The 144,179-nt window shown below is 37.8% G+C and overlaps 3 protein-coding genes and 1 pseudogene across 3 annotated transcripts; 3 read left to right on the top strand and 1 right to left on the bottom strand.

Annotated features, from left to right (window-relative positions):
• Positions 1 to 6,484: 6,484 nt before the first annotated feature.
• Positions 6,485 to 28,216, top strand: FUCA2 (alpha-L-fucosidase 2). The gene is made up of 7 exons (XM_043964498.1): positions 6,485 to 7,038; positions 13,026 to 13,213; positions 18,861 to 19,200; positions 20,633 to 20,843; positions 21,605 to 21,795; positions 24,441 to 24,549; positions 26,714 to 28,216. Exons 1-7 carry the CDS (start codon positions 6,791 to 6,793, stop codon positions 26,852 to 26,854), a joined length of 1,428 nt encoding a protein of 475 aa, XP_043820433.1. The 5' UTR covers positions 6,485 to 6,790; the 3' UTR covers positions 26,855 to 28,216.
• Positions 28,217 to 33,113: 4,897 nt separating this feature from the next.
• Positions 33,114 to 98,973, bottom strand: PEX3 (peroxisomal biogenesis factor 3). The gene is made up of 12 exons (XM_044002081.1): positions 98,757 to 98,973; positions 93,809 to 93,940; positions 64,393 to 64,474; positions 57,222 to 57,265; positions 54,987 to 55,111; positions 54,586 to 54,652; positions 54,421 to 54,475; positions 53,744 to 53,912; positions 47,373 to 47,443; positions 38,442 to 38,564; positions 35,332 to 35,428; positions 33,114 to 34,044 (listed from the first exon to the last, which is right to left on the bottom strand). Exons 1-12 carry the CDS (start codon positions 98,827 to 98,829, stop codon positions 33,961 to 33,963), a joined length of 1,122 nt encoding a protein of 373 aa, XP_043858016.1. The 5' UTR covers positions 98,830 to 98,973; the 3' UTR covers positions 33,114 to 33,960.
• On the top strand, positions 74,007 to 74,324 carry LOC122754070 (annotated as a pseudogene).
• A 145-nt stretch (positions 98,974 to 99,118) lies between the features above and the next one.
• Positions 99,119 to 138,614, top strand: ADAT2 (adenosine deaminase tRNA specific 2). The gene is given in 7 exon segments (XM_044002080.1): positions 99,119 to 99,277; positions 99,280 to 99,408; positions 114,741 to 114,845; positions 123,276 to 123,426; positions 130,770 to 130,876; positions 136,492 to 136,564; positions 136,674 to 138,614. Coding segments are annotated over 7 exon segments (768 nt in total). The 3' UTR covers positions 136,718 to 138,614.
• The last annotated feature ends 5,565 nt before the right edge of the window (positions 138,615 to 144,179 follow it).

The raw sequence follows: 144,179 nt of genomic DNA, 5'->3' as shown, positions 1-144,179 counted from the left end.
CTGAGATAATTATGGGGGTTACCATAAAAGAACAGAGAAATGATGGGATATGAGCATTCCCACACTTGAGCAATATATACTGCCCATACAGTATGCCAGGCTTAAAATAGGTGGATGGAATATATGTCCATGCCACCGAACATATTGGAGGAAACTGAGTCAGACTTAATCAGATGCATGGGATTGAGATGTCCATGGCATCAGGCATATAGGAGGGGGCATAGAAGCCAGGTGTAGAAGTGAGATGGGTGGGATGAATACTTCCAGCCATCTGTACAATATTGTGGGGAAAAATAAAATAAAATATTAAACCAAGAGAATCCAACCTCAACATTAGTCAAAAGCCGTTCCCTCGGCCATACCTTGACTTCATGCATGTCTCCCCTCATGTAACAGTTCAATGTCTGCTCTTTGCATGTATTTCTCTTGTGATTGGATGGCATCTTGGCCAACTGGCATCTGATAACTCAGAATAAAGGCAATTAATGTCTTAAATGATAAATTCCCATAATCCAAGTCTCATATGGATTTAAAAATTGAGGATAATAAATGATTGCAAAAAATGTGAATACATCTTGACTCAGAACACAATATATAATTATGCAACAATTTCAAATAATACCCCTTTTTTTTAACTTAGTATACAATTACTTTTTTGAAAAATCTGAACATATTTAAATACAAGTTAAAGCACAACACAATCTCAAAGAAAACTTTTACAAATGTTCCCCTCTTTTTTTTTTTTTTGGAATATGCTTATCAAAAATAATACTTCTAGAATCAATTTACACTTGCCATGGCAAACAATTTGCCAGGGAAATGCTTTAAAGAGTTTGATCAAATAATCAGTTGAGAAAAAATAACAAAAACAAACAACTCAGAATATGGGAGCACAATACTCCTAGAATTAACATTGTATAATAAAATCAAAACCATCTTGCAATGTTTCAAAATTAGATAGACAAATGAATAGAAGAAAATACACATGGAACAATAAAATACAGTGAAATTCAAACTAAGGAAATCTAAATGAATATGAACTTAATATCAATAAGAGTATTATAAAATATAAACTTGATCACATGACTATAAAAAGCTTTTACAAATATTCTCCTTGTTTTAGAAACTAAGTATAAGACACAATCTCAAAAGCATGAAAATCTCTATGAAAATAAACCCATACCATTAATTTCAAAATGTATATATAATAGCACAGAAATCCTATGTAACCTCTGAACTGATACTATTACTCTGAGTGAATTCAGAACACTTTTGATTCCGATATCTAAAATCCCCAATACTCATATCAATACCTTGCTGTTTACTTCTACATTTCTGTAAAATATATATACTTCCATGGCAAAAGAATCGGAGTCTTGAACTATGGTGATGATTGTCATTCTCATTCAGCTTAAGTTTTTCTTCTTTAACCCCTCTATATTGTCTGTCAGTCTTTTCACCATACAAATGCTTTATAAGATTACTAATTAAAGACAAAAGCAGGTTAGCAAAATTATGAACAAAACGAGCATATCTGGAATTTAAAGGGCTTTCTAAGGTTGTCTCAGAAGCACAGCCAGGCTGGGGAAGGGCTGAGCCTGAAGCTGCAAATGTAGGTAGAGAAAGTTGAGCATGTGCATTAGATCTTTGGACTTCCCGGGCAGGGGAAGCTATGGGCTTGGCCATGGGGGGAGTAGAGGGTGGAGTCTGGAGAGGGGGGGAGGGACCAGAGCAATTTGAATCAGACTTGATTTTGAACTCAGGCCTGGATTCCTCTTCCCCCACTTTGCCTCCAGGTGCTAGGGGATTAAAAGCTTCTAGAGGGTGGGTCATTGCCTCCAGGCATGCAAAATTAGAGCAACAATTAGTGTTGGAACTGGGAAAAGCTGCAGGAATCTCTTCAGGTTTCTCTGAAAAAGCATGGTTGGGAGAGGGAGAGATGAGTAAGTGTGAGTAAGTTGCTGGCTCTTTTAACAAAAATAAAAAGAAAAATAGAAAATCCAGAAAAACAAAGCATTAACATGATCTTATCTCCCATTTGTCTGGTTAAACAGACTAAAATCAAAAATAGGATAATTAGGGAGTTTAAAAGGTCCATTCGAAAAAATTTAAAGGAAAACACAGCCAGTGCGCCAGTACTTAGCAGTTTAAAGGGAGAGGGAGGGGAAATTTCTTACCCAACCAGAAGATCAGAAGAAGACTGAGGGTTAGCTTTCCTCTTCGTGGTCAGCCATCTGTTAAGGGCTAAAATTCTAGCTAAACTGTCTAAAATATCTAATGAGTGGTCGCCAATAAATTATAAGCTTTAGCAAGAGTTAGACTTTTAAGCATTTATTAAGGAGAATAAGAATTTGGTAAAGAGAGAGAAAAAGGCCTAGATTCCTATCTATTAAAGGGAGAGCACATTTCTAGCTCCCTTCTCGGCCAGCGTCCAAAGGAAAGAGCCCCAGTGTCAGCGCCAGTCTCTTCCTTCCTCCTCCCACTAGCCCGCGTCACTTCCTGACTCCTGGTCTTGCCCTCAAAGACCTTCCCTTCATGGGCAGAACTCTTCTACAGTAAGTATCCAGCAGGTGGCGTTATTCCAATCGTTACAGTATGATATCTGTAAAGCATTTATTTTTTGTTTATCCTTGTTCTTTGTGGGGAAATCAGGGTAGGGTGTCTTATGTCTGGGGCTGAATTTGGGCTCAGGACCTTCTGGGTCCAGGCTGGTGCTTTGTCCACTGTGCCACCTAGCTAACCCATGATGACATCTTTAAAATAGGGTTGAGGGGTAGGAGGAATGCACTAGGGGAGGGGGAAAGGGAGAGGTGGACTGGGGAGAGGTAGCTCACATGAAGGAAACAAGAAAAAAGTCTATGGAGGGGAGGGGAAGAAGGGGAAGGAGTGGGAGAGTGGGTGAACCTTACTATCATCAGAATTGGCTCAAAGAGGGAATATCACACATATTCAAGTGGGTGTAGTAATTTATTTTTGCTCTGAGGAAAAGTGGGAGGGGAAGGAGATAAGGGGGGTGGGGAGAAGAGGGGAAGGAGGGAAGGGCATATTGGGAGAGGGAGCAGTAAAAAGTAAAACACTTTTTTTGTTTTGCAAGGCAGTTGGGGTTAAGTGACTTGCCCAGGGTCACACAGCTAGTACATGTCAAGTGTCTGAGGCTGGATTTGAACTCAGGTCCTCCTGAATCCAGGGTCAGTGCTCCATCCACTGCACCACCTAGCTGCCCCCAAAGCAAAACACTTTTGAGGAAGGTGAAGATATTCTGCATAACTGCACATGTATGATTTATATTGAATTGCTTGATTTCATAGGGAGAGTTGAGGAGGGAGGGAGGAAGAAAAATTTAGAACACAGAATTAGCTCAAAGACCTTAACCTCATCAGAGTGGGCTGAAGGAGGGAATAACATACATGCCCAATTGGGAGGAGTAATCTATTTAACCCTACAGGAAAGTAGGAAGGGAAGAGGATAAGGAGGGAAGGGTGAAAGAAGGGAGGGAGGAGTGGGGAAGGGGGCAGTCAGAAGTAAAACACTTTTGAGGGGGAATAGGATAAAAGAAGATAGATAATAGAGTAAATATCATGGGAAGGGAATAGGATGGAGGGAAATAGTTATGATGATTAACTATAATGGCAAAAATGTATGGGACCTACTCTGCTGGGTTATTGTGAAGAAAATTCTTTGTCAAGTTTCAAGTACTATATAAAAGTTATGATGAACAGGACGCTATCAGAAAAACCTGGAGAGACCTTCATGAACCGAAGCAGAGAGAAATGTACTGTATATAAAATAACAGCAATAGTGTAAGATGATCTGCTGGGAAGCACGTGGTTATTTTCAGCAAGGCAATGATCCAAGATAACACTGAAGGACTTATGAAAATTGCAATCCATCAACAGAGAAAGAACTGATTCTATCTGAAAACAGATTGAAAAACTTTTTTTTGACAATTCCTTAATCTTGAAGTTTTGTTTTTATCTGTTTTCTCTCACAACCTAGCTAATGTGGAGATCTTTTCCATGACTACTCATGTATAAATTATATTGAATTGCTTGAGTTCTTGGGGTGGAGGGTGGAACGGGTGGGAGGAAGAGAAGTTGGAACACTAAGTTTTAAAAAATTGATGTCAAAATTTGTTTTTACATGTAATTTGGAAAATAAAATTCTAAACATAAAAAAAAGAAATTAGAAGGGGCAGGCAGCTAGGTGGCACAGTGGATAAAGCCAAAACACTGGCGCTGGATTCAGGAGGATCTGAGTTCAAATGTGGCCTCAGACACTTGACACTTACTAGCTGTGTGACCTTGGGCAAGTCACTTAATCCCCATTGCCCCGAAAACAACAACAACAACAAAGAAATTAGAAGGGACTAGACATGGCATAAAAACACAGGAAAGAAATAACATTTCAGGTGTCAAATTTAATTTATACTTATGTTACCAGTTTAAGCATATCATCAAATTCTATAGAATAGGACTTTAGAGATAATTTAATTAAGAAAATTGAGATGAAGACATATTAAATAACTTGCTCAAGACAACACCGGTTATTGATTAGCTGGGCTAGAATTGGAATTCAATCACAAGATATTTCTTTGAAAAACAAACAAAAAAATTATTTTTTTATATTGTCATTCCCCAATAGAAGCTCCTTTTGTAGCAAAGAAATATATTGGACAAGTCTAAAAATGTTATATTTCCATTCTCAGACTGGATTTGTTTTTTCTTGACTATATTTATTTTAGAAAGGAGGGCTTTTATTTAATCTTTTTTTTTTTGAAGGGAGACATGAGAGAATGTGTGAGGAGTGATAGTGATGCAAAAAAGATGACTAGAAAAGAGTGCCAATGAAACATTTTAAAAGTACCTAGGTGAGAGTAAAAATGTTATGGAAATGCAGTGAGACCCCAAGAAACCTAAAGATCCCAATCCCTAAAGAATCCTTAAAACTTTTCCAAGGGAAAAGCACTTCAGGAATAAGGTGTGAGAGACCTTGGTATGCTGATGAGCGGTATTAAGGTGTTCAAGATGATATACAAGATATGGATGGGTGCTACATATCTTACTGATGCCTTGTTATTCCAAAATCCCCTTCCAGCATTTTCCTCCTAGTGCTTTTTAATGCCCTTTCCTCCCTTTTGTTTTGTAAAGATACAAGACAGGTCTTCTCTTACTCCAGAGGGACAGTCACCAAGGTGATGTTTCCTGGCCATATATTCCTCTCCAAATAAGTCTCTTTTTATTTTACAAGTTTTGTGATGAACCTCCAATTCTTCGAGTGAACTAGCCACTCCCCCCCCCCCCCCCCCCCGCCCCAATCCAGGTCGCAAGTCCTCCCCAAACAAAAAGAAGTTCAGAAGGGATGTAGAAAAGCAGGACAGGGTTGATACTACTAATGACATTTAAGATATTCTTTAAAAACCAAGTTCTACTTGAGAGATTGACAGCTTATATGTGATCCCTTTTTCTGCTCTTTGGATATAGAAAGTTTGAAGTTGACTGTCATTTGTCAAGCCGATAATAAAAAAATGAAGATAATTAAAAAAAAAAGAAAATGTATGTCTCATTTTCTCCCTCTAATCTACCTGGGGAGAATCTCTTGCTTTTTTCACTATTCCAACTTCAATTTTTAATTAAGCACAATAGAAATGTGACGTCTCTTTTAAAGAAAACCTTAGACAACTCTCTGGCTGATTCTGGTATATTCCTGTCTGTAACGGAGGAGGACTATCTCAAACCACAGGTTCTTTCTTCTTTAACGCCATCCAGTCAATTGTCTTGAAGGTGTTGAGGCGATCACTTTTGCAATAGAATTCCGGCCGGCAGAGGTGGGCCACATCGCCACCTCCTGGTTTAAACAAATGACATACAGTCTTGAGCCTCCGATCTTGGAGTGTGCGGAGGGAAGGTTGTGGAGGCAAGGTAGTGGAGGGTGTTGTGGGGAAGCTACACTTCTGCAAATCTTCTAGAGGCCTAAGCAAAGTTTGGTGCCCAGGGCTTCCTGCCGTAGTGGATACTTTCCCCCTTTTTTGTAGCGATGTAGCGCTACTGTTCCAGCAATATTTCTGCCCTGCTCTCAAAGTCATACGCCATGGCATAGGCTGGATTTGAAGCCAGAGGACCTGCTTGATCCTCACAACCGCCGTGCGTGGTAAGTGCTACTATTATCCCCATTTTACAAGTAAAGAAACCGAGGCTGAGAGAGGTTAAGTGACTTGTCCATGGTCATACAAGCGGAATTTAAAGGGAATATTTGAACTCAGGTCTTTCACCCTCCAACTCCGGCACTTAACTTACCTACTACCCGACCCGGGCAGCATCCAAAGTGCTTTTCACCTCTAAATTTACAATCCTCTTTCATTCTGTGATATCAAGTCAAGCCAAGTCTATAAGCATTTATTTAAAGCACCCACTACATAGCAGGCTCTGTGCTGAGTCCTGGGATACAAAGAAAGGTCAAAAACAATTGTGACCTTCCTCAAGAAGGTCACATTCTAAGTGGAGGGGCGGAGATAAATGGCAAGCAAGCTTGCAGGAGATATAAGGGATAAAAACAAGATTCTTATGCCCCAAGTTATGAAACCAGCTCAGGGCTGTGCCTGCAGGGAAGATTGCTCAAGGGCAAGCCTTCTCCTCGGCTCTCAAAGCTGAGGCCTGCCCCCAGAGTCAGGTGACAGACTATTAGTTTAAAGGCGGAAGAGGAACGGAGAGGGCGCCGAGCCTAGAGGCTAGTCCTGCCCCGGTGCTGAAAGCACTGCTGTTGCTTGCTGCCATTCCTCTCCGGAGGAGAGAACATGCGTAGGGATGGCCGTCTGTGGGCCACGGCTCGCGCCGCCGCCGCCGCCGCCCGCCCGGCCCTGCTGCTGCTCCTGCTGCTCCCGCCGCTCCTGCCGGGATGCTCCGCAGAACCCAAGCGCTACGAACCTAACTGGGAGTCGCTGGACGCCCGCGAGCTCCCCGCTTGGTTCGATGAGGCTAAGTTCGGGATCTTCATTCACTGGGGCTTGTTTTCCGTGCCCAGCTTCGGGAGCGAGTGGTTCTGGTGAGCGCGCTTTTCTTTCTTTTTGTTTTTCTTGGCCCTCTCCTGAGTTCTACTCCCCGTCCCCAGTCACCTCCTCACTTTCTTCCTTCGCTGCCTCTCTTGGATGCTATTCCTCTGCTGCTTATTCCCTTTACTTCTGCTTTCTTACCCGGCTTTTCTTGCTGTCGTCCTTTCGGCCCGGCATACAGATAGTTAATGAAGCAGTGATTTTTTTAAAAAATTAAAAAATTGAATGCCGTTTACTGATTTTGATACTTATTTCTCCCCAAGACTTCAAAAGCATTTTTTGAATAGTATCCCCATTGTGCCTCACCCAAATCCTTAGTGGGGAGCATCAGTTAATCAGCTTTTATTAAGTGCTTACTATGTGCCCCAGGCACTGCTAAACAGTGGAGGAACACTAAGGGTTTTTTTTTTGGGGGGGGCGGGGCAATGAGGATTAAGTGACTTGCCCAGGGTCACACGACTACTAAGTGTCAAGTGTCTGAGGTCACATTTGAACTCAGGTCCTTTGGAATCCAGGACTGGTGCTTTATCCACTGACACCTAGCTACCCCTGAAATTTTTTAAAAGGATACAAACCACCAGTCTTTGCTTTCACAAGGAGCCCACATTCTAATGGGTGAGGCAACAAACAAGGCCATGCTACCTATTTAAGGATTTTGGAGATAATCTCTGAGAGAAGGTACTGGGGGAAGTAGGGAGTAGGCTTTGAAAGACCTTATGCAGAAAAGTGGGATTTGATCTGAGTCTTGAAGTGTCATAAATAAAAATACCGGACTTTTTGGTGAATATATGATGGCTTTATTACATTCTTGCAAGAATGACCACACACACTCTAGAAGAGTGGCACGCTTTAGCACAGCAAACTACTCTTTTTAATCCCTAATCCTATCCCAAAGGTCCCTTCCCTCTTTGCCTCATTGGTTGAGGTCTAAGAGGCAAACGATCTTCCCAGAATGCCTCTACATATTTTCCCTTAACATGTCCCCCTCCCATACATGTTTGAAAAAGGTGGCAGTCTCAGCCTTTGGGGTGTTGGCAGTTAATATGCATAAGCTAATTCTATTTCTTTCTTTCTTTTTTTTTTTTTGCGGGGCAATGAGGTTTAAGTGACTTGCCCAGGGTCACACAGCTAGTAAGTGTCAAGTGCCTGAGGCCGGATTCGAACTCAGGTCCTCCAGAATCCAAGGCTCCTGCTTTATCCACTTCACCACCTAGCTGCCCCCCAATATGCATAAGCTGATTAAGCAAGCACAGTACACACTAGTTTTAACTTTTGGTACACTTGGGCTAGCTGGACTACTAGCCTTGAAATTCTCTTCTATATCTACTTTTAGGCACCTGCAAGATTGGCTTTTAGTCTTATTTTCTGAGATAACAGCATTTTTCTGAGGGGAGACTTTATGAGATGAAGACACAGTGTCCCTGGTGTGTGCATGAGTATGGCGGGGAAGGAGGAGACAGTTTGTGTAAGGAGCCTCTCACATAGTAGGCAAATAATAACAGGTTCAACATATTGGCAGTGCCCTGTGTGAGGACTAGCCAAGTAAGCCAACATAATTGGATTGTCCAGTAAAGATGGAAGAAGACTGGAAAAGCCAGGCCTAAAAGGAGTTTATATGCTAAAGACTGTATAGTAGTTGATCTAGGACAAAGCTTCTTAAACTGTGTGGGGTCAACTGTCCGAGTAATTGAATGTGGGGATCCCGAAAAAAATTGGCAACCATAAAAGGTTATGTACACCTATTTTATATACTGATATAACCAGGGTCGTGTAAAAATGTCTTGGGCAAAAAGGGGTCATGAGTGGAAAAAGTTTAAGCCTTGATCTAGGAGGTAATAGTGAACCCCTGGACTTTATTAAGTAGAGGCATTAAGCAGTTTAACTTGTACTTTTGGAAGATTATTTTGGCCACTAAATGGAAGATGATCTGATTTAGTATCCTCTTGTACAGGTAGGAATTTTGATACAGATTAATGGAAGAATGACTAATCTGGGACTTAAATATTTGTCTCCTAGACCAGTGATAGGATCATAGATCATGGTTTTAGAAGTGACTTGAGAGGTAAACTAGTATCATTTTATCCACGAGGACACTAATTGCCAGAGGAGTGCTGTGATTTGTCCAAGGTTACACAGCTAGTGTGTAGTAGAGTCAGAATCTGGTCCCAGATCATCAAACTCCAAATCTAGCCCTTCTCCTGTACTCCTGGTTTGAGAGGTCTAATAGGAAGTTACTAGATGCCTGCACCCAGGACATTTTAGTTAACAATGTTAATCTTTTTTTTTTTTTTTTAGTGAGGCAATTGGGGTTAAGTGACTTGCCCAGGGTCACACAGCTAGTAAGTGTCAAGTGTATGAGGCCAGATTTGAACTCAGGTACTCCTGACTCCAGAGCCGGTGCTCTATCCACTGTGCCACCTAGCTGCCCCAACAATGTCAATCTTTATGCAACCTCACAGGATGGTCATGAGGTGTGAACTGTGCTTTGTAAACCTTAAGCAATATTGAAATAAATTATTATGATTCTGTTAAGAAAAAACTTTTTAATGTGCACAATGTGCAAGAGTGTGGGTCCTGCCCTGCCACCTGTTGCAGTCTGCTCATCTGGAAGAGTCACCACGGCCTGCAAAGAGTAGTTTGAATCCAAAATAATAGGTACCTTGAATTCCACCTCCCCCCCAACCTTTGCAATTTTCTGGTTACTGATGAATGTGGCATTTGACAACATTATGGAAACAAGGTGGATAGGAGTACTAAAAACACCATAGCTCAGGGTTTTTTTTTCCTTTCTTTTCTTTTTGGCCCAAGGACATTATTTTTTTCAATCTTAATAGTATTTTTTCCAGTTACATGTAAAGATAGTTTTCAACATTTGTTTTTATAAATTTTGAGTTCCAAATTTTTCTCCCTCACTCTCTTCCCTCCTCCCTCCACAAGACAGCAACCAATCTGGTATAGATTATATATGTACAATCATGTTAAACATATTACCACATTAGTCATGTTGTGAAAGATGAATCAGAACAAAAGGGGAAAACCTCGAGAAAAAAGAAAAAAAAAGGTGAAAATCGTGTGATTCAATCTGCATTCAGATTCCACAGTTCTTTTCTGGATGTGGAAAGCATTTTCTATCATGAATCCTTTGGAATTGTCTTAGATCATTACATTGCTGAGAAGAGCCAAGTCTATCACAGCTGATCATCATACAATGTTGCTGTTACTGTGTACAATGTTACCTTGGTCCTATTCACTTCACTCAGCATCAGTCCACTTAAGGCTTTCCAGGTTTTTCTGAAATCCTGAAATCCACCTCGCCATTTTTTATAGCACAATAGTATTCCATCACATTCATATACCACAACTTGTTCAGCCATTCCCCAATTGATGAGCATCCCCTCAACTTCCAATTCTTTGCCACCACAGAAAGAGCTGTAAAAAATATTTTTTGTACATGTAGGTCCTTCCCCTCCCCACCCTTTTAATGATCTCTTTGGGATACATATCAGGGTGGCTTTCATGAGTTTTTTGTTTAGCTTGAAGTTCCTGAATGGAGTGACCGAGGGGCCTGTCCAAACTAGAGCCCTGATCTGATACTTTCTTTTGAAGCATCAGTTCACTCTAACGCGGGGAGGTTCCCAAGCCTCTTGTGGGAGACCAGCTTTTTTTTTTTTTTAAAGTGAGGCAATTGGGGTTAAGTGACTTGCCCAGGGTCACACAGCTAGTAAGTGTCAAGTGTCTGAGGCCAGATTTGAACTCAGGTCCTTCTGTCTCCAGGGCCGGTGCTCTATGCACTGTGCCACCTAGCCGCCCCTAGTTCACTCTAAAGGTAGTATTTTGTTAATTCTTCTTTCTTAGGACTGGAAGAGACCTCAGTTAATGTTATCAGAGAATCATAGGGCCAAAGCTGGGAGGGACTTTCAAGGCCACCTAGGCCCAAACTCTCATTTTATATTTGAGAAACTCAAGACTAGGGGTGGCAGTGGGGCCAGATATGGAAAGTGCCATTTCTTCATGTAGCTGTAATATACAGTTGGGTCTTCCTTTTGTGAGACCTTACTGTGTTTTGTTCTTACAGAAGTCTAGTGATGCTTCTTGCATTTTCCAATATCTATTTTTTTTGCTACTGCTCAGAGTGAAGGCACAAGAAAAATGTTGAGATCAGAACTAGTTTATTAGAAATCATTTGGTTGGGGCAGCTAGGTGGCACTGGCCTTGTATTCAGGAGGACCTGAATTCAAATCCAGCCTCAGACACTTGACACTTACTAGCTGTGTGACCCTGAGCAAGTCACTTAACCCCAATTGCCTCACAAAAAAAAAAAAGTAACTAGAAATCATTTGGTTATATTTCTACCCGTTATCACTCCACTTTATTTAGTCAAAACTGGAATAAGTGGCATTGCCAGAAAATAACCTCAAGTCAACTTGTCAAGTCGGAGAACACATATCATTCTTAAGCTCCTTTAAGAAAAGGGAAAGGCTGGTAGGAGGTATAATATAAGCAAAATGTTGTACTTTATGGGATAAATGGATTTTCCAAGAGAATTGGAAAGTGTGAAGAGGGGCAGTATGATTCAGTGAAAAGCCTTGGATCTGAGGTCAGAGCACCAGACTTGGAATTTCTGTACTGTGGGGACTCTTTGACCTTTCCCAAAGTCACTTCTCTCTGGGCCTCAGTGCCCCCATCTGTAAAAATGATGGAGTTGGACTGGATAAACTCTAAGGTTCCTTACAACTCTATGATTCTGAGTTATATTGCTTGTGAGAAGGCGAACCATTCAGAATAAAAAAGTTGTTGTTTTTTTAAAAGGGGGGGAGATGATTATCGAAGAGAAATCTGTTTTATTTGCATATTAATCTGCTTCACTAGAATATGGAAATAATATTTTTTCACTATTTAAAGGACCAATCTCTGAGGACGGGATTGTTTCATTTTCTTTGTTCCCTTGTACTTAGCAAAATAACACATAGGAGGTACTTAATAAATGTTTCTTAATTAACTGATTTGTTAATCAATTGATTTGGTCTGTGAAGTTATCTCCTTCACTAGAGAGACACAGCAACTAGAGGAGGGAAAGGAGTATTTATTAAACACCTACTGGGTGTCAGCTGCTATGCTAAGTGCTTTACAAATATTCTCTCATTTGATCTTCCCATCAATACTGGGAGGTAGGTGCTACTATTATCCCCATTTTACAGATGAAGAAACTGAGGCAAAAGGAGGTTAAGTAACTTGCCCAGGTTCACACAGCTAGTAAGTATCTGAAGCTGGATTTGGACTCAGGTGTCTAAGCCCAACTCTCTTATCTATTTTACCACCTGGTAGCTTCTAAAGACTGCCACAGCGGGTGGCTAGGTGGCGCAGTGGATAGAGCACCGGCCCTGGACTCAGGAGGACCTGAGTTCAAATCCGGCCTCTGACACTTAACACTTACTAGCTGTATGACCCTGGGCAAGTCACTTCAACCCAATTGCCTCAATAAAAAAAAAAAATTAAAAAAAATTAAGACTGCCACAAAGACTGGGGATAGTTTTTGTGAGTTGCTCTAAAAAATTCAACAAGCATTTATTAAGTCCATACTGTGGGCCATGTTCTGGGTATGGGGGATACAAAAACCGAAGCCCAATAGTTCTGCCCTCCAGGAACTTATATTCTCCCTGTGGCCTTTGTTCTGATGAGGAACCTTTTCCCCCCATAATTATTCATTCATTCATTCATTCATTATTTTTTTGATGAGGAACCTTTGTGACAGGTGATAGCTCTTGACAGATACAAAGTCCAAGCCTTTATTCAAAACCTTCCCAGTTTGGTAGGATTTGCTGGTGTTGGCATAGCCTCCCATAATCCAGGGTTACCTCCGCACCATCACCAGCAGGACTTTAGGCTGGGAGAGAAAAAAGGAGATGAAAATTAGCCATTTTAATACCGTCCTTCCATTGTTAACCATGAGTACTTGAGGCCTTTGTTTTTCTGTCTTTAGGTGGTATTGGAGACAGTTAAAAATACCGGAGTTTGTGGAGTTTATGGATGCTAACTATCCTCCAGGATTCACATATGAAGAATTTGCACAGGAATTTAAAGGAATGTTTTTTAATGCCAGCGCCTGGGCAGATATGTTGGAGTCCTCAGGTGCCAAGTACATCGTCTTAACTACCAAACATCATGAAGGTGAGTGAAATACTGAAATAAGGCATTTGTTAAGAGCCTGTGATGTGCCAGAAACCATGTTAAGTGTAGGGATACAAAGAAAGGCAAAAAACCCCACAAAAAACCAAGATGATAATGCCCAGGGAAAAGTATAAACCACTATCTTAAATTTTTTTGTTACTGTATAAGCTAAATATTCACAATAAATACTAACAAATGAATGAAGATGGGAGAAATGTATAAGTAAAATCTAAAATTTAAAATATTCACATTGGGATTAAAGAAAAAAGTTTCCAGCTAAATAAACAGTTGCCTTTGCTGTGTTTTCTTCTGTATTGATTTGTTTACTTATCAAGGTCTGTTGCATTTATAAAGCAATCATATAGGTCTTTCCAAATTTCCTTGCATTCCTGATTTGCCATTTTCATATTGTAATATGTTTAATAATTTTGTTGTTTAGTCGTTTTTCAGTCCTGTCTGACTTTTTGTGACCTCATTTGGAGTTTTCTATTGTTTTCTTCTTTTTTATTTTTTCATTTATCCAATTATTTATCTATCTACTCATCCATTTATTTATTTATTTGCTTATTCATTCATTTTATTCATCCGTTTATTTATTTATCTATCTAGATTCATTCATTCATTTATTTATTCATCCATTTACTTATTTATCTATCTTCATTCATTCATTCATTCATTCATTCATTTTCATTTGGGGTTTTCTTGGCAAAGATACTGGAGTGTTTTGCCATTTCCTTTTCCAGCTCATTTATGGGATGAGAAAACTGAGGCAAGTAGGGTTAAGTGACTTGTCCAGGGTCATATTACTAGCAAGTGTCTGAGGCCAGATTTGAACTTAGGAAGAGAGTTTTCCTGACTCTAGGCCCACCACTCTATCTACCTAGCTACCTAGCTGCCTTTAATAATTTAGTATTGTGTAATAGTGGGCAACTAAATAGCTCACTGGGCCAGGAAGACCTGGGTTTGTCATTTCATTGGTCACAGTTTTTAAGTCTTTCAAAGTTTTTATATAAATTCATCATTTGGTTCTATTCATTTCATTCTGCTTCAGTTCATACAAGTCTTTTCACCTCCTTAACAAAATAGCTTTCCATTTCATTCTTATAACCATAATTTGTTCAGTCATTACCCAACTGATGGTTAACCTCTTAAGTTTCCACTTCTTTGACACTACAAGAAGAGCTGCTACTAATAATTCCTCTTGAATTTTTTTAGGGTATAGGCCTAGAAGTGCTATTATTGGGTCAAAGGATAGATACAGTTTCTTAACTTTTGAAAAATAGCTCCAAATTATTTGCCAGAGTGGCTGGCTAGATTCACAGCTCTACCAGTAGCAAAGGTAGAATGTGCCTGATTTCCTGCAAAATCCTCCTCTCCCAGCCTCTGTCATTTTCCTTTGTCATCTTTGCTAATCCGATGGATATGAGGCAGAAGCTTAAAGCTACTTTAATTTGTATTTCCCTGATTATGATTTTAACATTTTTTTCTTATGGCTGTTGAAGGATTTCTTTTTTTAGTTTTTAATTTTTTTGTGGGGCAGTGAGGGTTAAGTGACTTGCCCAGGGTCACACAGCTAGTAAGTGTCAAGTGTCTTAGGCCAGATTTGAACTCAGGTCCTCCTGAATCCAGGACTGGTGCTTTATTTATTTAATTAATTAATTAAAAAAAATTTTTTTTTGCAAGGCAGTGGGGGTTACATGACTTGCCCAGGGTCACACAGCTAGTTAGTGTCAAGTGTCTGGGATCAGATTTGAACTCAGGTCCTCCTAAATCCAGGACCCGTGCTTTATCCACTGCACCACCTAGCTGCCCCCTGGTGCTTTATTCACTGTGCCACTTAGCTGCCCCTGAAGGATTTCTTACTTTGAAAACTGCCTATATCCTTTGATCAATTATTCTTAGAAATTTGAATCAGTTCCTTATATGTCTTAGAAATGAGATATTTATCAGAGAAATTTGCTACAAAAGATTTCCCCACTTCACTTTCCCTGATAATTTTAACTATATTGGTTTTGTTTGTTCTTTTATTTATAGTTTTCAAAATTTTTAAGATTATATGTAATAAAAAATGACCATTTTGTTTTCTGTATGCATCTCTCTCCCTTGTTTCGTCATGTAGAGTCTCCTATGCATTGATCTTGAAAGGTTATTTCTTCCTTGTTCCATTTGTTGTTGTTTTTTTTCCTTTTTCTTTTTTTTTTTGTGAGGCAGTTGGAGTTCAGTGACTTGCCCAGGGTCACACAGCTACTAAGTGTCAAGTGTCTGAGGCTGGATTTGAACTCAGGTCCTCCTGATTCCAGGACTGGTGCTCTATCTATCCGCTGTGCCACCTAGCTGCCCTGTTCCATTTGTTTTGATGTGACCTTTTGTATCTTTCATATATTACTTGAGAGCTTTTCTTGCTATATGACATGAATGTTGATGATATTACCCTAATCTCTGCCAGCCTGCTATTGTTTTCTAGTTTTTCTAGCAGTTTTTTTTCAAATAGTGAGTCCTTTACCAGACCAGGTGAGTCCTTACCACACCCTAGCACTGCCACCTCACTTGTTTATATAATAACCTCAGTAACCCTGGGCCTTGCCATCTGACTCAGCACTGCACTTTTAGGGCAGCCAGCCTTTTCTATCCTCTCTATTTCTGAACTTTCTTTTATGTGTTGCCTCCCTCAGTTAAAGTGAGGTCTTTGGGAACAGAGACTAAGTTTTTCTATTTCATAACCCCATCATTTGGCATAGTGGTAGACACATAGTAAGTATATAATAAATACATTTTCATTTATAGTCTGTCCCACCAATGAATTAATTAGCTGTACCTTTTCTGCCCAGATTCCTTGCAAAAATATTTTTTAGACCATAGTCCCACCAATAGTTGGACATCTGTTTCCTTGAAATATTGCCAACAATAACTTTATAATTTTATAAGACTTTTATAATTTTTTTTGCTATTTTTGCCAATTCTATGGGTACTATCCTAAGGTTGTCTAGAATTTTCATTTCTCTGATTATGTAAAAAGCTATGGTTAAAATGGTCAGTTCATGTCATTATAATTACAATTATATAATTATAACTATATCATGTCCTTATAATTCTGGATGTTATTTCTTTATCTGATATATTTATCACAGATGTTTTTCCTAATCCGTTTTCTTATTTTAGCAATGTTGTTGTTGTTTTTTATCACAAAATCTCTGTATAAACCTGTGGTATTTGGTATAAAGTATGAATATAAACTGATCTTCACCATGCAGTTATGAGCGACCTTAGGAAGAAGAAAATAAAGGAAAGTCATCCATTTTGAAACTATTTTTTCAATGGAGAAAAGAAGTGAGGGGCAATTATAATTTCTTTGTAAATTATGGAGCCAGTGTTTCTGTATTCTACCCACACTGAACCTGAAAGTATGATGAATCTAGAAATGTTATGCCCTCAAAAAAGAGTTGGGAGAAATAATTTCATCTTGTAACAGGCATATACAATTATGAGACTTGTAATGAAGATATTTTGTAGACCAGCAGTAAGAGTTCCTTCCAGTAAAAGAATATGAGATTTATTTTTTTGGAGGGGCAGTGAGGGTTAAGTGACTTGACCCGGGTCACACAGCTAGTAAGTATCAAGTGTCTGAGGCCAAATTTGAACTCAGGTTCTCCTGAATCCAGGGCTGGTGCTTTATCCACTGAGCTACCTAGCTGCCCCCAAGAATATGAGTTTTCTAAGGAGAAAGGACTATTTCCTTTTCTCTTTGTAGCCTCAGCTATATTTTAGGGACCACACTGAGTTTCATTTTCACAAGTTTCTTCTAAAGGATATTCTTCCCATAAAGATTTATTTTTGAGATGTCTTTGATTTGTACATATCTTGATTTCCTGGTGTCTGCATTATATGTTCACAGTGAGCTGGATTTGTTTGTTGTTCCTCCTTCATTCTCAAAGGGGACCAATGACAGCAGGAGGGTGATGTCATGACTTGCAAGTGAATTGGATTTGTGAGGCAGAGCTGTGCAGAGTCATCCGCCGCACTCTCTTTTCCAGGGTCATGCAGTCCAGTAGCAAGACATAGGTCAGGATGACTGTCGATGGCTCCACTCTGGGTTTTTAGCCTTGTGCCTCATGGACTGACAGGTGACAGATATGGGACCCATACTGTCATATACAGGGAGTGTACCTGCTGAACTCTGTTGGAAGGGCAAACTACAATGCTTGATGTTATTAAGCTGAAGATCCAAATATATTTTTTTAAACACAGGCAGATATTTTTGACTGCCAAATTGAGAGATTTTGGGTGGAATTTTATAACTATTAGCACTGCACTGAAACCTACAACTATTCTGTTATCTTCAGAACAAGAAGACATTTAAAATTTTTCCTCGTTATAAATCAAAAGTCACACAATCTTAGAATCTATTTTTACTTAGAAAAGTTAAAACCCTCTTCCCAATACCCTTTCCTGGCAGTAACTTAAACAATCAGCATCATTTTTCCCATTCCAGATGTGATCCTAAGACAGGATATTAAAAAATAGCTCTTTATCAGGCAGTAGGCAGCTATGAGGCACAGCGGATAAAGCACTGGGCCTGAAGTCAAGAAGACCTGAGTTCAAATCTGGACTCAGACACTAGTTATGTGATCCTGGACAACTCACTCAACCTCAGTTTCCCCATCTGTAAAATGGAGACAATAACAGCATTTACCTCTGAGGATTGTTGTGAAGATCAAATGAGATATTTGCAAAGTGTTTTACACACCTTAATGAGTTATATATAAGTGCTAGGTATCATGTTGGTGGTGATGGTGATGGTGGTGATAAGTCAAAAAGCCTATATTAAATACCTACTATGTGCCAGACACTGTTAGATGCCAGGCGTATATAACACAGATCCTGCTCTCAAGGACAACATATAAACAACTATGTATAAACAAAATGTCTTCAAGATATAGACAGGATACATTGGAAATAATCAGTAGGGGGAAGGTACTAAGATTAAGACATGTGCCAGGATTTTACCTGGAACTTGAAGGAAGCCAGGAGGTGAGGATAAGGATTAGAAGCATTAAGAGGCTATTGTTTTTTTGAATGTCTCTGATAGAAGCTTGTCATTTGTTCTTTTGTATAAAAGTTGAAGAGAATAAAATCTAAATTTGGAAAATTGGATTCTGTACAAATTAAGAGTTACTAGGAACACAGTATACATTTATTTATACCCAGTGAGAGGCAGCATGTCCTAATAGGTAGTGAGCATCAGGAAGACTTAGATTTGAGTACTTCTGTTTTTTGTTTGTTTTTTTTAGTGAGGCAATTGGGGCTAAGTGACTTGCCCAGGGTCACACAGCTAGTAAGTGTCAAGTGTCTGAGGCCAGATTTGAACTCAGGTACTCCTGACTCCAAGGCCTGTGCTCTATCCACTGCACCACCTAGCTGCCCCTGAGTACTTCTGCTTACCGGAGAAGTAAACTTGGGCAAGTCCCTTGATAGTGCAGAGCCCCAGGCAACTACATAATGTGGTAAATGAGTTAGGAGTGCCTTGGGAAATTCTGTAATGCTTTCAGCCATGAAATCACATTAATCTATATTAAAAACAAATCAACATATACACTGTACAACCCAGAAGAATTTATAAAGATTTTCTGTTTCCTATACTGTTTTACAGGTTTCAACCTCTGGAAATCTAATAATTCGTGGAATTGGAATTCTGTTGATGTGGGGCCAAGACGGGACATTGTAAAAGAACTGGAAGTAGCCATTAAAAATAGGACCAACATGCACTTTGGCCTGTACTACTCCCTTTTTGAATGGTTCAACCCCCTTTTCCTTCAGGATAAAAATAATTTCTTCCAGACAACATATTACCCACTCTCTAAAAGCATGCCTGATCTCTATGACTTAGTAAACACATACAAGCCTGAGATTCTCTGGGCAGATGGTGATGGAAATGCACCAGATACTTACTGGAACAGCACTGGCTTCTTAGCCTGGCTATATAATGACAGGTATGCCATTTCTAGAATTACTATGAACTCTTATCATTAAATTGGTATTATTTTAAGTACCTCAGTTCCTGTTTTATTGGTTTGTTGGTAACAAGAGTAACTGTAACTATATACAATGTTTCCACACAATTCCTGTGTCCAGAAATCTTGCTTTTTATCTATTACTTCTCTATCAGGAGGTTATTAACATGCTTCATTATAGGTTCACTAGAGTTGGTCACTCACTGCATTGATCAGAATTTTTAAGTTTCTCAGAGTTGTTTTTCTTTAGTGCTATTGTCCTTGCACTCATTTTAGTCTTCATCAGTTCACATTACCCAGGATTCCTTGAAATTTTCCCCTCTGCCATTTCTTACAGCACAATAACATTCAACTACATTCTTATAGCACAACATATTTAGCCATTCCTTAATTGCCTAAGAGGCAATCTAGAATATCCCCCACACCCCAGAGTTCCTTGTTTTTCTCCTCCTTCAGTTCAGGAAGTGTCTTTTGCTTATAGTACTTTCCTCCCTGTATTCTTCACTGTCTTGCCACCATCCTCCCTCCTCAAACCCATCCCGGTTTCCCTGCTGATTTGGGTGTTTCTATGTCAAAGTCTTTGTAGGTGTGTGAGTATGTGCACGTGCATGTGTGTACACTCAGGAATGCATGCATGCATAATCTTTTTTTTTTTTTGTGAGGCAATTGGGGTTAAGTGACTTGCCCAGGGTCACACAGCTAATAAGTGTCAAGTGTCTGAGTCTGGATTTGAACTCAGGTCCTCCTGACTCCAGGGTCGGTGTTCTATCCACTGCAACACCTAGCTGCCTCCCATAATCTTTTTTCTGTTTGAAGAGGAGGTTCACCAGAAGCACAGTTCCACCTCCTTCCTCCTTTCTATACTGCTGTATGCCTTTTTTACCCTCCCTTCTCATTTTTTTTTTCTTCAAAGGGGTAGAACAGAAGAACCATTTTACCCTTCAGTACAAAGAACTCTAGACTTGGCGTCAGGAGAGTTCTTGGCTCAACACTTCTATCCCTCTTGCTATGGGCAAGTTACTCAAATCTCTGATTCAGTTTCCTTATCTATAAAATGAGGACAAAAGTAACACTGACCTCTTGAGGCTATTTTGAGTGTTAAATCAGTTGATGTATATAAAATGCTTTGCAAACCTTAAAGCCAGATGTGGATGCCAGGTATTAGGTGGGGACCTTTCTACATAAAATGTTACATTTCATTTTGGATAGCATTAAGAAACAAAAACTCAAAATCATTTACTCAATGTAGATTACAAATGGAAAAAACGAAGAGGACTGGATAATTCAGACTTACATACATCAGTTTCTAAACCAAAATTTCTTATGAACTTTGTTGTTAAAACATGAGTTTTAACCACAATTTCTTGTAATGTTTCCTCTTATTAAAATAGACTGTATTTTTCCTTTTTAGTCCAGTTCGCGATGTAGTTGTAACCAATGATCGATGGGGCCTTAATAACATCTGCAAGCATGGTGGCTACTATACCTGTGATGACCGTTACAACCCTGGACACCTTTTGCCTCACAAGTGGGAAAACTGTTTGACGATAGACAAGGAATCTTGGAGTTACAGGAGGAACGCTGTACTCTCTGACTACCTCACAATTGAAGAAATAGTGGAGGTAGGGTAGAATATTCACTAATTACTGATATGTCAGCTGTGTAGGACAATAGACGGAGGAGTCAGGCAGTCTGGGTTCTGGTTGTGGCTCTTCCATTAAGGATTGAGGGACTATGGCCAAATTGAAACCTATTTGGGTCTCAGTGTATTGGACTAGATGATTGCTAAGGATTCTCCAAACTCTACAATTCTAGGCTTAATGTTTTCCTACAATTCATTTCAAAATGGAAAACTGCTTGGACTCATTAATACAAAGTAAAATTTAATTATCAGCATGCATTCATATTTGCTCTAGTTGAAGGGCGGCTAGCCTGGGAGTCAGAAGAAAGATCAAGGTTCATATCCTGACTTTGCTACTTGCTAGTCTAGTAGCGTGACCTTGGACCAATTACTTAAGTGCTTTGATCCTCAGTGGGTTGTTGTGAGAATTAATGAAATGTAAATGTCATTTAATAATAATTAATTTAATGGTAATAAATAATAAATTAATGTGAAGCATTGCGATACAGACGTGTTACACATACTTGATGTATTACTGCATATGTATGTCTTATATAAGGAATCTAAATACAAAAAGAAAAACAAGGTACCCAATATGGAATTATTTTAAAGTAAATAATAATAATAAATCAAATGAGATACTATTTGCAAAATGCTCAGCACAGTGTCTGACACATAGTAGGCACTTAATGCTTGTTCCCTTTTCATCCCTTTTCATAACAACAACAACAATGCTACAGTTGTACCCTTTTAATATTTTAGGAACTAGTGTCAACAGTTTCATGTGGAGGAAATTTTTTGATGAATATTGGTCCCACAAAAGATGGCATTATTGCTCCAATATATGAAGAACGTTTGGCCCAAATAGGAGCCTGGCTGAAAATCAATGGGGAATCCATTTATGGAACCAAACCTTGGCGAGCACAGAATGATACCATCACACCAAGAGTCTGGTGAGTGGTTCACTCCCTCCCTCCCTTCCTTTCTTCCATGCTAGACCTCTGACTTCCTTTCCTAGGCTTTCTCCTGCTGAAGGAGATTGATGCCTTCTCTGCACTTATAACCTTAGAGAGTTGCCTCTCACCCCAAAACATTAAGTGACTTGCCTGTAGTCAGAGGCAGGATTTGAACCCGTTTCCCTGACTTGTGAGGCCAGCTGTCTACACAATGGGTGTGATGGTTAAAACAATTACTATAGACAGAAGTTTTAGATAAGCTTATTATCAGTTTACCAATTTTTACCAGTAATGGACTGACCAAGTGTCTCCTTAGCTTTTCATGGTCCCAAGAGAGAACTTGGCTACCTGCTCAGGTTTTTTATCTCTTTTTGGATAAGAGGCAGGTCATTATACATCAATCAAATCTAATTGGTTCATGTAATTGGAGGTGGGTTATTAAAATGAAGTCCAAGGATGAAGTCAAAAGAAAGGAATGCAAAGCCCCTTCCCACAAAAACCCCCAACAAACAAACAAAATAAATAAGTAAAAACAAGAACAGACAAAAAAAAACCCCAAACCCCAAACTGGTCAGGGTAAAATCCTTTCATCTAGGTGTGGTTTAATCTCAACAAGTCCTTCAGTTTAAGTAGACAAAATAATCTGTCTCTATCTAAGGTTCCTTTTGTTAGCTTTGGTTTGGGTTGGGTTTGACCTAGATGAGATTTGATGAAATCTCTCAAGGAGGCCTTGAATTTGGAGGGAAGAAGGGTCTAAAAAAGGGAGATCTCTGGGTCCCTGAAGACAGTAATTATTAATAATTCTCACGTGGGTTAAATAATATAAAATACTGGATGGAAAGGACTGCTTGTGTCTGTGAGGTAAGAGAAAATGGAAAATTCTTGATTCTGTGCTTTAAAAGAAATCACACAATGAACAACTATGTGGGCTATATGATTACTGCTCATTGTCCTGAAGGAAAAAAAAAGGTCTTAAATACACAAGAAGTCTAGTAGAATGGAAACTGAAAGGTAGAGGAATTTTCTTATTGCTATCTACACACTGCCTTTTTCTGGGTAAAATACATATTTTTTATTTTATATCTGGTTGTCATTATATTACATAGCTTTCCTGATTATCAGGATTCTGAACCTTCTCAGGCATCTATTTCTATAGAGTAGTGGCAGTAGTAGTGCATGCACCCATGTGCTGGGGGCAGGGTAAGGTAGTGTCTTCCTGGACTGAGAAGGCACCAGTCAAGTATTTATTTGAGGGACTTCCCATGTGTAGGTGCAGTTAGCTTGTTCTTCTTGACCCCCCAGGGATGAACTAGGAGAAATGGGTAGAAATAGCAGGGAGACAGATTAGGCTGGCTTACATGTGAACTGGATGACTTAAGAGTTGTCTGAATATAGAGTTAAAAACACAATTTTCAGAGAATTAAAAAAGGTTGCTTGTTTTTACTCAATTAAAAAAAAATTCACCGGTTTCTTTTTTGTCTTTTTTCAAAGTCCCAAATCACTTATGTCTGTGTGCTGGGCAGCTTCCAACCTGTAGATCTGCTCATGTTAAAATAGGTTGGGTTTCTATACATGAGCCTGTGTTAAAAGATAAAGAAGTACAATAGTCACATAGAATATGGTGAATTCAGTATGCCTAAGCTCAACTGGAATCATGGGAACATGAGTTGGAGCATGAGTTATTACATTAGTCTAATGTTTAGTCTCTATTATTTGTTGTGTGACTAATATGTATGCAGTTAGCTCTTTATTATCCATACTAATGGAGAAGAGCCAAATTAAAGAGCATAAAATTAAAGATAATTTAAAAATCCATTTGGAATATTTTTTCTTAATTTGCATTTGAACATGGAAATATTGGATGTTCTGAAAATTAATCTTTGAATAAGAACCACCATTTACCATGAAGACTTGACTTTCATTGTCCTCTATCCAGCTACCCCCTTTTCCTGCTACCCAATACATCAATGCTGATGACAAGTACAAGTCTAGGCAAAGATACCACTAACTCATCTTAATAAGTAGGAAATATAATGTGGGGGATGTGAAGATGCTAGTGCTGAGTGCAGTGGAGCTCTGGAAATTGGTTTAGGATGGACTGAGACTCAAGGAAAGTTCAGAGGTGGGTGTAAAGGTTGGGGGATTAGAAGTGGGAGGATTGCAGGGCAGAGCAACTAGGCTACTCTTTTTTATTTTAGGGACAGGGACAGAAAACTCGGAGTGTGATACTGGTATCCAGCGATTGGATTAACTGATGACGTTACAGTGGGGTTTTATGTTGTTAAAGTGGGGTTTAGATTATATTTCATTGACATAATGAAATACTAAACCTTGGGATCACTTAACATGAGAGGGAGTTATGGTTGCAAGAGATCGCGTGTTAGTGCAGCACATCCTTGAACAGAGGAATAACTATTGGCAAGAGCTTGAGAGTAAGATTTGCTGTGGATAAGCTAAAATTCAGATAGCTAATTCTTAATTTGTTAAGACTGCATGCAATAAACTATTCACATCTTTAAAAAAGCATTTTGATAAAATAGACCCAACTCATAACGGATGTAGGAATTTTTAAAAAATGCTAAACCTTTTGTTTTAACGGTCCATTCTTGTGCTGCCTGCTTACCCTTTTCTTTTTAAAATAGGTATACATCAAAACCTAAAGAAAATCTGGTCTATGCTGCATTCCTTCAATGGCCTACATCAGGGATACTAGTACTTGGTGAGCCCACAGCGACCGTTGAGTCAACAGAAGTAAGGAAGAATTTCATTAACCTTTGTATTTCTCTAAATTTACTGGCTGGGATCTTATACAAAATAGATACAGTTCTGATTTTAATTTAATGAACTTATATACAAATGAAATGCCTAATAATTTTATAGTGATTATGTATCAGCATTTGTTAAAAACTTTGTGCCAGACATTTTGCTAAGTGCTAGAGATATGGAAAAAAACCCCAACAACAACAGATATACAGTGCTTGCCCTCAAGAAGCAATTCTTTTGTTTGTTTGTTTTTGAGGCAATTGGGTTTAAGTGACTTGCTCAGGGTCACACAGTTAGTAAGTGTTAAGTGTCTGAGGCCGGATTTAAACTCAGGTCCTCCTGAATCCAAGGCTTGTGCTCTGTCCACTGCACCACCTAGCTGCCCCTAGAAGCAATTCTAATTGGGGAGAAAATGTGCAAAAAATTGTACACATAGAATATATAGAATGTAAATGGAAGGTAGTCTCAGAGGGAAGGCACTGGAAGTGAGAGTTGGGAGGCCTCTTACAGAAAGAATTGGATCTGAGTCTTGAAGGGACTGGGAAGCCTGGAGACTGGGGTGGGAGTGGGGGGTGGGAGAGGGCATTTCAGTGTAAGGAAGGGTTGGAAGAAGCCAGGTTGTAAAGGGCTTTAAAAGTCAAACAGATTGGGGACAGCTAGATGGCGCAGTGGATAGAGCACCAGCCCTGGAGTCAGGAGTACCTGAGTTCAAATCTGGCCTCAGACACTTAACACTTACTAGCTGTGTGACCCTGGGCAAGTCACTTAACCCCAATTGCCTCACTAAAAAAAAAAAAAAAAAAAAGTCAAACAGATTAGGGGCAGCTAGGTGGTGCAGTGGACAGAGCACAGGCCTTGGAGTCAGGAGGACCTGAGTTCAAATCCGGCCTCAGACACTTAAGACTTACTAGCTGTGTGACCCTAGGCAAGTCACTTAACCCTAATTGCCTCACCAAAAAAAAAAAAAAGCCAAACAAATTTTATATTTGATAATAGGGAGGGAGCCACTGGAGTTTATTGAAGACAGTAGTGATATGACTGGACATACTCTTTATTAGGAAGATCACTTTGGCAGTTGAGTGGAGGATGGATTGGAAATAGGGAGAGACTTGCAGTAGGAAGACAAACCAAAAAGGCTATTATAATAGTTTAGAAGGCAAGTAATGAGGGCCTGCACTAGAGTGGTAGCTGTGTAAGCAGTGAAAAAGGATGCATACGAGAAATGTGAAGGTAAAAATGGTAAGACTTAGCAGCAGATTGGCTTTGTTGAGTAAGTGTCAAGATTTGGCAACTAAGTGTTCATACAAGTCATATTCATATAAATGTAAAATGTCTAGATGGTGGTTTGCAATATAATTAACACCATTGAGTTTCCTTTAAATTAGATACTATATCATTTCCCCCCAATTTGATGGATATGAGGTGACTACCTTAATTATTTTAATTTATATTTCTTCTTTTGAAAATTATTTTTTTTTCCAAATAGTTTTTGCTGATATCCTTTGACCACTTACTTATGAGTCATTGTTTTTGGTAATTCCTTAGATATCTTTGTACTTTTGCTTGATGCAATTTTTTTTTTTTTAGGGACTATCCATCCTTGAGCTGTATGCTAGTAGGCAAGGGTTGAAGTTATTGCTTAAACCAAGATAGGTGGATTATTATTTAAAAATTATTAATGTTTTCCCTGCCCCATGTAATACTGACATAAAAGGTTTCTTTTTGCCTGGTCTGGTTAGTACATGTCTCATTTAATGATTCAGTATAAAACTACTGATGTGAGTTCACTAAGGAGACCTGGCACCATTACCATATACATAGTGTCTACTTCAGGGTGGATGGAAGAATTGTCACTTTCAGTTAACAACTGTGGTGGGGTTTTTTTGTTTTTTGTTTGTTTGTTTTTGTTTTTTGCAGGGGTATGGGGGTAAGTGACTTGCCCAGGGTCACACAGCTAGTAAGTGTCAAATGTCTGAGGCTGGATTTGAACTCAGGTACTCCTGAATCCAGGGCCAGTGCTTTTTCCACTGCACCACCTAACTGCCCCATTGTGGTGTTTTTTAAAGGAAAAAAAAATAAAAATAATGAAACAGAAAATAGATGAATTGAAGCAATGCACTTTGGTGACTTTTTTTTAACTTCTTAATTGCAGGTCAAATTACTGGGTTATGAATATCCACTTAAATGGACTTCTCTGCCAAATCACGGAATAGTGGTGGAACTTCCACAGCTAACTCTTGATGAATTGCCATCTAAATGGGGCTGGTCCCTAGAATTGAAAAATGTATATTGAATGATGGAAACTCATTCTCAAGTGGGAGGTTTACCTATGTTCTCCTCTTTGTGGAAGGGAAACATGCTACAAATGAACCTAAGACTGAATTCTTTCACATTGAGTACATAAAGTAGAATGGAGAACCAGGAGAACAGCCAAAGTGAACCAAAGAGTGGAAGCGATTATTTGGTTGATAAGGGTTTGTTCTGAGCCTGAATTGCTCAGTTAATTGCTTCAGTTTTCTAATGTTCTTGGCTGTCAGAGAATTGTTTCTTGGATATTGTGTGTATGGTGGGGAGGATTTTAAAAGTGAGCTGTCAGTTGCTATCCTAGAACTCAGGTGATTGTAATTACGTCTAGGTAATTTGTTTTGCTTCTCACCATTTTTTCTTACCTTTAATCCTTTGGACAAAGACCATCTAGGACTAATTTATGGCCAAATTTCTGACCTAAGCAGTAACTCTTATGTTAGAAACCAGGAAGGCTATTTTTCTGATCCTGTGATCAGAAAAAGTAGACTTCATTCTAACAGGTAAATATTGACTCAAAAAGAAAATTAAGGACTTAGTACTCTTTGTTGCATACTGGGATAAAGTCAATAGTTACCAATAAAGCCTCCATTTTGAATGTTAGGTGTTTTCAATTCGCTTATGTCAATCAAATAAATCAGCTACTGGCAGTTTTATAATTTGTCTATCCAGAGAATTATTGTAATGAAAGAGTATTGTCATGTACTAATGTTTTGATGGAGTGATTTTTTTTAAATGTGTTTGTGCTTTAGGCATAATTAAGACATTCTAGTATATATATGCCGCCATATTTTAGTTTAATAATAAAAATGTCCTCTGGGGTTTCATGAACAATCAGTAATTATTATAAGACCATATAAAAAAAACCACCCAAGAATTAGAGTAGTTTTGGGATACGCTTATAAATACTAATTTGTTCTCCCTCAACATCCTTATAACAGTATTCTCCTTACAGCAAACACACCATGAAAAAAATCTATAGGACATCATATAAATGCTTTGGCAGGGAAGAAACTAGAGCTGACAGCTGACCACTCATAAGGTGTTGCCAACTTTTTGTTTGACAGGGAATCTTCTAAGATAAAAACCTATTAATAAGGGAAGTTACTATGTTTATTTTTATTCTCTCTTTGGTCTGGGGTATATGAGACAATTAAGAGCTTAAAAAATTTTAGATGTTTATAAATGCTTGTCTCTGTTGGCTAGACATTTCTTTCAGTGAATAACCCAGAAAACAATAAAATACATATTAATTGTTCAGGCCCTGTGAGGACCTTTGTAAATATCTGGAAGATAAAGATAAAATTAGGAAATCAAACTGAAAAACAAAATTTTACTGTGACAAGTAACTATATAGCACCTTCATTCAGAAAAGTACAGGCAACTTTTATATTATGTTGCTATCTCATTTTTCCTCAGATAGCCCTGAGGGACTTGTAATGATTGGAATGACGCCACCTACTGGAGACTTGCTGTGGAGAGCTCCACCATGAGGAAAATGCCTCAGAGGCATTGTGGCTTTTCCTTGGCGTCAGGAAATGACGCTTGCTCATGGGTGCTGTCTATCAAGTCTACCAGCCAATCAACTGGAGGAGCCTCCTATGGTCTGGGAGGAGACAGGAAGGAGGAAAGGGAGCCTGCGCAGAGAGCGCGGGCCCCTTTTGGCTTCCGGACTTGATGGTGGTGGCGGCAGAGGACTTCACAGGAGATTTGAGGAAAGATAGGAATGCCAGACTGTTAGAATTCTGTTCTCAATCTTTTTCTTTCTATTTTCCAATAAACCCTTAAAAACCTAAACTCGTTTTATCAGTGATTTTTAGTCAGTTTCCCCCAAACTGGGGGAACACATTAGAATCCACATTTAGAATCTTAAATTACACAGACTTTTGCTTTGAATTTAATGAAGGAGTCAGTATTTATTAAGCACCTACTATATGCCAGGCACTGTGTTAAGCATTGGGGATACAAAAGAAAGATAAAAGATGGTCCCTGCTCTCAAGGAGTTCAGAATCTAATGGAAGCAATAGACAAACAATTATGTACAAACTATATACAGGACAAATGGGAAATAATCAACAGAGAGGTGGCCCTAGAATTAAGGGGAAGTCTTTTATATTTGATCCTAGAGGTTATAGGGAACCACTGAAGTTTTACTTGGTCAGACTTGCACATCAGGAAGGTCAGTTTGACAGCTGAGTGGAGGATGGCATGGAATGGAGAGTCAGGGCAGGGAGACCAACTAGCCAGCTACTGTAATTGTACAGGCATAAGGTTATGAGAGCCTGCAATGGGGTGGTAGCAGTGTCAACGGAGAGGAGAGGGATGTTATAAATAAGAGATTTTACAGAAGTCAAATTGACAGGCAATAGATTGAATTTGGTGGAGAGTTAGGAATTGCAGATTAATACCTAAATTGTGAATCTGGGTGGTGGCATCCTTAGCACTAATAGGGAGGTTGGGAAGGAGGCAGGTTTTGGGGGCAAAGTTCAGTTCAGTTTTGGACATGCTCAGTTTGCTGGAATTCAGCAAAGATAGGAGCTGGATAAGTAAATTTGGGAGTCATCAGCATAAAGATGGTAATTGAATCTATGGGAGCTAAGACCACTAAGTGAGATAGTATAGAAGCAGAAGAGTACTCTTAAGACAAGCTTTAAAAGAATGAAAATGGGGGCAGCTAGGTAGTGCAGTGGATAAAGCACTGGCCCTGGATTCAGGAGGTCTTGAGTTCAAATCTGACCTCAGACACCTGACACTAGCTGTGTGACCCTGGGCAAGTCACTTAACCCTCATTGCCTCACCCCCCAAAAAAAAAATTAATAATAAAAAATGAAAACAATAACAACCCAGGTACTGGGAATATGGAGATAACAGATGATTTACACCTGTTCAAATTTTTATACCTTCTCCACTCCCCCTCCCAATTTCACACCTTTTGTTCAGTTTATTTTTGTAAGTAGAGAAGATGCCTGTTTGTCACAAGTTAGAAATTTTCCTCTGAAAAATTTCCAGTCTCTTAGCATTCTCAGTCTCTTCACCTTTAAGTGTATCCTTTTGGAACACAGGCAAGCATATTAGTATGATGGAATTTTAAATTGAGCTAGCATGGTGTAGTAGAACCAATGACCTTGGAAGTCAGGGAAACGGAGTCAAATATACACTCACATGTGTTAGGTGTGTGTCCCTGAGCAAGTTATTTAACTCCGGAGCCTTAATTTCTTCATCTGTAAAAGGGGATAATAATTTTATTTCCTGTTTCACGGGGTCGTGAGGAAAACGTAGTAGATATTCAAGCCTAACCACTCTGCTGACCTTCAGTCTCATTTCTCCAACTGTCTCGAATGGGTTGTTCTTAAAATAAACTTAAAATGTCACGATCTCTGCCGGGCCCCCCCCCCCTCGCTCCCCTCTTTCTAGCCTCCCTATTACTACTGAGGGTATCACTTCTCTCTTTTGTCTCAACAAGTGCCCTGTTGCAGGCCTCTATCACCTCCTGTTTGGATGATTGCAGCAAACTCCTCATTGGCATCTCTTACCCATAGTCTCTCACCATCCCAATCCATTCTCCACTTAGCTGTCAAACTGATCTTCCTGAAATGCAGGTCTGACCATATATCCTTATTTAATAAACCTGAGTTTCCCCATCACCTTTAGGATCAAATATAAAATTCTCTTTTGAAAACATTTAGCGGGGCAGCTAGGTGGCGCAGTGGATAAAGCACCGGCCCTGGTTCAGGAGGACTTGAGTTCAAATCCAGCCTCAGATACTTGACACTCACTAGCTGTGTGACTCTGGGCAAGTCACTTAACCCTCATTGCCCTGAAAAAAACAAAACAAAACACAAAGAAACAAAAAAACAAAAACCCCAAACATTTAGTAACTAAGCTGGTCACTTCTGACCTTTCCAGTCTTTTTTTTTCTTTCCCATTCATTCACTCATTCATTCATATTTTTTAAAAAAATTTTATTTTCATTTTTTTTCCCTTTTCAGTTTTCTTGCACCTTACTCCCCTGCAAATCTGTTATATAGTGACCTTGGCCTCCTTGCTGTTCCTTCAATAAGAACTCCCATTTCCCAACTCGGGTCATTTTCCCATTCCTTGAATGTTCCCCCTCTACATCTCAACCTCTCTGATGCCCTTAAGGTCTCAGCTAAAGTCCCACCTTCTGAAAGAAGACCTCATTCCTCCTGAATCTCTTTGCCTTCTCTGAGTCTAACTCCAGTTTGTCCTATTTCTGGCTTGTTTGCCTACAGTTTGCATGCTTGTGTCTTCTATTAGACTTCAAGCTCCTTGGGAGCAGTGACTATTTTTGATCTTCCTTTCTCACAGTGCCTGATACAGAGTTGGTGCTTAATAAATGTTGAATGACTGAATTTTCTTGAAGATCTCCACTGAGGTTTTTCCACTTGTTCCCAAGCACATTACACTTCTAGATGCCTCTAATTGTTTGGAAGTTTTTTCCTAACAAAAACCTAGATTTGTTTCATGTTTCACCAGCTGTCCTTCAAATGCTTGCAGACAGCTATCATGCCTCCCACCTTGAGTCTTCTACAGGCTCAAGATATTCCCATTTATTTCACCCACTTCTCACACGGCATGAACAAGTCTCTTCAACTGTTCTGGATACTCTTCAGCTTATCAATGTCTTTTCTAAAAACGTGGTACCCAAAACTGGAAGGAAGGAAACAAGAATTTATTAAGCACTTACTATGTGACAGGTAAAAGTAAAACAGTCCCTACCCAAAAGAAGCTTATGTTTTACTAGAGGTGGGTAGAAATAATGCATACAGAAGGAAACAAAATATAAAAATTTTATCCAAAGTGATTTTGTGGAAGGGCATTGGCAACTGGGTAGATAAGGGTAGGTCTTGTGTAGGAGGTGGCACTTGGGCTGTACCTTGGGAAGGTGGGAGGGGAAATAGTGGGTTACAAGAAGGGGACACTGGAAACAGTGAGAGGAAGAGAACTCCTATGGGGAATAGTGATGATTTTCATCCAAGTCATTTATAAAAATTTTAAACAGCATAAGGCCAAGCATGGATGCCTTGAAATGATTTATGACTTCTAGGTCCAGCTCTTCAGCCACTCCAAAATTGACTACCTATGACTAGTCACCCACACTTCCTTAGAGAGCTGGAAGGACACACTAATGACAACTCATAATTATATATCATTTCAAGGTTTGCAGAACTCTTTCATCATAAAATCCTTTGAGATAAGTAATCCAAATAATAGCATCTCCTTTTTTTTTTGCAGGGCAATGAGGGTTAAGTGACTTGCCCAGGGTCACACAGCTAGTAAGTGTCAAGTGTCTGAGGCCAGCTTTGAACTCAGGTCCTCCTGAATCCAGGGCCAGTGCTTTATCCACTCTACCACCTAGCTGCCCCAATAGCATCTCCATTTTTTTTTTTTTAACATATAAGGTATTTTATAGCATCTCCTTTTAATGGCTAAGGAAACGAAGGTTTTGATTGTGGGATTGGGCTCCATTTCTGCCCTGGCACAACAGCCCCCTCCTGCTGGCCTTCTAAGCTGTCTTTGGATAGAAAATGATCTCAGCCTGTTCTTTTGTGGGTTTTGCTGCTCCAGGAATTGCCCTATGGTATTATTTGGAGGTTGTTTGGAGCGATTATGTTGTGAGTTCTGAGAGCTTATTGCCTTTCCTCCGCCATCTTGGCTCTGCCCCAGAAATCCCCAAAACTAAGGTTTTGAAAGGTTAAGTTTCATAGCTAGTAAGATTTGAAGGCAGGATATGAACCTAGTTCTCCTAGTTTCAAGTCCACAGCTCCTTTCATGAATCTCTAACCAGACAAAGGACAAAAAATGCCATTAAGACATTTCCATTTGCATCGTCATATAAATGACAGCTCATTTGATTTCTGCTGTCTCTACATAAACAGAACTGCAGACATGCTTATACAATTCATTTTTTGAAAAGTCCGTTCCTTGACCCAATAATAGCTAGCATGAATACAAGGTGTTCCAAAAGTGTTAGTGCAGTTTTAAGCTATTAAAACTTATTAATTTAATGTCTATTTAAACTGTTAAAGCTTAAAACCCCATTAAGACTTCTGGAAGACACTATAACATTTAAAAGTTCAGTAAATATTTGAACTCAGGTCATTAATCAGATTGCCAGTCAAAAGGAAGCTAAATTGAGTTTAAAAAAAATCTAGTTCCCCCAAAGAAGTTTTGCTCACATTATGGAATAAACAGATTCAGAATGGAAAAGATTAACTCAAAACAAATCACATTTTACATTAAAATACTTTATTGCAATACAGACATTCAATGAGTTCAAAAATCAATACAAAGTAAATGAATAAGAATATTTACAAACAAGTTCACAACCATTGTGTAATAACAAGAGCTGTTGGTAAACAGCATCAATACAATTTTAACCTCTAATTCAATATAATTTTCTAAGGCTTGATAAAGAATACCTAACATTTTGGTCAGGTATATCTGATAAATAGCTAAAATTCACTGATTTTCATATAAAGGAGAAAAGTCCTCTACCAGTGCACTTTTTTGAGGAGTAGTTACCTTTTTTCAATGCTAACTTGGGAAAAAAGTCTGACCCATTCCTGTTACTATAGCCAGCACAATTTTTTTGGGTGTGTGTGTGTTAAATAGCAAAACTTCTAGATTCCACTATTCCCCCAAGCCCATCATTTATTTCCCGAACAGATATTCCTTGGTATTAACATTAAAGTATACAGTATTTCACGTGTTATAAAAATAACTAAACTAGTTGTTGAGTAGATTTGATACTAATAACCATGGTGTACCCAACTCTTAATAAGAGCAATTTAAAAAGGATATTAATGGTGAAAGGATACAAATGTGATATTTCCACTGTGTGTAAGCACACAGAAAGGTCAACAACTGGTGCAGTTGGATGATTTCTTTTTTCAAATGAACACTTTTAACAGGCCAAATAATTCTATTATATTAAGAAGTAATATTCTGATTAACAATTCTAATGGGAATTTCAGTAACAAATCATTGCACCATAAATACTTGATCTGTATGCAGTGTGTGTATGTTTTCCACTCAAGTGGACTTCACTGGGCTTTCTCCTGAAGAAGAGAATTACTTCTCCAGTTGCTGAGGGGTACTAAAAGCTTCATACACATTAGCAGCAAAGTCTTTCACTTGTTCCATCATCAGTAGGTCCTAATAGAGATGACAATGCTGTGTTAAAATCTTACTCAATTTATATAAAGCACTAAAGTGAATAGGAAAACAAACCCACAAAATTTAAATGAATTTTCAGTAAACTGTAAAATGACATGGAGTTTTGAGTTGTCTGTAAAATGTGACTTCTTAAAATATTTGAATGATTTGAGAGCAATCTTTTTATTTTTGTTTTTTTGTGGGGCAATGAAGTGACTTGCCCAGGGTCACACAGCTAGTAAGTGTCAAGTGTTTTGAGGCCGGATTTGAACTCAGTTCCTCCTGAATCCAGGGCCAGCACTTTATCCGCAATCTTGTTTTGAAATTAAATTGCTGACACAAAGAAAGGTCAGTTCTCCCTTATTTTAATGTACTTGCAATTTTCATACTTATTTTTTCACGTCTCTTTTTTATCATAATAGCATAAAACACATTTCTATCTTGTAATTTTTCTCCATCTTTGATGTTGGATTAGCTGCTGTAATTTATAAGACTTGATTTTTCAGTAAATGAATAGTTTTCCGAGTTAAACCATGCCAAAAAACTATCTCATATTAACAAAGATTACAAGTTATAATACTAAAGCCCTGATTTTATTTCCAGTAATTTATATTAATATTTTTGAGAAATGATTTGGTATACTAACTTATAGAAATCATAGTTGGAAAAAAAAGGGGAGGGTAGTTTAACATCTTAGAAATTACTGGGTTAGTTTGGATCTGGATTTATTAACCCCCCTTTTTTTGGTTCAGTTATGGACTCCTTTTCTGAATGTTTTTAAGTGCATAAAATAAAATACATAGATCATAAAGGAAACCAATTATTTTGAAATACAATTATCAACAAGCTAAAAAAAATCAAAAGTTTGTAGATCCAAAGTTGAGAAGTCCACTTTAGAAGAATTTAATGTACATCTATCTAGGCAGTCAGGATTTCCCTTAAAATGAACACTCCTATTAATTTTGTTAGATCAGGGGTGCTGTGAGGAAAACCCTCTAGAAACAGTAAAAGTTGCACATCAAATTGTTATTGATCTCTTCCAATGCTAATATGAATTCCATTGACCATTATGGTACACCTAATTCAATCTGTATTACAATAGGCATGTCCAAGAGAAACACCATGAGACTCCCAAATTTCACAAGTTACCCAGAATAATATGTATTGACCTCAAAGCTAGTAAGTGTTAAGTGTCTGAGGCCGGATTTGAACTCAGGTACTCCTGAATCCAGGGCCGGTGCTCTATCCACTGCGCCACCTAGCTGCACCAGATAATGTGCTTCTTACCTGAACAAAGTGACTAGGGGTCTCACTGCAAACTGAATGGATCTGTCCATTTATTATTGGAATTATCTTAGCTAATGGCAGGCTGACGCTGGAGAGACTGTGAAAAACCACAAGAAGAATTATTTGGTGTGGCCATCTTCCAAAACAGGCAAAAATAGAATACAATGTTCTCCTCATCAAAAACACTGTGCTAGGTGCTGGGGATATAAAAAAGTTATGACAGGTCCATTACCTTCAAGAGATTTATAATGTTGCTGGAGAAAAGACATGGACAAAAATGGATGAGCAATGATACAAGGCAGCATACACTAAGAGTTATTAAGTGCTTGCTCTGGGCAGATGCTGGGAATATAAAGACCAAGAATGACACAAACTCTGAGTGCAAAGGAGTTTACTAGCTAATGGGAGAGATAAGTGCATATAAAAATATACTGTTCAGCCTTAATATAACCTAAACACAAATACAGACTAAGTGGTTAAATACAAAGTTGTTTGGGAGGGAGGGCATTAGCAGTTTGGGCTGTTAGGAAAGGCTTCATGTGGAAGATGGTGCCTGAGCTGCATCTTAAAAGAGAAGTACATTTTAGGCATAGGGGACAGCCAGTGCAAACAAAGGCCAGTAGGAGAGAGAGGGTCACATGTGAGGAACAGAGAGGAACAGAGAAGGATGGTTTGGCCAGATTTCAGAGTGCAAGAGGAAGAGGTATGTTAATTGAAACTGTAACAAGTCAAGGAAGGCTCTGTAGTGGAGGGCTTGAGCTATGCATTCAAAGAAGAGTGTAATTTAAATAAGCAGAAAGGAAGAGGGAGGACATTTCAAGAAAGGAGATAAGCTGTCAGGAGTACTGGCATAAGGCATTGAACAGTTTGGCCAAAACAAAGTACAGGTTTGAAAAGTGGAGTAGTGCATGATAAAGTAGAAGAGGGAGTTGGTAGGAGGCTTGAGTACATAAAAATAAGCTGGGAAGACCAATTTATGGAATTTGAACTTATATATAGTTCATTTTTTATCTTAATGTTCCTAAATATGGTCAATTCACACTTACATAACAAAATTCCATAATGAAAAGGCATTATCATATTGGGTTTTGGATTTTCTAAAATTATAAATAGCAGCAGTTTCATTCATATATTAAAACTTTTCTAATACAACTTCTGATAATGATATATATGATGTTTGATAGTATTCATTCCTCTCGAAATCAATACTTATTTAGTGTCTACTATGTCAGATTTTTCTAGGCACTACGAATATAGAAGTGTAAGACACAGTTCTTACCTTAAAAAGTAATATAAATTAAAGGTAACCCCCCCCCCAAAAAAAAAAACAAAAACAAAAAACAAAACAACCAATCTTTCTGGCAAGAAAAGATTACCACTAGATGATCTGTAGGCAAATGAATGATATAGTTAAGCTCATTAAATAAGTATTTGTTGTGCTTATTACATGTAAGGCATAGTGTGAGGCATCCAGGATAAAAAGACATATAACAAACAACACAGTCAATGACTTTACAACCTAATGGAGACATAAGCTACGTATGTATGAAAATCAGTAAGATACAAGTAAAATATGATAAGGGCAAAGAACAGGACTATGCAAAGTGCCTTAAGACATTTTGGGGAATGAGAAACAATGGAAAAAGCATTGAGCTGGGAGTCTGAGGCCCTGAATTTGAATTCCAGCTCTCCTAACTCACTATTTCTATGCCTTTGTTTAATTTTTCTGTACTTCAACTTCCTCATTTACCAAGTAAGGGGGATGGACTAGATTATGTTTAAGGTCCTGATAGTTAAAAAACCTTATGATCTAGAATCCTGTGATCCAAGATCTTGACCTTAAAACAATCATTAACTTGGTAAAATAGGTTTATAATCTCACCACTACCTTTATCTTCCTGTTGTCTTATAAGATCAAAGAGCTTTTGAGTTGGAAGGAATCTTAGAAATCTTTCAGCTCAGCCTCTTACCCAATTCAGAAATCCTAATACTTAAAAATTATGTTATAAATCTGATTACAAGGAAGACAGTTTGCTATTTAGGTACTACAGTAAAACCACATTAATTAGAACTCCACTAAGTGGGAAATTGTGATTTGATGGATAGGCCAATCTTGGTGTTTAGTTTTCCATTATCCATAAAGAAAAGGTTTGCTAAGTAAAATATGTAAATAAGATTTTGGGGGAAATATTTAAAGTACTTAAGTTGTTTTGAAAAACCTTTAGAAATATTTCAAAAGCATTATTTTTTACAGCAAAACAATTACCATGCTAATCTACAGAATCACTCAAGAGTATAGTAGGAAGGGACTTCAGAGGCAATTTAGGCTAATCTCAACACAAGCATGAATCATATCTATACCATCCTTAATATGTGCACATTCACAAAAAAACATCTCCATAAGGAACTCTACCAGGCCACCTTTTATTAACCTAGTCAACAGTTACATATATACTTTTTAAAAAACCAAAAGCAAAACATTATTCCTTTAAAATATCTAATAATTCAGAGAACTTTTCTTACATTTAATTGCAATTGGTTAGTTAAAAAAAGATTATGCTTTGAGTTATATAAACATTAAATCAATGATATTTACAGTAGTTTTGATAACATAGTACACAATAAAAGAATAAATATATCATTAAAGATCTAAATGCAGGTGTTTTGAACTTTAGAAAGGAATTCCAAATTTCTTTTAAAGTTCATTCAGTGCTTAATGTGTACAAAATTCTATTTCAGGTAATATGTAGTTATTAGAGAATAAATTACCTCCTTTTGAGTAACTTAAATGCTAATATTAAGATTTGAAAGGAAGGAAAAATCATTATTTATCCTGGATGGTGTAGATATAATATACTTTTAGGATACCTTTAGCATTAGAGGGGGAATTCAAACCCAGGTCCTTTGACTCTACAGTCAGTGCTCTTTCCACCAAACCATACTGCTTCCCAAAGAGATCACTGGAAGGTAGCTTACAAAAAGATAGCTTTACTTGCTAACCACCTATTATATTACAGAAAAGCTTCTTTGGGGGGAAATACTAATATTATCTTTAATCCATACAGAATCTTATTAAACTCTTTATATATATATATATAAAAACACATTACCTATTCAAGGAGTCACCATGATTCAGATCTTGTTCAGTAGGTCTAAAAAACTCAGCCATGTTGTCCAGAAGTCGACTGAAACCTCTGTTTAAGCAGGTGTTCAAGACCGTGCTAAAGTCTGGACTGTGTAAGATTTAAAAAAATATGTTAATATTTATCTTATAAAGAAAGCATTTAAAAAATTATTCCAAATAAGGTAGTCATCAATAGCTAGCAGTATCAATTTCAAATTTATAACAACTTCAGTTAAAACTCTGCATATTAGTACCTATAGAAATCAATGATCTTTTAATAAATGTAATATGAATAAATTATTTTAATGCACTAACCACAGAAAAAAGACTTGCACCTCTTTTCTTATATTATGCATTGATTCATAGAATTTAGTTTGGCATCACAGTGTCGATGTTGTTTACCTCAGGAAATTCTTCTGGTCTATTAGAGTCATTATTAGATTACTGGTGAATAAAGATGTTTATATAACACAAACTGCAACTAGTTATAGTACTCAAATCTGAAGAAAAACAATGGTAAAATAGGTTATCATGAATGATAAAAGATGCCTACTTAATACTGCTTTTATTTTTGGTATTTCCATTTAAAAGAGAGCGATATAGAGGTGAAACTAAAAAGGCTTCAAAAAGCAGAGTAACTGAAGAAATGATAATGGGGACCTAGGGACAATCGTTAAAGAGGTGGGTTTATTCACTCTAGAGAATGAGTGGCAGTTCACTGTTTCTACCAGTGACATCACCATTCAACTAATCTTTCATGTTTGGAGGCTTGGTGTTAAATTTGACCCTTCTTTCTCTAAACTCTTTCATATCCAATCACTTAATAAACCCTATCTTCTACCTCTTCCTTCATAATTTATCTGATCTGTAATCTTCTTTGTATATTACAACTTCCACCCTAGTATAGGTTCCTATTACTACTCATCTGGACAGCCACCCAGAAGTTCACCCTGCCTTCACTTGCTCATCTATCCAGTCTGTCCTACATAGCACAGCCAAATTCAACTTTCTCACACACACATTTGGTAATTTTTTTTTTCTGCTCAGAATTCTCCCAGTGTCTCTTTATTGTCACTTGAATAAAGATCATACTCTTTCACTCGGCATTCAAAGTCCTTCATCTTATAATCCCTCTCTACTCCAGGTACTCTTTGCTATAACTAAATTATTTTCCACGTATGCCCTAAACTTTCTCACCTCCATACTTTTGTGTGCATTGTTCCTCATATCTAGAATGATGATAGGTTCTCTAAATATGAGATGTTTGTCTACTGCTAGTAAGTTGGCAAAGTATTAGAAGAACTGAACCCGATAACCTATGTGGCATAGTGGATGCTTGACTATGAGCCTGTAAGACTTAGGTTTGAATTCCACCTCATATACTAGCTGTATAACCCTGAGCAAATTATTTAAGCTTTTTCAATTTTAGTTTCTTTCTATGTAAAAATAGGGATAATAATACCTATTGCACTTATCTCACAAAGTTTCTATGAGGATAAAATGAGCTATATGGTGCGTAACACTCCTGAGTGTGGCCTAAACTAGATTAAGATGTAATTGGGAAATATTTAACAAAACAAATAAACAATAGAATACAGATAATGTTGATATTTGGTTTTTAAAGTCAATATGAGGCCCCCAGGCACCCTTACATACAATTTAGTGGTACTGTTTCCATTTGAGTTTGACACTGCTGTCCTAAAGCACTAATATATATATGTTAGTAGGCATAAATTATTACTTTGATAAATATAGAAATGTCCCTGATAAATGAAACCAGAAGATAAGGAAAGTTATGATTATGTAGTGGGAGAACTCATACGTTGCCCTAGAAAGGTTAAAAAAAAAAAAAGAGTTGGCCCCTTTGGCCCAGAAATACCACTACTAGGTCTGTATCCCAAAAAGATAAAAAAGAAAAAGGAAAAAAAATTATATCAAGTCTATTAGTGGTGGCAAAGATGCCTATCAAATGGGGAATGGCTGACCAGGTTATGATATATGATTGTGATGGAATACTATTGTGTTCTTACATGAAATGATGAGCAGGATGCTCTCAGAAAAACCTGGAAAAACACAAACTGATGCAAAATGAAGTAAGGAGAACTAGAACAGCATACACAGTAACAGTAATATTGTACAACGCTCAATTGTGAATGACTTAGCTATTCTCAGTAATACAATGCTCCAAGACAATTCTGAAGGACTTATGATGAAAAATGCTATCCATCTCCAAAGAAAGAACTGATGGAGCCTGACTGCAGATAGAAGCGCACTTAAAAAAAACAAAAGCAACAAAAAACAAAACCAGCTATCTTGGGTTTTTTTGGTCTGTGTTTTCTTTCATAAGACGACTAATATGGAAATGTTTTGCATGATTACACATGTAAAACATATCAAATTATTTGCCTTTTCAATGGGGGGAGGGGAAGGAGGGAGAAAGAAAATTTAGAACTCAAGATGTAAAAAAAATGTTAAAATTGTTGTTACATGTAATTGAAGAAAAAACAATTTTTTTAAAAAGAAAAGAAAGAAAAAGGAGCTGTTTTCAAAGGCAAAAGAATGATCATTTCAAGGAATTCTTGATCATTTCATAATGCATCATTCATGATGAACATAAGCAAAAACACTGCCATGAAGATAACTGCAGCTTAGGTTTAATATTCATTGCAGAGGATATAGGGACCAAGAACTTTCATAAAGAACTGGGCATAATCTTTCAAGTCAAGCCAATATCAAACTTTTACTTAGTAACTTCAATGCAGAGGTAGGAACAGCTCAAAGAATCATTGACTACTAAGAAACCTCAATTTTATCTATTATGAATGTTTTCTTGCAGAAGAATCAGAAGATGCTGGACACCACTGCAAGAAGTGAATTGACTATATCTTAACAGACAGGAAATAACTAGTTATTGATGTGGGAGTTAGCCATATCAGCTACAAGTTAGGACAAGGGCCAAAATCAAAATCATACTTGAAAAACGACAAAAGATGAGAAGACACTGAGACAACAGCTTCAACTTATTTAAATGAGCCAGCAATATAAAAAAAAATGAGATTTCTTGCACAAGCTTAACTGATAAAAAAACAGCAGTGTAACAATGTGGCCAAGAGTCTGGAAACAGTTTCCACTTGGTCTTCATGCCCAGGAGATAGACATGGCATCCAAGACTGGTTTAGAATATGAATGCATATATAAAATACAATGGAGGAGTACAGTGGAAGGATACTAATAGTATCATAAAACATCGATACTAATAGTATCATAAAACTCATAAAGCATCAAAGAGCAACAAAAGGAAAAACAAGTTTCTAGAAAGCTTGGCAGGACACCTAGATGAGTAATATTCCAAGGACATTTTCAGATTATGTACATACATACAAGCATGCATATGTCCTCACATACACATTAAGGAGCAAGGCAGGCTTTTTGGTGGGCTATTTGTGCTTTTTGCTCTCTGGCCTGCTGTGGAGGTTTGCCTTGCCCCTCATGTTCTCTTAGATATCTTTCACTTGTTCTTTGGACTAAGGCTCAGAAAATCTCTTGCTTTTTCTGCCTTTCCAGGGGCTCCACTGTATCCCAGCAAGAAGAGTCTAATGGAGTCCTGAGAAAAGTATCTTCATTCCTTTGTTCCCTCTTTCCTATGGTATCTTCACTGCTGCTTATGTTTTAGTTCTCAATATTCTACTTTTGTGTATGTCTTCTCCTCTCATTGGCCTTATGTATTCTCTGACAGGTATTTACAATTTACTATTAGAAATCAGAGTTAAATTCAAAGTGCAAGGTAGTTGATTGAGCTAATAATTATTTTGATTTACAATGCTTTGCATTCTCGTTTGTGCTAAAAATTTCCCAACATAATCAAAATATATAATTTTTGACATTCCTAAGATGCTATATTTTTTCAAATTTTATTTCATTTTCAGTTCCAAATTTTCCGTCTCCCCTCCCCTTTGAGAAGGAAAGAAAAACAAAGCTCATAACAAATATGTATAGTTATACAGAGCAGATATTCCTATTAGCTATGTAAAAAAAGAAAGAAAAGAACATATGCTTTGATCTGCTCTCTGAATCCATCACTTCTATTTGGAGGTGGATAGCATGTTTCATCATGAATCCTTTGGAATTAGGGTTAGTCACTGTGCTGATTAGAATCTCTAATTCTTTCAAAGTTAATTGGCTTCAGACACTTAGCTGTGTGATCCTGGGCAAGTCACTTAACCCTCACTGCCCCACAAAAACCAAAACAAACAAACAAATCCCAACAAAACACCAAAGTTAATTGGCTTTACAACACTGCTGCTATTGTATAAATTCTTCTCCTGACTGCTCACTTCATTCTACATCAATTCATATGATCTTCCTAGGTTTTTCTGAAACCATCTCCTTTCACAATTTCTTACATACAATAGTTTTCAATCACAATCATATACCATAACTTGTTCAGCCATTCCCCAATTGATGGGCATTCTCAAGTTTCTAACTCTTTGCCACCACAAAAAGAGCTGCTATAAATATTTTTGTACATATGGGTCCTTTTCCTCTTTCACTGACCTCTTTGGGATATAAACCTATTAGGGATATTTCTGGGTCAAAGGGTATGCATAGTTTAATAGCTTTTGAGGAGTAGTTCTAAATAGTTGGATAGTTCACAACTTCAGCAACATTGGATTAGAGAACCTGTTTCCCACAGCCTCTCTAACATTTGTCATTTTCCTTTTTTTTTGCCAATGCAACCAATCTGATGGGCATGAGGTAGAACCTCAGAGTTGTTTTAATATGCATTTCTCCAATTATTAGTGTTTTAGAACATTTTTTCATAGGGCTATTGATAGCTTGATTTCTTCTGACAACTGCAGAGTTACATCCTTTGATCATTTATCAACTGGGGAATGGCTCTTATTCTTAGAAATTTTAATCAGTTCCCCATATCTTAGAAATGAGACCTTTATCAGAGAAATTTGCTGCAAATAATTTTTCCCAACTATGTGCTTCACTTCTAATTTTAGCTGCATTGGTTTGGTTTGAATAAAACCTTTTTAATTTCATGTAATCCGAACTTTCCATTTTACCTGCTATATACCATTCTATCTCTTATCTGGTCATGGACTCTTTTCCAAAGATCTCACTGGTAGTTTCTTCCATGTTTCTCTAATTTGCTTATGATGTCCAAATCATGTACCCATTTGGAGCTTGGTATAAAGTATAAGCTGTTGGTTTATAAATAGTTTCTGCCAGGCTGTTTTACAGTTTTCCCAAAAATTTTTTTTCAAATACTAACTTCCTGGGCCAATAAGAGATCTTGGGGTTTATCAAATACTAGGTTATGACTTACTTTTGCACATTGTGAACCTAATCTTTTCCATTGGCCAACCTATCATTTCTTATATGGTACCAAGTTATGACAGTTATAGTTTTGTAGTATACTTTGAAATCAGATACTGAAAGGTCAACTTTTTTACCTTTTCAAAAATTGATTTCCCTGATATTCTTGACATTTTATTGCTTCAGATACATTTCATTTCTTTTTCTGCTAGATCTACAAAGTAGCCCTTTGGCAATTTGATTGGTATGGCAATCAAACATTAAAAAGGACATTAAGTTTAGGCAGTATTGTCATTTTTTTATATTGGCTCAGTCTACCCATAGTAATTAATGCATTTCTAATTATGTATATCAGCCTTTATTTATGCAAAGAGTGTTTTGTAATTCTGTCCATGGAGTTCCTATGTGTGTCTTGGCAGGTAGACCTCCAAGTTTTTTAATATTGTCTGCAGTTATTTAAAATAGATTTTCTCTATCCCTTCCTGCTAGGTTTTGTTGGTGATATACATAAATATGGATAATTTCTTCAGATTTCATTTATATCCTGCAACTTTGCTGAAGTTAATTGTTTCAGTTAGTTATTTAGTTAACTCTCTAGGGTTCTCTAAATAAACTATCATATCAACTATAATAATTGCTAGTTTTGCTTCCTCTTTGCTTATGCTTAGTCCTTTAATTTTCTTTACTTATGGCTATAGTTAGCATTTCTAGTACATTATTGAATAGTAAATAGTAATGGACATCCTTGTTTCACTCCTGATCATACTGGAAAAGCTGCTAGACTGTTCCCATTATAGATAATGTTGTCTACTGTTTTTAGATACTACTTATTTTAAGGAAAGCTCCATTTATTCCTGTGCTTTTGTGCCTTTTTTTTTTTTTTTTTTTAGTGAGGCAATTGGGGTTAAGTGACTTGCCCAGGGTCACATAGCTAGTAAGTGTTAAGTGTCTGAGGCCGGATTTGAACTCAGGCACTCCTGAATCCTGGGCCGGTGCTCCATCCACTGTTGCCCCTGCTTTTGTGCTTTTAACCAGAAGGGCATTTTACTTTGTCAAAAGCTTTTTTTAAAGTCTCTTTTGAAATAATTATGATTGTTATAGGTTTTTTTTTATTAATATGGGCAATTATGCTTACAGTTTTCCTAATACTGAACTAGCCTTGCATTCTTGGTATTATATCTAGCTTAGTTATACTATATAACCTCTGTGACACTATAATATCCTTTTTGCAACAATGTTCATTAGGGAAATGGGTCTAAAGTTTTCTTTCTTTTGTTTTGACTCTCCCTGGTTTAGGTATTAGGATCATATTTGTGTCATAGAATTTGGTAGGACTTCTTTAGCTATTTTTAAAATAGTTTATATAGTATTATAATGAATTGTTCTTTAAATGTTTCATTTTAAATTTTTATCATCAATGTGGTGGAAGAGGACAAGCTTATAACTCTGGGTAACTTTAATGAAAGAGGGAGCATGGACTACCAGATATGGCAGGGAGTCCTTGGGAGGAATGGAGTTGAAAACAGTCAACAGCAATGGTCACTCACTATTGAATACTTGTCCATCTTATGACCTCATTAACAATACAGTTTTCTGTTTACCTAAACACAAAAATTTGTGGATGCAGCAAACACTGGCATTTAACAGAGCATGTCATTGTAAGGAGAAGAGATAGACAGGATGTGAAAATGACAAAGGCCACGTGTGGCAGAGTTCTGGACTGATCACAGACATCCTCTCCAAGCTAAATATGTCTTTATGATTAGAGTGCTTCTCCAAGAGGGAACAGTTTGTTAACATGGAGGGAAAGCTGAGCCAACACAAGGTTGGCAACAGTGGAGCAGAAAAGGAGTGGCAGCTTTCAGAGATTTGGTGTACAGCACTGCATTTATTCACCTGGACCAGAACACTTACAAACATTAAGACTGGTTTGAAGAAAATGATGGGGAAATTCAGATGCTACTAAACAAAAAACAAGAACTCCACAGTGTTAACCAGCAGAATAGTTCATCTGTTTCTAAGAAGGCAAAATTGAAAGTAAAGTGCAAGTGAAGCTTAGAGAAATGCAGGATTCTTGGCTCAGTAAAAAGGCAGATGAAATTCAGTTTTACACTGATAGTAATAATCGAAAGTACTTTTATGATGCTCTGAAGGCTATCTATGAGCCAAAGACCTATGGTGTTTCTTAACTACTCAGTGTTGATGAAGCCACATTGATTAGTGATAAGGATATGATCCTAGAGAGATGAGCTGAACACTTCCATGGCGTTTTAAACAGACTATCACCAATCAATGGTTAGGTCATTGACTACTGACCCCAGGTTGAAGTCAATCACTCTCTAGCCAAATTTTCAACTGAAGAAGAGATTTTGACTACAATTAATCTCTCACGTGGCAAAGTGCCTGGTGCTGATTCTATTCCAGTACTGTACACCAATTTCATGGTGGCATGCTTGCTTGATTTGCTCTTTCTGTATCTAGGCACTGGAGTTCTCCTTGCTGCTGCTATAGTGCTCCTGGCTAGGCCCTCATTCCACTGTCTACAGATCTCCCTCACCATCTCCCTAAGCTGCCCTGGGATAGAAAAATGACTCACTGTGACTTTCTCTCACTTTTCCCAATCAGAATTTAATTGGTGTATTTTCTAGGTCATCGTGGAGGAGGTATACTGGGAAAGCTAGGCAAAAATGCTTCTTGTCACACCTCTAACTTGACTGCCTTCTTTTCTCAAGGGATAACTTTATTCTAGATGTTTTACATATTTACATTCCTGTTTTCAAAGAAGACTTTTGTGAGTGTGAATTACAAGGTATAATCTGCCAAGATGCACTGTTGCCAAAGCTAAATATCACAAGTTCACAGATTATACATAAGAAAACAAACCCAAAACATGTCCTTGAAAGATACCATTTGGGGGCGGCTAGGTGGCGCAGTGGATAAAGCACCGGCCCTGGATTCAGGAGTACCTGAGTTCAAATCCGGCCTCAGACACTTGATACTTACTGGCTGTGTGACCCCGGGCAAGTCACTTTAACCCCCATTGCCCCGCAAAAAAAAAAAAAGAAAAGAAAAGAAAGATACCATTTGTAACCACAAAATGTAAACAACATAGAGTAAGAGCTTAAGCATGTTGAGTGGACACTTTGTGGAGACTATGTAAGTACATGGACAAGAATCCCACAGGATGAGAAGATGGGTTGTGATTTATACTGATGGAGGAAATGCCTACAATGAAATATCGAAAGTCCACTGAAATATCAAAGTTACTAGAGAACTACAAATAGATGTGATTTAGGTGGAAGATTTTCAGATACTAAGAATGATTAAGTATAAAATAAATTGTTTAAGTATGTCATAGAATCTCTATGCCTGAAAACATTCAAGAACACATCTAATTCCAATGTTCAAGTGATAGTATGCCTGGAGATAGTAGACAGAGTAGTTATGTATCTTTATAGTTCTGGGATTCTATGATTCAATCTTGAAAGTCAAGTTGAAAATGCAATTTCATTTTATATCATTTTTTGAACTTTAAAGTATGCAAAATTTTTTAAAAAATATACATATTTTTAAATATGAAGGATACACATACCTTTCCAACATATCTCTTGTTTCATTAAGTAGTTTAATAGTAGTAATATCTCCTTCTGTGAGACCACAAGCCTAAAAAATAAAAAGGCCATATTTTAGGTTTTAAGAAGCTAGTATAGTTAAAATGAAAGCTAAACAAATTATTAAATTTAAGAAGTCAGAATTTTTCAAAGACTAAGCTTTAACATCAAAACAATGTTTAAAGAAGAAAAACATTTACATACACATTCATGTATAATGTATATGTATTTATAAACTATACCTAAAAGATACAGAAGTATAGTTTTAAAAATCTGGCTCATACCGTACAAATCTCCAATTTATTCTCTTATATAAAATGGTCATACAAAAAGACTTCATTCATGACCCATTCAATCAGCTCCTAATCTGAAGTATCTTCACACAGCCTAGCAGCTTAATCAACACTAGATGTAATGGACCTTTCAGTAGGTATAATTTTGCCATCACCTGCATTTTGGACATAGTTATCTATAGGACTGATATATGGTGGCAAAATCCAGAATTTTTACTATCACATGGGTTGATTAATCACCACGACAGACCTTTCTACACAATCTAAACTTTGCAGCCACATTTTTCTTTTTAAATCCTGAGAAAGGCAGCAAGAAATAGAAGATAGAAAGGTAGGCTCAAAACAAGGAAAATCCGGGTTCAAGTTGTGCCTCTGACTCATCAACAGTAGTGTGATCCTGGGCAAGTTGCTTAATTTTTCAAAGCTCTGGACTACTCTCTAAATACTCTAAATTGAAGAGAATGAGCTGATCTAAATTTATAGGTTTTTCCTCACCTGAGAGTTAGCTAAACCAATGAAATCACAGGTCAAGTTCCTATCTCTACTCATCTTGCAAAACATAGACTCTGCAGTCAGTGTCTGCTTGGGAGAACTGAAGTTAGCTAGTCTGACCTGTTGTATACAAATAGCCAAAGCAGTGTAGAAATATAACAGTAAATTATCAGGTAAACCTCTGAGTACAAGAATCCAAAGTCTGACAATCTCACAACATTCACACCAGGAAACAACACAGAAACTCACTGAATGGGTGGTAAGATTCTCCCCATTACTCAGGAATTAAATCTGGTGACCTACGAGCTGGAAGCACTCTACTTTATTTTTACCCCTGTGTTCCTCCAGTGCTTGAGGCCTTAAGGCAAATTTTAGAGAGAGGAATGCTTTGTGGGTGCATGACTGGGTCTGGAGGTTGAGGAAGCAGGGCCCCTCCTAAGCCTATTTGAGTCATTACCGCCATCTGGAGGCAGGACTTAAAAGCTTCCAGAATAAAAAGATCTAATTTTGGGAAAGTAATTTAAATTTAGGCAAAATATAAATTCCATGACTTCTTGAAATTTTGTTTCTCAAGCTGTGGCAGAACTCTTGGCCATGGACTCTGATTGGCATAGGTTTTTATTACTCCAGACTTTCAGCATGCCTTTACTCTAACGATTTTGCTTGGTCTGACAGCTACACTTGTTTTCATTTCATCTTATGTCTTTGCTAGCTCTGTCTTAGGTGAAGCCTACCTTTCTACTCCCCGGGGATTTTGCTAATTAATATGGGTCTTGTCAATAGCAAAGTCTGGCAATGTCCCTTAAGAATATGCCACTAGGTAGTTGTATATTGTTGTAGTTTTATGCTCAAGAAACCTTTTGATTATATCATTTGGTTTACCCAACTGGAGGGAGTGCCTTCTGCAAATAATAATAATAGTAGCCAACATTTATATAGTGTTTACTGTGTGCCAGGCGCTCTGCTAAGGGCTTTACAATTACTGTTTCATGTGATCCTCACAACAACCCTGTGAGGTAGGTGTTTTTATTATTCCCATTTTGCAGTTAAGGAAACCCAATGTGGACAGAAGCTAAATGACTTGCCCAGATTCATGTAGCTAGTAAGTGTCTGAGGCCAGATTTGATTTCAGATTCTCCTGACTCCAGGCCCAGTGCTCTACCCACTGCATCACCTAGCAGCCCCTGACAGTCTGCATGCTCAAGGAACTTACAATCTAATGAAAGAGCTTACAATTTAATGGCTATTATCTCAATTTAACCTCACAGCAGTCCAACAAGGTAGGTATTTTTATTATCCCTATTTTACAACTGAAAGACCAGGCAGAGAGAAGCTAAGTGACTTCCTCAGAGTCATATAGCTAGTTTGCAGCTAGATTTGAACTCAGGTCTTCTTAAGGCTGAGCCCTCTAGCCACTGTACTACCTAGTTGCCCAAGTAATATTGGTTTAGCATGTCCGTAATCTCACCTGTTCTTTACTCATGAATTAGACTTCTGAGTGGGCTTACTCACCAAGATAGCCTTGTGTAGATATTCAGTATCAGTTCTCATGCCAAGCACATTTTGATTCATGAAGAATTGTCTTCTGAATTTGATTAGCATAATTTCTCTAATAAGTCCACAAATGTGGATTATGCCATGAGGATCTGTCATATCTCATGCCCTAGGATTATAGATATAGAGCTAGAAGTGGTTCTCCAGTGCATTCCTCATTGCCCCCCGCCCCGCCAAATGTAGGTAATAGTAGCACCTATTTCACAGGATTGTTGTAAGGATTAAGATAACACATGTAGCACTCTGCATAGTTTAAAGTGCTATATAAATGCTAGCTATTATTAAATATCTATGTGAATAAAAACATACTGGAATATAATGGTGCCAGAATATTGGCATAAAACAATGTTCTTTTTTTTTTTTTTTTGGTGAGGCAATTGGGGTTAAGTGACTTGCCCAGGGTCACACAGCTAGTTAAGTGTTAAGTGTCTGAGGCCGGATTTGAACTCAGGTACTCCTGACTCCAGGGCCGGTGCTCTATCCACTGCGCCATCTAGCTGCCCCAACAATGTACTTTTAATATATATTAGTTCACTGTGACATACGTGCTATAATTATCTCTATTTTACAGTTGAGGAATTGAGGCAAACAGAAGTTAAATGACTTGTCCAGGGTCACACAGCTAGTAACTATGTTTGAGGCTGGATTTGAATTCTGGTCTTTTGTACTCCAGACCTAGGACTGCACTACCAGCTGCCTGTGTACTTTTTTTTTTGGGGGGGGGGGGTTAGGGCAAGAGGGTTAAGTGACTTGCACAGGGACACACAGCTACTAAATGTCAAGTATCTGAAGCTGGATTTGAACTCAGGTCCTCCTGAATCCAGGACCAGTGCTTTATCCACTGTGCCACCTGGCTGCCCCCTGTCTCTGTACTTTCTCCCATAATATAGTAAACAATAAATACATAAAAACACGAGCTACTTTGATGCAATAAAGAAACCCTAGAGGCTTTTCCAATAAGATCAAGGTAAAATAAAAGATTCCCCCATTACTATTCTCATTTAATATTGTTCTAGAAAGGCTATCTATTGCAATAAGATGCAATAAGACAAGATAAAGAAATTGAGGCTAAGCACAGGCAAAGAAGCAAAACAAATTATTATGATTTGCATATGAATGACTTACAGAATCCTAGAAATTCTGCTAAAAAGACACTGAAACAATGAACCATTCATTAAAGTAATATAAAGTATAATATCCAAATAAAACAACAGCTGATAGAAAAAGGAATTCCATTAAAATAATTTTTAAAATATATAAAATATCTGAAAGTCAGTCTACCAGAATATACTCAGGACTTACACAAATAAAACTATAATAAAATACTCTTTATGGAGATAAAGAAAGATATTAGGCCATGCCAATATAATAAAAATGCTACTTAAATTAATTTACATATTTAGTACCACACCAATTGAACTACCAAAGGTACTAGGCAAAATTAAAAAAAAAATTTATGTGAAGGAACATTCAAGAATTTCAAGAGAAATAATGGAAAAAAGAAATGAAGGAGGCCAACAGTACCAGATCTCAAACTGCATTATAAAGTAATAATTAGCAAAATTATTTGGTACTGGCTGACAAACAGAAAAGAAGGAACAAATTAGGTAGAAATATTCCAGAAGTAAATAACCATAGTACTATAATGTTCAACAAACCCAAGGATACAAAGTACAAGGTTAAGAGCAAAAATTACCGACCAAATTGTAAAGTTGTCCACCAGAAATTAGGTTTCAACCAACATGTTATATCATATAGCACAATAAACTCCAAATGTGATATATGACTTAGATATACAAGGTCATATTATAAGACAGGGGAAAGAGATATATTTCATAACTATGTCCAGAAGGAGAGTACTTAAGAAGGAAAATATAGAGAGATAATCATAGGTGATCAAGAGGATAATTTCAATCACATAACATTCAAAAACTTTTGCACAAACAAAATTAAATCAGAATTAGAAGTAAAATAATACACTGGGGGGAAAAATCTTAGTGGAAAATTTCTTTGCTAAAAGTATGGTATCTAAGATATATATAAAGAACTGATGCAAATATATGAAAATAAAGGCCTTCTCTAATTGATAAGTGGTCAAAAGATATGAACAGATAGTTTCCAAATGAACTAATTCAAACTATCAATAACCATATGAAAAATGCTTCAAATTCTTAATAATAACAAAAATACATATCTAAAAAATTCTGAGGTTTCACTTCAATTCCTCTCTGATTAGCAAAGGTGATGAAAGATGAATGTGGAAGTTTCAGAAAGGGATATGGGAAGATAGGCACAAAAACAATTTGTAACAATATCCTAAAAGTCATTAAATATTCCCCCCAAAACAATTTGTAACTATATTCTAAGTCACTAAATATGCTCCACATTGTACTTAAATATTTATAGCAGTACTTTTTTTGATGTAACAAATAACAAGAAACAAATTGGATGCTCATCAACTGAAGAAAGACTTTTAAAAATGGCATATTAATGTAATTGAATATTATTGCACCATATGAAATTATGAGTAAGATGAATTCAGAGAAAGCTGGAAAGAATTGTATGAACTTTCTTCCATACTTTTTTTTTTCTTTTTCTTTTTTTCAGGGCAATGAGGATTAAGTGACTTGCTCAGGGTCACACAGCTAGTAAGTGTCAAGTGTCTGAGGCCACATTTGAACTTAGGTCCTCCTGAATCCAGAGCTGGTTCTTTATCTACTGCGCCACCTAGCTTCCTCCTAGACTTGTATGAACTGAAACACATTGAAATGAACAGAAGAACCAGAAGAATAATTTACATGTTGACCACAACAATGTAATGATAGAATTCTCAATCAATGCAGGGAACAATCATGACTTGAGAAAACTGAAGAAACATGCCAGTTACCACTTGGTAGAAAGATGCACTAGAAATGCAAGATGAGACATACATTTTTAGATATGGCCAATGTGTTGAATTATTTTCCTTGACAAGTAAAGGCTTCTGTTTGAGTGGGTAGAGGAGTCAGTGGGTAGTGATATAGATACAAAAAACTAAACAAAGAAAAAAGACAGAAAAAGACAGAAAACAACAGAAAAATCTATAAGGGGACACAAATAGTTTTTGTACAGGATAAAATTTAACATACTCTTAAAAGTAAAAATAGCATGTATATAGGAGCAGCTTACAGTCTCATAAACAAGCTTATTTATTCATCTTTATATACTGAAATATTCATGTTTAATAATTACATTCAAAATTAAGTAAATGTAAAACAAAAAATGTGTGGATACATAAATAAGCTGACATGAATGTACAGAAATCTTTTTAAGGACATGGTTCTTTAATAAATATTTATCATGGGGTATGTGTATACAGTGCATAAAATAGGATGGCATGGAATCTATATATGTAAAGAGATAAAATTAAGTACTGATATTGTGCCATTCATTTTTTCACAAAAGATCAAAATAGGAAGCAACAGATATTTACTAGCCAATTTGATACCTTACTGTTCTTAAATGAGAACACAAAATGATTTCAATGTTAAGAGCTAGTACAACTATAACCTAGTTAATTCTTCAAGGATCAATGTTTTCATGTTTTCCTTCCATAAGTCCTCTATACCTTAAGTGACTAAAGCTGAAAAAAAAATTCATCACTTTGCAGCCAACCTGTTAATCAACCTCTCCAAATGTACCTAGGATGGTGCTTGGATAAAAAGAATACAGTCTATTGTTGCATTCATATTCAAAACCTTTCCAGTTTAATGGAAAGTCAAAATTCGTATTTCTCTAGTATAGCTTTTGAAAACCCAAGGTTACATTCCATAATGAGGCATTAAAGTAGTATTTTAATGGAAGACAATTACAGTAGTTATCAATCTACAATATTTAAAAAAATTAGTCTGTTTTCTTTCCCTTTAGAATTTGGTTTCCAAATTATTGAAATTTCATAAAATCATCTTTAAATTATTTTTTAAAATCCATACATTTGAGTTTTCAGAGATTAAAAAGGACAATGAAACAAGCACCTGAACTGCTAATGGAGTTTCTTCATCTGGCATCATATATTGACATAGTAGAGATTTGGATCCAGTCTTATCAGTCCATGATGAAGATGTATGCTGTTCAGTTATTTTTCTGATTTCTTTTAGTTTCTGCTCCAGCTCCAAAAGGGACAAAGAATGTTTAAGGGAAACACTGGGAATAAAGAAAAGGTTAAGTGGGGTAAAGCATACTAAATACTATACGTTAACATACTTTGTTTCTTGAAATTTGATATCCCCAAACCAAAACGAAAACCAAAAAACCCCCAAATACTTTAACAGATAGGATCTTGGCAGTCAGGCCTAGAACACAGTAGGGATTTAGTAAAGCAATGATGTTGGGGATTTCACAAGAGAAGTTCCATGGTAATTATAGATATTGCCAGCATGTCAATATTTCTGTCTGTTTGGCTTTTTTAAAAGCCCATGTAACACATTACACTAAAAATGAAAAAGTTTTGAATATACCAAGACATTTCCCACAATGAGGAAAGGCTCTAAGGAAGAGGGAGGATTCTCCAAAGTACTATAGGTAATACTAATCCAAAATTCTATTTGTCAATTTATTCTGTTGTCACACTGATTTTAATTATCTTCTTTAATCTATCAGTATTCTGGGAATATAAAGGATAAGAACTGGAAATTCACCAAGCTAGTCTTACCTTCCCAAAATTTTCTGTACAGCTTGTTTAACAACAGTAATCAACTCGGTCAGACCTATGGTTAAAAAACCAAAACAAAAACCAAAATCATTTCTTTAGTAATTCTTCATTACTACAAATAAAGTAAAATCAGTCAGTTCTCAGAAAAGCATCTTAGCATCTTACCATCTCCTAGGAGGTGCTGAATACTTGACAAATATTGCTGTTGGACTTCAGGGGGAGCAAGAAGTGTCTATAGATATGAAAAATCAAATTGAGTCAAAATGATGATCCACAAATGTCTTAATTTTCTTATTAAATTGCATTATGTTTAGTAACATTTTAATACAGTTTTCCTAGTCTATATGCTCTAGGCTCAATCCTCCCAAATGGGCAAAGGACAGTGCCATATAACATATAATAAAACTGGAAATGTAAATGTTAAAGGTCATAACCTTCTACCTCAGTTCATCATTCCTGAAATAGTCACATAGGCATGCTACCAGAATAATTTTTATGCACTACATGAACTTAGAGTTTCCTGAAATAAAGGAGAAACAGGTGTCTATTTAGTGTGATAAACTTACAGTGCCATTTTTGCCAACTGCTGCATTATCCAGATATATGTATCCACCAATAATATTTAATTGGACCCGCAGAAGGACAACAAGCATGCAAGTACTATATACAGCAACAATACTTCTTGTGAAACCTTCAAAGGGAAAAGGAAATAATTTTGGGGTTATTAAAATTAAAATACACACATATACAACAAAGCTGCATTATCCCAAGATTTTATTCATTCACAGGGTTTCTTTCTTTCGTTCTTTCTTTGCAGGGCAATGAGGGCTATGTGACTTGCCCAGAGTCACACAGCTAGTGTCAAGTGTCTGAGGCCAGATTTGAACTCAGATCCTCCTGAATCCAGGGCTGGTGCTTTATCCACTGCGCCACCTAGCTGCCCCCTAAGAGACCCAGTTTCTTAATTAAAATAATAAACAAAAATAGTTTCAGTAAAAAAGTTGTACAGTATCAGTTTAGAAACCTAAGTCAGGAAGGAATGGAAGAATCCTTGAAAGCTACGAAGTACACAGCATGACAAAAAAACAGAAGGACTGGACCCAATTAGCTCATCAAACTACATCATAGAACATCATTTGATATATCTGAAGAGAAATGGGGAAAAAAAAAATTACTAGTTTAAAAGAAAAGATTTCTAAAGTACAGCAATTTAATTAGTACAGATATAGGCTTTACAATTTGTAATTTGAAAAACAGCTATCAATTATACAAGAGTTAATTATGCAGTTCTTTTCTGCTTTTGATTATTCTATTATTCATAAATACCTTCATCAGAGAGGGTAGAGGCCCTGTTGAAAGTCAAATCTGTCATATTTTTCAACTTGTGAGTAGCTTTATAAAAATATTTAATGAAGAGAGTTGAAATTAATAATCTGAAAGGCAGCAAGGACAGCAGGAAAACAATAAGAAGACTTGGATTTAAGTCCTCATTATATCATTTACTAGCTGTGTGAATGAGGGATAAGTTCAGCCTTTCTGCACCTTACTTTCTCACAATGAGAGTCATGGAATTTAAAAAGTTTTATACAGATAGCAGCTATTAACATAATCAGTTAAGTCTAAAAACAAGAGGGAAGAAAGGGTAAATTACTTTTTGGGTATGTGTTAAAGAATTTAAAAATACATAGCACCAACTCAAATCTGATAGTGCATACTCTCAATCCCTCCCTTATTCCCTCAAAAACCTATGATATAAGAATTTTTCATTATTAGTTTTGGTTACTAGCCTTTTTAGAAAGGTAAAAAGCAATGAAAAAAATAAAAATCTTACTTTGTAAAGGGATTGGGAACAGAATAATAGCAGTTATTTAGTTATAAAATCTGAACCTGTGATTTCACTGGTAAAGAGAACTTCCAGATGAGAAAACTTCCCCTACCATCAGATCCACATCTTCCCTGCAACTTTTTAGAGATTCAGAATTTTAGAGATTTGTATAGATCACTGAGAGGTTAGGTGACTTTGCTCAGGGTCACAGAGCCAGGACACATCAGAGAATAGAATGCATTGAAAGGCAGAAAGGTACAGTGGATAGAGAGTTATCTTTGGAGCCAGGAAGACCTGTTTCATATCCCACCCTTGACCAGTTATTTACATACATTTTAATTAAACGTATGGTCCTTATTTCTGAGTATTTGTAATGCAGCTTTATGGCTTCCAGAGCAGATATAGAGATAAAGCCTGGGCCAGTGATTTCATTGATATGGAGAGTCCTTGGAGAAGGAAATGCCCTTGACTGCATTGCAGGTCAGTACCTTCTCTACAACTTATAGTCTTTGAAAGTTGAAGTACTCAGAGATAAAGTGACTTGCACAGGGTGAAAAAGACAGCATATGTCAGAGGCAGAACTTGAACCCAGGTCTTCTGGTTCCAAGGACGGCTATCCATTACACCATGCTGCCTTTCTCTTCTAATACCATTCAGAAATGTTCAAGCTAAAACAAAACAATTTTTAAAAAGTTTTATCATGAATGTTTACATTGTAAAGTATAGTTGAATAAAGCCACCATCTAACTTGAATAAAATGAAATTTTTATTCACTTTGTAATAGCAGAGGTATAAAAAACACAAACACTTATTGTGGGCTACTTTATGTGTTATAGGGACCATATTATATAAAAATTAACCACAAAATAAAGCACTAAAACTGACAGTAAGAATATCAGCAACAAAACCTTATATTTTAGAATTATAATTATTTCAGTTACATTTTAACATGCATACACACAATATGGAAGCTTACTTATTATCTTCAGATCCTCCCATATTTCTAATTTGTTTGTAGGCCTAAGGGAGAAAAAAACACATTGCAATACTTAAATTCAGAAAATGAGAAATTAATCTATAGAATCTAAAGGAAAAAGTATTGTTATAAAACATGCTATTAAAATCAACATACAGATTATTTGGGGACAGATTGTCTAGCTTCATTTTGCAGATGCTATGATATGCTGACTTCATTATGTGCATGAATAACAAAAGGGTACTGCAACACAGCATGTTTTTGAAACGAGTCTTTCATATAGATGAAAGGAGGACCTAAATCACATCAGTTTTGACTTTCTTGCTATAAAGAAAACCAAAAGAAGAAAATGCAGACATATGGAAGGATGGGTCGTATTTTGCTTTGGAGAAGCAAAGAAAAGAATGGTTCGTTTTAACGTATATCCAAAGGCAAAAAGAAACATTATTTCATGGGATATCCGGTCATCTTGTAGTAGTAATGATGATAAGTATGTGCAAAAAGACCATCATGAAAATAATTGAAGCCAGTGCACCAATTTCAGCTGTCAAGGATAAAGAGATAAAGAAGCTCTATACAGGATTTGATAAAACCCACCATTTTAAATCAATATGCCCTCTGATGACTTTAATGCAAAGGTAGGGAAAGATGAGGATAGAGAGAAACATACATATATGAAAGATGGCTTGGTGAAAAAAAAAACAAGAGAGAACAAGAACTAACAGACTGTGCAGAAGCCACACACTATTATGTCACAAACCTTTTCTTCAAGAAAAGAAATTGTAGGGTTTGGACATGGTGAGCACCAATTATATTACCAAAAAATAAAAGACTGTATTTTAACAAATATGAAAAGATACTATTGACGTGGAAGTTATTATAATACCATAGATTTAGAGTTAGTACAAGAGACCTGAGAGATCATCTAGTACAAGCTTCTCATTTTATAGATGAGGAAAATGAATCCCAGACATGTTAAGAGACCTTGTCCAAGGCTCCCAAAAGCAGTAAGTGGCAGAGGTAGAATCTGAACCCAAGTTCTCTGACTACAATCTACTGATTTTTCCACTGCCTCTTATTTTTAAAAAGTTTCTTGTGTAAATCTGGACCACTGATTTATTAAGGCAAAGATCAAAACTTGTTCTTAAAAAATGAGAAAAATAGGGAGTAATTTTACAACGATCTGCAATGTATAAAGGGAAACAAACAACAGATATGACATCAATATTGATTATAATAACTACACAGAAATTCAACCATTGTAAATCTATTGCCCTAAGCAGAAGACCAAAAGAGCCAAGCATTTGGTACTGTGATAAAGATGGAGTAGTAGACCTGCATTCTTAGTCATCTCAGATTTCTACCATTTATACTTGTGATGTGTGATTGTGGTAAAACATCCAGCTCTCTCAGCCTCAGTTTATCATCTTTGATGTGGCAGTGATAGTCATAGCCCTGCCTACCTCACAGGGCGATTATGAAGATCAAGTGAGCTAATCCATGTAAAAGTTTTTTACTCAATTGTTTTAGAAAAAAATATTCTTTAGTTGTTTCACTTGTCTGGTCTTCTCAAAAACATTTATTAAGCACCAAATGTGTAGGGAACTGGACTAGCGGATGTATAAAGTTTAGCTAAGACATGACCTCATGGAGCTTATGGTCTAGAAGGAGGGAAAGACATTTACATAGATAATTATAGGAAAAAGAATTAGACTGGTGATTCTCTTAGTATGGGGAACTTTGGAATGAAGAAACTCAATCTCCCAAAGAATGCTGGCATCTTTTCTGCAACTTAATAGTATTACAAAGTTAATGGGGCACTAAAATTTAAGTGACTTGTTCAGGGTAACATAAGCAAGATGCATCAGAGGCAGGACTTGAAAATTGGTCTTTCGGCTTCAAGGTCTGCTCTCTATCACTAACCCTCACTGTCTCTCATGGATAACTGTAATACATAATGTGCATAACACATAAGTGCATTAGGAAGGTACAAAACACATTTCTATGTGAAATGTAGATGCTTTCATGGACTATAAGCTCAATATGAGACAATAATGGAATACAGCAACCAGAGAAACTGATCTGATCTCAGCTTGCATTGAAAAGAACAGCATCAAGAAAAGAGTCTAGATATCTGGTTGTCTTGTCTGCATCTCAAATTCAACATGTCCAAAACTGAATTACCTTGCTCTCTAAATTGACATATTGTTCTAAACCCACCTTCTACTGAGAGAACCTCCACCTTTCAAGTCACTGAATAAATTAGCTTCAGAGTCACACTCGACTGTTTCTTCTCCCTTATCCTCAATATGTGAACACTTCTCATTGCTTTCAGTTTCTCCTCTTTTCAATAAATCCTCCATATGGACAACAAAATAATTTTCCCAGGGTGAAGGTCTAACCAAACCACTCTCCTATACAAAACCATTAGTAAAAAAAACATTGTAAGTCTATTGCCCTAACCAGACCAAAAGAGCCAAGAATTTGGCACTGATAAAGATGGAATGCTTTACTTAGTAGAGTTGCATTCTAGTCTGAGATTTCTACCATTTATACTTGGTGGCTCCTATTTTTAGTCTAGCATGTAAGGTACTTTATACTCTATCTCCAATATACCTGTCAGTCTTAATCACATCAGTCCCTTTTATGAACTCTGTGTTCAAGACAAACTGGAAAATGAGATGTTCACTGTATTTCATATGCTAAATGCCACATTTGCATAAGTTATCTCCAATTGAAGAAATGTACTCTGTTCTCCTCTGTGGACTTTAAAAAAAACATTTTTTTTTTGGTGGGGCAATGAGGGTTAAGTGACTTGCCCAGGGTCACACAGCTAGTAAGTGTCAAGTGTCTGAGGCCGGATTTGAACTCAGGTACTCCTGAACCAGGGCCGGTGCTTTATAGAATAGAAGGTAGGCTTTTTGAGGGCAGGGGTTTGTATCTCCAGCACCCAGAATAACACTTTGCACTTAAATGCTCAGCAACAAGCATTTAATAAGCTCCTACTATATACCAGGAAATTTGCTAAGCATTGGAGATATAAAGAAGGGCAAAAGATAAGAGTCTGCTCTCAAGGAACTTACAATCTAATGGAGTTTAGAGTCTAAATATTTGCTGAACTTATTTTGTTGTATTATTTTGACCTGACATTTCTTTGATATTAGTGATTTTTTTATTGTACTTTAAATTAATTTGTGATATGTCTCAGATTTTTACCCTTTTTCAAAAGTAAAACTCTTCACACTTGATAAACCATGGCACACTAAATAGTTGTCAAATAATAATCACAAAACATACTTGATCTTGGGTGCTCTTTCTTCAACCACATACATCTAATTACATTAGCTAGAAACAAAATGAGAATTTAAGTGCACATAACTCCTAGAAATCTTTTCATCATAAAAAAATTTATTCAAATGACAATCATCAGAAAAATGCTAGTATCAGTAAGGTACATCTCTTAGACTCTTTATTTCATGTTTTGACCTGGCAACAAACTTCAACCGTATCCATTTCACCTACTATGTTGTACATACTTGGCACCTCTTAAAACATTTTCAGATTGGGAAACTTCCTGGAAATGAACTAATATAGCATTTACCAAGTGCTTCAGCTAAATCCTGGGGATGCAAAGAGAAAAGACAGATGGTCCCAGCTTTCAATGAGCTAGCATTCTAATGGAGGAGACAACACAGATGGAAGGTTTCAGCTGTAAGTCAGAGTGGCAAAGCAGATAATAATGCCTTTTCTTTAATGTCATTTCCACTGATATAATCCTATCATTTTTGACTATTGAACCATTTGATACTTCCAATGGCTTCAGTGGCAAGAATTTTATTTTCTGGGTTTTCTGTGACTGTAGGACCTATAGGAGTAGTTGCCAGGTTGCATCTCTACAGGGAGTTGCTTCACAGGAGAATAGTTGAAGATACTGGGCTAGAAGCATTGTGATTATCAAGGCTCTTGGGCTCAGGGGCATGGCTTGTCTCCATGATGGTCTTCTGGGAGATGGTGGACAAGGCAGTGGTGGTGGTGGTGTGGTTGTTTGACCACCTGGTCAAACCTGGCCTGGCACATGCTGCCTCTTGTCTCTCCCTCAGGGGCCCCTGCTACTTCAGCTTGGCTGGCTGGCCTGCTTTGTTAGTGGTAGATGATTAGCTTAATTATATGTATGGCTACCGATATTATCACAGAATACTGACAGCTTAACATTGTAGCATCATAGGACCATAAATTTGGAGCTGAAAGGACCAGAGAGGTCATCTAGGTCATAATTTTACAAAGGAGGAAATTGAAGCCAAAAGAGTTTACATGTTTTGCTGAAGCAACAAGATAGTAAATGGTAGAGCTAGGATTTGAACCTCAGGACACTGGCTTCAAATCCAGTATTCCTTTCACTGTACCATGCCAGTTATTTTTGTCTGTCATGGTAAGGCCAAAAACAACTTCTTTTTTTCCCCTCCCAAATCTTCTTCTAATTCTTTATTTTTCTAGATATTATTTTCTTTCAAAATTTTGAGTTCCATGTTTTCTCCCTCCCTTTCACTCCTTCCTCCACTCACTCACTGGGAAAGGTAAGCAATTTATCAATTATATATGTGAAATCATGCAAAATATATCCATATTAGCCATACTAAAAAAAGAAGTGAGAAAATTATATTTCATTTTGCACTCAGAGTTCATCAGTTCTCTCTGGAGGTAGAAACCATTTTTTCATTATAAGTCCTTTGGAATTGTTTCAGATCATTGTATTGATCGGTATAGCTAAGTCTTTCACAGTTGACCATCATTACAACATTGCTGTTACTGTGCAGAATGATTTCCCGATTTTTCTCACTTCATTTTTTTATCAGTTCATATAGGTCCCAAAGACCTTTACTGCTTTATTAAAGATTCTTTTAAAACAAACTAAAAAAAAAAATCAGCTGCCTCACATTTGTCTTTGTGTCAATATTCCAATTACCCAAATGTATTTAATGGATTCTTTCTTTTCTTTCTTTCTTTCTTTTTTTTTTGGTGAGGCAATGGGGGTTAAGTGACTTGCCCAAGGTCACACAGCTAATACGTGTCAAGTGTCTGAGGCCGGATTTGAACTCAGGTACTCCTGAATCCAGGGCTGGTGCTTTATCCACTGCGCCATCTAGCTGTCCCCTTAATGGATTCTTTCTAATTCCAAGATTCTATGGTTACAAAGCAGACACTATTCCCAACTCTGATCATCATATAACACTCCCATTTATGTGTCATGAACAAAGTATATTCCTATGCATCTTTAACCTTATGGAGGTGGGTGATTCCTCTAATGTTTCAGATAGCAGCATTCTAGTATACTCTTGTTCGTATCCTCACACAAGGTCACCCAGGGGACCCACCCAATATAAGGGAGGGGAAGAGCTTTCTTGTTTTCTCCTAATAACATGAGAATTTCAGCACAGCATGTGGGGTAGCTACTATTTATCCACTCACCTCATAAAGTGACTAGTCCACCTTCTTTTGTGAACACATTTCTTTGATGACATTGTTTCATCTGATTCTTTTTCATAGTTACTTTATGTTGAAGCCTGCTCACATCTACAATCGGCTCCTTCAATGCCTTCAGAGCGACACTCATTTTTGATTCTTTGGAGACTGTAGGGTCCCATGACTAGAGGCCATACAACAAGACTGGTAGAATAATGGCTTGTATAGTATGAGCTTTCTCAGTATACTCACTCCTGCTCTAAACTTCCATAATGTGTTTCTCCTCAAGATATACTGCTTATTCTTCTGTGCTGGAAGTTGCTATTTCCCATAGAGAAGCTTGCATCTGAGATAATTTCTTTCTTTCTTTCTTTTTTTTGGTGAGGCAATTGGGGTTAAGTGACTTGCCCAGGGTCACACAGCTAGTAAGTGTTAAGTGTCTGAGGCTGGATTTGAACTCAGGTCCTCCTGAATCCAGGGCCAGTGCTCTATCCACTGCACCACCCAGCTGCCCCTGAGATAATTTCATCAATGAATTTGAGCCTAAAAATGTCTTCAGAGAAAATATTTTCATGACCTTCCTGAATTGTTGAACCAAATATTTTATTTCCTCAGATTTTTCCCTCCTAGGTCAGATCAAAGTAACTGAAAATAGAAGGGACTAGGGAGTTGTAGGGGGAAAAAATGGGGCAAATATATGATTAAAATATCATTCAGATGCAATAATAAACATAGCTTGCATGGTACTTTCCCATAAGGTAGGCAGGGTAAGCAGTATTATTTATATTTTATAGATAGGTAAACAAATTATTGAGTGATATAGCTAAGTGGCAATGTTGGGACTAAAACCTATGCCTTCTGGCTTTAAGTTCTGTATTCTTTCCAGACAAAATGCTTGTGTCTCCAGCAGAATGATTTAGATAATAGATTGGCAGGGGGCAGCTAGTTGGCACAGTGGATAAAGCACAAGCCCTGGATTCAGGAGGAGCTGAGTTCAAATATGGCCTCAAACACTTAACACTTACCAGCTGTGTGACCCTGGCCAGTCACTTAACCCTCATGCGCACCCTTCCCCCCCCCCCAAAGATAGTAGATCAGCAGCTAAGGAATTTGGGGTTTAGAGCAATTAAGTTTAATGTTGAGATATAGGGACTAGAAATAGATAATGGGAGGACAGGCTGAGAATGGTGATTAAGACTGCAGAACAATCCTGCGGAATGTCAATGACAAGTGTCTAAGTATTTAAAGATAATTTGTAGGAAATAACAAGCAAATAAAATATGATTATAAGAGCATTTAAACTATATTAATTAAAATAACCTTTTTTTAAAAAATCTAATTTATTGTTTTTTGGGTTTTTTTTTTTTGGTGAGGCAACTGGGGTTAAGTGACTTGCCCAGGGTCACACAGCTAGTAAGTGTCAAGTGTCTGAGGCTGGATTTGAACTCAGGTCCTCCTGAATCCAGGGCCAGTGCTCTATCCACTGCACCACCTAGCTGCCCCAAAATAACCTTTGTGAAACTATTTTCCAATTCCAACTAAAATCTATTTTCATAAGTTTTCCCATATTAATGCATAAAGCTCTTACAAAAACTTCATAATCCTAAATTTAAAATATTCCTGCATATTGAAAAAACTGCCTATTTACATGAACCTGTAAATTTGGGATTTTTGTAGATTTATTTACTAAATAAATTTTCCTTGTATTTACCTGTTCTTTAGAAGAGCTGTGAGATTCTCAGAATTTAACTGCTGCATTAAGGCATCTCTCAATGTGGGAAGCATAGATAGCACTGGAATTCAAACAAAAATGTCAGTTAAAACACTAGAAATTATTTAAGTGAATAACATGAATAGTCTTATGCTATTTGGTAATACAACACATTTTGATAGGTATGTGTTGGCAAAGAGAGTGAAAAATGGAAATTTAAATTAATGTTTCTTTTTACTTATAGCTTCTGCTTTACACTTCCATACTAATTTAAGGGGAAAGGACTTATTAAAAGTTAAGTAGAGATAAAAAGTTATGCATTTTTGTAAAAAGAACATTAGACTAGTCAGGAGAACCAGAGTCCTAGTTTTGTTTCTATCACTGCCTGTGTGATTTGGGGTGAATTATTGTACATCTCTATGTTACTGTATATTATCTTTATCTAACTCACAGGAATTCTGTAAAGATAAAATGGGAATCTATGTGAGAAAGTGCTTTGGAAATAATGCAGGAAGTACTATGCATTATACAGATTATTATTTCACTTACTGATGCCAACAATAACCTAAGAAACCCCAAATAAATATACAAGTATAAATAAAATTTATTTCTAATGCTAGGTTCTACAATTTAAAATGACAAAATAGGGGGAAATGGATGAATACGAAACAAAATTACTAAGCATGAAGCATTAATTCTAAAACGTAAAAATGAAAAATAAATGTGTATTTAATTTCTTTGACTAAGTATTTTTCTATTGTCTTTTAGATGACCTGCAATATTAATTCTTCAGAGACATAGTGTTTCCATTAATCATAGCTATACAGCATCACTGGTAAAACTACTGATATTAAAAATATGGAAGCTTGGGATTACTATCAGGGTCTGCTACTAAGACTTTACATTAGAAACAGAAGGTCCAGTCAAAGCTGAGAACAAAATGGCCTTTGATTTAGCTCATTTAGAAGACCATCTAAAAGAGCATGGTGAGGTAGTACGCTGGGGCAGCCCACCAACCCCCTAACATTGGGTAACCCTCGTCATCTCTAAAGTTGTAGAAGTTGGATAGTCTGTCTACATTCAAATACTTTACTGATTCCTTTTCTTTAAGAGTATTTAATTTTTTTCCAATTATATGTAAAGAAAAATTTTGACATTCATTTTTTATGAAATGTTGAGTTCTAAATTTCTCCTCTCTCTCCCCTTCCCCTTCCTAAGACAGTAAGCAATTTGGTATAGGCTAATATGTGCAATCATGTAAAAGATATTCCCATCTTAGTCATGTTGTGAAAGAAAAAACAGAACAAAAGGGAAAAAAAAAACTACAAAAGAAAAAAAAAGTGAAAATAGTATGCTTCAATATACATTCAGACTCCGTAAGTTCTTTCTTAGGATATGGATAGAATTTTTCCATCATGAGTCTTTTGGAATTGTTTTGGGTCATTGTATTACTAAGATTTAAGTCAATTATAGTTGATCATCACACAATGTTGCTGTTACTGTGCATAATGGTCTTCTGGTTCTGCTCACTTCACTCTGCATCAGTTCATGTAATTCCAGGTTTTCCTGAAATCTGCCTGCTTGTCATACCAATTCCTTTTCTAAAAGTTAACTAACCACTTCTTGAATATTAAGTTCTAGAATAATCCCTCACTAGTCTGGCAAACCTGTCAAAATACATAAGTTTAAATCCTGAATGATCATTTAAAAAAAAGATATTTGAAACACATTATTATGAGCTAAATGAAAAAAAGAATGGGAATGAAAGCAACAAACAAGATTCACCACTTAATATTGTGATGGGACTGCAGCAGTCTTTTAATAAAGACACAAACACAATACACTGCTCAAATCATAGGACATTTGCCTATAAAACTAGACCTCTGACACTGGGTTCTAGCTTCATCCCCTTATAGGTCATCATCTTCACCAGGGAAAGAGGTTGTATGAGCAATTTCTAAGTCCTATTCATATTGTATTGCCAGTGTTAGGTCCATGACAACCTCTGAAAGTGTAAGAGCAGGCTTGCAAAAAACTCCAAATTAGGGTTTTCAATAAGTTTTCTAGCAAGTCAAAGGAAGGGCTTCTAAAAGATGTAGTTACTTGTGGCTGAAATGTCACAGTATTGGAGATTCTTCTTCCCATGACAGACGAATGATTTTGCCTTGGCTTTTCTGTCCTTAATATCCACTTTGCTGCCACACAACACTATAGGGTTATTTTCACATGCTTATACCAGATCTCTGTGCCAGTTAGAGACATTCTTTTTTCCCCCCCCAGAGGGGACATTCTTATAAGTAACTTTTGATGCTATATCAAACAATACAATGGCACACTGAGCTTGGATGTAATAACCATTTCTCAAGACCACCACGTTTCTCTTGGTCAGCTGTATCCCATATGTTGAATTTAATAGGAACTCTGTTAGTATGGAACATGAGACAATGGACCTCAATACCCAAAGTAGCTACATACTTCTCAAATTCACCAGTCAAGTGAGTGGTTTTTCACAAGCTCTATCATCAGATAATACAAGGTTGAACTTGGAGGTGGTTTTCCTTAGGTGGCAACCATGATAGTTCTTCAAGAAGTATCTTAGTCTCTGCCTGACTGAATGATGGAAAGATGGCAGAAGTGCAATTCCATGATCTTTTTTTAAAAATGTAAATTGACAATATATTTAAACACAAAATTCAAATCCAATTCAATAGACATTTATTTAGCTTGTATTACATGTATGGAACTGGAGGTATAAAAATAAAAAACAACAGTTCTAACCTTTAAGGATCTTGCAATGTAAGTAAGATGGGAATGGAGTAGGAAGGGGGCATTGCACTTGCATATATCCAAAATATAAGGTAGAATGTGATATATCAATCTATGAGAATTTATTAAATGCCCATTTTTGTGCCAAATGTTGTGCTACATATTAGGGATCCAAAGACAAAATGAAACAATTCTTGCCCTTACAGAGCTTACATTTCAAATGGGGGACACTACATACACTTCTAAGTTTACAGAAAATAAATGCAGTTTAAGGAACATTATCTTATGAAGGTCAGACAATAGGAATCTGGTATACGGCCTCCTGGGAGGGCAGGTAGAGGGCCGGAAATAAACATTTATAAAATGCCAACTATGTACCAGGCACTGTGCGCAGCACTTTTTTTTTTACAAATATTGTCTCATTTGATACTCACAACAACCTTGCAAGGTGGGTGCTATTATTATCCTCTTTTTACAGATGAGGAGACTGAGTGTGACAAAGAGCAGTTAAGTGACTTGACCAGGGTCAGCTAGTGTCTGAGTTCACATCTGAACTTAGGTCTTCCTTACTTTAAGCCCAGCACTTGGTTTACTGCACTATCAGCTGCCAGTGAAAGCAGGGTCTCACAACAGATGAGATAAAGTATAAGGGGCTAAAATTCTAGCTATACTATCTAAAATCTAATGAGTGCTCGCCAATAAATTTTAAGTTTTAGCAAGAGTATTTAAGTGTTTAAGTATTTATTAAAGAGCATTAGGATCAGAGAGAAAGGTAAAAATCTAGCTATTTCTAAGAGACCCCCCCCATCAACCAACCTGCCATGGTGAGGTCAGGAACAAAAAGGGCCCAACACCTCCTGTGAAACTGGGAACATCCCCTCCACAGGCACACGTGGCTCCAAGCTAATTGACTGGTAGCTTTGATAGACAGTACCCACGAGCAAACGTCATTTCCTGACGCCAAGGACCTGACCGCATGGCCTGCCCTCAGACGCCTTCTCCTCATGGCGGAGCTTTCCTACAGTACCTCTCCAGCAGGTGGCATCATTCCAATTGTTACAAAAGCATGAAATTTAAGACATGCATTAAAGTAATGCTGAAACATTCACTACCTTATACCATCTATTTTGCAAAGTATACATATGACTTGTTTGTTTGGCCTGTTTTGAATGAAGCCATACTGATTTTTGTGACTTTTCTAATGGTATATTCTAGATTTTTCCCAGGAATTGAAGTCAAATTCACTGGTTTATATTTTATAAAATTCAGTCTCTTCTCCCATCCCCCTCTTTGGGGAGGAGGGGAAATCAGAACATTTCCTCTTCTACAATTATATTGCAACTTTCCTATTCTCCGTTATCTTTCTTTTTTTTTTTTTTTTGCGGGGCAATGGGGGTTAAGTGACTTGCCCAAGGTCACACAGCTACTAAGTGTTAAGTGTCTGAGGCCGGATTTGAACTCAGGTACTCCTGAATCCAGGGCCGGTGCTTTAACCACTGCGCCATCTAGCTGCCCCTCTCCGTTATCTTTCAAAGACCACAACTGATTCATCAATCATACCTTAAAATTCTTTAAGTATCTAAGGAAATGGATATATATTTTTTCCACCTTGACTGATAACTATAATGACCTGAAGTAATGAAGAGGCAGTAGGTGTTCTCCTACCAGCTCTATACTTAGTACACTGTCCCCCTCTCTTGAATCCCTAGCCCACTTATCATTGATAGATTCTGCCCAGACAAGGCTCAGTTATGGCTCACTCCCAGAATTTCTCACTTTTGAGCCTACCCACATACTGTAGAATGAAGGTGGAAAAAATCATGTAGCTGTTCTGACTGGGTCCACTATAAATTTAAGTTATATAACTTCAACTAGGCCCTCACTGCTGCTAGTCCATTCTCTGCAGCAGCTTTTCCAAACCTTTTTCATCCCCCCTCCACCCTGCTATGGTTCCCCCACCTCTCCATACTCTCAGCTGAAAATCTTGCTTCATATTTTACAGAAAAAATTGAGGCCATTTGCCATAAGCTCCCTCTTTTTCCTCTCTTCCTCATCTCCTTTCACTCAAAGGTCTTCTGACACCTTCTCCTCCTTCATACATTTCACATAAGGCTAATCCCTCTGCTTGTTAAAGTGATCCCATTCCACCCTGTCTCCTCTAAAGATTGTCCCCTTTGTCAACTCCAAACTTTCTCTTATTTTAAATCTCTTCCTCTCTACTAGCTCATTTTCTACTGCTTAAAACCATGCCCATTTCCCCCCATACTGAAAAAATCCTGACTTGATTCTTCCATCCCTGCTATCATCCTATGTCTCTTTGTAGCTAAACTTCTCAAAAAGACCATATGCATTAGGTGCCTCTACTTTCTCTCCTCTCACTCTCAACCTCTTACAATCTGATTTCCAACCTTATTTTTCCATTGAAATTGCTCTCTCCAAAGTTACTAATGATCTTTTAGTTGCCAAATGCAATGTCCTTTTCTCAATCCTCAATTCTCCTCTACCTCTTCTGCAGCCTTTGACACTTTATTATGCTCTTATCTTCCATATTCTCTTTTCTCTCCTACCTATCTGACTGCTCCTTCTCTGTTTCCTTTGCTGGATCCTCCTCTAGATCATGCCCCCTAACAACAGGTGTCCCTCAGAATACCATCCTGGGGCCTCTTCTCTTCTCTCTCTGTACTACTTCACTTGGTGATCCCATCAGTTCTCATGGATTTAATCATCATTTCTATGCTGGTGATTCTTTTTTTTTTGGTGGGGCAATGAGGGTTAAGTGATTTGCCCAGGGTCACATAGCTAGTAAGTGTAAGTGTCTGAGGCTGGATTTGAAATCAGGTCCTCCTGAATCTAGGGCCAGTGCTTTATCCACTGCTCCACCTAGCTGCCCCCTATGCTGATGATTCTTAAATCTACCTTTCCTGCCCCAACCTCCTGGCTGCCCTCCAATCTCACATCTCCAATTGCCTTTCAGACATCTCAAACTGGATATCCAGTAGACATCTCAAACTCAATGTGTACAAAACAGAACTTATTATTCTTCTCCCTAACCCCCACCTTCTCTCTCTCTCTCTCTCTCTCTCTCTCTCTCTCTCTCTCTCTCTCTCTCTCTCACACACACACACACACACACACACACACACACACACACTACTGTAAAGGGCAATCCCATCCTCTTAGTCCCTTAGATTTACAAGGTAGGAGTCATTCTGGATTCCTATCTCCCATATCCAAGCTGTTGTCAGGGCCTGTCAAATGTGCCTTTGCAACATCTCTCAAATCTGTCCTCTTCTCTCCTCTAACACTGCTACCACTCTAGTGCAAGCCCTCATGACCTCACACTTTCATTAGTGCAATAGCCTACTGGCGGGTCTGCCTGCCTCAAGTCTTGCCCCACTCCAATCTGTTCTACATCTAGTCACTATAGTGATTTTCTTTTCCTAATGAAGGTCTGATCATGTAATTCTACCCCCCACCCCCACCCCCAGCTTCCCCAGCCAATAAATTACAGTAGCTTCCTTTTGCTTCCAGGAGTAAATACAAAATGCTCTGTTTGGCATTCAAAGCCCTTCATAACCTAGCCCTCTCCTACCTTTCCAGTCTTCCTACACCTTCCTTCCCAACAATTCTTTGATCCAGTAACACTGGCCTCCTGGTTGTTCCATGAACAAGACACTCCATCTCTCAGCTCCAGGCATTGTATCGATCCCTATCCCGTTTCCTCTCTGACTACTCACTTTTCTGACTGCCTTTAAGGACCAACTAAAATGTCACTTTCTACGGGAAGTCTTCCCTAACCACTTTTAATTCCAAGTACTTTCTCTCTTTTAATTATTTCCTATTTATTCTGTATATGGTTTGCTTTGTATATATTTGTTTCCACGTTATTTCCCCCATTAGGTTCTGAGCTTCTTGAGGCAGGGACTGTCTTTTGCCTCTTTTTGTATTCCTACCGTTTAGTACACTGGTACATAGTAGGCACTATCATTAAATAATTTAATATTTAGCACTACCGACATGATTCTTACAGGTCCCCCCTCTCTACTGTGCCATGCTGCTTCTTCTCTATTTGCAGACCATAATTAAATTCTCTATGCAGTTTTCTTTAATCTGTCCAACTCTTTGTAACTCCGTTTGGGTTTTTCTTGGCAAAGATAGTGTAAGAGTAGTTTGCTATTTCTTTCTCCAGCTCATTTTACTGATAAGGAAACTGAGGCAAACAGCATTAAGTGACTTGCCCAGAATCACACAACTAGTAAATGTCTGAGGCTGGATTTGAACTTTGGTCTTCTTGACTTCTAGGCTAGGCGCTATGTCCACTGTGCCATCTAGCTGTCTAAATAAAATTATAATGAATCAAGGTAATGTAAGCAAAAGATACAGACTTAAATAGTATCTAATTTTGTCAAATACCAAATCATTGAAACCAATAGTAATTATGTTAAAGATAATGGCAATTATCTGAGCATATTCAAACTTTTTACATTCAGCTAAAAGTGGGCCTCGGAAAAACTTAGCTCTGAAATATTATATTTACAAGTTAAAAATAAGAGTCAGTGAATTACACATGAACTTAAAAATACTAGAAAGTTAAATAATTAAAATCCTAAAACAAATACAAAATGAGAAATTTTGAAAATTAGGGAAACAAACAAACAAAAGGTCTACAGAACAGAGCAAACTAAATGCTGTTCTTTCAAAAACCTAACAGAATCATTAAACCATTAACTAGGATCAGGAAAACCAAATTGCCAGAATTAAAAATTAACAAGATAAATATACAATATGGAGGAAATAAAATTATCATAAATCATTATAAACATTTATATGCCAGCAAAACTCAGAATTCAAAGGAAATTATTCAGCCCCTACAAAAATATAAAATACTCAAACCAGGAAAACAAGAAACAGAAGTTTTGTTTTTTAAACAACTGAATCTCAGAAAAAAAAGACTATCTTTTCATTTCCCACTGTCCTCTAGATATGCTAGCTGTAGCAATAAAAGAACAAAAATCAAAGGCATAAACATCAACAGTCAAGAAAATTAACCCTATATATGTACAACAGGATGGTGTATTTAGAAAACCCCAGAAAAAGCAGCAAAGAAATTAAGACAATAGTTAACACTAATTTAAGCCCTTCACTTTTTAAACATAGAAGCTGCTGAATCCTGACTGCAGCTCCAATATTTGAATTGGTTTTTTTCTGGCTGCTTGAAGTATTTTCTCTTTGACCTGGAAGATCTGGAATTTGGCTATAATATTCCTGGGAGTTTTTTTTTTTAGGATTTCTATCACGTGATCAGTGGATTCTTTTAATTTCTATTTTTAACCTCTGGATCTAAGTTTTTCCTTGATAACCTTTTGAAATATGTCTAAATGATCTCTCCTTGATAAAATTTCAGGGAATTTTTGTAACTCCTTTTCCATTTGGCCAGTTCTGCTTTTTGTATCTTTTTTTTTTTTTTACCAGTAGGCCTATTCTGTTCTCTATGAGAACTGGACTTAGCTGTGAATCATATTCCCTTCCTGTTCCCAGAAACAGGTGTAGCAAGGAGGGAGAAGATTATGCCTCCCATAGGTTAGGGAAAGTAAGTGTGCATATTTGTTATTGTAGTGGCACCCCAAGAAATCCAAAGATTCCAACCCCTTAAGCCAAGGGAATAACAGCTTTCCCACTTCAAGTATGAGGTGTGGCAGGGCATGGCCCCAGTATGCTGACAAGCAACACTAAGGCCTGCAAGATGATATGCAGGACAGGAGGGATGTTGCATATTCTGATACCCCATTATCAAAGATTCCCTCTTAGTTATCTGGCCAGTTTTTTTTTTTTTTTTGCATTACTTCTTGCTTTTAATTCCCTCCCCTTTCTTTGTTTTGTAAAGATACAAAAGACCAGGTCTTCTCTTACTCTAGCGAGACAGATTTTCCATAGTGAGTCTGTCTCTTAGCCATATATCCTCTTTCCTAATAAATCTTTTTATTTTACAAGATTTGCGATGAGCCTCCAATTCTTTGGGTGAGCTACATCCCACCCCCAACCCGGTCAGAAGTTCTGCAGATCACATGATTATACCTTTGGAAGTAAATGTTCTGTTTTAAAAAGCTCCAGTGTTACACAAGTCATCACTGTCTAAAAGCTATCTATTTATCTTCATAGTATGTCTTCCTTGCCTTTGGGTCAACTGATATTTTGATTCTTCTGAGATAGGTTCTTCCAGGATTCCCAGATTTAAGGCATGACTTTGAAAATAATGGTATTTAAAAGGTAGGTTTTTTACATGCTCCCCACACAATCTCAAGAGAGATGATCCACTCAATTTTGGTAGTCTGCTTTGGGACAAAACTATAAAAACTCACCTTAATCCATTATATCAAGCTAGCCCTATGCTATGCTATCCATCTATCTATCATCTGACATGGGGGTTAGGACATATAGAGGAATTAAAGGACTATTAAAATTTAGCCTGGCCAACTAGATACCAGGACCACCATATCTCATTCAAGCCTCTTCCACCCCACCAGGAGAGAAGCCCATTAGGTACAGCTGCTGGTGCCAGGGGACAGAAGTCAGGGCTATCATTCCAAAAGAAAAATCCCCTTGACTCTCAGGAATCTTTCCCTACCCCACCCCCAAAAGGAACTTTCCATTGTCAGGTGGTCACCCCTTTGATGCTCTATAAAAGCTTTTGCCTCTCTTCCATTTGAGGAGAAAAGATGTTCCTAAGTTATCTCCTCCCCTTGAGGTGAAGTCCATTGGGTACTTCTTGTGGTGATTGGCTGTTAGCTGTGCTGCGGCTCAGCTTGTGTGCAGTGGCTGTGGCAGCGACAGCAGCAGAGCGCAGCACAATGTCTCATACCATTTTGTTGGTACAACCTACCAAGAGGCCAGAAGGCCAAACTTATACTGATTATGAATCAGTGAATGAACGCATGGAAAGAGTTTGTAAATGAATGAAGAGCATATGAAGAGAATGAATCCCAACAGTCAGTCCCTCCATCACATATGACATCAGGCAGTTGTTTGAATTCATTGATGATCTGGCAGATCTTAGCTGCCTTGTGCACCGAGCGGACACTCAGACATATCAACCCTACAACAAAGATTAGATCAAAGAGAAGATCTATGTGCTTCTCTGTCGGCAGGCCCAACAAGCTGGCAAATAATCCAAGTGGCAGCCTTGGGGGGATGGGGGGAGGGCTCGGAAAACAGGTGTGTGCAGAGTTCTGTAGTGGAAGCTTTGTATTACAGAAGTCCTGTTTCCATTTTGTTACAATCTAGCCAAGGTCAAATGTATTAGGAGATTTTTGTCTTGTCCTGTTTCCATTTTGTTACAATCTAGCCAAGGTCAAATGTATTAGGAGATTTTTGTCTTGTTCAATCTGAAGCCCCTGTCCCTCCCTACTTTCTTTTTTACTAAGAAGTAGCTGAAAATTTCTCTTCGGTCAGTTAGCACTTGGTTACAATTCTTCCTGCTGTTCATATATGCTTCATAATGTTCACTGTACTTACCTTTCTGTGTGAGGGTTTTCTAGAATTTAGTTGTCTTCAAAACTCAAAGGCTTAGTAGAGAATACAATAAATGCTCTTTAGTTTAAAAAAGTCCATGGGGTAAATAACTTACAAGTGATAAACTCCAAATATGTTCATCAGATGCACTTTTTTTGTGTGTGTGTGAGGCAATTGGGGTTAAGTGACTTGCCCAGGGTCACACAGCTAGTAAGTGTTAAGTGTCTGAGGCCGGATTTGAACTCAGGTCCTCCTGACTCCAGGGCAGGTGCTCTGTCCACTGCGCCACCTAGTTGTCCCCCCAGATGCACTTTTAAAATTAGCACCAGATTAGTCTTTTAGATTACTCTTCCCTCTGTTCATTATTTCCTATTTATTGGGTATATAGTTTGCTTGGTATATATTTGCAAGTTTATTTTCCCCATTTGATTGTAAACTCCTTGAGGGCAAGAACATTTTTTTTGGCCACTTTTTATATCCCCAGAGCTTAGCACTGTGTCTGGCACATAATAGGTTTGTTTACTGATAGATTGAGGATCCATTTGAGTTTTTTGAATAGTTATTTTGCTATCCTCCTTCAATTTAATGGAGAAGTTCAACACAATTCCACCTAAGATTATAATTTTTAAATTTGTGCTTTCCCCTTAAAATCTATTATATTTTCTGTTCTTTTTCAATCAGCATTTAGTTTCTACAATTTGTTTTATTTATGCAAATCTGAGCATTGTCTCCCCTTACAGCTTTTCCCTACCATTCTTCAGCCCATTCTGGTCCCTCCTTAAGTCTTCCCTATTTCCCTTTCCCAGTCCAAATTCTTTGAGTTTTAGTCATTCCCAACCTAGCTTTGCCACTTTCCCAAACTAGATGAGAGTTCCCCACCTAACCCTACCTTCCAAGTCATCCAATTCATTTTAGTACCCTTTTCCAAGAAATTTTAATTCATCTCCTTCCTTACTCCTTTCCCCTTCTAGGGTACTTTAGAATCTAATCCACCTGGCCCAGCTATTAGTGTGATTCTGGATCACATTTCTGTTATCTTGCATTTCTTTCTGACATCTTCTGAAGAGATTCATTCACATAAATATGAATTCATGATGGTAGTAGTGTGCAATGACAGAAGGGGTTCTGTATCAAACAACAAGCATTTATTAAGCAACTGTTATGTGCCAAATACGAAGGATACAAAGACAACAAATCGTCTCTGCTAGCAAGAAGCTCACATTCTATCAAGGGAAAGCAACCACATATATGTACAATATAAACAAAGTAAATACAAAGTAATTTTTTTTTTCAGCAGAGTGGTAGCATCTGGGGGAGATTTCATTTCAGAGGTCACACATGAGCTTGCCACTGAAGGAAACTAAGGATTCTAAAAAGTAGAAGTAAGTAGGGCACATTTTACAGGTGCGAGGGACAACTTGTATAAGAGGGGGGGGAGATTACAAGTGGGCCAGTTGGATCAGAATGAAAAATGTGTGAAGGAAAGCAGTGTGTAAGAAAATCAGGAATGGGAGACAGGAGCCAGATTGTGAAGAATTCATTTAAATTTCAGACACTGGGGCAGCTAGGCGGAGCAGTGGATAGAGCACCAGCCCTGGATTCAGGAGGACCCGAGTTCAAATCCAACCTCAGACACTTGACACTTACTAGCTGTGTGATCCTGGGCAAGTCACTTAACCCCAATTGCCAGCCAGCCATCAATCAATCAATCAATCAATAAATGTATGTCATAGAGAGCAGTTTGTATTTATTTGATCCTTGAAGCAAGAAGGAACACCTGGAGCTTTTTGAGCAGGGGACTGCTATACTCTTGTTCTTTAGTAATATCACTTTGATAGCTGTATGGAGGATGAATTAAAAAGGAGAGACATCTGGAGTAGGGAGACCTATTAGTCAATTCTTGACTACATAGTCAAGGAAAGAGGTAATAAAGGCCTCAACTAAGGCAGCAGCCATGTGCATGGCCAGAAGATGGATAGGAAATACACTGTGGTGATAAAATCAATAAGACTTAGCAATTGATTGGTTGAGAGGGGTAAGAGAGAAGAGCCAAAGATGATTCGGAGCTTTCTCCTGGCTATTTAGAGTATTTCCTGACACCTGGGGTTTTTACTGTGGTCTTCTGGATTCTACTGATCTATACACTTTGTCCTTTGTTTCCAGTACTTCTAGGCAATTTTCTCATAATTTATTTTAATATGTTTTTCAGACTTTTAATAATTTCTTTTTTCTGGAAGTGCTGTAACATTTAGGATGGACTTATTTTTAGAATCACTTTCCTTAGCTTATAAAGATCTTATGTATTCTTTAACATTTTTTTCTTTTGGTATTTTTCAGTGATTTTATCTTATTTCTGCAACAAATCTTCCTCTTTTTTTCAGAGAAATTCTCCATTGTTTGCTCTAAATTCTCTGTTCCCTTCTTTGGATTTTTAATTTTTTCTTTGAGAGGTCTAATTGGTACCCTGATATCCATACTTACTTCATCTTTTATTGCTGTGTCTAATGGAGGTCTTTCTTGGAGAAGGGCTTTTGGAAGTTGCCATAGTACTTTTCCTTTCATTGGTGTTTTTCAAGTTGATTGCTTTAATGTCACAGTATTTGTATAACTATTTGGTGTATTTTGTGCTACTTATGGTGACAGAGGGGAATTGGAATTAACTATGAATTCCTGCTTAGTCACATTTACCTAAGTTCTGTTGCTTTCTCTTCTTAAAGTAATTTAATAATTTGATTCTTTTCTAGCAGTTTTGAGGTACTGAATGGATTTTGGACTTATATCCCGCCTCTCATCTGGCCTTCTTTCCGGAGAAACTCCTTTAACTTTCATTTCAGAGAGCAATGAAGCAGGACAAGCACTACTAAGTGCTTTACAGCATCGAAGAAAGCTTGTTTTCTCCCCTAAAATACAATGGCTGGGCACAGTCACCTAGATAGAGGTGTGGGATTTTTGGCTGGGTTACTGCTAAAAGGAAACTTCACAAGGCAATGACAAGGGAATGCAAATAGCAACCTAGATGGAACAGCCTCAGAGATCTATCTTCATGGACAGGGATCTTCTATGTGGCCCAGATTTGACACACTTATTCCAATATGAACTTTAATTGTTCCCATAAGTTTTGGAGACATACAACTAACTAGGAATATGGTTGGACACTGGAGACAAAAGGAAGCCAGCCAAGAAAAACTATTCTTTATCTCTTTTTGCCTACCTATCCTTCTAATGCCCAACTCAAGTGCCAGTTCCTTCATGAAGGAAAACCCTGATAATCCCAATTAACAGTAATTTCTAACCTGACCTCAGAAAGCACTGTTTTGTCCATCTCTAATGGACTTTGCATGCAGCAGGTTCCCCATTTAAAACATAAGATTCATGAAGTCAGGGACTGTGTCACTTATAAATTTTAAATCTCACCCAAAACCTAAGCACAGAGTTCTAATGGATGTAGAAGATGAGGAAGATGGAAGAATTAAGGATATCAGAGAATTAGAAAAAAGGAGTTTGGAAGGGCAGATTTGGGAGAAAAGAGTTCCATTTTGCACATTTTTGAACTGTTAGGAAGACAGAGAGGTGAAGATGCCCTGAAGGTGGGTGGCAATATGGGGTTTTCATTCAGGGCAGGGATGGATTTAAATTAGATTTCTGAAACATCTGGGGAGAAAATTTAATTGAAGTCATAGGAATGAATTACATTGTGATGGATTAAGAATACAAAAGAAAAGATAGCCAAGGACAAAGTTTTAGTGAATGCTCACTCTTTGGGGGAACAACAACATGTGTGTTCACACAAACATGCACACACAAACACGCGAGAGTACACACACACACACACACAATGTGTTTATCATCATTCAGTGTTATTACCTAAGTCTCCAGTATACATTCTTACACATGAATGGTATCCCTAAGAGATAGTCATTTATTCCCATAAACTAGACCTACTTATCTCCCAAGATAAGCTATTTCACTAATAGACAGCTCAATTCATTAAAAATTCTACCTTATGGATTGCTAAAACATATTACATGACTTTAACCATTGTGTGGTGCAAAGCAAAAACCTACCTCTTTTTATTTAAATGAACATTTTTTTGTTTAAAGTTTCTCCAAATTCTATTCCTCCCTCCCCTCCCCACTCCCTGAGGCCATAAGCAGATATAGGTTATACATGTGCAATTATGTAAAACATTACCTTATTAATTTTATATAAGAAAACTCAAAAGAAAAAAATGAAAGTGAAAAAAAGCATGCTTCAGTCTGTGTTCAATCAATATCAGTTCTTTCTTTGAAGGTGGCTAGTATGTTTCATCATTAGTCCTTTGCGACTGTCTTGGATCATTCTATTGCTGAGAATAGTTAAGTCATCAACAATTCTTCATCAAACAATACTGTTGTCACTATGCACAACATTCTCCTGGTTCTACTTATTTCACTATCCATCAGTTCATATAAGTCTTTCCAGGTTTTTCTAAAATCATCCTGCTTGTCATTTCTAATAGCACAATAATATTCCATTATAATCATATGCCACAACTTGTTTGGCCCTTCCCCAATTAATGGCCATTCCTTTGATTTCCAATTCTTAGCCACCACAAAAAGAGCTACTATAAATATTTTTTTTGTACAAATAGGTCTTTTTTCTTTTTTTCCTTTTTTGAGATGTCTTTGGGATATAAACCTATCAATGGTATTGCAGGATGAAAGGGTATAAACAGTTTTATAGCCCTTTGGGCATAGTTCCAAATTATTCTCCAGAATGGTTGAATCTATTTACAACTCTACCAACAGTGGATTAGCATCCCAGTTTTCCCACATCTTCTCCAACATCCAATGTTTTCCTTTTGTTATAATTGTTACTCTGATAGATGTGAGGTGGTACCTCAGAGTTGTTTTAATTTGCATTTCTCTGATCAATAATGATTTAGAACATTTTTTCATATGAACATAGAGAGCTTTGATTTCTTTGTCTGAAAACTGCCTGTTCACACCCTTTGACCATTTATCAACTGGGGAACAATTTGTATTTTTATAAATTTGACTCAGTTCCCTATATATTTGAGAAATGAGGCCTTTATCAGAGAGACTAGTTGCAAAAATCCTTTCTTAATTTTCTGCTTTCCTTATAAATGTCAATTGCATTGGTTATGTTTGTGCAAAAGCCTTTTAATTTAATATAATCAAAATTATCTATTTTACATTTTGTAATGCTTTGTATATCATCTTTGGTCCCAAGTTCTTCCCCTGTCCATAAATCTGACAGATAAACTATTCCTTGCTCTCTTAATTTGCTTATGGTATCACCCTTTATGTGTAAATAATGTACCCATTTTGACCTTATTTTAGTATATGGTGTGAGATGTTGGTCTATACCTAGTTTCTGCCATACCATTTTCCAGTTTTTCCAGCAGTTTTTGTCAAATACTGAGGTTTTGTTCCAAAAGCTTGGATCTTTGGGTTTATCATATGCTAGATTACTATAGTCATTTACTATAGTGTAATTCATACCTCTTTTATTCCACTGATCCACCATTCTATTTCTTAACTAGTACCAGATTGGTTTTTTTGTTTTTGTTTTTTAGTGAGGCAATTGGGGTTAAGTGACTTGTCCAGCGTCACACAGCTAGTAAGTGTTAAGTGTCTGAGGTCGGATTTGAACTCAGGTACTTCTGACTCCAGGGCCGATGCTCTATCCACTCTGCCACCTAGCTGCCCCACCAGATTGTTTTGATAATTACCACTTTATAATACAGTTTGAGATCTGGTACTGCTAGATTACCTTCTTTCACATTTTTTTTTTTATCAATTTCCTTGACATCCTTGAGCTTTTGTTCTTTCAGATGAATTTTATTTTTTTTTCTAGCTCTATAAAACATTGTCTGGATAGTTTGATTCATATGGCACTAAATAAATAGATTAATTTAGGTAGGATTGTCATTTTTATTATACTGGCTTGGCCTACCCATGAGCAATTGACATTTTTCCTGTTGTTTAGATCTGATTTTATTTGTGTGAAAAATGTTTTATAGTTGTGTTCATGTAGTTCTTGGGTTTGTCTTGGCAGGTAGATGCCCAAGTATTTTATACTGTCTACAGGTGTTTTTTTTTAAAACATAAAAGTATTTTATTATTTTCCAGTTACATGTAAAGTTTTCAACATTTGTTTTCATAAGATTCTTTTTCTTTTCTTCTCTTTTCTTTTTTGGTGAGGCAATGAGGGTTAAGTGACTTGCCCAGGGTCACATAGCTAGTAAGTGTCAAGTGTCTGAGGCTTGATTTGAACTCAGGTGTGCTCCTGAATCCAGGGCTAGTGCTCTATCCACTGTGCCACCTAGCTGCACCCCCCCCCCCCCGCCGTAAGATTCTTAGTTCCAAATTTTTCTCCCTCCCTCCCTTGCCCCCCCAAGACAGAAAGCAATCTGATATAGGTTATACATGTACAATCACATTAAACATATTTCTTCATTAGTCATGTGAAAGAAGAATCAGAACACAAAGGGAAAACTTCAAAAAAGAAAAAAACAACCAAAAATGTCTATAGTTACTTTAAGTGGAATTTCTCTTTCTGTCTGTTGCTTCTGGACTTTGCTGGTAATATGTAGAAATGCTGATAATTTATGTGGGTTTATTTTGTATCCTGCTGCTTTGCTAAAATTATTAATAATTTCAAGTAGTTTTTTAGTTGATTCTCTAGGATTTTCTAAATATAACATTATATCATCTGCAAAAAGTAATAGTTGTTTCCTCATTGTTTATTCTAATTCCTTTCATTTCTTTCTTCTTTTATTTTTATCATTTTATTACTTATTACTCTTGCTGCTACAGCTAATATTTCTAGTACAATATTAAATAAAAGAGTTGATAATGGACATCCTTGCTTCACCCCTGATTGTACTGGGAAGCTTCTAGCTTAATGCTTGCTGATGGTTTTAGATAAACATTACTTATCATTTTAAGGTAAGCTCCATTTATTCCTATGCTCTCTAGTGGTTTGTTGTTGTTGTTGTTGTTGTTGTTTTTTGGTGAGGCAATTGGGGTTAAGTGACTTGCCCACGGTCACACAGCCATTAAGTGTTAAGTGTCTGAGGCCGGATTTGAACTCAGGTTCTCCTGATTCCAGGGCCGGTGCTCTATCTACTGCGCCATCTAGCTGCCCCCTCTCTAGTGTTTTTAATAGGAATGGGTGCTGTCTTTTGTCCAAAGCTTTTTATCCATCTATTGAGATAATCATATGATTTCTGTTAGTTTTATTATTGATGTTTTCAATTATGCTGATAGTTTTCCTAATAACAAATGAGCCCTGCATTCCTGGTATAAATCCCACTTGGTCATAGTATATGATCCTTAAGATACAATGCTGTAATCTCTTTGATAGTATTTTATTTAGAATTTTTGTGTTAATATTCATTAGGGAAATTGGTCTATAATTTTCTTTCTCTGTTTTGGCTCTTCCTGGTTTGGGTATCAGTACCCTATCTGTCTCACAAAAGGAATTTGGTAGGACTCCACCTATTTTCCCAAATAGTTTATAAAGCATTGGGATTAACTGTTCTTTAAATGTCTGGTAGAATTTGCTTCTGAATTCATTTGGTTCTGGAGATTTTTTCTTAGGAAGTTCACTAATGGCTTGTTCCTAATCTAGCTTTTAAGAAGACAAAAGGGAATTGAATCTCAGTTTCCCCTTCTTCTCCAGAATGAAGAGATCTAGTTCTTTTAACTATTTCTCACAAAGCATGCTTTCTAGAACCCTCACTATTATAGTTCCTTTCCTCTGACTCATGTCAGTTTGTCAGTATCTCTTTTTAAAATCTGGCTCCCAGAAATAGCCTGGGCCTCCCAGAATACAGCTGTGGAGGCAATATGATTTAACAGAAAAAGTGCTGGATGCAGATTCAGAAGACCTAGGTTCATATCCTGCCTTGGCCATTGGTAGTTGTGTAATCATGGAAGTCACAACTTCTCAGAGCCTTAGTTTCTTCATTTATAAAATGGATTTAATATTTGTATGACCTTTCTCCTAGGGTTATTGTGGACAAAGAGCTTTAATAGAACGTAAAGTACTACTTAATTATAAAATATTATTTCCTGTGACTTGTACATCATTTATATTAATGTAGGCTAGAATTATATTACTTTTTTTAAAAAAAAATAGCTGTATCATACTGCTGGCTCATATTAAACGTTTGATCTCCTGAGATGCCCAGAACTTTTAATGCATATCAATGCCAAGCCATTTACTCTATCATCCATCTATACAATTGATTACTTGAATCTAAAAAGTCTTCCATATTTAATCCTGCTGAATTTCATAATTTTGTTTTCTGCTCATTATTTCAGTGCAAATAAACATCTTATAACCTCCTATCTCATCAATTGTATTAGCTATGTGTCTCAGTTTTTTATCATTTGGAAATTTAGTAATTCTAAACCAAGTCACTGATAAAAATGTGAAACAACACTGGGCCTATGATAAAGTCTAGTGGCATGCCAGTAGAGACTGCCCTTAGGCCAAAAAAACACATCATTAATCATTACTCATCAAGAATGAGTAATTAACTAGATAAACTGTGTATCAACCCCCAAGTAGCATTATCTAGAGCCAGCCCATATTTTACCATTTAATCCACAAAGACAACCTGGAAAATTTTTAAACATTTTGCTGAAATTAAGAATATGTTAAATCAATAGTATTCCACTGATCAAGAAAACCCCCTGAACTCAGGAACCCCACTTTTAAAAAGCATATGAGAGGGGCAGCTAGGTGGCGCAGTGGATAAAGCACCGGCCCTGGATTCAGGAGTTCAAATCTGGCCTCAGACACTTGACACTTACTAGCTGTGTGACCCTGGGCAAGTCACTTAACTCCCATTGCCCCGCAAAAAAAAAAAAAAAAAAAAGCATATGAGGCTAGTTTCACTTAAGCTGCCAAAAATTATTAAAACAGATGCAACATTTTTGCACAGACAAATGTAATGCAGCTAAAATTAGAAGGGAAAGTTAAGGGTAAAAAAAAAATCTCTGTAGTAGGTGTCTTTGATCTATAACTCATGTCCAAGATATATAAGGATCTGATTCAAATTGATAAAAATACAAGCCATTTCCCAGTGGATAAATGGTAAAAAGATATGAACAAAAGAAAAAAAACCCCAAACTATTAACAACCATATGAAATCATGAATAGCAAAAGTAAATCAAAACAACCCTGAAGTTTCATCTCTCACTCGGCAAATTGACAAAGATGACAGAAGATGATAATTTTTTGTAGACTGTAGAAAGATAGGCAGAACCAATGCTTTGTTGGGGGAGCTATAAATTAGTAAACCATTTTGGAAAGCAATTTAGAATTATGCAAATAGAGTGACTAAAATATCTGCACCCTTCAACTCAGATTCCACTACTAGACTTATGCTTTAAGGAGATCAGGATTAGAAGAAAGTCCTCATATATATTTGCTAGTAACACAAAGTACTGATACATACTCATACACACACATATTGTGGTAGCAAATAACTAGAAACCAAGTAGACAAGTGCACATTGATTGGGGAACAATTAAAACTGTAGTATATGAATATAATGAAATATTTTGCTTTGTTGTAACAACAAATATAATAAATACAGATACGTGGAAGGACTTTTGTGAAATGATACAGAGTTATATAGGCAGAGGTATAAAAGCAATATATACAATGATTACAACAATGTAACCGGAAAGAACAACCACCTTAAAGCAACTGAAAGTAAATGTTGCAAAATTACAAAGAATAAGCATGGTTCCAAAGAATACATGATAGAGTATTTTCACCTTACTTCTTTGCAGAGATGGGAGTTGACTAGTGATGTACATTTTGATGTAGATTTTTTTTGGACGTATTGATCAGTTTTGCTTATTTTTTCTTTCCTTTTTCCTTTTTCTTTCTTTTTTGTTTAAAGTATGCTTCAATCTTTATTCAGAATTCATAAATTCTCTGGAGGGTGATAGTATTTTTCATCACAAGTCCTTCAGAATTGTCCTTAGATCAGACTAGCTAAATTTTTATAATACTGCTGTTACTGGGTATGATGTTTTCCTAGTTCTGATCACTTCACTTTACATGAATTCATATAAATCTTCCCAGTTTTTTCTGAAACCATCCTGCTGGTCATTTCTTATAGCACAAAAGATTTCCAACCCAATCATATACCGCAACTTGTTCAACTATTCCCCAATTGATGGGCATCTCCTCAGTTTCCAATTCTTTGCCACCACAAAAAGAACTGCTATAAATACTTTTGTACAAATAGTACCTTTTCCTTTTTCTATAATCTCTTTGGGACATAGACCTAGTCAAAGGGAATGCACAATTTTATAGCCCTTTGGGCATAGTTCCAAGTTGTTCCCCAGAATGCTTAGATTAGTTCACAACTCCACCAACAATGCAATAGTGTCCCAATTTTACTACATCTCCTTCAGCATTTGTCATTTTCCTTGTAAAAGATAAGCTGGTTTAGTATCACTGATGGGGGTAACTCCTTTAAAAAGAAGAGGCTCATTTACACCTTCTCATCCAGTGTGTGTCTTATCCATATCTTCCTGAAAGAAAAGACCTTCCTTCCTTCCATAAAGGAGTGGGTGTGGACCTGATTCACTGTGCTGGGTTTTACCTCTAGATCTCTTACTACTGCATGAATATTGAAGGCCCAATGGTTGTTCTTACTACATGATGCCAGTCTCCTTTTCTGGACATATCTTCCTCTGATCATATCTTTTACACTGCTCTTGTGCAACAATTCTTTGTTAATAATAAACTTGCAGCTTAAACCTGTTCACTAGGTAAATCTCCACTGCCCTTTGGTTTATCTACTTTAATTCTTCAGAAACATTTGTTTTCTATAGCTGGGAGCTAAAGTTCACAAGAAAACTACTGATTCTAAAAAGGCAGGCACCTATTTCAGGGAAGCAGAGTTCATTAAAAGAACTGTTCAATTTCAGCAACAAACATTTATTTTATTTTCCAGTTACATGTAAGGGTACTTTTCAACATTCATTTTCATTAGATTTAGAGTTCCGATTTTTTCTCCTTCCTCCCTTTCCTCCCCCCTCCACAAGATTGCAGCCAGGTTATATATGTACAATCCACAAGTGTTCTTTTTATCAGTTCTTTCTATAGGGGTGCATAGTAAGCTTCCTTATTAGTTCCTTGGGATTGTCTTGGATCATTGCATTGCTGAGAGTAGTTAAGTCATTCACAATTGCTCATTGAACAATACTGCTGTCACTATATACGATGTCCTCCCAGCTCTTCTCACTTCACTATACATCGATGTTCATTAGTCTTTCCAGGTTTTTCGGGGATCATCCTATTTGTCATTTCCTGTAGTTGTGCTACAGGACCATTCCACTACAATCATATAGCAAAGCTTTTTCCATCATTCCTCAATTGATGGACATTCCCATGATTCTCAATTCTTAGCCTCCACCAAGAGTTGCTATAAATATTTTTTGTACAATTTTTCCCCCTTTTTTCTTTTTCATGATTACTATTGTTAACTGTTTCCCTTCCATCTTATTCCCTTCCCCATGATATTTATTCTATTACCCATCTTCTTTCATCCTATCACTCTTGAAAAGGGATTTGCTTCTGTCTGTCCCCCCCCCCCCCACTCTGCCCTTCCTTCTTTTGGCCCTCTCTCTTTATCCCCTTCCCCTCCTATTTTCCGGCAGGGTTAGAGAGATTATGCCACCCAATTCAGTGTGTACATTATTCCCTCCTTGAGTCAATTCTAATGAGATTGAGGTCTTTGAGCCAATTCTGATGAGTGCTAGGATCATTTACTGCCCAGATTAAATAGATTATTCCACCCAGTTGGGTGTGTGTGTGTTAATCCCTCCTTGAGGCAGCTCTGATGAGTTTAAGGTCTTTGAGCCTTTTCTGATGAGTGTAAAATTCATTTACTGCCCTGCTCCTCTCCCATCTTTCCCCCCACTCCATAAGCCTTTTCCTGTTTCTTTCATGTAGGATTTCACCTCTGCCCTTCCCCCTCCCCCAGTGAATTCCCTTCACCCCTCAATTTAACCCTAAAGATATCATCACCTAGCTAAGTGACACAGTGGACAAAGCACCACCCCTGGACCCAGGGGGATCCCAGCCAAAAACTGGCCTCAGACACAAGACAGTCACCTGCTGTACAACCCCAGGTATGTCACCCAGCTCCAATTTTTTTATGGTTCTCTAGGGTCTTGTATTTGAAAGTCAAATTTGCCATTCAGTTCAGGTCTTTTCATCACAAATATCTGAAAGTCTTCTTTTTCATTAAAGTCTCATTTTTTCCGCTGAAAGATTATGCTGGGTTTTGCTGGGTAGGTGATTCTTGGTAGTAATCCCATTTCCTTTGCCCTCTGGAATATCATATTCCATGCCCTCTGGTCCTTTAATGTAGAAGCTGCTAGATCTGGTGCTATCCTGACTGGGGCTCCACAGTACTTGAATTCTTTCTTTTTGGCAGCTTGCAATAGTTTCTCCTTAACCCGAGAGCTCTGGAATTTGGCTATAATATTCCTAGGAGTTTTCCTTTTGGGATCTCTTTCTGGAGGTTATAGGTGGATTCTTTCAATTTCTATTTTAGCTTCTTCTTCTAGAATTTCAGGGCAATTTTCCCTGAGAATATCTTGGAAGATGATGTCTAAGCTCTTTCCTTGATCATGGTTTTCAGGTAGACCAATAATTTTCAAATTATCTTTCCCAGACGTATTTTCCAGGTCAGCAGTTTTTCCCAGAAGATATTTCACATTGCCCTCTATTTTTTTATTCATTTGGATTTGCTTTATTGTGTCTTGGTTTCTCATAAAGTCACTGGCTTCCATTTGTTCAATCCTCATTCTTAGGCAATTATTTTCATCAGAGAGCTTTTGTACCTCCTTTTCCATTTGACTTCTCAAGCTGTTGACTTTTCTCATGTCTTTCCCGCATCACCCTCATTTCTCTTTCCATTTTTTCCTCTACCTCTCTAACTTTATCTTCAAAGTCCTTTTTGAGCACCTCTATGGCCTGAGACCAATTCATATTTTTCTTAGAAGCTTTAGATATAGGGGCCTGATGTTGACATCTTCCTCTGAGGGTGCACCTTGATCTTCCTTGTTACTGAAGAAACTTTCTATGGCCCTCACCTTTCTCTGCTCGTCTTGCTTGTCTTTTACTTGACTTTTAGCTCCTTAAAGTGGGGCACTGTTTCCAGGTTGCAGTACCCCAAGCTTCAGAAGTGCCAGGTGGTATGATTTAAGGATAATCAGGTTCTTCACTCACCTGGCCTATTCCCTGGTCCTTAGATGACCCCAGACCAACTTGCTAATCAACCAGCTTTGTGTGTGTTGTGGTTGTTAGCTCCAATGAGCCTGTGCCCTCCCCAACCTGGGCCACTGCTACTCAAGCCTACCTCCTGGTTCTCAGCAGGGGTGTAAAATCCAAGTTGTGCCTTAGCACCAGCATAGACCCCTGTAGTCTCCCCCCTGCCCAGGGCTCACTAGACTGTGAGCTTGCTTCCAGATGACACTGGAACTTCAGCTGATTCAGAGGCTCTGGGACTCTCCTTCTCTGGTGAGGCTTTCCTGGGACTGGATCTGTGTCAGGGTGACTGTGGGGTTGGGCTTGACTCCTGTATTAGCACAGCAGCGCCCTCCTTCTGCCATTCCAAGTCATTCTTGGTTAGAAGATGATTTCAGCACATTCTTCTGTGAGTTTTGTTGCTCTGGGAATTTTCCTATGGCTTTATTTGGATGTTTTTTGGAGTGATGGTGTCATGGGTTTGGGAGCTCACTGCCTTTCCTCCGCCATCTTGGCTCCTGAGGAAGCTTCCAGAACTGTTCAATTTCCCAAATATAATCTAGCATGCCTCTTTCCTATCATATTCTAGGCCCTATTCATTATTCATATACAGTAGAAGTTTCTAACTTAAGACCAGCAAAACTCTCAAGTGTAACCTTTCCAGACCGCACACTTCCACTCTCCCCGCAGGACGTGGGCATAGAGTGCTCTCTTTCCTTTTTTCTTAAAAAAATATTTATTGGGGCGGCTAAGTGGCGCAGTGGATAAAGCTCCGGCCCTGGATTCAGGAGTACCTGAGTTCAAATCCGGCCTCAGACACTTGACTTACTAGCTGTGTGACCCTGGGCAAGTCACTTAACCCCCATTGCCCAGCAAAAACAAAAAAACAAAACAAAACAAAAATATTTATTATTATATGGAAAGACTTTCTATTGTAAACAAATTAATTAATTAACTAACTACTCTAGTCTGAAAAATTATATAATTGGACTTATGAAAAATTATGATTATATGAAAAATTATAAGTTTAGAAAAATTATAATTGGGCCATAAGTCCCATCTGGGTATTCATTCAAATGTAAAAAATATTGTGACTTGACTAATTTTGGGGGGTCCTAATCTGACTGGGGTACTTAATCTGGGACTGTTGACTGTTTGGTTATCTGACCGCTATTAATTTCCTATGGGCCATTTATAAAGTTCCACCACACTGCTCCACTCCCAAAATTGATAAGCAAAAGATTAAGAACCCTCTTCCATTTTAACAGCAGAGGATTTATTTATGAGATACAATTTAAAATTAAGAATACAGGGAAATAAAATGTACAACCTGACAGCGTTCCAGTGCGTCTCTTTCCACCTGCTGCACCCGGAACTTTTTTAGCCTCTTCCTGAGTACCAACGGACCTTCTTCTAGCGTTCCCCTCACTGAAAAGCCCCCCTGCTCCGTATCAGCCTCTGTCCCTTCTTGCTCTTAGCTTTTTCTTCGATCCCCCCTGAAAAGCCCCTTAGTGTCCTCACCTCTGTTGCCAACCCCCTGGCATCTCTAGCATCCCTTTCTCACTGCTTCTCTGTGTCTCTAGCCTTCTGGTGTTCTTCTTCCTTGGTCTTAGACTTTTATCCATCTCAGTCAGCCCCTCTCTTTACAGAGCCTCAGTCTCCTCAGTGTCCTTCTAGCAGCCCCCTTTCTGTCCGTTCCTCTCCAACCGCTTAACCTTCCAGCCTCTCCCTTCCAACTTAGCCTTTGGCGTTTTGTTTTTTTTTTTCACTCTCTAACTCCCCAGCATATATCTTCCTTCTAACCACTCAAATCTCGGGGCTTCCTGCACCTCCCCCCCCCCCAAGCTAATCCGCCAGTCACACTACAGCTGCGGCTGAGCGGGGGACACTTGAGCATCCCGTGCGCACCACGCCCAAGGATCCAGGGACCTCTGCACGGGCTACATCAGAGGCTGGCCTGGATGAGCCTGGGATCTCTCAGATAGATCCACCCAGGGCAGAGGGAGCTGGGGCTTTTTTCCCCAGCTGTCTGACCTGGGGTCTCAGCCCACATGGCTTTTTGGCTCAACTGAAGTGGAGGGGGAGGGGCACCAGCCCCTCACACAGAAAAAACCTTGAGGGCTCAAGGCTTTCTAATCTCAGCCCAAAGGTAGGGTCCCCAAATCAAAATAAATTTCCACACTATGAGGGGGAAGAGGTAATGGGGAGAAATCTTGATGATGTAAAGAGACATCACTAAAATTTTCTTTGTATAGGAAGGAAAGTGAATGTTGCAAAATTGTAAAGTACAAGCAAGACCGCAGAGAAAAGATATGAAAAGACACATCCCCCAACACAGTTGTAGAAGTTGGGGGAGGGTCAGTGAGTATGGAACACTCACTTTCAGATTTTTTTTTTTTGATGTATTGATCAGTTTTGCTGACTTTTGCTCTTCTTTTTGTTTAACAAAATCTTGTTATGTGGGATGGTTATTTAGGAGAGGTAGGAATACAGGGAGATATTACAGTGAATATTAAAATAGAAGGGGAAAGTTACTGTGGAAAACAATACTAAAGCCTCTCATTAAATTGCAAAAATTGACAATTAATATTTTAAGAGTGTCCAGGGTCTCCCTTGAATCACTGAATAGATTGTATTTTTTGAGTATCTTACTACCAAAAAAGTCACAACTGTCAACCAAATCTTCCCAAGGTTTTGCCCACATTACTCATGTTCCTTTTGGAAAATAATTCAAAAATGTAATTTAAATGATCTATTTTTGTCCTTTCACTGCTATAGAATTTCTTCATCTTTTGCTTCATGATCACTATAAAAAGTGAGTTGGAAATTGCTTTAGTCTGGAAAAGTCATTGGCTACAAGGAGAAACAGTTGTCCAAATCTCTCTCCAAATAACTGCTATTAAATAAAGGCATCTCTGACAAACTTTAGCTAATCACAAATAGATTAATCGAATCTTAGGTAGCTATGATGCTGACTGATCTTAAAGATTCAATTTCTAGTCAATGAAGCACAGACATGCATTAGAAATAATATGGCAAGGGCACACATCTATAAAATAAGGGTACTGTACTATATGGTCTTGGAGGTACCCCCTGGCTGAATGATCTTATTTATTGCTTCCTCATAGTAAGATAATTCTGACAGAACTTGTTCTTAATAAGGCTGGGCTTACAATAACCTATTATAAGGGTCCCTTGAAGCTGTTTACATATTGATTTTGTGATAACATTTTTTTAGCACTGACAGTCCCATCTCACAAATAGGTTAGGCTCTAAGTTCATGTTACAGTCGGTTTTTCAGACCTCAATATGAACATTTCCCAAATATGATGTAATGTTTGTAAGCAGCCAAAAAAGCCAATTTAACCCACATTTGAAGTATAGTACTGTACACAACTCTCCAATTCAACAGAACCCAAACACTGTGTAGAAAGTGTTTCCCTGTGAAAATATATTAAAAATTACAACTTCTGATACAAAGAACCTTTTCCACCAGATTTTTTTCATCTGCCAGGAGAGGAAAGGCTTCACTTTGCCTATAGGTATTAAGAATGGGAACTTGCCCAGCTTCTGGGTTTTTTGTTTGTTTGTTTGGTTTTTTTAGTGAGGCAACTGGGATTAACTGACTTGCCTAAGGTCACACAGCTAGCAAGTGTTAAGTGTCTGAGGTAAAATTTGAACTCGGGTCCTCCTGATTCCAGGGCCAATGCTCTATCCACTGCACCACCTAGCTGCCCCTTTGGTGTTGTTTTTTTGTTTGTTTTTTGTTTTTTTGTTTCCAGCTTCTGTTTTGCATGGTGTTTTCTTGTCCTGGCTCTTAAAATGTGGGGAAAAGAACTGGTATGTTGATAGGAAGAGGGACAGATACTTGTAGGAGTAGATAAACTGGAATTTTGGGATTAGCATCATGAAACTGGGTCAAAGAGGAAAAAAGGAAGGAATGAAACAAAGAACCCCTTCAGGGTAAGGAAAATCAGATTGGGGAGGGCCTCTGGTCAATATCTGAGTCCTAAAACAAATACTCAGGTACATGTCTTATTTCTATTTCCGAGTCACCCTATTTCTTCTCTTCCATTCTTACTGCTACCACCTGTTACTTACAACTAAACATTTTTTCCTTATAGATCCATAGCATGAATATTTCAACTTCTCCTTAATTCCCTGCCCCAGAGGAACAAGAGGGGAGCAGGGACCTAAGAATTGGTATTAAGAAATGAGACAAAGGGTTGTAAGGGTACCTCTGGGCAAAACTCATCTCATTGAAATTTTGTATCTTCCCCATAGCCTAAGTTAGTTTTGCACACACAGGTGCTTAATATGTTTAAGTGAATCCATTTATCTCTCAACCATTTATCTTGTAACTAGGCATCTGCCCTGGACTTAGAAGAGGTGAAAAATAGGACAGCTATCCAATAAAGAAGTGGTAACAGCAGGGGGAAGACTAGCTCCTGTAAATCATCAGATCAAATGCTGAGGGCATATATTATCATTAAAGAAGTCATACTTAGGCAAATTTGTCTAGCAATGGATATTAAACTTATCAAACACATGTTGGGAATCTACTTCAGGGAAAGCAAGATTTGCAATTTTTCAAAAAAAAAGTTTTATATTCTTATAACATTTAAGCATTTATATCTTGATATTGTTAATTTTTACATTAAAATCCTGTTATCAAATAATACGTAGACCCAGCATATTTTGAGGGTCCCTTGGACAGCAAGGAGGTCAAATCAGTCAACACTTAAAGAAATTAATTCGGGCTATACACTAGAAGATAAAATACTGAAGTTGAAGCTTAAATACTTTGGGCACATAATGAGAAGACAATTTAATGGAAAAGATCTTGATGTTGGGAAAGATTGAAGGCAAAAGGAAAAGGGGATGGCAAAGGATGAGATGGATAAATAGTATCATGGAAACAATGACCATGAACTTCATCCAAGGGATCACAGAGTCAGCCATGACTTAGTGAATGAACAAAAAAGAAGTATATTTTACTGAAACATTGATCTCTGAAATTATTTTAATACTTCGAAAGGACCATAATTTCATCAGTGTGGATACATTCTCCAAAAATGCAGATTTCAACTCCTCTGCACCTTAGCAGAGGATCTCTATGAGATGCCATGATCAAAAGAACTGATCAACTGATAGACAATCTAATGCTGAGGAGACTCTCCATGCTTAGGTAGCCTAGTCATTTAAAATCAACAGACATTTATATTAAACATTAAGTGAAAGGTACAGTGTGCTGGGTATCCTTAGGGACAAAGATAGGGACTACACCTGTGATTTCACTGGTTTAGGAAACTCCCTCTCCCAGGGTAGGTCCAGCACTTTGTCAAAAATTATGGTCTTAGAGAATAGTCTACAGCAGAGTCAACTCAAAGCTGACAGTCCTGCCCCAACCAGATTAAAATGTAACTGGTAAATATTTAACAAAATAAATAAAAATACAACAAAAGTAATGTTAATTTATGGTTTTCTACATCAATATGCAGCCTACAGGGATCCATTTCTATTTGAGATTGACACCCCAAAAGTATAGAGATTAGGTGACTTACTCGGGGGTCACACAGCCAGTATGTGTCAGAAACTGGATTTCAGAAGTTTCAACTTCTGTGCTATTTCTCCATTCACTAAAAAACAAACAAATAAACAACCAGCCCAAGACCCTAGAAACAAAAAACCAAAAAGATCTTTGGCCTCAAAGTTTGTTTTGCACGCTTGCGCGCACGCGCATGCACGCACACACACAGAGATATGTATATTATAGACACAGTTATACACATGTGCACACAGATATAAACAATCCTATACATAGGAAAATATTCTTTTGTCTTACCTGTCATATTGCAAGTTCTCTGGTTACTTTCAAAATGATATTGTCGTCTTGCTTGGGCAATATATTCAGCAGCCTCCCTCTCTTGTATTTCTCTGATCTTCTTTTGTCCATATTTCCCAAGGATATATACTCCTGAAAGTGTTTAAAAATGAACTAATTATGGTATCAGAATGTTTTTCACAATGCTGAAAAAATAAAACCAACTCAAAACAAACTCCTGATTTAACAATTTGTGAATCTCTATCTGTGAAAGATTCAAGATGAAATTAAATGTTCTTTTTTGGGGGGGAGGCGGGGGTTGGGGTTAAGTGACTTGCCCAGGGTCTAGTAAGTAAATGTTCTTTTAATACAAAAGACAAAAACCATTGCCTAAAACTAAATAACATGGGGAACATGAAATAAGTTTATTTGCTAATAATAAGATCAATAAAATTTTAAGTAAAATACCTACTCAAAAATGAAAAAGTAGCACTATTTGTCCTTCATGAGCTTACTCTCCCTGTTGGAGAGAAAAGCAACATAAAAGGAGTTGAGAAAAGGATGTAGTAGCAGGTGATACTGATGCAGAACATAGAAAGGAAGTCATTGATTCTAAGAAACAGAAGAGATCGAATTCCAAGCAGCAAGGGATATAGCCTTTGCAAAACTGAGAGACTGAATTTTATATACAAGGAACAAATAGGCCAGTTTGGCTAGACACCATAGTCTGTGAAAGGGAGGAATGTGTATATAATTTGATTAAATAAGCTGGGAAAGTAGGCAAGAACCAGGCTGAGAAGAACTTTAAATACTACTCAGAGCAAGCCTGTATTTGATCCTAGAGACACCTGAAACTTTTTTCTTTGGCAACTGTAGAAAGGATAAATTGAAGAGGAATGGGACTTGAGGCAGGAAAACCAATTAGAAAGGCTATTACAATAGTTAAGGCTAAAGGTATTGAGGGTTTAACCTGGAGTGGTAATCATGTAAATTGAGAGAAAGAAAAATGGTGGATAAATTATGGAGAGCATCAACAAAACTTGACTACAGTGGATTCGAGGGAAAGGAAGAATAGAGGATGACAGTTTTTGAACCCATGTGAATGGAGGAATGGTGGCACTGTGAATAGAAATAAAGAAGTTAAGAATAGGGTAGAGTTTGAGAGAAAAGATAATGAGTTTTTAATGGATATTCTAGGGTTACATAAAAAAAATCTGCAATCATCTGCATAGAGAAGTTGAAGAGAAGATGAGATCACAAATTACTTTGGGGGAGGAGGAGAAGGCACAGTACACAGTCCTAGAGGCATATTTATAATTAGGGTCATCATATGGATGACATTCTAGCAAAGGAGACTGAGGAGTAGTCAGAGAGGTAAGAGGAGAGGTAAGAGTGAGCAGTGTCAGAAAATCCTTGATAGGAGAATATGTAGGAAGAGAGAAAGATCTACAGTTTCAAATGCTGCAGAGAAGTCAAGGAAAGGGACTGATAAAAGGTTATCAGACTTGATCATTAAGAAATCAATGGTAATTTCGACAAAGAAGTTTAATTTGAGTGATAACACTGGAAGCCAGGATTACAATGGGTTGGGAAAGTTATTGAGAGAAATAGGGGCAGCTAGGTGGTGCAGTGGATAGAGCACCGGCCCTGGAGTCAGGAGTCCCTGAGTTCAAATCTGACCTCAGACACTTAACACTTTCTAGCTGTGTGACCCTGGGCAAGTCACTTAACCCCAATTGCCTCACTTAAAAAAAACAAGAAAAAAAAAAGAGAGAGAAATAGAGGAAATCAGTACAGATGCTCAGGAATGCAGAATCATAAATTAAATCCACATACTATATTTTCTCATAGTGGTCAATAAACATACTGTAACGGGTAGCCCACTCTTTTGTAACATTTACTTATTTTAGTCTTATTAGAAGCCAGCCAGATTTCCTATTCAAACATCTGCCATACAAACATACAATCACCTAACCAACCAACAGACATGACAGTTCCCATACTAAGGAGACCTATAGTTTGAGCGATTTTTATTTCCATATTTTTGAACCAAATGCTTGGGCATGACATCTAAGTTAATGTATGCTTTACCCTTAAGAGGCTTGATGTATTTTAGGTAAATGTTTATTGTGATCCTCCACTGTTTTTCTTTCCTTGACTAGCTACAATTCTGAGAGAGAAAAAGTTTTCTTATTGTAAGACCATAAAATCAATTTCTCTTCCTGTTCTAAATATTTCATTTGCACTCCATTTACATGGATCTATATCTACAATGTATAGCACAAAGTTCTTTGCAGCATTTTTTATCTATGTTGCTCCTTGAGGTATGATGATGCAGAAAAAAAGCCCAAGAAATAAAGTCCCATACAGCTTTCTTTCAATCTTCCCTTTTCACTTGAAAGAGAGAATGTTTATTCCTTCATGGAGTGTTGTAGTTAAGTTTTCAATTTCCTTACAAATTAACAATAACTCAATAAAATACTATATTTATGGTTTTGCCAGCATTTTAGAAATTCTTGGTTTCTACAGAGTAAACCTAATCTGTAACCCAAAGTCAAAAGAAACCTAGTTTTAAATCCCATCTGATAATTATTAGCTATGAAACAACAGGTAAATCACCTGATTTCTCTGAGGCTCAACTTCCTCATCTTTAAAACAAAGATAAAAATAGTCATAGTGCCAACCAAAGAAATTGTTTTGTAAGCTTTAAAGTGATATATGAACATAGGCTATTAGTTATTAATAAGAACAGAATTTATATAAAGTTTTAAGGTTTGCAAAGCACTTTAAATATTATCTCATTTTATCTTCACAGCAACCCTTGAGAGAGGAAGGTACTATTCCGATTTTTACAGATGAAAAAACTGAGAAAGTCAGAGATTAAAGTGATTTGCCTGGAGTCACACAGCCAGTAAGCCAGATATGAATTCTGGTCTTCCTGACTCCAGGACTAATACTCTATTCACTAAGCCATATAACTACTTTCTTCTTCTTTCTTCCTCCATTCTCTTCTTCATTTCAAAGGCAGAGTTCTAATTTTCACTAAGTTTTTTCTTATATTTAGCTAAAATCTGTGTCTCAGTAACTTCTACCCATTGCTTCTAGTTCTACCCTCTGAGACCAAGCAAAACCAGCATATTTCTTCTTTCCAATCCTTCAAATACCAGAAGACCTTTATCAAATTTTCACTAACACTTCTCCAGGCTAAACATTCGATGTAATCAAACAACGGAATATTGAGTGCTCTCAGTACAGTTTAGATAAAAACATCTGGGGTAGCTACGTGGCACAGTGGATAGAGCAATGGCCCTGAAGTTGGGAGGACTTGAGTTCAAATCTGTCACTTACTGGCTGTGGGACCCTGGGCAAGTCATTTAACCCCATTTTCCTTAAACATCCTTGGCTATCTCCACTCATCCTGATATTGGACACAGATGGCTCTGGAGGAGAGAGTAAGGTTGATGACTTTGCACAGTCTTTCCTCACTTAGATGCAAGTCATGACATCACCTGATGTCATGGTCCTCTTCAAGAACAATAAGACCAGCAACAACCCATAAAAACATGTAAGTGTAGAAAGAATTAACACCTCAAAACAGCAACTCCCCCTCCCCCCCAAAAAAACCCCTACTCAGCCTCAAATAGAACCATACTTCCATCAACAATAAGGATCTGGTTTCAAGCTTTTAGGACTGAAACACAAAATTAGCCACAAATCTGAATTACTGATAACTAGAATGTGTTATTATTTATCTATGGCTTAGCATGGAAAACCACAATCAAAATAAAAGATAGATGGGTCAAGCTCTTTGGGAAATTCTTGTCCTTGACTTATAAGTAGTTTTGTATCTATTGCATGCATTTAATGATAAGAATATCTCGAGTCTTCTAATATGGAAATGTTTTACATAACTGCATATGTATAACCTATATCTGACTGCTTGCCACTTCAGGGAAGGAGGAGGGGAGGGAGGAATAGAATTTGGAACTCAAAACTTTAAGTAAAATGTTTATTACAAGTCAAAAGAAAAAGAAAAAAAAAGAATATCAAAATCCCATGCTTATAAGAATCCATCTCCAACTTATGTTCACAGGCACACCAACATTTTCTCTCCCTGTCCTCCTGCAAATTTTAGTCATTATGGCTACAGGATAATAGGAAGGGCCCCATAGAATTTCTTTTACCTGCCCTTAATGGAGTTGCATATCTTAAGGTTAAAGAAGACTGATCAACCTTCCAATTGTCCTAGGTCATATGTAGTCTTTACTACACAGAATTAAATATAAAAAGACTAAATGATTAATTTTTTAAAAGTACTTTGATCTTTCCGTACATCTAGCTGTGTGTTCAAATACAATATAGTTTTAAAAAGAGAGACGTGAATGGGGGAAGGAGGGGTAGGGAGGGAAGGAGGGAGGGGAGAGAGAGAAGGAGGAGGAGGAGGAGGAGGAGGAGGAGGAGGAGGAGGAGGACAGGAGGGGAGTGGGAGATGAGAGAAAGACAAACTTTGGGCAATCTCTTAAGTTTTGTGAAACTCCTATTAAAGAAGAAATAAATGCAAAATTCTGGGTGTTGCAATTGGATTACTTGCAATAAGTCACTCCAGTAAAGCCAGTAATAAATGGGATCCAGAGGCGATTGCCTAACCAAGGTATGTGACGGAAAAAATAAAAAGCCCAGCTAGCTAGGCAATACTACTACCTTAGGCAAGTCACTTCACCTCTCTGGACCTCAGGTCCCTCAACTGTCAAGTGAGGGCGTTGGATCTCTTTGGGCCCTTCCAGCTCTTTAACTCTAGGAAGCCGCAGGGGAGAAAGCTAATTCCTGATTCTCCCGCCCCCTGGTTCCTCCATCCAGGAGAAAATGGGCGAGGCAGCCGAGGAGCCGGAGGAACAGGCGCTGGGCAGGGCACTGGGTGCCAGAGCACGGGCCCCTCCGCCCCTAGACGTCCCCCCGAGCCTGCACCCACCTCCGAGGACTGTGCCCAGGAACAGGCATTTCTTCTTGTGACGTTTTAGAAAATTCCACACGGACTTCAGCATCTTCCGGTCCCGTAGCCGGGAAAGAGGCGACGTACGGGGCTGCGGACCCGCGAGCCCCGGGGTGGCGGGGACCGGGAGGAAGAAGCTGGGGAAGAGGAACGGTTTCTCGGGTGAACGCGGCTGGCCGGTCTGGTCCCGAGGACAAGGTGCCCAATCGCCCTCGTCCCTCCCCCGGGTCCTCCCGGAGAAATCACTGCCGCCAGTCACCGGCTCGACTGTCACCGGAGAGAGAAGGGGGCGTGGAGACCCGACTGAGCCGTCCTGGCCGCCGTCCCGACCGACGCCGCTGATGCGGCTGCCTGGGGCCGGAAAGCCGAGTCCGTCACGAATTTCGTCCCTGGTGTGCCCACCATCCGGCGGCTCCCCCGGAAACAGCAGCCTCGGGCCTCCGACGTTCCGCCGCCCGTTCTCTTCTGCCTGGCTGCCCGGCTTCGCTCTCTCTACCCTCTCCCCTTGGTTCGTCTGGCCTCTGGCTGCCGGGGCGGGATGGAGGAGACTATTACGGCGGCGCTCACAGCCCCGGGAGTGTCCGTGTCAGCTGAGGAGAGAGAGGCGTGGATGGAGAGGGCGATGCACATGGTAAGAAGGGCTGGGGGAGGGCACGCTGGGGTGAAACCGCCCAATGGGGTGCGGGAGCGGCGGACCGTAAGGTCACGGTAGTAGAGCCGGACCTTCCTGTCGCGTGGGGCGGAGCATCTTCCTACGTAGGGAAAGAGAGTACCCCCACCCCACCCCTCGCACTTTAACCTAGTTAGAATCGGGGCAGCCCGTGGCTGTGGCGCCAGGTGCCAACACCTGGTGCAGAGCGGCAGCTTTTCGGCTGCTAAGTTCATTCGCAAGGCTCTCCGGGCCCGGGGGTTGGGGGTGGGTGGGAGGGTAGCGAAGAGAGGGAGGGAGGAATTGTTCTCCAGTATGGTAAAGTCCCATAGCCAGCTTCTGGAAGAGGTGGGTCGAGAACCCACTTTTTTCTCCTTCTCCCGTCCACCAAAAAGTAATTTCCTATTTTGAGGGCCCTTTTGAGCATAAGTTATCCAGTAAGAGAAAGCTGGAACGATAGAGCAATTTTCTTTGGTAACAATTTTTCTTTGCTATCAGCACCTTTTTTCTTTACATTTTCATTCATTCCTTATCTCCTTTTATGCCTCCCCACCCCCATTAGGGTTGCTGACCTAGGAAGATTTCGTCTGTACCTTAAGGTGTAGGAGTCGGGATGAGCTGAATTCTACCCACTAGCAGTTTGAACCTGGGTCACTTACCCTCTCTAAGCCTCAGTTTCTCAAATTAAAATGCTCTCAAATGCAAATAATAGCATCTACCTATTTGCAGGATCAAATGAGATTATATTATGTGTGTATGTAATGTATGTGTGTATATGTATGTATATATAGCACTGCAGAAGTAACAACAATCATAATACAACAAATGTTTGTTTATTAAGTACTATTCCTAGCTTATTGGATTTTAGATCTAGAGCTATAAAGGAATGACCATCCTCCTAGTCATCCAGGTCCATAACACCCTCCCCTCCTCCTCATTTCTTCACTGTCACTTCAAATCTTGTCATTCACAACATTTCACATCTCCCCTACAATATTCTCCTCTCCACTCACAAGCCACTAGGGGGCAGCTAGATGTTCCTGCAATTGTGAGAATCTGAGTTCAAAGCTCACCTCAGACACCTACTAGCTGTGTGACCCTGGGCAAGTCATTTAACCCCAATTGCCTTTAAACATTCAGTTGTCCTGATCTTACTACTGGACCCAGATGATTCTGGAGGAGAGAGTGAGGTTGGTGACCTTGTACAGCCCTCCCTCACTTAAATCCAATACAGTGCAAGTCATAACATCACCCCCATGTCATAGTCCTCTTTGAGAAGGAAGGACAACCAAACAACAATTCACAAGCCACTACCATAATTTAGGCCCTCATCATCTCTTCCTTGGCCTATTACATGCAATAATTTTCTGTTTGAACTTCCTGCCTCTGGTCACACCTACTCCAATTCATTCTATATACAACTTGCTAAAGTGATTTTCCAACAGTTCAGGTCTGACCATGTCACCCCCTATTCAACAAACTCAAGTGGCTCCCTAGTACTTTGTGTGTGTGTGTGTGTGTGTGTGTGTGTGTGTGTGTGTTTGTGGCAATTGGGGTTAAGTGACTTGCCTAGGGTCACACAGCTAGTAAGTGTCAATTATCTGAGGTCACATTTGAACTCAGGTACTCCTGAATCCAGGGATTGATGCTCTATCCACTTCACCACCTAGCTGCCCCTCCCTAGTACTTTTAGGGTAAAATATAAACCCATTCATTTGTCATTTAAAGGTTTTTACAATCTAGATCCTTCCTACTTTTCCATTCTTTTCATAATTTACTTCCCTACATGAATTCTGATACCCTCCAGGAACCAGGAATATGAACCTACTTGCTCTTCCTATAAGAGGAAGATCCTCTCATGCTTGAAATTTGCTATCTACTTACCTTTGCCTCAGAGTTCCCCAGGTTTTCCCCTAGACCTAGCTCAATGGCCACTTTCTGCAGAAGGCCTTTTCCAGTCTCCTCAGGTGCTACCATCCCCTTGAAGGTTGCCTTCCATCTACTCTAAATGTATCTTGTATGTACCTAATTATAACTACATGCTGGGCTAGATAATGGGCTGGCCTGAGACTCAGGAAGACTTGGATTGAAATCCTGCCTTTGACATATTATGTTGGAAGGGATGTGGATATTGGAGAGGAAATGAAAAATTTGGACACTAATGCACTGTTGCTGGAGCTGTGAACTGATACAACTAATCTGGAGAACAATTTGAAACTGTGCCCAAAGGGCTATAAAACTGCATATCCTTTAACCCAGCAATACCACTACTAAGTGATTGTAACATTTGTTGATCTACCTTATCTCATTTTTTGTATCATATAAAACTTCAGAGGCAAAAACAAGACTTTAATGTGTATAATTACTTGCTGTTATTTTTACAGTGTCATATGCTCAGCTACTAAGTGATTGTAACATTTGTTGATCTACCTTATCTCATCTTTTGTATCATATAAAACTTCAGAGGCAAAAACAAGGCTTTAATGTGTATAATTACTTGCTGTTATTTTTACAGTGTCATATGCTCAGTAACTAACATATATTAGTAGTAACAATCTTTTAAAAGTAAGGCATTGCTACAGTATCTTACAGACCAGGTTATATCAATTTCCTTCCCACCTCACTACTATTAGAAATGGAGGAGAGGGGCAGCTAGGTGGCACAGTGGATAGAGCACCAGCCTTGGATTCAGCAGGACCTGAGTTCAAATTTGGCCTCAGACACTTAACACTTACTAGCTGTGTGACCCTGGGAAAGTCACAACCCCAATTGCCTCACCAAAAAAAAAAAAAAAAAAGAAAGAAAGAAAGAAAGAAAGAAAAAAAGAAATGGAAGAGAAACCTAACTACCAATTGAAGTTTTCTCAGGAAACTCTTGGAATAGAATTTAAGTTTATTTTCACCTGAATATTAGCTTAGTTGCAAAGAAGTGGAAGCCTTATCTGTTTCTGTGTTTTGTGTTCTTCATGAATAAGAGAAATGGTTGGTCCTTTTTTTCCTCTCTTTAGGCATCCTTCCCCCCCCAGATCAAAACAGAAAAACAGAAAAATCTACAGGTCCTTACTTTGAAATCAGGCAATGTTTGAGTATGCACTATAGCTAGGTAAAACATATATTTTGAAAAATAAAATTCTATTTAAAAAAACACTATTAAGTGTTTAAAATAATCAATGTTATACTGTCTGGATTATAAATTCCTGACCTTCAGTTTATCCACAATTGCACCAAGTGGTTGTGTCTTACTTCCCTATTGCTTTTTTTAAAAGTTCAAATATATTTCTTTTTGGACTTAGGTCAGCAGTTTTGTGACCAATTATCTGGTTTCCTAAACTTCAAAGAAAATAAATTCCAGAATATAGAGAATTAGCTGATAGAAAATTATAAACATATATTTTTCTGAGAAGTATTAAGTAAGTCTTTAACTGCATAGATACAGCCAGATATGGAGCCAACAGATTAATTGAATTTGCTTGAGGAACATGAAGGTGAAATTCCAGTTCTGAAAAATCACCAGTATTTTTATACCAGAAGTTTGCCTGAAAATGATCATGCATCTGGAGTGCACAAGCTGTTATTCATTTGGAATGGACAAAGATCTAAAAGGGAGGGAGGGGGCAAAAGAAGGATTTTTAGCATGTGATAATACCAATAGGTAAATGTAATCTTATTATGTAGACCTCTTGCTTGTTTTTTCAATACCCTAATTCTCCCAAGTTATTCAAGCTTGAAGATTTGAAGTCAATGTTAATTCCTTCCTTACTTTTGTCTCCCTTTAAAACATCCTTTTCTTTTAGTTCCACAGTCAGTGTATGCCCTTATTAACTTATGCCCTATATCTAGATGATTTATTTCAATCTTATCCTCTCCACTTTATCCTGCTCACAATTCCGAGATTGATTCCAAAGAGATCACTTTTGTCATGTCAGACATAGGAACTACAGACATAGAAATAGAATTAGAATGGACCTCATAGGGTGTTAGTGCTGCACAAGACACTATAGATTACTTTTCAATTCCATCATTTTATAGATATGGGAACTGAAGCCTAGAGAAGTGAAAGGTCTGACTCAGAGTCACACAACTCATAAAAAGCTGAGCTTGGATTTGAACCCACTTCTGGTTCTAAATACACTTCTCTTTTCATTATACTATGACCACTGTTAACCTGTAAATTAATGAAACAATCAATATAGGAAAAAATAAGGTCTTTAATCGGGGCAGAGGAACTATAGCTCATGGTATTGCAAAGCAAGAAGCTAGGAATACCCAAAGATGGGAACCAAGAACAGGGTTTTTATGGGGTAACAGAACAAAAGGCATCCAAAAAAACAGCCCCAGGCAATTCACATGTCTGGAAAGAGGGAGTAGGGGGAAATCAGCCAGTTTTCAGTAAATTTGTAGTTATCATTCCTTTCTCTTGGTCAAGATGAATTCTGGAATTCGTTGATGACCAAAAAATAGTGTTGGGGCATGAAACATAATTCTCAGGCCACGTCCTGGCATTCTTGGGAAAGCTGTCTACCCTGCTGTCATCTGCTTGTATCATTGGTAGTGTTTCTGGCCGTCCATTCAGGGGTCGGGGTCTTCTTCAGATGTGATAAGTGGATACAGCTGTCAATTCCTTTCAGTTTCACAGCTGAGGGGTTGGTCAGCAGGACTTGGTAGGGAATCCTTGCACAGGTGCTTTTTCCAATAGACCCAGTCTCCAGGTTCCAACTGTAGGTTGGATTGAATTAAGGTTGAGCCACTAGAAAATGACTGAGAGATAAGATGATTAAGGTGATGAAGAGTTTGTGTGAGCCCTTTACAAGAGTACAGAAGGGATGCCTTGATGGAGAGGGAGTCACTTGAAGGAGAAAAGAGAGGCAGGCATAGGACGCCCAGTGATGATTTCAAAAGGTGAAAGATAATGTTTACCAAAAGGGGTTACCCTAAGGTTCAGAAGAACTAGGGGAAGGGCTTTTGGCCATGGTAGATTCAAATCATCCATGAACTTTCCAAGCTGAACCTTAATGATCCCATTTATACGTTCTACCAAACCTGAGGATTGGGGGTAGTAAGCACCAGTGTAAGTGTTGAAATACTGGCCAGGAAGCTAACAATTGGACCAGGAAATGAGTGAACTTCTATTAAGAATTCCTCAGGTGGGAAAAATCCTTTCTAATAAGCACTTGGCTACAGCTGTTGCAGTAGCTTTCCTGCAAGGGAAAGCTTCTACCCAATGGGAGAACATGCAAACCATAACTAATAAACTTATAACTGGAAGAGGGCAGAAGTTGAATAAAATCAATCTGCCAGATTTGAAAAGGGGTAAAGGAATCTCCTAGGGGTAATTTTTATGGGCTTGCTTACATTATATTTAGGATAGATTTCACATTGTAGATAAATGTCATGTGCAGCTCGTCTCAATATTCCCTGCCAATATTTGCAGCTTAAACTAAGCAGTTTTTCAGGACTCCAGTGACTTAAAGAGTGCAGGTACTCCATCATAGGTCAACACTGAGAGTCAGGAAGGACAGGGCATACATTTGGCCCATACCAGAGTTCAGTTTTTATCCTTTTCATACCCTTCTAGTCTTAGTCTGTTTTGGATTGGATTGGACATGGTCCTTTGGACTACAGCAAGCTTTGCTGGGGTCAATGTTAACTTGGGGCCAGGCCCAGCAGATGTTAAAGACAGACTTAATAGGGATTGGGGTTTTCTGAGCAGCCTACTTGGCATGCAGGTCAGCAAGGGCATTAATCGCGGGCATTAATCTTCATGGGAATGTCCTTGCATTTTAACAATCACTGCTGCTAGCAACAAAAGGGAGTCAAGCAATCTCTAGATATGTGGGACATCCAGAGGACATCAGGAACCCTTTATATTCCATAACATCCAAAAATCATGTGCCACCCCAAAAGCATACCTCCTATCCACGTAAATGTTTACTTGCTTTTCTTTTTAATTCACAAGCCTGAGTCAGGGCTTCAAGTTCAGCCTGTTGTGCTGAAGAAGCCAAAGGAAGGGGGTCAATGACCTCTTCTGTGGTAGTGATAACATACCCAGCATCATTTGAGACAGGAACCATCAATGTACCAGGAATAATCTGGGTTTTCTCTCAGTTTCTTGGAGATCTTCTTGCCGGGGGGGGGGGGGGGGGCGGTTAAGATAAAGTAAATAACTTTAAAACAATCATGATCCTGTATGTGGTCAGAGTTCCTATCCTCTTTGTCAGGAAGGAAAGTGACTGGGTTGAGAACTACCTTAGGTTTGCATTGTAGAGAGATCTCTAATTCTGCAAAACAGATTATTTATTGGCTGATATCAGATGTCCTGAAAACAAGATACTTTATGAGGTGAGAAAAACAGAATCAGCTTTTGAAAACTGGAGATCCAGGGAGCAAAGGAATAAGTCATCTACAGACTGGAGAGGGTGGAGCCTAAAGGCAACTTAAAGGTCAGCAAGGTCTGCTTTCAAAATTTGAGAAAAATAGAAGGGACTCTGAAGCAGAACAGTCCAAGTGTACTGCAAGCCCTCCCAGGTAAAATCATTCACACCAAAGGACCCACTGAAAAAGGCACTACACAAATCAAAAGTGAAAACTGTGGAATCATGGGAATGAAATTCTACCAGGAGTAGAGAATTGTAAAAATGTCACAAGAGGACATCAGTGCCACTGCACTGTCAGAGCTGTAAGTTGCCTTTCCATGTATATTCCTTGTCTACACATATTTCCTATATATGTGTCCCTCCATCCATGTATTCTGACCACATGTGTTCTCTATGTGTATACCTCTCCATGTGTATTCACGGTATATGTCCATCCTTCTCATTGATATTGTATATATTTGTGGAAGGCTACATCTCATGTTTATAGGACAAATGATTTGTTACTACTTTTTTTTTTAAATGTATTTTTTTTATTATTCTTTTTTTTTTTTAAGTGAGGCATTTGGGGTTAAGTGACTTACCCAGGGTCACACAGCTAGTAAGTGTTAAGAGTCTGAGGCTGGATTTGAACTCAGGTCCTCCTGACTCCAGGGCCGGTGCTCTATCCACTGCGCCACCTAGCCGCCCCTTGCTACTACTTTTCCTGCCATTTCATTAAATGCCTTTTCTTTGAGCAGATTTTGTGCTCTTGCTGACTATTAAATGTGAAAACATCAGTAGGGAATTATGAGCTATAGTCTTAGGGGATGCTGACTCACCAAATACCTTAAACCTGTACTAGACTGCCCTGAAAGTTGGGTTAGGGGGTGGGGATGGAGTTGTTATAGTTATTTCCCAGTATTTTCTTATATAAACTCTCTTCCAAGGAGTCTGACATACTTTTCACCATTCCTTCAGCATGTGTCTTGAACTCCTACTTCTTTACTTTTACCTTTCCAAATTGAATTTAAACTTCTCTGCCTCTTTAAATCCTATGAGAACTTCAAGTCTCCCTATATTATGAATTCTTATCTGAACCCTCCAACAGCGATCAATGTCTCAAAAAAATTTTAAACCAACACATTTGTCATATATACTCATATGTGTGTATTTTTACATATATAAACACATAATTTTTTTAAAAATCAATAAATATTTATTGAACTCCTACTAAATTAAATATCATGGGAAAGAAAAGAAGTATCTCTACCCTTTTTTTGAAGACAGGTTGGGTATCTGGACCAGTGATTTTATTGGTGGAGGAAAACTACCGATTCAGATTAGCAGTTGTTTTCCAATTTATAGTCTTAGAGAATTGCCTGGGCCTTTGATAGTCAGTCATCAGTTATTAAGTGCCTACTATATGCCAGGTACTCTAATATATGCTAGTTAAATGAGATGTTAAATCACTGACTGAAGCCAACGTGCATCACAGTTAGTACTAGAATTCATGTTCTCCTGACTTTTAAGCCAGCTTTTTATCCATTATACCATGCTGCCTCTTAATCTCTGTTCTTAAAGATATTATAATTTATTTGGGGAGACAAGACAGGAACAAAAAATAGTAATACAAGATAGAATTTGTGCTATATGACTTACAGGCAATAGGCATTCTAAGACTTCATAACAGGAAGAGTTCTACTGACATGTTCAAGGAATGATTCACAATACCTGTAGACTTGAAGGATTAGTAGGATTCAGAGATGCAGAGAGGCATGTTAGTGCCATGTGAAGAGCTAAAAATAAAGTGGGAGTATATGAGGACAGTGGTTAATAAAGTGACCTTGAAGCAGAAAATTTAGTGTAAGAGAATGGTGAGAGATAGTGGAAACTAGAATGACAGGTCTTTGGCTGCCAGGGAGTGGCGAGTACAATAGGTCCTGATTAAAGGTGGCAAAAGCACAGTGGATAGAGCACCAGCCCTGGAGTCAGGAGGACCTGAGTTCAAATCCAGCCTCAGATACTTAACACTTACTAGCTGTGTGACCCTAGGCAAGTCACTTAACCCCAATTGCTTCACCCCCCCCCCCTCCAAAAAAAAAAAGGTGGCAAAAGGTAGGCAAGGGTAGAGTGAGGGAAAAGCCAAAATGCAATTGCAGCAGGCTTTCCTTGTTGAGGCTTGTCCCCTGTCATGTCTACTCTCTGCCCAGACAGTTGAGTTTAACTAGAGTAGAGGCTCTAGAGTATTGGTATCAAACTCAAAATAGAACAGATTTTTTGTAAGCCACATATCGATTAACTTAGAAAACCACAAAGTAAGACTTCCATGTTTTACTGTATTTTGCTTTATTTTGTTAAACAGTTCCCAATTGCATTTTTTGGGGGTGGGGCAATGAGGGTTAAGTGAATTGCCCAGGGTCACACAGCTAGTAAGTGTCAAGTGTCTGAGGCCAGATTTTAACTCAGGGCCTCCTGAATCCAGCTCACCACTTAGCTGCCCCATCCAGTTGCATTTTAATCTGGTTCCAATTGGCTCACTGGCAGCCACTTTAACACCTCTGCTCTAGAATATCAAAGTAATTTAAGCAGAGCTGACATAGCAATCCCTAAATGCTTATTTCAAGAATTTAAATTTGTCTAAATAAGCAACAGTGAGCTATCATGGATGTTCTATAGCAGTGGGTTCAAACTCAAATAAAAACAAGGCCACTAAACTGTATCCCTGTGGGCCACATGTTGTTTTAGAGAACTGGGTATTACATTGTGTTCTGTTATATTTTTATTTATCTTATTAAAGATTTCCCAATTACATTTTAATCTGGTTCAGGCCTAACTATGGAATGTTGTGGGCTGCATGCTGCCTGAGGACTGTTTGACATCTCTGTTCCCATATTGTATTTGTGACTTCTTTTGTCTCTCATTCCCCATGCATAACTTGGCTATCTAGTATTACCCCTGAAGATGTCTTTTGTCTCCTTCACACAAGATATAACATGCTGCTTACTTATATTCATTATGCATCTTTTTTTTTTTTTGGTTTTTGGGGTTTTTTTTGCAGGGCAATTGGGGTTAAGTGACTTGCCCAGGGTCACACAGCTAGTTAGTGTCAAGTGTCTGAGGACGGATTTGAACTCAGGTACTCCTGAATCCAGGGCTGGTGCTTTATCCACTACGCCACATAGCTGCCCCCACTATGCATCTTTTTGTTGCCCTTCTGCCCACTTGTATTTTTGAGTCTTCTGAGATTCTGATGTTACATGATTTGCAGCCATGTGACATTACCAGAAACTTTTTGGCCTTCAAAAGTCAGGTCTTTTGTGGCACTGAACAAGTTAGGATTATTAAAAAGGATTATCCAATTTCCTACATGAAATCAAGTTCAGTCCCCTTCAACCCTTCAATCAATGAACGAACATTTATTAAATGACTACCATGTGCTAGGTACTGTGCTAGGTGTTGGGGATACACATACAAAAAGGGAGTCAATTCCCCCTCCACCCCAGGAATCTTATTCGACTCATTTCACCAGTCTAGGACATAAATACATAATAACAGGTTGACTAAGAAGTTTTGAATCCTAGTATAGGAAATAGGAATTGTTTCTGCAACCATATTTTAACAATGTGAATGGTTAAGCCAATCTCTTGTACCTTCTGTGTTTTCTTTAAAATAAAAGTCATGAAGTGAAATGTTTGAATATAGGCCCTGTTAAGAAGGAAAAATGTGTGAAATTCAAATCTTCTTGCACACTATTATAACTTAAATTTTTTAAATTTATTTTCATTTGTGAAATAAAACAAGCATTTCTATGACATAGTTTGATGATGATGATTGCAGGCACTATTGACTATTAGCTAAGCTCTTCTGCTTTCTTTATAAAAATGATTAGATTCAACCATAGAAGACTCTTGGAAACATTGGAAAGAACTATTGGGAAAAAATTGGAAGGGGGTAAGAACATTTTCGGGTAGCTAGGTGGTGCAGTAGATAGAGTGTTGGTCTTAGAGTCCAGAAAATCTGAGTTCAAATTCAGCCTCAGACACTAGCTGTATGACCCTGGGCAAGTCAATCCCATTTGCCTTAGTTTCCTCATCTTTAAAATGAGCTTGAGAAGGAAATGGCAAATCATTCCAGTATCTTTGCCAAGAAAACCCCAAATTGGATCACAGAGAAGTCGAACACAACTAAAACAAGTGGGATACAACTAAAACAACTGAACAATAACAACAAGAATATTTCCAGGATTATATTTTTTAACCTGTTAGCAAAACTAACATAGCTCATCAGATTTAGAGCTAGAAGGGAACTAAGAAATGATCGGGTCCAATTCCTTCATTTTACAAAGAACTCATATTGGTGGCAAGTAGTAGAATCAGAATTAGAACCATTGAATTTAGTCCCTCACCAGTGCCTCCTTCAAGATCTGGCCCAAATTTCACCTTTTGCAGGAGGCTTTTTCCTCCTCCCAAACACCATTAGTGCCTTTCCTATGAGATTACTTTCTGTTTACTCTGTCCATATCTTCATGTATGTGCATAGTTGTCTCCTATATTAGAATATGAACTTCATTAGTATAGGAACAATATTTCACCTCTGTTTTTATGCCCAGAGATTCACACAGTACCTGCCATGAAGTAAGTACTTAATAAATAGCTGTTGACTTCGACTTCAAATATAGTACTCTTTTCCAGTATACCAAACATACTGCTTCTCTAATATATCTTTGATACTTAAAGGAGTTGTAATTTTGTTCATGTGAGTATTCTTTTCATTGATACAGATTGAATAACTTAGTAGATAGTTTTCTAGAATTGTCGTGAGCAAAAAAATATATCCCTCTTGGCAGAGCCAGTCTTATAATGAGCCTTTCAATTTATCTTGGCTGATGCTTGGACAATACCAGATCTATACATGTAGAATTTCTAGCTTGGTAGGACCTGCCAGAACTTGTACTCCATTGGCATAGCCTCTGAGAACACAGGATCATCTCGACATCATGGAAGTACATCAACCTACACACCCACCTCCAGACTTATTTGCTTATGCTCTTTGTTTGATGTCTTTTTTGTAAAGTAAGTAGAACATGGTGGTGGTGGTCCCAGGTATTGTCTATTGACTTTGGGCTTTTTACCGTAATTCACACACCTCTGTCCAGGCAAAATATTTAGATGCTCAAACTGGGAAAACCACTGAGGATTGGTCATATAAATCAGGGCTTCTTAAACTTTTTCCATCCATGATCCCTTTTCATTAGAGAAATTTTTGCATGACGTTAGGTATATAGTTATATAAAATAGGCACACATAACTTTTTACTGTTGCCAAATTTTTTGTGACTCCCACATTAATTTACAAGACACTGTATGGGTCCCACAGTTTAAGATCTAAATTATCACAGTCTTGGTTCTTTTATATATCCACCATAGTTTCTTCATAGTTTCAACAATAGTCAATGGCATCACTAAAAGAATATAACTGATGCACTGTATAAACATGAGTGAGAGATGAGATAGGAGATAGAAAGATAGAAGAGTAGGAGAAAAATAGAATAAAAGTAAGGCAGTAGGAACCAAACACACATCCTCAATTGCCCCAAACTATAGGTGTATAAAGTGGTAGTATCCACAGTATGTATCTCTGCAATGTGATCTTGGCAGTTTTTCATTAAAACAAGCCTGCACTCACAATGGGTTTGGCTTGAGCTGTTACCACTTCTCACTTTACCTTTGCTCCAAATTTCCTGTCTTTCCTTTTCATCATGTTTGAAATGGCCCACATAATTGCATATAAATCTCCTTAGGAGATTTTTTCCCCACCACATAATAATCTGAGTCACATCGTCTTATTTCATTTATTCCTTTCTAGTAGCTCTCTCATTGGCACACTTACCCTCCCCGCTCCCCTTGTTCTTTCTGACTTTCCAGTCTATCTTTTGCTTCTTTCTTTGTCCTTTAAACTATATCCACTCCAAATCTGAGCTGTAGTTGAAGGTCTAATTAGTAAAGGCACTGTGGTTACTATGGTGGAAATCCTAACCAGGTCTCAACATGTAAGTACTTGAATTGTGGAACAGCAGTCTTCTCTGATGAGAGGGTCTATTATATAAGAGGGGAACTAGTTAGAAGTCATAAATTGTACCCACTGCTCAGCTTTTGCATGCTCAAGTGTATTCCTAGGCTAATTTTGCATAATGTTGTGAAGTATTGAGATTATTTGGAGCCAAAAATATTCCTATCATCCCCAACATTCCCCTTTTCTTTAGATTGTTCCATTTATCTACTAGTCTATAATGAATACACACACACACATATATACATATATGAATTCATCATTCCTTTTTAATCTTTAGTACTTTCCTGGGTTTCTTCCCATTCTTAGGCTATTTCCATTTGTCCACCCTTCCTTCATAGGTTTCTCATGATATCTACTTAGTCTTTACTAAAAAGTATTATTCCATGGCTGCTATTTCACAACTTTACTATCCTTCTGTACCTCTCTGCAGTTTTTGCCCTGTTTATCTACCTGCCTCTCCTTTAGGTTCTTCTTCCCATGGCTTTTGGGGTACTGCTGTTTCCTGGTTCTTACTGTACCTTCTCATTCTACTTTTTTTGGGGGGGGTGCAGTGAGGGTTAAGTAACTTGCCCAGGGTCACACAGCTAGTAAATGTCAAGTGTCTGAGGTCGGATTTGAACTCAGGTCCTCCTGAATCCAGGGCTGGTGCTTTATCCACTGCGCCACCTAACTGCCCCCCTTCTCATTCTACTTTGCAGAATCATTATCCATCTCCAGTCCTCTAATTCTGGGTATCTCAGAATGCTCTTTGTTGGGTTTTCCTTTCTTCTTTCTCTATATCCTCTCTCCCAATTTCATAAACTTCTATGAGTTCAATTATCGTCTCTGTGCAGAGGATTCTCATTTATATATCTAGCCCAAATCTTCCTCCTTAGCTACAGCCCATGTTGTCAGCTACCTACTAGCTATCTCTACCCAGTTTTACCATAGATATTTCAAATTCAGCATATTCAAAGAAAAAACCCATTTCCTCTCCTCTTTTTGTTGAAGGCATCATCATCAGTCTAATTTCAACAAGTGTTCACTGAGTCCCTACTGAGGTGCTAGGTGCTGGGCTCAAAAAACCAAAACCAAAACCAAAGCAATAGCTCACCCTAAGGAACTTACATTCTACTGTGAGGGAATTACATGTATGCACATAAATACAAATTTTATATAAAATAATTTTTGGGTGGGAGAAGAACTAACAATTGGGGGAATCAAGGGAAAGCCCAAATTCTTTATTGCTTCTTTTTTTTTTTTTTAAGTGAGGCAATTGGAGTTAAGTGACTTGCCCAGGGTCACACAGCTAGTAAGTGTTAAGTGTCTAAGGCTGGATTTGAACTCAGGTACTCCTGACTCCAGGGCCGGTGCTCTATCTACTGCGCCACCTAGCTGCCCCTCTTTATTGCTTCTAAAGTAAAATACCTTGACATTTAAAGACCCTCATCGACTGGCTCTAGCCTATTTCTCCAGATTGACTTCACATAAATTCCCTTTCTGTAGTCTGAGTTCACTTTTCTCTGAACTTGGCATTCTGTTTTCTTCTATGACTTTACACAAGTTATCTCCCATTCCTAGAAAGTATTTCCACCTCACTTTTACATCTAAGCATGTTTAGTGTCCTTAATTTACTTAAAATAATATTCTATTATATTTATGTTCTATAATTTATTGAGCCATTTGAGCTGCTAATATTTTTGTATGTAGTATCCGTTTCCTCTTTAATCATTTTGGAGTATAAGACAAGTAGAGATAGAGTTGAGGGAAAGGGTATTATGCACAATTTAGTGACTTTTGGAGTGTACAGCCCATTTTTCCAGAATGGCAATACTAATTCACAGCTCTACCAACAGTACATTAATGAGTTTTCCCATAGCCCCATCAAAACATGTCATTTTCCTTTTTTGTGTGTTCGCAATAAATTCTTTGTTTTACCGTTATTATAGAACTAGGACAAGATGGACACTTCAGACAGTCCTAAAAGCTACTGGTTAAACCTTCCTGTGTAAAACCTGTGCCACCTCTGGGGCACAGGCTGGAAAAAGGAAGCTCAGTTTATTGTCATCAGTCTCATCTCCTTTCAGACCTATTTGCCAAAAGAAGGGTAGGCGTGTGATGGCCACAGTTACTTGGGAGCAGGATGTGGGAAGAACATCAAGCATATTAATATTTCATTCCAGTATGGCACTTTTTTTTTTAAACAGTGGAAGCCCTGTTGTAAGCATGATTGTAAGCATGTTGAAACTTAATTGCTGTTTCATCTTGTTTTTGAAAGGCTTATTGTGATTTGGATGGGCAAAGGCATTTAAAAGGCTTTGGTACTTACAGCTAACAATTATATAGTACTTTAAAGTTTGCAAAGCACTTTACCAATATCATCTTATTTGATCCTCACATAATCCTAGGAGGTAGGTTCTATTACAGATCTTTTACAGATGAGGAAACCAAGGCTGACAAAGGTTAAATGACTTAACCAGGGTCACAAGCTAGCAGTGTTTGAGACAGGAATTAAACTTGCGTCCTCCTGGTCCAGTGCTCTATTCACTATACCATCTAGGTGCCATATAAATACCCAAAAAAGAAGATTAAGTATTTCAGAGGCAGAATGGACCCTGGATTATGAGTTTTTTCAGACTAGGTACCAAACACTGCTGATAGGAGTATATTTTGGAAAGATGGATATAATGCATTTATTTTATTTTAGAATTACTCTCTCAGCCTCAATTTCCTATAAAATGGGGATGATAGTAACCCCTAACTCATAGGATTGTTGTAAGGATCAAATGAGATATAATTTGTAAAGCACTTTGTAAACTTTAAAGTGCTATATAAATATTAGTTATTATTATTAATTCAAATTTGAATATTTCGTTGAAAATTTCCTTTTTGTTTATTTGTTTGTTTCATAGGCAAAAGAAGCCCTAGAAAATGGAGAAGTTCCTGTTGGATGCCTTATGGTCTATAACAATGAGGTTCTGGCAAAGGGGAGGAATGAAGTTAATCAAACGAAAAACGTATGTTGCCTGAAATACCTGTATCTTAAGCAGATAGAACTGATGGTGGTAAAGACAGTAAAGGAACATTTGTAGTTGTGGAAGAAGGTAGGGAGCATATGTAACCAGTTTTTTGAAAAGAAAAATCTCCACATATTGGTCCTTGTGCTTTAGTGACATTTTCATTTTGAGAGACCTTTTTTTTCTTTTAAATGCTATGTCCCAGTTAACATGAATAGTAAATAGTAAATCCCGTGGTCTCATGGATTCAAACTTGCACAATTTGAAGTTATAATTATATAAAAATATGGTAATAGTTCCAGCCTAATGGAAATATGCAGCACAAAATCCCGCTTTATGGGGTTCACATCTAACTCATTTGTATCATTTACATATGAATAGCATCCCAGCTGGGTCAGAACAGGAGTTTATCTTTCCTTCTTTTATTCCTGTAATTTCTATGGCTGCATGCATCCTCCACCACTAATCATGGTTCAGCTCTATAGTGACATCTGCAAGGATACAATTAGAAATGGCAATAGGGAAAGAGAGAGAAAAGGAAAAGAAAACCCCCATAAGCTACAATTGAGCCTGCTTTCTACCAGGGTCTTTTACCTTTCTTGCCTTCCTGGTGCGTAGTAGAATGTGACCCATCTTACAATGTCTATCCTACTCCACCATACATGAAGCAAGCACCTTTCTTAGGTAAGATCTATAGCCTCACTTCATCTCCAAAATGTTTCTAATTCCCACTTTCTTCTTCCCTTTTTTTTGTTAATATTATTAAAAATCAGAAAATCTCTAAAGGACTTTGTGCCCTTTAAGAGGTGATGGCAGTGGAAAGGGAGCTATCTCCATGCTGTATCCCAGCTGGAGACATCTCCCATAGTTCCTTTGCCTCTGAGCACTTGGAGCTCTTGTCCCTGCTTTTTAACATTCTCTCACCAGCTCTGTCACTGTCAGTGCCAGGTAAGTTGGGAGAGTTTTGAAGGAAGATTATGTCCTCACAGTGAGGCATCTTAAGGTATATTGTTCTAGGCATCCTAAGTAGGAATTCTGAATGCTATTCTCAATCACAGTTGAATCTGAAGCAGAGGGACACCAAAGCTCTGGTCTTTTCTTCAGGAATATTTTAAAGTTCTTTCTTTTATTAATAAAATCCCCCCCTCCCTCATGTCATTATACTTTTCTTGGATCAATTGTTCTTGACTCTAAGTCTATATCCTTTGACTTCTATAATATAATGCTCTAAGTTTTCCACTCCTTTATAGGGGTGGCTGCTGATCCTGACTGTGGTGCCTTGGTACTTGAACTCTTTCTTTCTGGCTGCTTCCAGTATTTTTTATTTGACCTGGAAGCTCTCAATTTTGGTTATGTTTTTCTTTTGAGTTTCCATCTTGGAGTTTCTTTTAGTTGATTAATGCATTCTATTTTCATTTTCTCTTTCTTCTTAGGACCCTTAGTACTAAGAGATCTAGGTAGTTTTCTTTTATGATTTCTTGAAATATGATATTTAGACCTTTTTTCATAATTGCTTTCAGGAAATCCTGTGAGCCAACTTTTTCCTCCTCTTTCTGTTTTCTAGGTCAGTTGTTTTTGCTACAGTATATCTTATATTTTCTGTTTTTTCAGTCTTTGGATTTTTTGGGGGGTGGGGCAGTGAGGGTTAAGTGACTTTCCCAGGGTCACACAGCTAGTATAAGAGGCTAAACTTAGAAAGCCCCACACAGCTTCACCGCCCCCCCCCAGGCCTTGTGCACCATGAATGGAAAACCCAGGCACGCCTCAGGGTTTCTCAGCCCAGCCCCTGGCTCTGGGCCTGTCCTGCACCAAGGCTCCCAGCTGGCCTCAGCACCTCCCCTGGGGGTGCCAGCAAATTAGCTTGGGGGGTGTGGGCGGCTGAAGGGTTTTAAAAAAGCAGTGGGAGTAGTGAGAAGGGGGTTGGTAGGAGGAGTGAAGGAGACACTACAGAGACACTATGGAGAAAGGAGACAGCTAGAGCGAAGGGGGGCAGCTGGCGGCTGATGGCTGATGATGAGGGGGAACCGTAGATGAGAGGAGAGCAACAGAGAGGGAGGAGACAAGAGAAAGCACAAGCGGTGAGCTAGAGAGGAGGAAGTAGTGAAGAAAAGTGTGGGTCAGTTGGTAGAAGGAAGAAAGGTAGATCAGGGGAGCAACAGAGTGACTGGAGGAAAAGCGGCTTGGGGGTGTAAGTGCAGGCGATGGTGGCAGTGGCCAGCCACACCCACAGGTGAAAGACAAGGGAGGAGATTTCATGGTGGAGGGAGAAAGTTAAATGCAGTCAGGTCATATATTTTTCTTTTCTTTATCCTTATTTCTAAGTTTGTTCCATATTAATAAACCCCATTTTTTGCTTTTATTGAAAAGAGGCTTTTTCTTATCAGTCTGGGAGAAGCAGTTGAGGAGGGGGCCGGCCTTTACAGACTGGCTTAGGCAGCTAATAGTCTACAGATAGACAGACAGCTAGCAGCTTTCAGATGCTGAGCTAGCTAATTTGAGTTATAGAAATTTTATAGATGGTGACCCTGGCAGGACTTATGGCCAGCTATAGAAAGTTACAAATTAGAAAGCCAGATAAAAGCTTTCAGATAGTCAGTTATAATTTTTTCACTAGTAAGTGTCAAGTGTCTGAGGCCAGATTTGAACTTAGGTCCTCCTGAATCCAGGGCTGGTGCTTTATCTACTGCGCCACATAGCTGCCCCCTTGATTTTGTTTTAATATTTCTTGTCCCAAGGAGTCACTGAATTCAATTTTGTTCATTCTGATTTTCAGGAATTTTGTTGCTTGGGCAAAATTCTATACTTCTTGTGCCAATCTTTTCCAATTCTTTCTTTGATAGCTCTCATTCCTCCCCCCCTCTCCCCCAGCCCATTTTTTTCCCTTTAGTACTCTCATTTTATTTACAAAAACATTTAAAACTCTTTATTAAAATTTTTGCTTTGTCTCTTCTAGGAATTCTAGTTGAAATTTGTGCCCAACCTGTGTTTTTCTTTAAGGCTTTGCTTGCAGATGTGTGGGAGTCACTTTCTTCTAGGTTTGTGTCTTGAGTACTTCTATTAGCATGATAGCTTTTGATGGTGGGATTTTAAAAATTTTGCTCATTCTTCCAGCCTGCTTTCTGATTTTGAACTTGATGTTAAAGTCAGGTTCTGTGTACTTTTGGAGAGAAGGTCTGGACTTGTCCTGTTGCTTCTTTCTTGGTATTGCATGTTATGTTATTCCAGGTTCTCAGGAATTTTTCAGATTGATAACCCACAGACTTTTAGTACTCCAAAATGGTCCAATCCAAGGCAAAATCTGATCACTATCCCTCTGGTCTGAAGTCTGCAAATTCCTGACCTAGGTTTGTGTCTGAGCAAAAGTAGACTGCTGCTGTGCTCATCCCCTATCTGGTTCTCCTGATCATTCCTTTGCAGGCTTCAGTTTAGGCTCAGATGCCTAGTCAAAAAAAGCAACAACTACTACTTGAATCTGAACAACTGACAATTCAGTCACCTTAACAAGCTCTTCTATGGATTGTAAACTGTGCAGCCATTAAACATCTATCAGATTTGTTAGTATTATTTCACCAGTGGCAGGCAGAGGGTACTTGTATTAGGTCCAAATTAACACAACAGCAAAGGGGTAAGTGACTCTCAGATAGGCTCCTGCTCTTCTGTCATGTCTGTATGTCCCAAATTTGTCATGACAAATCACTGGTGGACCATAGGGACTTTTTCTAGACCTTACACACACATCTGCCTGAGACTATTGGCCATAATTATCATCATCATGATAGCAGCTAGCATTTACATAGCACTTGGAAGTTTCCAAAGTGCTTTACATATTACTTCATTTGATCCTCACACCAACTCTGTGAGGTAGATGCTATTATCAATCCCATTTTACAGATGAATAAACTGAGGTTGATAGAGGTTAAATGACTTTGCCAAGGTCACATGCCTACCAGGTATCTAAAGGCAGCATTTGAACTCTTCCTAATTCTGAGTCCCACACTATATCCACTGTGAGCCATCTAGCTACCCAGCTGCAATATGGTGCTGCCTGATGTTTCTGGTGACATAAAGTAAGTAATTGGGATCTAAGTGAGGTTAGCCAATGGGTTGTTTCTTATAAACTCTACTACTAGCTCTCATGTTCCTATTATATTTTGCCATGACCCTGTCTTTAGTCCAGGGGTATGATGCCATTTTTGTCATGATAGAAATCCTTATTTCCTTCTTTGTGTTAGACCTCTCACTGTGACCAATCTTGCCTACATATTCCTGAGAGAAATTTCTTCACTATCAGGTCTTCCTTCTCACATCATATCTGATCAGGGTCCTCAGTTTCTTTTCTATTTCTGGACTATATTAGTCATGGACTTCCAGATAAACACACCTTTTCATACATATCACCCTGAGTACAAGGAGCAGCCAGACTATATAAACTAAACCCTCTAGCAATACCTTTTTTTTTTTTTTTTTAGTGAGGCAGTTGGGGTTAAGTGACTTGCCCAGGGTCACACAGCTAGTAAGTGTTAAGTGTCTGAGGCCAGTTTTGAACTCCGGTACTCCTGACTCCAGGGCCAGTGCTGTATCCACTAGCAATACCTTTGGTGCTTACCTTCTGTCTGTACAATCTTGATTACTGATCTCTGTAGAATTCCTTTTACTCTATTCATTTATCCAGAATATGCCTCTATATATAAACTAAGATTTCTACTCATAGTTTTTTCCTTGTCTTGATTTATACATAAGCATTCATCTGAGACTTTATTTTGCAGAATAGATGGCAGTCAGTATTGATAAGAGGGAGTTTCCTCATCAGTAGTTCCCTATACCAGTGAAATTATAAGTGTGGTCCCCTCAAAAATCTATATCCCAGAATTCTTATATTCAGTAATCAGGAAAAGTTGAAGTCTGGCCAGGGTGACTTGTATTGTATTCTATAAGTAAGCAAACTGTTGTAAGAGAAGGTATAGACCACTATTACATCCCGCATTTCATTGCCACTATTATGAATCCCCTGAGCATAGGGTATATAGCATAGCTTGTTTATCCTTTGTAATAGCCACATCAGCATCATTTTCTGGAAAAAAGGTCAGAAAGGATTTTATCACTTATTACAAGCTAGGTAGTGCAGTAGATAAAACATTGGTCTTGGAGGCAGGAGGACCTGAGTTCAAATCTCACCTCAGACACTAGCTGTGTGGACCATGGCAAGTCACTTAAGCCCAATTGCTTTAAATATCTGGGCCTATCTTCAGTCATCCTGATCTACATTTTGCCACTGGACCCAGATGGCTGTAGAGGAGAGAGTGAGTTTGGTGACCTTGCACAGCCCTCTGTCACTTAAATCCAATTCACTGCAAGTCATGACATTACTTCCCCCGATGTCATGGTCCTCTTTGAGAATGAAAGAAAAACAACAACAACAATAATTACAAGTGATGTCTTGTGTCCTACCAACTTGGATTCCCATCTTTACCCCTGTACCCCACTTACCACTGGTCTGATAGGCTCCCTTTGAACAAAGACTATACCATCTTAGTCTTCCCTTTTACTACTCCTAATTTTGGATGGGTAAAAAGAATATCTTATTCAGGATATCAGAGTCTAAGATCTGGAATGAACCTCAGAACCAGTGTTTCCAACCTATAACTGACCAAAAATCCCTTTTATAATATCTCCAACAAGTGGTCATTCTGTATTGGCTTGAAAAACTCCAATGAGGAATCCATAATCTCCTGATAGAGCCTATTCATTTCTTTCTTTCTTTCTTTTTGTTTGTTTTTGGTGAGGCAATTGGGGTTAAGTGACTTGCCCAGGGTCACACAGCTAGTAAGTGTAAAGTGTCTGAGGCCAGATTTGAACTCAGGTCCTCCTGAATCCAGGGCCAGTGCTCTATCCACTGCACCACCTAGCTGCCCCGAGCCTATTCATTTCTCTTTTGGATAGTTTAATTTTTAGGAATTTTTCTTCTGTGGAGCCAACTTCTCCAACTTCTGCTCATTCCTACTAGATTTTCCCTCTGCCTAGAATACACGCCCTTATCACTCACAAGGCCTACCTTCCTTTATAACAGCTCAAAACTTGTCTTGGGCTTTTCTTGGGTACTCACCCACACCTCCCAAGAAGTACCTTTCCCCATTTACACTATATATAACTTGTCTGTACATAGTCATTTGCATATTGTCTCCCATATTAGAGTGTGATCACCTTGTTTAACAAAATGGAAGTGCTTAATAAAAGCATGTTGACCAGCTGACTTCCTGTCTAGCAAGCAAAACAGGTCTCTTTTTTTCCCCTCCACGTGGTAATTCTTCAGATGTCTGAAGACAACTTTCATGTCCCATATAAACCTTTTCTTCTTCCTACTAAATGTCCTCTACTCCCCCAGTTTCTATAGCGGGTCTTCCAATAGTATGTTGCTTACACTTCTAACCGTTCTAACTGCCTTCCTTTGAACACATTCCAGTTTAAAATGTAGTGCCAGGAACTGAACATAGCACCCTATATGTAGCCAAACTCTTTCTTTGGGAAACCATGCCTCTCCAGGTATCCTAGAATTGCATCAGCTTTTTTGACTATAATATCACACTGATAACTCATTTTGAGTTTGCATTGCACTTAAACTCCCAGTTCATTTTCCATATGAACTGTTGTCTAGCTATGTCTCTTATTTTATATTTGTGAAGCTGATTTTTTGAACCCAAATATAGAACTTTTTCTTTATTCATATTGTAGCTTATTCACTTTGTCTCCCCTACCCTTTTTTTGTACCCTATCAATATCTTTTGGGATCTGAATATTGTCATTTATTGTAGTAAGTATTACAACAAGCTTTGTGTCATTTGCAAATTGCTTGATGTATGCCTTCATTTAAATCTTTGATAGAATAGCACAGAGGATAGTGGCTCTCCATTAAATTCCTCCTTCCAAGTTGACATAGACTCAGTACTCTTTGGGTCCAACCAGTTCCCATTCCTCCTAACTGTATTATCATATAACACATTGCTATCTTATCTACAAGTAGAGAAACATTGACAAACATTTTGCTGAAACCTAGGTATATGCCAGTTGTACTCCCCTGATTTAGTTTCCCTCTCAAAATTTTTTATACTATCTTAATCTCCTTGCCTCAAATTTTTCATGTGTAAATGAAGGGAATTGGACTAAATGATCACTGAGATGTTTTCCAATAATAAATTCTGTTATTCTGCAATTGTAAAACAAAATATTTTTTCATTACATGATTATAAAATATTGCTGGCAAATATAAATGCTATATATAATATCTATGAGTCACATTAAATCATGCTCTCAAGATGTTTATTGTACTAAATCTTTGACTTCATTTAGAAAATTTGTATTGTATATGAAGTCTTATCCCACAGATAGGTTAAATAATGATACTATTAAATTAAATATAGATTTGCCTAGAGTGAGGGGATCATGAAAATCTAAGAGCACATTTGAAACATGGGCATAAGCTTATGAAAATTTCAGAGTTCTCTTGAAATATTCAGAACCATTATTTTCAAATTCTCTCTTTTGAACTATATCTTTTCTATGTGGGTTTAATAGAAAGAAATTTTTCCCTTGAGTCCTTGGCTAAAAGTAAGTTTTAAATGTTCTCAACGTCCAGAAAAAAGAACTGTGGATTATGAATGCAGATTGAACCATACTGTTTCTACTTTTGGGCTGTTTTTTCCCTTCTTTTTTGAGGGTTTTCCCTTGTGCTCTGATTCTTCTTTCACAAGATGAGTAATGCAGAAATATGTTTAATGTGATTGTACATATATAATCTATACTGGACTGCTTTCCATCTTGGGGAGGAAGGGAGGGTGGGAGAAAAATTTGGACCAAAAAATCCTATAAAAACAAATGTTGAAAACTATCCTTATATGTAACTGGAAAATAATAAATTTTTTTTTTTTTGTGAGGTAATTGGGGTTAAGTGAGTTGCCCAGGGTCACACAGCTAGTAAGTGCTAAGTGTCTGAGGCCAGATTTGAACTCAGGTACTCCTGACTCCAGGGCCGGTGCTCTATCCACTGTGCCACCTAGCTGCCCCAATAAAATATTTTTTAAAAGTAGGTTCTGAATCAAGTGGACTTGCATGGAATTGAAGATTTTCTTTTTTTGTTAGGTCATGATTATATGTGTACATATACATATATTTCTGTGTATATACATATACATATATACAGACATATATGTATACACACATATGTAATAAGCTTATTATCAACTGGTCTAGAAGATTTGGATAACTTTGTTAATGATTTTGACAAAGGCAAGGAATTGTGGTTATAGAGTATAGGAATTATTAACAGGAAATTATTATAATGTGTTATGTTTTTGTTAACTTGAATACAAATAAGTAAAATAACCATAACTTCTCTAGTGAATGGAAACATCAAATAAATTTTTTTTCTATTCTAAGGCTACACGACATGCAGAGATGGTGGCAATCGATCAGGTCCTAGAGTGGTGTCATCGTTGTGGTAAAAATCCTACAGAAGTATTTGAACACACTGTGTTATATGTGACTGTGGAGCCATGTATAATGTGTGCTGCTGCCCTTCGCCTGATGAGTATCCTTTGATTTTGCTAGGTTATGCCTTTGTCTCTTTCATGCGACTACAAAAGCATCTGAATGTTCCCTTTCACTATATACAAAAATTCAAAATAAGTCACGAAGCATTCTTATTACAAAAGACCATATCATTTTACCAAAAAAAATTGGGGGGTTCTTATAAATAAAATTTGACTCTTTGTTTATAAATCAATTAACTACTTAAAGAAACTGGAAGCAGAAAAAAATGTTAGGGTTAGCTAAACTTTAGGGAGCCAGTGCCATCTAATAGTAAATCACAAATGAAAATAAAGCATCAATAACATAATTTAAGTCAATATGAAAACATAAGACTTAAAAACAATTTTCACAAACTTATTTATTGCATACTTATTCAATGAACTTTCCAAAAAATAGTGAGCATGAAAGTTGATTAGAAAGAAACTAAACTTTTAAATTAAAAAAATTTAAATTAAAAATTTCTTAATTTTACATATTTTTGTTTGTCCATTTTGCCATACACACATAATTGCAGCATTTTATTTTAATTACCTACACAGGTATGTGAGAAAGACATATAGTCCCCAATTTATAAATAATGAACCTTTGTCAGATTAGAATTATAAAATATCACAAGGGGAAGGAACTTTGAATATCATCTATTTTAAAGAGAATGAAACAAATCCAGATGTGTTGAATGATTTTTCCAAGGGTCATCACAGCTTCTTAGAAGTAAAGCTATGACTAGAATCCAGGTTTCTTTGATGGAATTATTTAATTATATAATAGGTTCATTTTAATATATTATAAATTATCCTCATTAGAACCTGAATCCATGATCTTTGACTTCAGATCCTATATTTGAACAACTAGGTATCTTCATTTTTCATGCCAACTGTTATTATAAACACTTTGAGGGTACAAAAAACAAAAAACACTTTGAGGGAAAGAAATATATCATTGCTCTCTGTATCTCTAGCCTTTGGCCTGCGACTCAAAGATTCACAGACTTTCCAAGTTGTAAGACACTTCAAAGACTATCGAGTCTAGCACATAACTAAATGGTATTCCCCTGTTCAAGCTGCCTGATGAACTGTAATCCAACCTTCATTTAATGATCTTGACTGAGGGTGAACCCACTACCTCTTGAGAACCTACTATCTACTTCTATTTTTTGGATAGCTTTGTTAGAAAAATTTTCCGTAATCAAGCCTAAACTGTCTCTCTTCAACTTCTATACATAGTACTTAGTCCTATGTTTAGGCTCCAAACAGAACAAGTCTAATCCTTTCCCATCATAGTCTTTAAACTGGTCATTCAAGCAATTGAATCCGTTTATTTCTAACCCACATTTCTCCATTTCCCTCTACAAAATTAGCATGACAGACTTTTAAAATCGAGCTATAGTATGACTACGGAATTCTCCTGAAGTACCTATCATTCCAGTAACTATTTTTTTTTTTTTTGGTGAGGCAATTGGGGTTAAGTGACTTGCCCAGGGTCACACAGCTAGTAAGTGTTAAGTGTCTGAGGCCGGACCCGAACTCAGGTACTCCTGAATCCAGGGTCGGTGCTTTATCCACTGTGCCATCTAGCTGCCCCCATTCCAGTAACTATTAAAAAGAAAAAATGAAGCTAGTCTAAGGTGACCTATTTTTTTTTTATGAAGCCATGCTGTCTGTTGGTGATCACTTTCTTTTCTAAATGAACAAAAACCATTCCAGTAATGATATGTTCTAGAAATTTATCAGGAATTGAAGTTACATTCACAAGCCTTTTGTTTTTAGACTCTTTTCTCTCTCTTTTTCTCTCTCTCTCTTTGTGTGGTATCACTCTTATTCACAAAATCTTTCAAAGACGAGTGAACCTGGTTTAACAATCATATCTAGGGCGGCTAGGTGGCCCAGTGGATTAAGCACCGGCCCTGGATTCAGGAGTACCTGAGTTCAAATCCAGCCTCAGACACTTGACACTTACTAGATGTGTGACCCTGGGCAAGTCACTTACCCTCCATTGTCCCGCCAAAAAACAAAAAAGCAAAAAACAATCATATCTACTGGATATTTTAAGTATTTGGGGATGTAGTTAATCCAGGCCTGCTGACATATGCCCTTCCCACTTATCTTTTGTTCTATCTTCCCAGTCTCAAAGTCACTCTACATGACAGAGAAAACAAACAAAATTATATTTTCTCTATTGTCTATTATCATTGTCCCATTCTTCTAGGACAGTGGACCAATCTTAATTGATCTTGTTCTTGACAGAAAAAAAAAAAAGAAAGAAAAAAGCCTTCCATAGCTGTCTTCTAGCACTTCTGACACTATTTTTATAGAACTGTGCCACTCTTTTGTATTCATTCTCCATTCCTTGACCTTGCTTTCATCTTCTATATTTGTCTTTATACATGAATTCCCTATTCACCCACATTGACTACTTTACACTTTGCCTACTTTTCTTCCTTGTTGCAATTTCTCCTGTTTGATTCTTGAGAATTTCATTTTTAAGAGATTCTGATTGCTCTTGGGCATACTTTCTCTATAGAATTTTGGAACATGAGATTCTACCTCACCTTTCTTTGAACCCTTTGAAATCTGTTCTCACAAAATATAGGATATATATTAGATTACACATGACTCCTCTTCTAGTATCTGAACTCTAAGGTGAGCTGCTTCTTATTCTCTCAAAGTTCACATCATTTCTACTTCAGCAATTATTTTTTCTTTGATGACTAGCATCAGGTCCAGAATAATAGTGTTCTTCATTGATTTCTGTTTTTGAATAACATAAGTGATGAGTCCAGCATGTATGAGCTGGCCTGCTTTTGGTAGAGGAATAGTTCCAGCAGATTTCCAGATAATTGGAGTCACCATCATTACTAATTCATGACTCCATGCCAGGCTTATGATTTGTTTGGTGAACTCCTCGTCTTTTTTACCTTTTCTGGGTGGTCTGTGATATACTCTCATAATAGTATTGCTTTCTATTTTTCCCTTGTTGATCTTAATTACAATGTTTTCTATCATATCTCCCCAGCACCCTTTCTGGTTCTTGGATTTCTTCAAGAGTATATTTTCTAAACTTAGAATGTTATTCTGTTCACCTTTCCCCTTTATCTATTTTCTTCTTTCTCAACAAGATATACCTTTATATAGCTAAGATCCAGACATGAGTCTCATACCTCTAAGTCTCAGTGGTCTTTCTGAGTTCAAATATACCTTTTTGCTCTAGGAGCTTTAGTCTATTAAAAAAATAAACCACAATTTCTGCATTTGTGTATAATTATTTGAAGCCTTGGGTTTTCATTACTGACTCCCTCCCTGAATTTTGACTCCTGTGAATTGCTGGACCTCTCTACTGTTATTTTTCTTTCTATATTGTAACTACTATTCCCTGTGGCATCTGCTCTGACAAATATATTCAGGCAATTCCCACCCCCACCCCCATTTAAATTTTTTTTTTTTATGGGGCAATGGGGTTAAGTGACTTGCCCAGGGTCACACAGCCAGTAAGTGTCAAGTGTCTGAGGCCGGATTTGAACTCAGGAACTCCTGAATCCAGGGCCGGTGCTTTATCCACTGCGCCACCTAGCCGCCCCCATTTAAATTTTTTTAAAATTTTTTTTCAAAATAAATGTAAAGATATTTTTTTAGTTCCAAATTTTTCTCCTACCCTCTGTTCCTCCCCCCCCAAGCCAGCAAGCAATCTGTTATAGGTTATACATGTACAATCATGTTAAACATATTTCCATGTTAGTCATGTTGTGAAAGATGAATCAGAACAAAAGGGAAAAACCAGGAGAAAGAAAAAACAAAACAAGTGAAAATAGTATGCTTCTCTCTGCATTCAGACTCCATGGTTATTTTTCTGGATGTGGATTGCATTTTCCATCATGAGTCTTTTGGAATTGACTTGGATCATTGCATTGCTGAGAAGAGCTAAGTCCATCATAGTTGATCATTACATGCTGTTGCTGTTACTATGTACAATGTGCTCCTGGTTCTGCTTACTTTACTCAGCATGAGTTCATGTAAGTATTTCCAGGTTTTTCTTAAATCCACTTGCACGTCATTTCTTATAGCACAACTATTCCCCAGTTGATGGGTATCCCCTCAATTTCCAATTCTTTGCCACTACAAAAACAGCTGCTATAAATATTTTTGTACATGTGGGTCCTTTTCCCTTTTTTATGATCTCTTTGGGATATAGACCTAGTAATGGTATTGCTGGGTCAAAGGGTATACACAGTTTTATAGCCTTTTCGACATGTTTCCAAATGACTCTCCAGAATGGTTGGATCAGTTCACAGCTTCACCAATAGTGCATTAGTGTTCCAATTTTCCCACATCTTCTCCAACATTTATCATTTTCCTTTTTTGTCATATTAGCCAATTGGATAGGTGTAAGGTGGTACCTCAGAGTAGTTTTAATTTGCACTTCTCGAATTAGTAGTGATTAAGAACATTTTTTATATGGCTGTAGATAGCTTTAATTTCTTCATCTGAAACCTGCCTGTTCATATCCTTTGACCATTTCTCAACATATATATATATATATATGTTGTTACACCTTTTAAAATGCATGCTATTTCAGAAAAAGAGATGATTATTCCTCTTTTTTTAGGTGTGGTCTAGAATTTTAGGTCCTATTCCCAGATATCATCTTGTTAACCTGACGTTTACTTTGCAAAGCTCCTTTTCTCTTCTGAAGTCTCTTATCTTCAAATTATAGCAGCAATGAAAACTCCACTCATTCTTCTATGGTCTTTGGTTTCTTTCCTAGGACTTTGTAATCCTTAGCCATTTTTTTTTTGAGGTTTCTTCTCATAGGATAATTTGATCCCATATGAATTATTGGAAATTGTTACTGACCATCAGGTTTCATTAATCTGGGGCTATTCTCCATCACATCCTGGATACATGTCCTGGAAAGAGAGCAGCCATCACTGTTATTATTATCTTGATGAGAGATAACTGCTTCAATATCCCTCAGCACAGAGCCAGTTCATTACTTGTTCCTCTGATTCTCATTAGATGACCCCTTTCCAGGTGCCACCTCTAAGTCCATGCTTTAATTACCTGGAGTACAAAAGCCTTCTCCATGACAAGAGCCTCCAGTTATTCAATATTCCATGTTGTTGGAGTATGTTAAAATTTCATGTTATCCAACTTTAAGTGGGCCCTCACTATAGCAAGGCAGCCCTTTTATGCTCCTTAATTGATTTCCTAGATCAATCCATACAGAACTATTCCAAACTTCTTCCCTCCTCCAGCCTCTCACATGTTCTTATTCCCCCTAATCTTTCAACTAAGAATCTTGCTTCTTACTTTACAGGGGAAATTAGAGTTATTGGCATGTGTTTACTATTGCTCTGTTTTCTCTCCATCTCAGAATCCCTTCACACCAGAAGTAAATATAGAGTATCTCATGGCAAACCCCACTGACCTGGAAAATAGATCAAGGAGGGAAAAAATAAAAAACCAGTGAATTCTCTAAATACTGTGACAGAAAAAAAGCATAGATATCAAATTTTAAGAAATTTTAAAACTGATCATATCTCTTAAAATTGGAAGGCATATTGGAAATAGAAAGTGACCTGAAAGATATCTCAAAATAAAAACTCTTAGGAACATTACAGCCCTTATGGAACTTCCAGGTCAAAGAAAAAAATACTGCAAGCTTCCAGAAAGAAAGAATTCAAGTATCAAGGAGCCACAGTCAAGCAACAACTACCATGAAGAAACAGAGAATTTAGAAGGCAAAGCTTATAGGCTTACAGCCAAGAATAACTGACCCAGGAAAACTAAATATAATCACGGTGTGGGGAAAGGGGAATGTAGGGGAGAGAAAGGAACTTTAACGAAATAGAGAACTTCCAAGTTTTTTTGACAAAGACTAGAGTTGCATAGAAATTCTGAAGTTCAAACATAGGAGTCAAGAGAAACCTATAAAGGTAAACACAATCATAAAGGATTAAGCAAAGATAAACAGCTTCCATTCTAATATGGGAAGATAATACATGTGATGCCTCTGAACGCTGTCATCATAAGGGATCCTAGAGAGAGTAATTAGAAGGCTGACAAATGACTCTGTTATATCTTGGTTTTAGAAGAAAGGAAGGAGAGAGGAAGAGGAACATTTTGGGAGGGAAGGTTAGGGAAAATTATTTTATATAATTGAGTTGTGCCAGTAGAAGTTTATACAGACAAGGAGAAGGAGGTAAGGGAAATGGCTGATTCTTGAACTTCACTCTCCTCTGAGCTGGTGGAAGGAGAAAACACACAGAGCTAGGTCTAGAAATCCATTTCATTTAACAGGGAAGTAGGAGAGAATGGAAAGAAAGAAGAAGGAGTAATTAGAGGTAGGGTAGATTAAGGGAAGGATTGATGTGAAGCAAAACAAACTCTAACCCACTGTGTGAAAAATATTTATAGCTCTTTTGGAGATGGCAAAGAATTGGAATCTGAAGGGATATCCTTCATTTGGGGAATGGCTGAACAAGATATAAATGTGATAGAATGCTCTAGTGCCATTAGAAATGATGAAGAGAATAGTTTCAGATAAACCTGGGAAGATTTGTATGAACTGTTGCACAGTGAAGTTAATAGACCCAGGAGAACAACTGATACAATGACCACAGTATCATAAAGACTTTGAAAGACTTAGTTACTCTGATTAGTATAGAGCCCAATCATGATTCCAGACATGTTGAAACATGTTATCCACCTCCTAATAGAGAGAGGAAAGATTCAGTGTGCAGAATGAGACATATACACAGGGTTTCTGTATCTGTCAAAGGAAAGAAATGATTTGAGGGGCCCAGAAGAGAAATGTAGGCTTCTTTATTCCTTTAGTACTTGGTTTAAACCATGTTAATTTGTGCTTGTTTGTATTTTACTAAGTATTTTAGAGTCCTTTTTCATTTGTATGGGCTCTATGAGGTGCTTATGTGCAACATGCCTCCTGTCTCCACATTATTGATATTCTCACGGCTTATAGGTATTACATAGGCACAATATGCCCCAAGCAGCCCCACTCAAATAACGTTTCCTCCATGAAGCTTTCCCTGATCCCTTTTGTTGGTAAAAACAAAACCAAAAAACTTTCCCCCAAAGAGCTTATGTTACTTTTCTCTCTCTAATGCATTTATCATAAATTATAGTTATCTGTTTCTTCCTATTAGGTTGTGTAATCGGGGAGGATAGTGTCTTTTCTAAACTTTTTCTCTATCCCAGAGCCCTACAGAGGTCTGTACATATAGGTGCTGAGTAAATATTGGATTTAATTCAATTAGACTGAATTGACCCACTGGAGGTTGAGACATATTTTGACTTCATTCTGTTTAAGACCTTAATTCTTTCACACAAATCCCACTTGTTGTATATGGTTGCCAGAATGAAAGATTTGGAGGTTGTGGCTCTGTTCTGGATATTGCCTCTGCAGACTTACCAAATACTGGAACACCCTTCAAGGTAAAACAAAAAAGGGATGGTATCTTACTCTTATTTGAAGTGTTACTTTTCTTTATGTTTGGTGGTTGTAAATAGTTACACTCTTTGTGGTGGGGAGATTCCAGTCATGAACTGACAGAAAAAGAACATGACTTTATCTGATCTAGCTCTTACCCTTGCCTTTGGGCAGAACTACACAGAAGTCATTTCTGATAAGCAGATATATAACTTATTCTTTACAGAGAAGGAGATTTTACAACCTTCTTTGGTAATTCAACATAATTTCTACCCCTTGTGTATGTCGGAGTTCTTCATTTTTATAAAGGCTGTTGTTTACAGAGTTTATATGTCAGTAAGTATTGTCAAATCTGCAATCTATAGTTCTTAACGTATCAAATTCACATGTGGCTTAATCTACATTAATGAAAATTTGTGGTGGATATAGCTTATCCTTGTTCAATTTAAATTATGTGTGTTCTATTTCCATATCCTGATGATATTTCACAGAAATAATCACTGTGCTTCTAAGTTAGGTTTCATATTTCTCAGTCTTTTAAAAAAATTTTTAATCATAAAAGTATTTTATTATTTTCCAGTTACATGTAAAGATAGTTTTCAACATTAGTTTTCAAAAGATTTTCAGTCCCCAATTTTTTCCCTTCCTCCCTTCCTTCCCCCCTCCCCAAGACAGAAAGCAATCTGATATAGGTTATATATGTGCAATCACATTAAACATATTTCTCCATTAGTCACATTGTGAAAGAAGAATCAAAACAAAAGGGAAAATCCTCAAAAAAGTAAAAAGAAAAACAAAAGTAGAAGCAGTATGGTTAAATCTGCATTCAGAATCCACAGTTATTTTTTCTGGATGTAGAGAACATTTTTCATCATGAGTTCTTTGGAATTGTCTTGGATCATTGCATTGTTGAGGAGAGCTAAGTCTATCACAGTTGATCATCACACAATGTTGCTGTTACTGTGCACAATGTTCTCCTGGTTCTGGTCATTTTACTCAGCATCAGTCCACTTAAGTCTTTTCAGGTTTTTCTGAAATCTGCTTGCTTATCATTTCTTACAGCACAATAGTATTCCATTACATTCATATACCACAACTTGTTCAGGAGTTCCCCAATTGATGGGCATTCCCTCGATTTCCAATTCTTTGCCACCACAAAGAGAGGTGCTATAAATATTTTTGTACATGTAAGTCCTTCTCTCTCTCTCTCTCTCTCTCTCTCTCTCTCTCTCTCTCTCTCTCTCTCTCTTTTTGGTGAGGCAATTGGGGTTAAGTGACTTGCCCAGGGTCACACAGCTAGTAAGTGTCAAGGGTCTGAGGCCAGATTTGAACTCAGGTCCTCCTGAATCCAGAGCTGGTGCTCTATCCACTGAGCCACCTAGGTACCCCGCCCCCTCCCTTTCTCTTTTTTATGATCTCTTTGGGATACAGACCTAGTAGTGGTATTATTGGGTCCAAGGGTATCAGTCCTTTTCTAATTGAAGTTTCCTCCTGGCTAAACCATATCAATTTCTTTAACTTTTACTCCACCATTCTTATTTCTAATTTTTTTTTATCTATCTTCATGAATAAGTTAAAAAACAAAACAAAATTAATAACAAACCTTCACACTCTCCTAATTCTTACTCACCCTTCCTATATGAATCTGATGACAGTGAGGATAAGGGCTTAATACAGTGTAATAAAAATTCTATAGATCAGAATTTAAATTTTAATTGAAATTCTTTTTTGTTAAATCACATTTCTTTCAGAATTCCGCCTGTGAGTAACAACAACATTGTGTGTTGATCAACTGTGATAGACTTGACTTTTCTCAGTAATACAGTGGTCCAAGATAGTTCCAAAGGACCCATGATGGAAAATGCTCTCCAAATCCAGAAAAAAGAACTGTGGAATCTAGATGCAGATTGAATCATACTATTTCCACTTTTTTGTTTTTCTTTTTTTGAGGTTTTTCCCTTTTGCTCTTATTCTTCTTTCACGGAATGATTCATACAGAAATATGTTTAATGTGACTGTACATATATAACCTATATCAGATTGCTTGCTGTCTTAGGGAGAGGGGAGGGAGAAAAATTTGAAACTAGAAATCTTATAAAAACAAATGTTGAAAACTATTTCTACATGTAATGAGAAAATAATAAAATACTTTTATGATAAAAAAAGAGAATTCAGCCTGTGAGCTCATGCTAATTTTCATGACTTCATTGACCAGATTGTTTTCTTCCCCATGTTTTATAGAATGTGTTTAGACCTGGTTATGGTTATTTTTAATAAAGGTCTAACTTATGATGGGCATTATGGTAGGTTTACTTCAAAGTTCTACAAAGTTGTACTTCTTTAAAAATCTATAGTTGTGATATGAAGGATTTAAACCTTGGATAAATCCTGTAAAGGAAAAGTTTTGAGATGCGAGTTGAATGTAGGACTCCATCACGAGAGATTGCTTTTCTAAGCTGAAGCTAGCAATCAATTGGAAGGGGGGCAATGGACTTTCCTATTAATCTTTGATTATGTATATAAAAGAATAGAGAGTTGAGAACTATCTTTACATGTAAGTTGAGAACTATCTTTACATGTAACGGAAAAAATAAAATATCTCAAAAAAAAAAAGAATAGAATAGATGATTATTTGTATAAGTCCTTCTGAAAATAAATTGTTGTGCACCGGCCCTGGAGTCAGAAGGACCCAAGTTCAAATCTGACCTCAGAGACTTGACACTTACTACCTGTGTGACCCTGGGCAAGTCACTTAACCCCAATTGCCTAACCAAAAAAAAAAAAAAAGAAAAGAAAAGAAAAGAAATTGTTGTGAAATGTTGTGAAATGAAGAAAAGCAAATCATGAAACTTTATTTAAACTTCATTTAAAATGTTACTAAAGGTTTGTTTTTCCCCCATTTCCCTCCCTGTCACTTCTATTTATATTTCTCTTTAAGAACATTATAAAATTTTCTAAGAGTATTCTGTGCAGTTGGCTTATTATCCCTCTCATTTATAAGAGGTCAAGTATATCACTCAAAGTTCCTGAAAAGACAAAGGAAGAATTCTTGGATGTTGAATATGGGTGGAACCTCTCTTGAACATGTGTATGTACCTGTATGCACGTGTGCATATATGCTTACATTGTATTTGTATTTTTTTTAGTTTGCCTGAAAAAGAGAGTTCAGTTGTAGCATACATTTATGGCCATATTGGCTTTACAACAAGATTTGGAATTCAAATATCTAAAATCTGAGGTGTCCAGAAATTCTGATAACACACTCTTTCCCCTGGCTTCTGGGTAGTAAGAGACCAACAAGACTCCTGGGAAATCTGGCTTTGCTCCTTCTTTTCTGGATTTTTAGGTATATTCCTGCCCTTAGCGTGATGACTGTGTCATAGGCTCCAGAATAAAGAGAATGTGAGAAATAACCTGTCAAATTTAAAATTCATTTCATATAAATTACTTGTTGATCCACCCTTTGAAGAAGAATATGATTAATATTAATATTATACAGCTGGCACAGTTGCCATCATTAATATTGCTTTGTGCAGAATGCATGTTTTACAACTTAATAGGACCATCCTGCAACTATAATGGCTACATGAAGGAAGCATTTTTATGCTTTAGACATAGAAATCATTCATAACATGAACATATAATGTTTAATTCCCTTAAAACCAAGAAGGCATTAGTAGTCTGACCCTCTGGGCATAGAAGGGACAAGAGACTCTCACCAGCTCCTCCCTCTATTTTCCTTTGCTATTGTCATATAGGAAAGTGTGCATAAATTTTCTTTTATTTGAGAAGTACCATATGTTGTAAAACTTGAGTTTGTTCCTGACCTCACCCCCAAAGCAGATGTTCTTTGAGGATGACACAGCCTTGGGTAGAGTGGTTTACTGTATGGTGATGGCCATATTTTGAAAGGGAACGTTTCCTACTTTGCCCCCAGTCTCTCCTGAATAACTGCTTTGAGTATAAAACTTGTCTTATCAGCTACTGCTTTCTTATTTACATGTGTGTTCATACATATGCATGAGCACAAGAAATGACCTAGGGGAGATGGGAGCAAGAAAGGAGGGGCAGTGCCCATAATTTCTTCCATGCTCAGCTTAACTAGAAAGGGATATTGATTAAGTTCTATGCACCATTCCGCTTTAGTTTGGGAAGAAAAGAGTAGTACAATCTGGGGGGAAACCAAGTAAGAAAGAAGGAACAAAATCAAATTCCTTTTTTCCACTTAAAAAAAAAAAAAACATGAGGCAGCTAGGTGGTGCAGTGGATAAAGCACCGGCCCTGGATTCAGGAGTACCTGAATTCAAATCCGGCCTCAGACACTTAACACTTACTATCTGTGTGACCCTGGGCAAGTCACTTAACCCCAATTGCCTCACTTAAAAAAAACAAAAAAACAACAAAAAAACGCCAAAACAAAAAAACAATGGCACAATTATTCTCCAAGTTACCCTGGTCAAAAAATCTTAAGGTCATTTTTGCCTCCCTCTTCAGTTATAGGATCATAGATTCATAGATTCCCTTCACCCAGTCATTTACCAATGCCTGCCAGTTTGTTCCTCAGATATGTATCTCACCTATGACCTCTGTTCCCACAGTTTTCACTCTAGTTCAGGCCCTAATTAGATCCCACTTGGATTATTTTCTGGCTTCCCTAACATCAAGTTTTTGTCCCTTCAGTCCGTTTTGTATAATGTGGCCAGGATGGTCTTCCTTAAAATACATTTTCATCATGTCACTTTCCTGCTCAAAAAAAACTGCAATGGCTCCATCCACCTTTACATTTGGAGCCATCATAGCTCATCACAGTGGGAGTGCAGATCCACTAAGAAATAGAGTAAATAATTCCACATTTGGCATTTCTATCCCTTTCTGAATAGCCCAGGTCAACCCATTAAGCCCTCTTTCCATATCAAATTCAAACACCTGTCTGGTATTCAGGATTCTCTTTAACCAGCTATTTTATTTCCTATTGCTTTCCAGCACACCCCCTCTTCTTCAGTCAGGCTGGTCTCCTTACTGTCCTCCCCCACCAATTCCCCCCCCACCAAAAAAAAAAGACAAAACAAAACAAAAACAACCTAACCATTTTTCTCTCCTTGCCTTTGCTAATGCTGGTCTCCTCATCTGGAATAGCCTCCCATACCTTTTCAAATCATATCCATTCTTTGAGGACCAGCTCAAGTCTCACCTCTTCTATAAAGCTTTTCTCAACTACTCTAGCCACCATTTCCTTTCCCAGATTATAAGTTCTTTTTGCACTTCCGAGTCTTCCGAGTCTTCCGTTGAGTGCCATACAGTATGGGACTTAATTATTCATTGATTACTTCATATGTGTTAGTGTCTTCCCAACTAAATTGTCTGGATACATAGTAGACAATATACAATTGTTAATTGATTGATGAATTAAGCTGAAGCAACCTTGATACTATTTTGGAAAAGAAGGAAAATGTAAAAAAAGAGTTTTATTTCAGCATTTACATTTCTAGTAACCCCAGATGAGAACTGTATTGTTATATTTGAAATAACTTGCAGAATTCTTTGGTAGATAATTTTTTTTCTGGCTTCCAACAAAAGATGTTTTTGTAATCTTGAATTCTCACTTTTCTCATTTCAACAGTGCATTCCTGGATATCAAGCTGAGGAAGCAGTGGAAATGTTAAAGACCTTCTACAAACAAGAAAATCCAAATGGTCAGTTTTCCTGTAATATACAGAGCATGCATTGAAGCAAGTCAACATAAGAAATTTTGACATTGGTATACTTATTCATTTTTCTCTTTCTTCTCTAACATTTTTGTAGCACCCAAATCAAAAGTCCGGAAGAAGGAATGTCACAAATGTTGAACTTCATCTGACGGAAGACCAATCCTTAATAGTGACTTTGACAAAATTCTTGGAATGGAAGCATTTAACATGACTTAATTACCTATCTGTGATCCATCCATACCAGCTAATCTAATGTTCCTCACACATAACTCTCTGTCAATTGCAGTAGCTGTCCTCTCTTCCTGGAATAATCTCCCTCCTTACCTCTGCCTCTCAGAATACTTGGTTACCTCAAGATTCAGTTTAGGGGCAGCCAGATGGTGCAGTGGATAGAGCACCAACCCTGGAGTCAGGAGGACCTGAGTTCAAATCTGGCCTCTGACACTTGATGCTTACTAGCTGTGTGACCCTGGGCAAGTCACTTAACTCCCATTGCCTCACAAAAAAAAAAGATTCAATTCAGATCCCATCTACCGTAGGAGGCCTTCCAGGTTCACCCAGCTAGAAATGCCTTTAACATCTTAACAAAGGTTACCTTGTAATTACTGTGTATGTGTCTTATTTATAAATATATATGCACATAATACACATTAGAATATGAGCTTCTTGGGGGAAGGGACTGTTTTGCTTTTCTTTTGTATATCTAACATTTAGCATAGTGCCTGGCACAGAGTAGATGGTCAATAGAAACTGAAATAGATTTAAGAAGAATAAGGCGAGGCTAGTTGGCAGCACAAAGCAAGGTAACAAAAGATTAGTGAACATATTAGTGAATTGAATAAATTAATATAGTGGTGAGGGGGCAAACTGGTAAAACTGATATGAGATTGAGACAAGACCAAAGGGAAGGTGGGTATAGCCATGGCTATGGAGTTGCTGAAACAAAGTAAAGGACATTAAATAAGGTTGTCTGTAAAAACTTTTAACCAGGTGCTTATTGCAAGACTTAAAGCACCTGCCCTGGATTCAAGAGGACCTGAGTTCAGGTCAGGCCTCAGGCACTTGACACTTACTAGCTGTGTGACCCTGGGCAAGTCACTTAACCCTCATTACCCCACAAAAAACAAATAAACAAAAAAAAAAGAAAGAAAACAAAACAAGGCTGAAAATCGTGATAATTGAGAGTAGGGGAAATTGTGTAGTAACTTGCATTGAGTGTGAAATACTTGCATTTCTGCCACAAATGAGTATCTGTTATCTGTGTTTCAAGTGAGGCTGATCTCCCTTCTAAAGGATAATATGAAGAGACTTAAAGAACACCTCTTTACATTCCAGGTTCTTAGGGAGAATGAAGAATTCCTAAAAGAAACAGAATTAAGGTTTCAGTGTTGAAGAAAGGGATTCCTTGTCAGGATGGTATAGAATGAATGTTACACAGAGAAGAGAAATTAAAAAGGATGTCTGTGCAATGAATGCTTAACACAGATCTGATGCTCTTTCTGAAGAGGAACAAGTTCTCATTCCTCCCAAGAGTAATAAAGTAGAGCCACAAAAGGTATCAGGTATGAGAGCATTTAATAAGAGGCAAAGGAAAAAGAGAAAAGTAGTGGTAGCTGCTGATTTCCCTGCCCATGGTATAGAATCATCTATTTGCTGACCTGATAACAATGATAGTGAGATCTGTTATCTTTCTGGGGCATGTATCCCAAGATATAATAGAAAACCTTCCCAAACTTAAAATGGATAACAGCTGTTCTCTTCTAGTCATTTATACGGGTACAGATGACACTTCCATGCAGACTTCCATACAGAATCTCAAAAGTATTGCCAAGGTTATAAAGTGTTGGGCAAGAAACTAAAAGCTATGATGCTTCAGGGGTGCAGAACAGAAGATTTAATCTGTGAGGGGAACAGCTGGTTTAAAAGAGTGTTATTTGACAATGGGATTTGGATTTATGAATCATGGCTTACAATGTGGCATTGACAGATTTCTACAAACCTTTTTTTTCCCCCGGGGCAATGAGGGTTAAGTGACTTGCCCAGGGTCACACAGCTAGTAAGTGTCAAGTGTCTGAGGGCAGATTTGAACTCAGATCCTCCTGAATCCAGGGCCAGTGCTTTATCTACTCAGACACCTAGCTGCTCCTGGTGTTGACAGATTTCTTTTTGTGTGTGTGTGTGTGTGTGTGTGTTGACAGATTTCTAATGAGAGGTGGAGTACATCTATCAAAGATTGGTAAGAATGTATTTGCCAGTTGTCTTGAACATCTAATCAAATGTGCTTTAAACTAATAAGAATGGGGAAGGGGGCAGCTAGGTGGTGCAGTGGATAAAGCACCAACCCTGGATTCAGGAGTTCCTGAGTTCAAATTTGACTTCAGACACTTGATACTTACTAGCTGTGTGACCCTGGGCAAGTCATTTAACCCTCATTGCCCTGCAAAAAAAAAAAAAAAGAATGGGGAAGGGATAAGATAGCTTAGATAGGATCCCCTCATTCAGATACCACAGAGTGAAGCCACAAAAAAGGGAAAAGAATAGTAATTGAGACACCAGTATTCACAGGACAGAAAATCCAAGAAAGGAGCCATGAATAAAGCCCATGGCCCAAATGTCTATGCACACATGCCCAAAGTGTAAGCAACAGACAAGAAGAACTAGAGGTCCTAATACAAATGAACTATACCTATTCAAAATTAATATGATGGGTTAAAGGGGGGAAAGGGTTGCATTGTATATAAGAATGTATACTCATGAGGGAAGCTAGGAATCACATCGATGAGGTATGACACTTATTTGAGTGAAACCCAAAGGAATGGGGAAATGTGATTTGTCATTAGAGCATTTGGACAGAAAGAGGAAATAGGCAAAGAGTTTGGGAAACAAATCACAAGCCTAGCATGAAGGCATAATATGGTAGTAATAGGAGAATTTAGCAGGGCAACTAAGTGGCACAATGGATAAAGCACCAGCCCTGGATTCAGGAGGACCCTGAGTTCAAATCCAGCCTCAGACACTTGACACTTACTAGCCGTATGACCTTGGGCAAGTCACTTAACCCTCATTCCTCCCCCCCCCCCCCAAAAAAAGAGAATTTAAATTATTCAGACATTTGCTGGAGTACTCTGCCTGTCATGAGGGAAACACTGGTTCTGGACATCCCTTTGTTAGAGAACTAACACCCACAGTCTGATCAGAAATAGTAAAATTTGTATTCAGCATGAGGAGAATGTGGCTGGGAGGAGAAGTCTAAGACTTCACTTCCTGGGAAGGAGTAGATTTAAGGCGTCTTATTCTCTGAGCTAGAGAGGGGGAGAGATAGGGGGGAAATTACAGCTGTTGGGGAGTGGTGATATTTGCCTAACTAGGGCTTATTGTCACCACCTGGTCCTAGTCAGGTAGTAAACAATAAGTAGGACTTCCAATTAGGCTCTTGCTATAAATTTCAAGGCACCTAATTTTCTGGGTACTCTTGACACACTTGTTTTGTTATCTGGTTGATTAACCACTTTGCTTTCCCAAAATAAGAGTAAATATCCTCTAAATGACCCCACAAAGTTGAGCCTCCTACTGGGCCCAGGCTTCCCGCTACATGCCAAAAGCAAAGTAGCTAATAACTTCTTGAATTTTCTTACTGATAATTTCACCCTTCAAAAGGTGGGACATCCAACAAGGGTAAGTTCTCTGTACCTGGTCTCACAGGGTGGGGTGAAAATTATGAGAACCTTAGGGATAAGTTATTACTCTATCCTAGAGTTTGTGATAGAGGAGAGGAAATATAGGCACTCTACATTCTGAAAAAGCAGGTTTCAAAGGGTCCAGAGGAAGGATAGGGAAAACTTCATGAACTAAAACACTTTAAGGGAAGTTAGCCTGGGGAGATTCAAAAGACTCAAACATGAAATTCTCAAGAAAAAAAAGGGAAATAATACTAATGCAATGGGAAAATGAGGTTTGACTCGAGATCAGCATGGATACTCAGGGAACTGATCATTAGTTTTAAAAAAGAAATGAAAGCAAGGCCAGATAACAGAAATGAATATAAGTAAGAGCATATATACTATTTAAAGTGTCAGGAGTACCATGGAAAACAAAAAGGATTTTTTTTTTTAGCTATGTTGGTGAAAAAATAGGATAAAAGACAGGATAGAAAATTTGCTTGGAATGAATGAAACAATGATAATTGTTAATAGAGAGAAGGCATAACTGCTTAACTCTTGATTTGTTTCTATTTTCTCTACAAAGAAAATTACCTTTACACTGAAAATTACAGAACAGAAAGTACTTGGAACTATCCAAGATAAATAGAGACAGTTAAGAGAACACCTAACTGCTCTTCATCAATTAAATCCCATGATCCAGATGAGCTACATCCCCATGTCCTAAAGTAACTAACTGGTAGATGTACTGAACAATGGTTGGTGATATTGGAAAGATTATGAAAAATGAGTGCTACAACACCATAAAAGGGCAAACGTCTAGATTATCAAAAGAGGAATGAGAACAAAGTTTCCAAACTTTAAGCCTGAGTTTGATTTCAATTCCTAGGGAAATGCTATAATCTCTTAAAAGATAATTGTGGGGCAGCTAAGTGGCACAGTGGATAGAGCACCAGCCCTGGATTCAGGAGGACCTGAGTTCAAATCGGGTATCAGACACTTGACACTAGCTGTGTGACTTTGGGCAAGTCACAACCCTCACTGCCCCGCCAAAACAAAAAAAAAAAAAAAAAGAAGAGATAATTGCCAAACATCTAGAAAAGGAAGTTCTGATTATAAACAGCATAGCTTCAACAGCAGGTCATGTTAGAATAAGTATTTCATACTATTCTTGTAGAGAAGATAGATATAGGTTACTTTGCTTCTTTGTTTATTTCTTTGTTATTTATTTATTTCAGAGCAATGAGGGTTAAGTGACTTGCTCAGGGTCACACAGCTAGTAAGTGTCAAAGTGTCTGAGGTCGGATTTGAGCTCAGGTCCTCCCGACTCCAGGGCTAGTGCTTTATCCACTGTGCCACCTAGCTGTCCTTATAGGTTACATAATAATACAGTGAGATGGTTGGATGGACAGACTGAAAGAGTAATTGTTAGTTCAATATCAGCATGGCAGAAAGTCTCCAAAGTAGCACTCCAGGTATTTGTGCTTCGCTCTGTTATTTACCATTTTTTATCACTCACTTAGATAAAGAAATGGAAGGTATGCCCCTTAAATTTGCAGATGACACAAAACTGATAGGGATAGCTGACACACTGGAAGACAGAGGCAGGATTCAAAATTATGTTGGCCAGCTAATGTGCTGGACTGAATCAAAAAAAGATGAATTTTAATAGGGACAGATGTAAAGTTCTCTGCTTAGGTAGAAAAAAACAACAATCAACTTCACAAGTATGAGATAAGGGAGGCATGGTTAGATAGCAGTTCTGAGAAGAATGGAAGTTATTGGACTGCAGGCTCAATATGAGTTGGCAGTATGATATGGCAGCCAGAAATGATAATGAGATATTGGATTAAATTAAGAGAGGACATAGCTTCCAGTATGGGACAGGTGATAGTCCCACTGTATTCTGAACTTCATTGGACTTTTGTCTTCATCAGGCTTCAGCTATAGTTCTGGGCACAACTACTTAAGGTCATTGGTAAATTGGGGATTATAAAGAGGCTGGCAATCAGGATGGTGAAGAAGAGCTTTAAGTCTATGACAGATAAGGATCATTTGAAAGAACTAGGTATGTTTATCTTAGAGAAAAGACTTCTCAGAGAAGTGCAACACGTTAGAAGAGCTGTAAGAGGTAACAAAGACTATTTGCTTACCAGGTTCACCTCAACAATACATCATTTTTCTCTGGAAACTTTATCAGGCTCTGCTTATTAAAAAAAAAAACTTCAGAGGTGTTTATTTTCCAAACATAAATTGGAAATCTACATTTTTAAAAGAACCCATTCTACCAAAGAAAGAAAATAAGTGAAAATCAGAAGAGGCAGCTGCAATGAAGAACCCCTAAGTTGCTGAAAATTGTTGAACAGCTGGTCATTGTGCCTGATTGGCCACTTTTCTGAAAGTCGCCGAATTGTAATCATTTAATACATTTGTTCAAAATCTTAGTTAAATATAATGGCCTTCTGCTTAATACTTGGATAATTTGTACCTTAATGCACTTTTTAAAAAGAGTACTTCTCAACAAGACTCAGTAACACGTAGTACCATTTCTGTTTATGATGATCTCCAGTTTTATTTTATTTTATTATTTTTTTTTGGAGGGGCATTGAGGGTTAAGTGACTTGTCCAGGATCACACAGCTAGTAACTTGTCAAGTGTTTGAGGCTGGATTTGAACTCAGGTCCTCCTGAATCCAAGGCCAGTGCTTTATCCACCGCGCCACCTAGCTGCCCCTGATCTCCAGTTTTATAACAATTGGTGAATGTACAGAAGAATATTTTCTCATTAATATAAGACATATTACTATTTTTTCAGATGCCCATTCTAACACAACTCCTACCTTGCAGGTCAACTGAACATTGTATGAAGAAAAATCATGCTTTGATTCTTATTCACTAAAACATAAATAAAATAACAAACAAAAAAAGGAAGAAAAGAAAACTTGTGGGTAAATTGAACATGACAGTTGTATTCAAGTATCTGAAGGGCTGTCATTTGGAGGAAAGGTTGGATTTGCAGTGTTTTGGACCCAGAGGATAATGGGCAGAAATGGCAAGGAGGCAAATTTGGGCTTGATGTCAGGAAAAACATCCTGCCAGTTAATGCTGCTGTCCCAAAGGATAAGGAGCGGGTGGTAAGTTCACCTTCCTTAGAGATCTTCAAGCAGAATCTGAACTGTCTGATTACTTGTTGGGTCTGTGGGGAGACATTTTGTGTATAGGTTACCCTCCATGATTGCTGAGGTTTCTTCAGACTCTTAAATTTGATGATACTGTGATATGCTGTGTCAAATGAATCGATGAACACTTTTCCAAAACCTGATATTTTGTAAATACCATTTCCCCAAGTTAAAATAATATTGCAAATGGAGACAAATTAAGGTCTAGGGTTTCAGAAATTAGCAACTAGTGAATGCTTAACCGCCAAAAACAATACTCTAAATACCAAATTGTGCTGACAAATCAGAGTATGTACTCTAAGACACAATTACCTGATATGTGTGTAGATTGTTATGTGCCACAATTGTGGGTGAATGCTCATGAGCCTCTTATATCATCATTTGATCCTTAATTGTTTGTAGCCACAAGGATTCCTGACTGTGTTAGGCCCTGGGCCTTCTGACTGGCATTATGGGTGGAATATTTCCTGTGGTTACATGGTTTTTAGAAGAGATTTCTGCTTACTGAAAGCATTTATAAAGGATGTACACAGTTTTTCAAGAGATTAGATATGTCATTTCAAATTGTAGTATACTCCTGAATAAAGACTTGAGAATATCTGCTTCAAAGAAAGACCAAAACAAGTATTATTAAAAATGAAAACCACTTTTGTGGCATAGTTCTCTGATTTCTAGTATATATGATTCTTCCATCTGAAATTCTCGTTGACTAACGGCAGGCATAATTTTGTTGTCCCAATAATCATATCTAAAACAGACAAAT

The sequence above is a fragment of the Dromiciops gliroides genome, chromosome 4, assembly GCF_019393635.1.
Source record: "Dromiciops gliroides isolate mDroGli1 chromosome 4, mDroGli1.pri, whole genome shotgun sequence".
In the NCBI taxonomy this organism is placed as follows: domain Eukaryota; kingdom Metazoa; phylum Chordata; class Mammalia; order Microbiotheria; family Microbiotheriidae; genus Dromiciops; species Dromiciops gliroides.
This window is presented reverse-complemented; position numbering and strand designations above follow the sequence as displayed.

Excerpts from the sequence above, each read along its gene's own strand:
- PEX3 (XM_044002081.1), bottom strand. The coding sequence starts at position 98,829 with ATGCTGAAGTCCGTGTGGAATTTTCTAAAACGTCACAAGAAGAAATGC. Across the intron at positions 55,112-57,221 it reads GGAGGATCTGAAGATAATAA|GTTTCACAAGAAGTATTGTT; the intron begins GTAAGCTTCCAT and ends TTCCCTTTGAAG. Across the intron at positions 47,444-53,743 it reads AAACTCCATTAGCAGTTCAG|GCTTGTGGTCTCACAGAAGG; the intron begins GTGCTTGTTTCA and ends TTTATTTTTTAG.
- FUCA2 (XM_043964498.1), top strand. The coding sequence starts at position 6,791 with ATGCGTAGGGATGGCCGTCTGTGGGCCACGGCTCGCGCCGCCGCCGCC. Across the intron at positions 20,844-21,604 it reads CAATTGAAGAAATAGTGGAG|GAACTAGTGTCAACAGTTTC; the intron begins GTAGGGTAGAAT and ends TTAATATTTTAG. Across the intron at positions 24,550-26,713 it reads CGACCGTTGAGTCAACAGAA|GTCAAATTACTGGGTTATGA; the intron begins GTAAGGAAGAAT and ends TCTTAATTGCAG.